Source organism: Dendrobates tinctorius, unplaced genomic scaffold (genome assembly GCF_039654945.1).
Source record: "Dendrobates tinctorius isolate UK_male_01 unplaced genomic scaffold, ASM3965494v1 ptg000162l, whole genome shotgun sequence".
Lineage (NCBI taxonomy): Eukaryota > Metazoa > Chordata > Amphibia > Anura > Dendrobatidae > Dendrobates > Dendrobates tinctorius.
In genome coordinates this window covers 66,356,897-66,501,075 of record NW_027361829.1, presented here as the reverse complement: position 1 = coordinate 66,501,075, position 144,179 = coordinate 66,356,897, and the positions used below count along the sequence as shown (strand labels likewise).

The following is a 144,179-nucleotide window of genomic DNA, read 5'->3' as shown; positions in this document are numbered from 1 at the left end:
CCCTGAGAGGACGTGGAAGTCATTGAAGTCGATGCGTTAGCTGCCATCCATCCGACAATGGCTTCAATTTGTTCCTCCCGCAGCAGTGGGGTACGGCGAGGTCCTACAAAGCTGTGCATAAAGGACTGTTGCCTGCTAAAACTGGGGGATGCTGACTCACTGGTGCCCGCAGCAGGCACAGAATCCCCACGTCCTCTCCCTGCAGAATCCCCACGTCCTCTCCCTGCTGAAACTCCACGCCCACGCCCACGTGCCTTACTCCCTGCCTTTTTCATCTTGGTAGACTGATAAAGATAGGCAGAAAAGTACAAAGGGGGGCTTAGTGTGCTTATTCCTGAACAGCTGGTAACAAGTATAAGAAACACTAATTTTATGAAGTGTGTGTGTGGACTACACTTTAATAGGAGCTAATGTGGCCTACACAACTGTCAAATGGAGTGTTTGGTGAACTTTATTTTGTTTTGTTTTTTAAAAAAAACTAAAAGGATGTGACCAAAGATTTGAAAGCGATAGTATCACAAACTTTTTGGAGCTATTACAATGCAGGAAGGTAACCTACAATGCAAAAGATGAGGCTCCAAAAAATAGGGTAATACTAATCTGGCTGCAGCTGAAGGGCACAAGCCAGAAAAAAGGCTCCTCTATCTACTCCTATATAGTGTTTGTGGGTCGCCCTCGCACACCAAGGGCAGCGGGGTACTCGGTACCGGGCCGGTGTCAAGGTGGGAATGTGTCACAGCAACGGTGACGCGGTCCGTGGCCCTGGGCGCCCAATATCAATGGCGGTGATGTTAATGGTGTTAAAGTTTATTAGAATAGTTCGTGACGCCACCCGTGGTGTTTGGCAAGTAAGATGTTGAGCCATCGCTGCATGCAGATCCGCTGGGACTGATGGTGTGGTGCAGCAAAGTTGGTATAGCTCCCCAAAGGTGGAGCTGTAGTCCCAGGGCAGTGTAGGTGCAATGGATGAGGAGAGGCGCAGAATGGTATAGATGCTGGTACCCAGGTGTAGTGGTGCGGGAATAACTGGAGGACACCCGAGTATGCGGTTCCAAAGCTTTACTCACTGTTTGCAGTTCAATCAACTGCCTGCCTCCGTACCGTGTTCTCCAGGTCAGGGCTCCAGTCAACCTCCAGGCAGGATAGGATTCTTCCTTCCACACTCCGCCAACATGTACCTTACTGAACGACTCCTCCAATGCTTTAGGTGTGAAGCACTCCAGTACTTAGATACCCTGGAATGCCTCTCTCTAGGTGTTCCTAGTCTTTACTTGTATGACAGACAGCTGTAGCCTGCTTCGGGGACTCCTCACTGCGTCCCGGCTCTCTATTCAGTTGCTGTTGTGTCCCAAGTCTATGATGGGAGCAAGGCGTTAGCGGCTCACTACTCCTCCGGTGTCTGTTGCCGGACATAAAGATCCAATCAACCTCGGGGACCGGGCCCCGGCCTTTGCGCTCTCTGGACTGGAAGGGTTCTCTATCTTTCTTCAACCAGCTTCCCACCATCCTTCTATTCTCCTTCATTCCGATCTGTTCTATCTCTCTTATGGAATCTGTAGTCTCCAGTCTACGTCTCTTTCTCCTTCTCTTCCTTCTCTAGGGAGCTCGTTCCACTAAGACCAGTCCTCAGCCTCTCCTGACAGACTGCCTTCCTCCGCCTTGAACTCCTCTCAGGCTGACCTGCTGTCAGCCTGCTCTCTCTCTCAGACCCTCGTCTGACTGACCTCCTTCTCTGGGACTCACCCCAGACTGACCCGAAATCCTACACCTTCCCTCTCTTTTATATCTAACTCCACCCACCTCCCCAGCACCTCTCGTGTTATGAAGCCAGGGACCACAAAAGGCACCCTATGACCTTTCCAGCATAAAGCATGGATGGGTCCCTGCTGAACTATCCTGTGTGTGGGGTGCAGGTGTTGGAATGCGGAAAGGAGTTCCCAGCCTACCTGGATGGTGGGGCACTACACCTTAGGAGAAGGTGCAGTACCTCTGTGGTGACCGAAGCCTCAGGGGTGCCACATACCCCCCGTTAAACACAGCACGTCCGCGGGCTGCAAGACAACAAAAGTACAATACAGGAACACACAAAAATTTTAAATGCTGTTTAACAGTACTTATCTAATCTTCCTAATGTAGGAGGCACATTTCTTAAACGTTACAAACAGGTTAACATCCTATCTTAGTATCAAAAATTTACTTAAGTGCAATTCCTAGTTCAAAGTGCCATACTCAACACATTTTTTTTATTACATTTTCTATCAATTATTCTCTTTTTCTTTCTTTCTTCTACTGGACGCAAGACACTGACCATCTACTCTTGGCCTGTCACCTGTCACTTTCAATTCTTCAGTCTTTATTCAATTATCACATTCTATCTCAAAACTTTTCTAATTCCCTGTATCAAATATTCTATAAAAGACATTTACTTTTCACAAGACACAACATTATCAAATACGTTATCATAAAACATTCAAAGATTCTTGCAAAGTGCTGAACACTGCTCCCAGCCGGGCTTTCTTGCAGTGTCCCTTGAGGTAGACGACATTCTTCGAAAAGTGTCCATGCAAAAACATTATCTTCGCAAAGTGTCTTTATATGTAAAACCAAGAAAGGGCACCTAAAGAGGTGCAACTATTTACAATAAAAGTTTTTGGATCAATCAGCGTCTATGATCTCCACAGTTCCATTTCAAAAACAACGCTGCCAATCAAAAACTGGGCAACATGATGAACAAAAAGGCAAAGGCACAACTGGTGCAACAAACCCTCCTGGGTAACGAGAAATTTTGTAATTCTATTTCATAGTGGCTACCAGATTCAAAGTAGTCATCGGCTAGCCGCAGGTACTCCTCTTCCCACGGTGTCAAGCCAGAGATCTTTGGTTTGGGCTGCCAAACTGGAGGTGACACATTAGCAGCCTGGTTCTTGGAAACAGGTTCCTGAGCAGTCTGTGGGGTATCGGTGGATGGAGCATTGACTGATCTTGATGGCAGGTACCTCTCGATGAACTCTGAAGGGATACGTCGTACATTCAGGGCGTACCATCCCCTGAGTCCCTCATGCCGGGTAAAGGTCACATACTCCCCAGGCTGCAGGTCTCTTTTAGGGTGTCCTTTAGGCAAGTGGGATTCAACGTCCCTCCGATTAAAGAACAAGTCACTTATCCTCTTGGGGTCTGCAATAAATCCAAATCCCCGTTCTCGATTGACGTTAAGGACCTGCCCCCATCCTGCGGCATCCTGGGAACCGTAATACAGCCAATCTCCTCTGCTCCCTCTCCCGGTACTCATCTGCCAGCTTTTTAATAGTGGCTCGGCAATAGGCCTCATTCTATTCCTCCCGGGACATACTTTGGCCTACCGGTGGCACCGTTGGGGGTTCCGGTATCTCCCCCCGGGTACTGGCTTCCCGGTCTCAGACCAGGTCTAACACAACCTGGCCGGCCGTTGCAACGGTGGGGCAACCCTGGATCTTCTCAGGGGAAGGGGCACCGGACATACCTGAGGTCTCCCAGCGGTGCGGCCTCAGCTCCGATGCAGATGATAAAGGAGCAGTTGCGGGTTCTGGATCCGCAGGGGTCTCTGTGGGGACAGGCGCAGCTGCGCCAGTTCCAGGCGGGAGTTCTGCTTCTACTCCCGGGTCCTCCGGTAACTTCTCCGGGCCGGTGGTGCTCAACCGCACGGTCAAAGTAGATGTGTAGGTCAGCGCCGCCCGGGGACAGTCCAGTGCGGTAGCAGCAGGTACCGATGGAGAGGGTGGTACCGCTGGTGTAGGCCCCGCCAGGGCGCGCTGCCGTCTCAGCTTCTCCAGCGCTTCTCTTCGTAGCTGCAGACGGGTAGTCAGTTCAGCAATTTCATCTTCTAATTGCTGGCGGTTCATTCAGGAGTTCGGGTTGGAGCCGTCAGCCATGGCGCCAGGGGTTTGCACTTCCCCGCACTCCGCAGGCCTCCTTCCCTCACTCTCCAAAATGGCGTTCTGGCTTTCTTCCTCTTGCTCCGCCCTTCTGCTCACCACTGGCTTCCTCTGCCCCTCCTTCCGGGGGTGGTGTCTTCTTCCAGCGCCTCCATACCAAGCCAGTATACGAACCCCTTGGGGGGGTGGGCCATGCATCGGTCACATAGTAATTCAGGCAGGGACGGCCCAAGACTCTTCGCGGTCTTTTCTTAGGACCTCCCATCTCTTCACGCCCTTCTTCTCTGCGCCAGCGGCCATTTCTAATGTCCATTTTACAGTCTATTATATTTGGTCTTCTGCACATTTTCAAAAGTTGTAAATCCAAGGCACACAGAACCCGATGGCATCGGGTCTCGTCATCCTGTTCGTGACGCCAAAATTGGGTCGCCTTCGCACACCGAGGGCAGCGGGGTACTCGGTACCGGGCCAGTGTCAAGGTGGGAATGTGTCACAGCAGCAGTGACCCGGTCCGTGGCCCTGGGCGCCCAATATCAATGGCGGTGATGTTAATGGTGTTAAAGTTTATTAGAGTAGTTTGTGACGCCACCCGTGGTGTTTGGCAAGTAAGATGTTGAGCCAACGCTGCATGCAGATCCGCTGGGACTGATGGTGTGGTGCAGCAAAGATGGTATAGCTCCCCACAGGTGGAGCTGTAGTCCCAGGGCAGTGTAGGTGCAATGGATGAGGAGAGGCGCAGAATGGTATAGATGCTGGTACCCAGGTGTAGTGGTGTGGGAATAACTGGAGGACACCCGAGTATGCAGTTCAAAAGCTTTACTCACTGTTTGCAGTTCACTCAACTGCCTGCCTCCGTACCGTGTTCTGCAGGTCAGGGCTCCAGTCAACCTCCAGGCAGGATAGGATTCTCCCTTCCACACTCCGCCAACATGTACCTCACTGAACGACTCCTCCAATGCGCCTTTAAGTGCGAAGCACTCCAGTACTTAGATACCCTGGAATGCCTCTCTCTATGTGTTCCTAGTCTTTACTTGTATGACAGACAGCTGTAGCCTGCTTTGGGGACTCCTCACTGCGTCCCGGCTATCTATTCAGTTGCTGTTGTGTCCCAAGTCTATGATGGGAGCAAGGCGTTAGCGGCTCACCACTCCTCCGGTGTCTGTTGCCGGACATAAAGATCCAATCAACCTCGGGGACTGGGCCCCGGCCTTTGCGCTCTCTGGACTGGAAGGGTTCTCTATCTTTCTTCAACCAGCTTCCCACTGTCCTTCTATTCTCCTTCGTTCCGATCTGTTCTATCTCTCTTATGGAATCTGTAGTCTCCAGTCTACATCTCTTTCTTCTTCTCTTCCTTCCCTAGGGAGCTCGTTCCTTTAAGACCAGTCCTCAGCCTCTCCTGACTGACTGTCTTCCTCCGCCTTGAGCTCCTCTCAGACTGCCCTGCTGTCAGCCTGCTCTCTCTCTCTCTCAGACCCTTGTCTGACTGACCTCCTTCTCTGGGACTCAACCCAGACTGACCTGAAATCCTACACCTTCCCTCTCTTTTATATCTAACTCCACCCACCTCCCCAGCACCTCTCGCGTTACGAAGCCAGGGACCACAAAAGGCACCCTATGACCTTTCCAGCATAAAGCATGGATGGGTCCCTGCTGAACTATCCTGTGTGTGGGGTGCAGGTGTTGGAATGCGGAAAGGAGTTCCCAGCCTATCTGGATGGTGGGGCACTACACCTTAGGAGAAGGTGCAGAACCTCTGTGGCGACTGAAGCCTCAGGGGCGCCACATTTGCAACCAACCAATGTAGACGGATATGGATGGATGCACACTAATAGGAGAATAAAAAATGAGCTGCAATAAAAGAAAAATATGTGTGAGGCAGTGATGCACGCTGACCTACAACCAGACGTAGCTGCAGGACACACTATTCAGCGTCAGCTGCACTCACACAGTCAGAGACCTCTCAGACAGTTGTGAACAGGGCTGATAAGTGGGCACTAGCACTGAAAGGCTGCAGAGAGGGTCCGCTGTCTACTCCTATAGTGTTTTCATCCAACGTATATGGATATGGATGGATGTACAGTGCACACTAATAGGAGAATGAAAAATGAGCAGCACAAAAAGAAAAATATGTATGAGGCAGTGACACACGCTGAGAGGCCTACAACCAGACGTGGCTGCAGGACACACTACTCAGCGTGAGCTGCACTCACACAGAACTTGCAGACAGCTGTGAACACTGCTGCAAGTCAAAAGAAAGCTACAGTGGTGGATTATATAGCCTGGGTAAAGCACACTATGATTGTGAAAATCGCTATCTCTAACTGTCCCTCACAGTCTTGAAAAGCAGCCTGTCCCTAACTGAATTCACAGCAGAGTGAACCCGAAATGGCGGCGGCGGTGGCTTTTATAGTACATCATGACATCATTTCAGCAGCCAATCACAGCCATGGCATTAGTTAACATGCCTACATGCCTAACAGGATGTGCCCACACTTCTGAGGATTGTCATTGGCTGAATCAAATCAAACTGGCTCATAGCATTATGGGAATTTCCGATTCCGGTATTCGATATGCTAAAAGTATCGGAACTCAGTATCGGAATTCCGATACAGTGAATATCGGCCGATACCTAATACTTGCGGTATCGGAATGCTCAACACTAAGTGCAATGTGTTAAAAAAAATAACTTAAAGGGATTCTCTCTGATCGGGGTGGTAGTGTTCCAGTTAATATTGCACAATTTTTTAGACTTGTAGGTGCCCTTTTTAAAGGGACGGTGGTATTTTGCATATCTATACAATGATCGTGCACACTTTAGCTGAGCAGTAAATATGAGATGAAGCAAAGATGTTCTGCAGTAATCTGATATCTTGTACCATGGCTCCCCTAATACTAGACCATTGGGGGCTTCACTAATATTAGAACATCGGGGGCTCAACTAATACTAGACCATCGGGGGCTCCACTAATACTAGACCGTCGGGGGCTCCACTAATACTAGACCGTCGGGGGCTCCACTAATACTAGACCGTCGGGGGCTCCACTAATACTAGACCTTCGGGGGCTCCACTAATACTAGACCATCGGGGGCTCCACTAATACTAGACCATCGGAGGCTCCACTAATACTAAACCATCGGGGGCTCCACTAATACTAGACCATCGGGGGCTCCATTAATACTAGACCATCGGGGGCTCCACTAATACTAGACCATCGGGGGTTCCACTAATACTAGACCATTGGAGGCTCCAGTAATACTAGACCATTGGAGGCTCCAGTAATACTAGACCATCGGGGGCTCCACTAATACTAGACCATCGGAGGCTCCACTAATACTAAACTATCAGGGGTTCCACTAATACTAGCCCGTCGGGGGCTCCACTAATACTAGACCGTCGGGGGCTCCACTAATAATAGACCATCGGGGGTTCCACTAATACTAGACCATTGGAGGCTCCAGTAATACTAGACCATCGGGGGCTCCACTAATACTAGACCATCGGAGGCTCCACTAATACTAAACTATCAGGGGTTCCACTAATACTAGACCGTCGGGGGCTCCACTAATACTAGACCGTCGGGGGCTCAACTAATACTAGACCGTTGGGGGCTCAACTAATACTAAACCGTCGGGGGCTCCACTAATACTAAACCATCGGAGGCTCCACTAATACTAAACCATCGGGGGCTCCACTAATACTAAACAATCGGGGGCTCCACTAATACTAGACCATCGGGGGCTCTACTAATACTAGACCATCGGGGGTTACACTAATACTAGACCATCGGAGGCTCCAATAATACTAGACCATCGGGGGCTCCACTAATAATAGACCATGGGGGCTCCACTAATCCTAGACCATCGGGGGCTACACTAATACTAGACCATCAGGGGCTCCACTAATACTAGACCATCAGGGGCTCCAGTAATACTAGACCGTCGGGGGCTCAACTAATACTAAACCGTCGGGGGCTCTACTAATACTAGACCATCGGGGCTCTATTAATACTAGACCATCGGGGGTTCCACTAATACTAGACCATCGGAGGCTCCACTAATACTAGACCATCGGGGGCTCCACTAATACTAGACCATTGGGGGCTCCACTAATACTAGACCATCGGGGGCTCGACTAATACTAGACTATCGGAGGCTCCACTAATACTAGACCATCTGAGGCTCCACGAATACTAGACGATCGGAGCCTCCACTAATACTAGACCATCGGGGCTCCACTAATACTAGACCATTGGGGGCTCCACTAATACTAGACCGTTGGGGGCTTAACTAATACTAAACCGTCGGGGTCTCCACTAATACTAGACCATCAGGAGCTCCACTAATACTAGACCATCGGGGGCTCCACTAATACTAGACCTTCGGGGGCTCCACTAATACTAGTCCATCAGGGGCTCCACTAATACTAGACCATCGGGGGCTCCACTAACACTACACCATCGGAGGCTCCACTAATACTAAATCATCGGGGGCTGCACTAATACTAGACCATCGGGGGCTCTACTAATTCTAGACCATCGGGGGCTCTACTAATTCTAGACCATCGGGGGCTCTACTAATACTAGACCATCGGGGGCTCCACTAATACTAGACCATCGGGGGCTCTACTAATACTAGACCATCGGGGGCTCCACTAATACTAGACCATCGGGGGCTCCACTAATACTAGACCATCGGGGGTTCCACTATTACTAGACCATCAGAGGCTCCACTAATACTAGACCATCGGGGGCTCCACTAATACTAGACCATCAGAGGCTCGACTAATACTAGACCTTCGGAGGCTCCACTAATACTAGACCATCGGAGGCTCCACTAATACTAGACCATCGGGGATCCACTAATACTAGACCATCGGGGGTTCCACAAATACTAGACCATCGGGGGCTCCACTAATATTAGACCAACGGGGGCTCCACTAATAATAGACCATTGGAGGCTTTCACTGACATTTCAGATAAGACTTTCTGTTGCTTTTAAAGACCTAGAAAACCCCTTTAAGCATTCACAATATTTTAATCGTACATTCTATAAAATTGGATCCTTTTAGATTCTGCTCACCGCCTGAGTGATGTGGCCACTAGATTTTATTATGTGACATCAATAAGGCCATCTTTAGCCATGGATATATGAACTCCTTAGAAGCTGGGGCTTTATTGGTGGATAACAATATATTGCTTATGTCCCAGAAACCCTTCTTGTATGTACCAGGGTATCCATCTTGTAGGTATAGGTTTGCCTCTTTAACATGATAGATTCCCTTTAAATTATACGAAATGTATAAATGTCATTAGGAATTGTATACTGGTGGCCCTCTGGAGCTTGTAACTACAGCATTACTGCAACTCGCTAAACTGTTGTAGACGTGTAACTACGTGAACCTGTCACTCATGTGGGAGCTGTAGACCTAAAGCTGGCCATACACTTATGATGGCTGACGGACCACTGCTCATTCAGCCGTCAGTGATCTCTCCCTTAACCACCCACACACTCCTCTGACACAAGCCAGATCCTTTAAATTTCAACACCTGGAACTTTTTCTGTTCCCTGACATCACATTTCGTCAGGATCAAACAAAAGTAGTCAAATGTGTATTTAGGCCTTAAAGGGGTATTCCGATTTCCAAGATCCTATCCCAATATACAGGGTGGGCCATTTATATGGATACACCTAAATTAAATGGGAAGAGGGTCATGTGACACATCAGACATTGAGAATTTCACAAGAAAAACAATGGTGTATCCATTAAATGGCCCACCCAGGTGTATCCATATAAATGGCCCACCCTGTATTATCAAATGCCCCTATTAGAAATGTAGTATAGTTCTTCTGATTTGCCATGTCTCTTTCCTCATGTGCAGGGCATTGCAGTAGCTTAGGTATCCATGGTTACGATCACTAGCAACTAGATAACTGTTACTATATAAGTGGCTGTAACCATGGATACCTAAGGAAGGAGACATAGCATCTCAGGAGAACTATATTACATTTCTAATTGGAGGTATTTGATATTATTATTATTACACCTACTGCATATTGGGGTAGGATCTTGGAGATGGGAATACCCTCCTTTTTAAGGCTTTCCGAACGTGACCCCCCCCCCCCCCCCGCTTACCTAAATGTGATTCTGTCATGGGAGCTAAATAACCACCTCTCTCATACAATATAGCTGCCGTGCGTGTACAGGGTGTACGGAGCGGAGCCACGTGTGCGAGGTGTACGGAGCAGAGCCATGTGTGTACAAGGTGTACAGAGCAGGGCCACGCATGTACAGGGTGTACGGAGTGGAGCCAGGTGTGTACTAGGTGTACGGAGCTGTGCATGTACAGGGTGCACGGAGTGGAGCTGCTCGTGTACAGGCTGTACGGAGCAAAGCCGCGCGTGTACAAGGTGTACGGAGCGGAGGCGCGTGTGCGAGGTGTACGGAGCAGAGCCATGTGTGTACAAGGTGTACAGAGCAGAGTCATGCGTGTGTGAGGTGTACGGAGCGTAGCCATGTGTGAAAAAGGTGTACGGCGCAGAGCCGTGCGTGTACAGGGTGTACGGAGCGGAGCCGCATGTGCGAGGTGTACGGAGCAGAGCCACGCGTGTACAGGGTGTACGGAGCTGAGCTGCTTGTGTGTGAGGTGTATGGAGCGGAGCCATGTGTGTACGAGGTGTACGGAGCGAAGCCACACGTGTACAGGGTGTACGGCGCAGAGCCACGCGTGTATGAGGTGTTCGGAGTGGAGCCGCGTGTTCGAGGTCTACGAAGCAGAGCCGTGTGTGCGAGGTGTGCGGAGCAGAGCAGAGCCATGTGTGCACCAGGTGTACGGAGCGGAGCCGCACATGTACGAGGAGTACGGAGCAGAGCCGCGCGTGTGCGAGGTGTACAGAGCAGTGCCGTGTGTGTACGAGGTGTACGGAGCAGAGCCATGTGTGTACAAGGTGTACGGAGCAGAGCCGGGAGTGTACAGAGCGGATATGCATGTGCGAAGTGTACGGAGCAGAGCCATGTGTGTACAAGGTGTACGGAGCGGAGCCGCATGTGTACAAGATGTACGGAGCAGAGCCTCACGTGTGCGAGGTGTACGGAGAAGAGCCGTGTGTACAAGGTGTACGGAGCAGAGCCGCGTGTGTGCGAGGTGTACATAGCGGAGCCAATTGTGTGTGAGGTGTACGGAGCGGAGCCATGTGTGTACAAGGTGTACAGAGCAGAGCCATGTGTGTACGAGGTGTACACAGCGGAGCCGCTTGTGTGAGGTGTTCAGAGCGGAGCCATGTGTGTATGAGATTTATGTAGCAGAGCCACGTGTGCGAGGTGTACGGAGCAGAGCCATGTGTGTACAAGGTGTACAGAGCGGAGCCGCTTGTGTATGAGGTGTAAGGAGCGGAGTCATGTGTGTACAAGGTGTACGGAGCAGAGCCGGGAGTGTACAGGGTGTACAGAGCAGAGTCGCGTGTGCTAGGTGTACGGAGCAGAGCCATGTGTGTACAAGGTGTAGGGAGCAGAGCCGCACGTGTACGAGATGTACGGAGCAGAGCCGCACATGTGCGAGGTGTGCGGAGCAGAGCCATGTGTGTACAAGGTGTACGGAGCGGAGTCGCACATGTGTGAGGTGTACAGAGCAGAGCTATCTGTGTACAAGGTGTATGGAGTGGAGATGCGTGTGTGCGAGGTGTACGGAGTGGAGCCATGTGTGTACAAGGTGTACAGATCAGAGCCGCATGTGTGCGAGGTGTACAGAGCGGAGCCGATTGTGTGTGAGGTGTACGGAGCGGAGCCATGTGTGTACAAGGTGTACAGAGCAGAGCCATGTGTGTACGAGGTGTACAGAGTGGAGCCGCTTATGTGTGAGGTGTACAGAGCGGAGTCATGTGTGTACGAGGTGTATGGAGCAGAGCCGTGTGTGCGAGGTGTACGGAGCAGAGCCATGTGTGTACAAAGGTGTACAGAGCGGAGCCGCTTGTGTGTGAGGTGTAAGGAGCGGAGTCATGTGTGTACAAGGTGTACGGAGCAGAGCCGGGAGTGTACAGGGTGTACAGAGCGGAGTCGCGTGTGTGAGGTGTACGGAGCAGAGCCATGTGTGTAAAAGGTGTAGGGAGCAGAGCCGCACGTGTAAGAGATGTACGGAGCAGAGTCGCACATGTGTGAGGTGTACGGAGCAGAGCCATGTGTGTACAAGGTGTACGGAGTGGAGCCGTATGTGTGTGAGGTGTACGGAGCAGAGCTATGTGTGTACAAGATGTACGGAGTGGAGACGCGTGTGTGCGAGGTGTACGGAGTGGAGCCATGTGTGTACAAGGTGTATGGATCTGAGCCGCGTGTGTGCGAGGTGTACAGAGCGGAGCCGATTGTGTGTGAGGTGTACAGAGCGGAGCCATGTGTGTACAAGGTGTACAGAGCAGAGCCATGTGTGTGCGAGGTGTACAGAGCGGAGCCGCTTGTGTGTGATGTGTACGGAGCAGAGCCATGTGTGTACGAGGTGTACGGAGCAGAGCCGCGTGTGCGAGGTGTACGGAGCAGACCCATGTGTATACAAAGGTGTACAGAGTGGAGCCGCTTGTGTGTGAGGTGTAAGGAGCGGAGCCATGTGTGTACAAGGTGTACAGAGCAGAGCCGTGTGTGTACAGAGCGGAGTCGCGTGTGCGAGGTGTATGGAGCAGAGCCATGTGTGTACAAGGTGTACGGAGCGGAGCCGCGTGTGCGAGGTGTACGGAGCAGAGCCATTCGTGTACAAGGTGTACGGAGCGGAGCCGCGTGTGTGAGGTGTATGGAGCGGAGCCATGTGTATACAAGGTGTACGGAGCAGAGCCGTGCGTTTGCGAGGTGAAAGGATCAGAGCCGAGTGTGTACGTGGTGTACGGAGCAGAGCAGTGTGTGTACAAGGTGTTCGGAGCAGAGCCGCGTGTGTGCGAGGTGTACGGAGCAAAGCCATGTGTGTACAAGGTGTACAGAGTGGAGCCGCGCGTGTGTGAGGTGTAGGAGCAGAGCTATGTGTGTACAAGGTGTACGGAGCGGAGCCGCGTGTGTGCGAGGTGTACAGAGCAGAGCCATGTGAGTACAAGGTGTATGGAGTGGAGCCGCGTTTGTGCGAGGTGTATGGAGCGGAGCCATATGTGTACAAGGTGTACAGAGCAGAGCCGAGTGTGTGTGCAAGGTGTAAGGAGCAGAGCCGAGCATGTATAGGGTGTACAGAGTGGAGCCGCTTGTGTGAAAGGTGTAAGGACCGGAGCCGCATGTGTGCGAGGTGTACGGAGCGGACCCGCGTGTGTACGAGGTGTTCGGGGCAGAGCCCTGTGTGTACAAGGTGTAAGTAGCAGAGCCACGCATGTACAGGGTGTACGGAGCGTAGCCGCGATTGTGCGAGGTGTACGGAGCAGAGCCATGTGTGTAAAAGGTGTACAGTGCGGAGCCGCTTGTGTGTGAGGTGTACGGAGCGGAGCCATGTGTGTACAAGGTGTATGGAGCAGAGATGTGCGTGTGCGAGGTGTAAGTACCAGAGCCGTGTGTGTATGAGGTGTAGGGAGAGGAGCTATGTGTGTACGAGGTGTATGGAGCAGAGCAATGTGTGTACAAGGTGTATGGCGCAGAGTCGCATGTGTGCAAGGTGTACGGAGGAGAGCCATGTGTGTATAAGGTGTACGGAGCCACGCGTGTGTGAGGTGTATGGAGTGGAACCACGCATTTGCGCGGTGTACAGAGTGGAGCCACACATGTGCGAGGTGTACGGAGTCGTGCGTGAGCGAGGTTTATGGAGCAGAGCCGCGCCAAGCGTGTGCGAGGTGTACGGAGCAGAGCCATGTGTGTACAAGGTGTACGGAGCGGAGCCACATGTGTGCGAGGTGTACGGAGCAGAGCCATATGTGTACAAGGTGTACGGAGCAGAGCTGCGCGTGTACAAGATGTACGGAGCGGAGCCGTGCGTGTGTGAGGTGTATGGAGTAGAACCATGTGTGTACAAGGTGTATAGAGCGGAGCCGCTTGTGTGTGAGGTGTACAGAGCGGAGCCATGTGTGTACAAGGTTACGGAGCACAGCCACACATGTGCGAGTGTACGGAGTGGAGCCGCGCACCTGCGAGGTGTACAGAGCGGAGCTACGTGTGTACGAGGTGTACAGAGCAGAGATGTGTATGAGATGTACGGAGCAGAGATGTGTACGAGCCGCGTGTACGAGGTGTACGGAGCGGAGCCATAGGTGTACGGAGCGGAGCCACATGTGTATGGGGCATACAAAACGGAGCCCTCTGTGTACAAAGTGTACGGAGCTTAGCCATGTGTGTACGGAGCAGAGCAGAGCCGCATGTGTATGAGATGTATTGCGCAAAGACGCATGTGTACAAGGTTTACGGAGTGGAGCCATGTATGTACAAGGTGTAAAGAGCGTGGCCACGTGTGTAAAAGGTGTACGGAGCAGAGCCGCATGTGTACGGGGTTTACGGAGTGGAGCCATGTGTGCACTGAGTGGAGCCATGTGTGTGCGAGGTGTACAGAGCGGGGCCATGTGTGTATGAGGCATAAAAAGCGGAACCGTGTGTGTAGTAGGTGTGCGGAGCCATACGTGTACAAGGTGTATGGTGGGGAGCATTCATACCTCCCAGCGGAACATTCCCGATTTTGAGAGAGAGTCTGCCCCACTGCCCCAGCCAGGAGCTTACTTTTCTGACGGACACAGGAGTACACGGCAGAGCCCCGAGGAGCACTTTAAAATTTGCACGTGACATTCCTCCGGAAGTGACGTGGTAGAAGCTGACCAGAAATTAGGTAATTTCAGGAGGAGATTGTGACGGAACCATGGAGGCACTTCAGGGAATGCTTCAGATCCATCACCGTGTCCTCCTCCAACAGCGGGATCGCCTTGGACTCGGGGATGCCAGCCATGTCAGCGGATCATGATATGTCCTGAATCAGGAGGCTCAGGTTGGCATTATAATGGGAGCTGGGCTGCTATAGTATCTTTATAGAATCTCTTTCTTTCTCTCTGTTCTTTCGTTCTCTCTCTAATCTTTCTTTTTCTCTCTCTCTCTGTTCTTTATTTCCTCTCTTTATCTCTCCCTTCTTTCTTTCTTTCTCTCTATTCTTTCTTTCTTCCTTTCCCCTCTTTCTTTCTCTCTCTCTTCTTTCTTTCCCCTCTTTGTCTCTCTGTTCTTTCTTTCTCTCTGTTTTCTTTTTTCTCGCTCTCTGTTCTTTCTTTCCTTTCCTCAGTACCAGTCAGTGTGCCTACAGTACCAGTACAATAAGGCTACTTTCACACTAGTGTTTTTTAGCACTGCGCTTCGTGCGCAATCGAAACGCATGCAAAAAACGCATCATGCGTTTTCTGTGAGTTTGCTTTTTTAGGCGCATGTGTTTTAACCAGTTTCTAGCCATGTTAACCAGGGGTGGGATTCAGCCGGTTCTCCCCGGTTCGGTGGAAGCTCAGAAGGGAAGGAGCGCCATTTGACTTTTTCAATGCAAAATTGGCTGGAATTCAGATCGGACGCCATGTCACGTTTGGAGAGCCCCTGATGTGCCTAAACAGTGGAAACCCCCCACAAATGACACCATTTTGGAAACTAGACCCCACAAGGAACTTATCTAGATGCATGATGAGAACTTTGAACCTCCCAGGGCTTCACAGAAGTTTATAACGTACAGCCGTAAAATTAAAAAAATCATTTTTCCAATTTGTCCTGAGTACGCTGATACCCCACATGTGGGGGTAAACCACTATTTGGGAACATGGCAGAGCTCGGAAAGGAAGCAGCGCCATTTGACTTTTTTTGCTGGAATTGGGATCGGACGCCATGCCGCGTTTGGAAAGCCCCTGATGTGCCTGAACAGTGGAAACCCCCCACAAATGACACTAAATATGTGTACTTTTATTTATTTTTTTTATTTCCAAAAAATGAATTTATTAGGGAATATATATATTTTTTTATTCATTTAGCGATTTTTTTATAAATGATTTTTACACTTTTTTTTTTTACTTTATTACATTGTCCCAGGGGGACATCACTGTCATGTGTCAGATCGCTGATCTGACACATCACACAGTGCTGTGTCAAATCAGCGATGTGACAGGCGCTGCACAAGGCTTCCTCATGCCTGCACTCTGCAGGCAGTGAGGAAGCTGCCTCCCTGCAGGCCTCCGAAGGTCCCCGCCGCCATATTGGATCCGGGGACCTGCAGGGAAGGAGGCCCCTAGTGCAGGGCAACACATCGCGCTGCGCTGGGGGTCTCAGGGAAGCACGGAGGGAGCCCCCTCCCTGCCGATGCTTCCCTGATCCTCCGGTACACTGCGATCATGTTTGATCGCAGTGTGCCAGGGGTTAATGTGCCGGGGGTGGTCCATGATCACCCCTGACACATAGTGCCGGGTGTCAGCTGTGGTAATCAGCTGACACCCGGCCGCGATCAGCGTACTATCCTGTCCCCGGTCATAGGGGCCCGAGTCCCGTGGACGGGATAGTACGTCAGATGCCAGGAAGGGGTTAATTAATGCAGTTCTGGGACCCCTGCTTCTGCTAGTCTCAGTTTCTGTTTTCAGTTTGTTTCTGCAGCCTTCTTTGTGTTCTCTGTTTAGAGGTGACCCGTTTTTGTACCCAGCCCTTATATCCTTCAGGGTCCCCCTTCCCTCTATCTATAGGCCTTCGCTTGAGATTAGCCTAGGATCATCGGTGGGTCTATTCACAAGGAATAGGTCACTCACTCCATCATAGGGAATCAGCCTAGCCGCAGTGCAGGGTCAGTTTTCCCCCTCCTACCCTAGTCCTGTGCTGCAGAACCATAACACCTCTCACACATCCAAACCAGATCTCACACTTTGCACTGACGAGGGGCAGTACCCCGAAACACAGTGTCTGCAAATTGAGATTCTGGCTTTGCTTTTATCCTAAGTCATGTAACAAGGCTCGTTAAAGGGTCAACATTGACTTTTAGGATTGCTACTTCCAATAGGTGGCGTTCTCCTCTTCCTCTCTGAAGAGACAATTTGTATAATTAACTTACGATTTTATTTTATTTTTTTTTTCTGCTGCCAGTCTATATTTGCTGCTGTGTAACTGTTTGGGTATGACACTTGCACACCGCAAATACTGCAGCCATAGGAGACTAGAGACGCACAGACCACAATCTCCTATATTGTGTCTGTCTCAGCTGTGGACTGTGCATTCCCCATGGGGTGTCCAGTTCACAGCTGCGGGGGAGTCAGGTGCCATTTTATTGTAGTCCAGAACTGTGCTCTTGGCTACAATTTACACCCCCATATCAACAGCTCACGCAGCTGTTGGTGACAGGAGGTCTGCACAGTAGTTGTGAGATGTGGTGAGCACAGATCAGGAGCCTGATGCTGTACTAATATCAGGCTATTGAGCAGCTCGGTAGCCTGAGATTAGTCGTACAATGTCAGGCTGCCGACCTGTACTCCAGTATTCAGAGTTCATCATCACACTGCTGTGCTCTGAACACTGACTCATCTCTGCTCAGTCAGAAAAAAGCCTCATTCAGATGTCCCCACATTATACATTTGAGTGAGGCTTTACACTGAGCCCAGCCATGTATCTAGTCCCATCATGTGTGACGGTCTGCTGAGCCATGTATCTCATGCGGCCACTGAATGAAATGGTGAGCAGCCCACCTTCAACTAATAGAATCAGTGCTAATGACCGACCTCTGTGTCACTTTCCACTTGTCAATACCACTTTGCCGCCACTAACAAAATGGCTCCTACACTTCGTCCTGCCTTATCCTTTGGCAAACATCTAGAAGGCGAGGAGTGACGTCTCACACATGGAGCAGATCCCACCAATGTGTACTGCAGTTGCACTATCTCACATTACACTAAATTTTTACGGCAAATATCAGCAGTTGCCCCCACTCCCTCCAGTTTCTCAAGTTGAAAATATGAGCAAAAATTGCTATTTTATACCATTAAAAATATACGTTTTTGCATTTTTTTTCCAATTGTTGAGAAAAAAAATGGACACATTCCCTTTAAATCTGCCAGATCCATTTATCATCTACTGTAGATTATAAAGGGAATGTTGCTGATGAAATGTAGCCATTAAAATGAACTGTTATGCTCTTACTGGAACTAATTTTTCTTTGTTCTGGCTCTGACCGCCGTGAAGCCTAAATGCCTGTAGGTCCACTCTGATTGTCACTTGGGATCAGGAAAAAACTTTATTTTTTTTAATAAAACCAATCGGTTCATGTTTTGTACTCCTTTAAGTCAATAAGGTAAAGCAAAGTTCTATGATCAACCTCCAACCCTTCCTTCTGATGTCTGCTCCTTCTGACATGAATATATTCTCAAGGTCCATACAAGAACATGGCCTAACTATTATTGGCATAGTGTTTTTTTAACCCCTTCCTGACATCCGACGTACTATCCCGTCCATGGGACCCGGGCCCCTATGCCCATGGACGGGATAGTAAGTCTACCGCGATCAGCGGCGCCCACGTGGTGAGCGCCGCTGATCGCGGCCGGGTGTCAGCTGATTATCACAGCTGACACCCGGCACAATGTGTCAGGGGCGGTCACGGACCGCCCCCGACACATTAACCCCTTGCACACCGTGATCAAACATGATCGCCGTGTACCGGGGGTTAAAGGGAAGCATCGGCAGGGAGGGGGCTCCCTCTGTGCTTCCCTGAGCCCCCCACGGCAGCGCAATGTGCATCGCTGCTGCCGGGGGCTCCTTTCCTGCAGGCCCCCGAATCCAAGATGGCGACGGGGGCCTTCGGGGGCCTGCAGGAAGCTGGCTTCCTCAGTGCCTGCAAAGCGCAGGCATGAGGAAGCCTTCTGCACTGCCTGTGACAGATCGCTGATCTGTCACAGTGATCTGTGATGTGACAGATCAGCGATCTGTAACAGAACAGTGATGTCCCACCTGGGACTAATTAATAAAGTAAAAAAAAAATAAAAATAAAGTGTTAAAATAATTTAAAAAAAATCGCTAAATAAATTACAAAAAAAAAAAAAAAATTCCCCCAAATAAATCCATTTTTTGAAAATAAAAAAAAACCAAAACAATAAATGTACACATATTAGGTATCGCCGCGTCCGTAACGACCCGCCCTATAAAACTGTCCCATTAGTTAACCCCTTTAGAGAACCCCTTAAAAAATAAAAATAAAAAACGAAGCAATCATTATTATCATACCGCCAAACAAAAAGTGTAATAACGCACGATCAAAAAGACGCATATAAATATCCATGGTACCGCTGAAAAAGTCATCTTGTCCTGCAAAAAACGAGCCACCACACAGCATCATCAGCGAAAAAATAAAAAAGTTATAGCTCGCAGAATAAAGCGATGCAAAAATAATTATGTTTTATATAAAATAGATTTCATTGCATAAAACCGACAAAACATAAAAAAAACCGACCTAAATGAGGTATCGCTGTAACCGTACTGACCCGAAGAATAAAACTGCTTTATCAATTTTACCGCACGCGGAACGGTGTAAACGCACCCCCCCAAAAGAAATTCATGAAACGCTGGTTTTTGTTCATTCTGCGTCCCAAAAATCGGAATAAAAAGCGATCAAAAAATGTCACGTGCCCGAAAATGGTACCAATAAAAACGTCAACTCGTCCCGCAAAAAATAAGACCTCACATGACTCGATGGATCAAAATAAGGAAAAATTATAGCTCTCAATATGTGGTGATGCAAAAACTATTTTTACAATAAAAAGCGTCTTTTAGCGTGCGACAGCCGCCAAACATAAAAACCACCATAAATAGTAAATCAAACCCCCCGTTATCACCCCCTTAGTTAGGGAAAAATAATAAAATTAAAAAAATGTATTTATTTCCATTTTTCCATTACGGTTAGGGTTAGGGCTAGGGTTAGGGCTAGGGTTAGGGCTAGGGTTAGGGCTGAGATTAGGGTTAGGGGTGTGTTGGGGTTCGGGTTGGAGTTAGAATTGGGGGTTTCCACTGTTAGGGCACATCAGGGGCTCTCCAAATGCAACATGGCGTCTGATTTCAATTCCAGCCAATTCTGAGTTGAAAAAGTCAAATGATGCTCCTTCCCTTCCAAGCTCTGACATGTGCCCAAACAGTGTTTTACCCCCACATGTAGGGTATCAGCCTACTCAGGACAAATTGCAAAACAATTTTTGGGGTCCAATTTCTCCTGTTACCCTTAGGAAAATAAAAAATTGTGGGCAAAAATATTTTTGTGGAAAAAAATGATTTTTTTATTTTCACGTTCGAGCGTTATAAAATTCTGTGAAGCACTTGGGGGTTCAAAGTGCTCACCACACATCTAGATAAGTTCCGTGGGGGGTCTAGTGTCCAAAATGGGGTCACTTGTGGGGAGTTTCAATAGTTTAGGTACATCAGGGGCTCTCCAAACGCACATGACACCCGCAGACCATTCCATCAAAGTCTGCATTCCAAAACGTCACTACTTCCCTTCCGAGCCCCGACGTGTGTCCATACAGTAGTTTTCTCCCACATATTGGGTGTCAGCGTACTCATGACAAATTGGACAACAACTTTTAGGGTCCAATTTCTCCTGTTACCCTTGGGAAAATGAAAAAATTGGGGACTAATTGATCATGTTTGTGGAAAAAATACGATTTTTTTATTTTCATGCCCAGGCATTATAAACTTCTGTGAAGCCCTTGGGGGTTCAATGTGCTCACCTCACATCTATATAAGTTCCTTAGGGGGTCTAGTTTTCAAAATGGGGTCATTTGTGGGGGGTTTCCACTGTTTAGGTACATTAGGGGCTCTCCAAAGGCAACATGACACCCGCAGACCATTCCATCAAAGTCTGCATTCCAAAACGTCACTACATCCCTTCCGAGCCCCGACGTGTGCCCATACAGTAGTTTTCTCCCACATATGGGGTATCAGCATACTCAGGACAAATTGGACAACAACTTTTGGGGTCCAATTTCTCCTGGTACCATTGGGAAAATAAAAAAATGGTGACTAAAAGATCATGCTTGTGGAAAAAATACGAATTTTTTATTTTCATGCCCGGGCGTTATAAACTTCTGTGAGGCACTGGGGGTTCAAAGTTCTCACCACACATCTAGATAAGTTCCTTGGGGGGTCTAGTTTACAAAATGGTGTCATTTGTGGGGGGTTTCCACTGTTTAGGTACATCAGGGGTTTTCCAATCGCGACATGTGTCCGATCTCAATTCCAGCCAAAAACGTCAAATGGCGCTGCTTCCCTTCCGAGCTCTGCCATGCGCCCAAATAGTGGTTTACCCCCACATGTGGGGTATCAGCGTACTCAGGACAAATTGCACAATAACTTTTAGGGTCCTGTTACCCTTGGAAAAATAAGAATTGAGGGTGAAAAGATCATTTTTGTGGAAAAAATATGATTTTTTAATTGTACGGCTTTATGTTATAAACTTCTGTGAAGCCCTTGGGGGTTCAAAGTTCTCACCACACATCTAGATAAGTTCCTTAGGGGGTCTAGTTTCCAAAATGGTGTCATTTGTGGGGGGTTTCCACTGTTTTGGTACATCAGGGGTTTTCCATTCGCGACATGGTGTCCGATCTCAATTCCAGCCAAAAACGTCAAATGGCGCTGCTTCCCTTCCGAGCTCTGCCATGCGCCCAAATAGTGGTTTACCCCCACATGTGGGGTATCAGCGTACTCAGGACAAATTGCACAATAACTTTTAGGGTCCTGTTACCCTTGGGAAAATAAAAATTGGGGTGAAAAGATCATTTTTGTGGAAAAAATATGATTTTTTAATTGTACTGCTGTACGTTATAAACTTCTGTAAAGCCCTTGTGGGTTCAAAGTTCTCACCACATATCTAGATAAGTTCCTTGGGGGGTCTAGTTTCCAAAATGGGGTCACTTGTAGGGGGTTTCCACTGTTTAGGTACATCAGGGACTCTCCAAACGTGACATGGCGTCCGATCTGAATTCCAGCCAATTTTGCATTGAAAAAGTCAAACGGCGCTCCTTCCATTCTGAGCTCTGCCATGCGCCGAAACAGTCGTTCCCCCCCACATATCAGGTATCAGCGTACTCAGGACAAATTGCACAATAACTTTTGCAGTCCAATTTCTCCTGTTACCCTTGGTAAAATAAAAAAAAATTGAACCTGAAGTACTTTTTTTGTGAAAAAAAGTTAGATGTTCATTTTTTTTTAAATATTCAAAAAAATTCCTGTGACGCACCTAAAGGGTTAATAAACTTCTTGAATGTGATTTTGAGCACCTTAAGGGGTGCAGTTTTTAGAATGGTGTCACTTTTGGGTATTTTCTATCATATAGACCCCTCAAAGTGGCTTCAAATGTGATGTGGTCCGTAAAAATAAAATGGTGTTGTAAAAATGAGAAATCGCTGGTCAACTTTTAACCCTTATAACTTCCTAACAAAAAAAAATTTTGGTTCCAAAATTGTGCTGATGTAAAGTAAACATGTGGGAAATGTTAGTTATCAAGTTTTTTGGGTGCCATATCTCTGTGATTTAAGGGCATAAAAATTCAAAGTTGGAAAATTGCGACATTTTCAAAATTTTCGCCAAATTTCCGTTTTTCTCACAAATAAACGCAAGTTATTTGAATGAAATTTTACCACTAACATGAAGTACAATATGTCACGAGAAAACAATGTCAGAATCACCGGGATCCATGGAAGCGTTCCAGAGTTATGACCTCATAAAGGTACAGTGGTCAGAATTGTAAAAATTGGCCCGGTCATGAACGTGCAAACCACCCTTGGGGGTGAAGGGGTTAACCTATGCGTTGTCTTAAGCGTTTTGGGTTGAAAAATAACCTGAATAAATGTTCGGCACTCCTCACTAAGGAATTTGGCAGGAGATAGCAGTAATTACTAGTGTTGAGCATTCCGATACCGCAAGTATCGGGTATCGGCCGATACTTGCTGTATCGGAATTCCGATACCGACTTCCGATATTTTTTCAATATCGGAAGTCGGCATCGGAATCGGAAGTTCAAAGTTGATTGACAGCCTGACGTCATCATGATGCGCGGTGTGTGCGCATCATGATGTGCCGTCATTTCGGGCCTTCCGGGGGTCTCTGCCGGCCTGCCGGGGGGCTGTGCCGGCCTGCCGGTGGTCTGTGCACCCTGTGGGGGTCTGTACCGGCCTGCCGGGGGGCTGTGCCGGCCTGCCGGGGGGCTGTGCTGATGTCCGGGAGTCTGTGCAAGCATCGTCCGATGGGACTATAAGTCCCATCTGGCGATGCCTGCTACCATGACAGTGATTGACACATTAGCCAATGATGGGACAGTAGTAGTCCCATCATCCGGCTAATGTGTTAAATGTTAAAAAAAAAAAAAAAAATACTACATACATACTACATACATACTACATGCATGCTACATACATAATACATGCTACATACATACTACATATATACTACATGCATGCTACATACATACTACATGCTACATACATACTACATATATACTACATGCATGCTACATACATACTGCATGCTACATACATACTACATACATACCACATATATACTACATACATACTACATGCTACATACATACTACATATATACTACATGCATGCTACATACATACTGCATGCTACATACATACTACATACATACTACATACATACCACATATATACTACATACATACTACATGCATGCTACATACATACTACATACATACTACATACATACTACATACTACATACATACTACATACAAACCACATATATACTACATACATACTACATGCATGCTACATACATACCACATATATACTACATACATACTACATGCATGCTACATACATACTACATGCTACATACATACTACATATATGCTACATGCATGCTACATACATACTGCATGCTACATACATACTACATACATACTACATACATACCACATATATACTACATACATACTACATGCATGCTACATACATAACACATATATACTACATGCATGCTACATACATACTACATGCTACATACATACCACATACATACTACATACATACTACATACATACTACATGCATGCTACATACATACTACATGCTACATACATACTACATATATACTACATGCATGCTACATACATACTACATGCTACATACATACTACATATATACTACATACATACTACATGCATGCTACATACATACTACATGCTACATACATACTACATACAATACATTCATACAATACATACATAGACATACAGTACATATAACATAGAGTAACATACTTACCAATACTTGTCACATTGTTCCCCGAAGCCATTGTCTTTTACAAAATAAATATTAACATAACAAACCACAAAAATACTCACCCACGATCCGAAGCAGTCCACGAGTGTGTCCCACGACGATCTTGGGTAGAGAACTGCAGCATCAGCTGATGCTGCCATTCTCTACGGGCTGCAGGAATCCAATGACAGAAGGTAGGTATCCTTCCGCACTGTATTCCTCCGCCACTTAAAAAAAAAAAAGTCCCTAGTCTCACTTTATGCCATTGCTGTGTGGGAAGCAATGGCATAAAGTGAGACTAGGGACTTTTTTTTTTTAAGTGGCGGAGGAATACAGTGCGGAAGGATACCTACCTTCCGTCATTGGATTCCTGCAGCCCGTAGAGAACGGCAGCATCAGCTGATGCTGCAGTTCTCTACCCAAGATCGTCGTGGGACACACTCGTGGACTGCTTCGGATCGTGGGTGAGTATTTTTGTGGTTTGTTATGTTAATATTTATTCCGTAAAAGACAATGGCTTCGGGGAACAATGTGACAAGTATTGGTAAGTATGTTACTCTATGTTATATGTACTGTATGTCTATGTATGTATTGTATGAATGTATTGTATGTAGTATGTATGTAGTATATATGTGGTATGTATGTAGCATGTAGTATGTATGTAGTATGTATGTAGCATGCATGTAGCATGCAGTATGTATGTAGCATGCATGTAGTATATATGTAGTATATATGTGGTATGTATGTAGCATGTAGTATGTATGTAGCATGCATGTAGTATGTATGTAGTATGTATGTGGTATGTATGTAGCATGTAGTATGTATGTAGCATGCATGTAGTATATATGTAGTATGTATGTAGCATGTAGTATGTATGTAGCATGCATGTAGTATGTATGTAGTATGTATGTAGCATGCATGTAGCATGCAGTATGTATGTAGCATGCATGTAGTATATATGTAGTATGTATGTGGTATGTATGTAGCATGCATGTAGTATGTATGTAGTATGTATGTGGTATGTATGTAGCATGTAGTATGTATGTAGCATGCATGTAGTATATATGTAGTATGTATGTAGCATGTAGTATGTATGTAGCATGCATGTAGTATGTATGTAGTATGTATGTAGTATGTATGTGGTATGTATGTAGCATGTAGTATGTATGTAGCATGCATGTAGTATATATGTGTTATGTATGTAGCATGTAGCATGCATGTAGTATGTATGTAGTATGTATGTAGTATGTATGTGGTATGTATGTAGCATGTAGCATGCATGTAGTATGTATGTAGTATATATGTGGTATGTATGTAGCATGTAGTATGTATGTAGCATGCAGTATGTATGTAGCATGCATGTAGTATATATGTAGTATGTATGTAGCATATATGTAGTATGTATGTAGCATGTAGTATGTATGTAGCATGCAGTATGTATGTAGCATGCATGTAGTATATATGTAGTATGTATGTAGCATATATGTAGTATGTATGTAGCATGTAGTATATATGTAGTATGCATGTTGCATGCATGTAGTATATATGTAGTATGTATGTTGCATGTAGTATATATGTAGTATGAATGTAGCATGTATGTAGTATGTAGTATGAATGTAGCATGTATGTAGTATGCATGTTGTATGTATGTAGCATATATGTAGCATGTAATTTTTTTTTTTTTTTTTTTACATTCAACACATTAGCCGGATGATGGGACTACTACTGTCCCATCATTGGCTAATGTGTCAATCACTGTCATGGTAGCAGGCATCGCCCGATGGGACTTGTAGTCCCATCGGACGATGCCTGCACAGACCCCCGAAGCCTGCACAGACCACCGGCAGGCCGGCACAGCCCCCCGGCAGGCCGGCACAGCCCACCGGAGCCTGCACAGACCACCGGCAGGCCGGCATAGCCCCCCGGCAGGCCGGCACAGACCACCGGAGCCTGCACAGACCCCCTGGCAGGCCGGCACAGCCCCCCGAGAGGCCGGCACAGCCCACCGGAGCCTGCACAGACCCCCTGGCAGGCCGGCACAGCCCCCCGAAAGGCCCGTGCAGACCCCAGAGAGTCTGTACAAGGCAAAAACAGGGTTTTTCTTATTCCGATACCGGAAGTCCCATAGACTTGAATGGGACTTCCGGTATCGGAATCGGCGATACCGATACTTTTTTTTAAGATCGGCTGATCCATTCCGATCCGATACTTTGAAGTATCGGACGGTATCGCTCAACTCTAGTAATTACATATACTACTACTACTTTTTGAAGCTATCTACAAGGATGCAGATGGCACCATCAGATAATAAGACTAATTAGAGGGGATCCAACCACAGTATGTCCAAATTGCATGTAAATCACAAAAAAAAGAACCAAGAAGACATACATCAAATGCAGGGATCACCATAGAAAAATTGTCAATTTTGTTACATGGGATACACAAACCACCAAAAAAAAGATTAAAAACATTTAAAATAGACAGCGGTTATTAAACATAACCTATAATCATGGGAGCAGTAACAAGCTCTATATAACATCACACAATTGTATACGTATAATGTGTGTAGCTAGTCCACATAATCAATATAATGTGTAAAATACGCTAAGCCCTATGCAAAAAAAAAATTTCAGATGTATATTGTTGCTAAATGCATTAATTTAAGTACATCTAAAACCATGTCCTGAGTGCAAATGTTGAGAAGTATATATGGAGGGAGGTTTACTATTGATTTATTTTATAAGTGTTTTGGCTCTCTTTAACCCTTCAGTTCTTTTTCATCTACTGAATACGGGTTAATATAGTGGTCCACATCACAGTTTATTATACTGGACTAATATTTGATGCCACAATACCTTACCTTGATGTGCTTTATTGTGATCTTTATTGTGATCTTTATTGTGATCTTTATTGTGATCTTTATTGTGATACACAATAGTACTTCTTACATCTCCTCTCCCTTCATATATACTTCTCAACAGGCTATCTGACTATGGAGCTAGCCTGGTATGTATCTCGACCCATGCGCCAGACCACAGACTATTTAAAAGTTATTCTTTGCAGTCTCCATTTGGACTACAAGCAGTGAGCTAGATCCATTTTTTTTCTTTCTTCTTGATGGCTATAACTTAATTACTTAATCTAAGCTCACATTGTGTCTTTGTCTACGGTCGGAGGCTTGCAGCTGAAGCCCTAGAATAAAGTTTTCTGATGTTTGTGTTAATGAAGCCATTGATTTTAATGATGTAGATGGAGTCACTGTGTGCTCTGTAGGACATAATTTTTGGCCTTGTATGACTTTTTTAGGCAGACACCAAGATGGCATCTTGGTGCCTGCCTCAAATAGGCATATAATGATGCCAACATAGAACACTGACTCTGCCTGCATCATTGTAGTCAATGTTCCTGTTGGTGCGAACATCTGAATCCCATTCCCGAGGCTTCAGACACAAATACCGACAGAGCCACTGATCATAGTCCAACGTGAATATAGTCCAAGTAGGACTGTCCTAGGATGCCCAAGTCCTACTGGTTATGCATGTCTTTAGAAGCTTTTATAAGGGAATAATTGTTACGGCTAGATGATGACCAGGTCACATCATCTCCCACATTGGCAAGTATGTAGTGAGTAAAGGGAACCTGTCACCTCGTTTTTCAGCTATAAGTTGCGGCCACTGCCTTTCTACAGCTTTCTAGAATGCTGTAGATAAGCCCCATAAGGCAGTGGCCACAGCTTATAGCTGAAAAATGAGGTGACAGGTTCCCTTTAACAATGTTAGCCTATGGAGCATCAGAACAAGGCGCCATAGGCTTGCATTATAGAAGAAACTTCTCGCTCACACCGAGAGTATACAGTGAGCTAAAGAGCGATGACAGGCGATTCCGACAGCTAAATAGGAAAGGGTTATTTACAGTTAGAGCAATCACACTGTGGAATGCCGACCACAAGAACTAGTAATTGCAGACACTACAGCAGCTTTTAAAAAGGGCTGGATGATTTCCTCAATACACATAACATTGCGGGTTATATTTAATTTAGTGACAAAATGGACAATTGGTGGAGAAAGGTTAAACTTGATGGACCTAGGTCTTTTTTCAACCTATGTATGTAACTATGTAGCTATGACATCACACAAAAGTGGAGCCGGACAGAGCGTGATCCCAGAGAAGACGGCAGTAGGGAAGTATATTACCCCACCACACTACAATACATACACATTTAGTGAAAAAACAAAACTTCATGAGGGTGCTTCAAACATGTATGACGTACAGTATTGGTATGCCATATATTTCAGAAATATTCTATTACAAAGGAACATTAATTAATTCAGAATTTTTATTATTTTTTTTTTTTTAAACTAGGAATTGCCTATCAGTATGTCTTTGGTGTGTGGGAGGAAACCGGAGTACCCGGAGGAAACCCACGCAAACACGGGGAGAACATACAAACTCCTTGCAGATGTTTTCCTTAGTGACATTTAAACCCAGGATCCCAGTGCTGCAAAGCAACAGTGCTAACCACTGAGCCACCGTGCTGCCCAAGTACAGCTTTGATGATGGACTTGCTGTACTAGATGTATATGGTGCCCTAATGACAGATTGGACACATGCATCTTCTGATGCTGCGAGCGGCCCTGGATAATCCTCGCCGGCAGGATGATATAATCCGGCGGAAGATGGAACCTAGGAGAAGAGATATAAAACTAATGTAAGTAATGGAACTCCATATTAGAGGATACTGCTTCGGTGTCATTGTGGCAGCACGGTAGAGAAATCTTATCCGTGCAGAGGAACAGGATCATTGTCAGTCATCATACATGTGACAATCCCACCAATGACAGATAGCATCTTCTCCACATGAATTATTCTCACTGGCCAACATGAAACAACATAGACCTTATTATCACACTTACGTCGTCTAGGTTTTCGCTCTTCTACTATTTGGGCATTTTGCTCTTCTACCAGTGTTATTATTGCAGAGTTATTTTTCTTCTCAACTAGAAATTCATATAAAAAGTAAAAAAAAAAACAAGTCAGTGATCATTGTCAATCATCATACATGTGGCAATCGTATAACTGGGAGTTAACATCTCCTCCTCGTGAATAATTCTCAATCGCCAACATCAGACCACATAGACCTTATTGTCACACTTACATATGCTAGGCTCTGTCTCTGCTGCTATTTCTGGGTCTTGATCGTCTCCCAGTTTTATTGCAGATGTATTTTTCGTCTCAACTGGAAATTCATGTAAAAAAGTAAGAAAAACAAGTCAATGATTATTGTCAGTCATAGATGTGAAAATCCCACCATTGACATATAATATATCATCCTCGTGAATTATTCTGTCGCTGACATCAGACAACAAAGACCTTATTGTCACACTTACCTCTGCTAGGCTCTGTCTCTACAATTATTTCTGGGTCTTGATCTTCTCCCAGTTTTAATGCAGATGTATTTGTCTCAACTGGAAATCCATGTAAAAAAGTAAGAAAAACAAGTAATTGATCATTGTCAGTCATAGATGTGAAAATCCCACCATTGACATATAATATATCCTCCTCGTGAATTATTCTCAGTCGCTGACATCAGACAACATAGACCTTATTGTCATACTTACCTCTGCTAGGTTCTGTCTCTACTACTATTACTGGGACTTGCTCTTCTCCCAGTTTTAATGCAGGTGTCTTTGTCTCAACTGGAAATTCATGTAAAAAAGTAAGAAAAACAAGTCATTGATCATTGTCAGTCTTATATGTGAAAATCCCACCAGTGACATATAATATATCGTCCTCGTGAATAATTCTCAATCGCCGACATCAGACAACAAAGACCTTATTGTCACACTTACCCCTGCTAGGCTCTGTCTCTACTACTATTTCTGGGTCTTGATCTTCTCCCAGTTTTAATACAGATGTATTTGTCTCAACTGGAAATCCATGTAAAAAAGTAAGAAAAACAAGTCATTGATCATTGTCAGTCATAGATGTGAAAATCCCACCATTGACTTATAGTGATGAGCGAGTGTGCTCGTTACTGGAGTTTTCCGAGCATGCTCGGGTGTTCTCCATGTATTTTGAGCGTACTCGTGAATTAAGTTTTAGTCCTTGCAGCTGCATGATTTGTGGCTGCTGGAACGCCTGAATACATGTGGGGATTTTTGCTAAAGAACGGGCAATCCCCACATGTATTCAGGCTGTCAGCCGCCAATCATGCAGCTGCAGGGACTGACTGTTTGATGTCGGCAACTGAGAATAATTCCCGAGGAGGATATATTATATGTAGTGATGAGCAAGTGTGCTCGTTACTTGAGTTTTCCAAGCATTCTCAGGTGTTCTCTGGCTGTTCTCTGAGTATTTTGGGCGTGCTCTGAAATTAAATTTTAGTCCCTGCAGCTGCATGGTTTGCAGCTGCTAGACAGCCTGAATACATACGGGATGACTGCTCGTTTGTTCGGAAATCCTCACATGAATTCAGGCTGTCTAGCAGTCTCAAATCATGCAACTGTGGGGACTAAAACTTGAATTCCGAGCACGCCCAAACTACTCAGAGAACACCCGAGCATATTCTGAAAACTCGAGAAAAGAGCACACTCGCTTATCACTACACATAATATATCCTTCTCGTGAATTATTCTCAGTTGCCGACATCAGACAACATAAACCTTATTGTCACACTTACCTCTGCTAGATTCTGTCTCTGCTACAATTTCTGGGTCTTGCTCTTCTCCCAGTTTTAATGCAGATGTAATTTTCATCTCAACTGGAAATTCATATAAAAAAAAGAAAAACAAGTCAATGATCATTGTCAGTCATAGATGAGACAATCCACCACTGACATATAACATCTCCTCTTCATGAATTATTCTCAGTCGCCGACATCACACAACATAGACCTTATTGTTACACTTACCTCTGCTAGGCTCTGTCTCTGCTACTATTTCTGGGTTTTTCTCTTCTCCCAGGTTTAATGCAGATTTATTTTTGTTCTCAACTGGAAAATCATATAAAAAAGTAAGAAAAACAAGTCAATGATAAACTCCTATAAGATTAGATTCATATCAAGTCATAAGATTAGAGTCATATCTTTATAGTTGCTGATGCCAGATTGCTATGAGCGCAACCCTGTGGTCGGCGTTCATAGCACACCTGTAATTCTGCTACATAGAGATGATCTATGCATCTCCTCTATGTAGCAGAGGCAATCGAGTTATGGCAGTTTCTAGCCTCCTATGGAGGCTATTGATGCATGCCAAAATTAAAAAAAAATGTTTTTAAAAATATAAAAAAATTAAAAAAGCAAGAGTTTAAATCACCCCTCTTTTGCCTCATCCAAAATTAAACAATAAAAAATAATAAATCTTACACATATTTGATATTACCATGTTCAGAATCACCCGATCTATCAATAAAAAAAGGATTAACCCGATCGCTAAATGACTGAGCGAGAAAGCAAATCGAAACGCCAGAATTGTGTTTTTTTGGTCGCCGCGACATTGCATTAAAATGCAATAACTGGCGATCAAAAGAACGTATCTGCACAAAAGTGTTATCATTAAAAACGTCAGCTCGGCGTGCAAAAAATAAGCCCTCAACCAACCAGAGATCATGAAAAATGGAGATGCTACGAGTCACAGAAAAGGGTGCAATTTTTTTTGCAAAGTTTGGAATTTTTCTTCACCACTTAGATAAAAAATAACCTAGACATATTTGGTGTCTACAAACTTGTAATGACTTGGAGAATCAAAATCGCAGGTCAGTTTTAGCATTTAGTGAACCTAGCAATAAAGTCAATCAAAAATTAAGTGCGGGATTGCACTTTTTTTGCAATTTTACTGCACTTGGAATTTTTTTCCCATTTTTTGTTACACGACTTCATAAAGCCAATGGTATTGTTCAAAAGTACAACTCGTCCCACAAAAAATAAGCCCTCACACAGCCATATTGACCTTAAAATAAAAAAGTTATGGCTCTGGAAAGAAGGGGAGTGAAAAACGAAAACGCAAAACCGAAAACAGCTTTGGGGATTAAGGGGTTAAAACATCTGTGGCACATTAAGGGTATATATAGGGTTAGTTTGGGGCCTGATCGAGCCATGGGCAGATTATTCATGATCAGTATCAGGCACCAGACTGTATGGCCCCTTATACCTTTAATGCACAGCACAAAAGAGTGAGAATTTTATACATTAACGTGTTGGATTGTTGTTTATTTTAAAGGCACAAAAAAGCAGTGATTTTCTGAGCCCTCATGTAACATTTACAGTACACCTTTTGATCAGTGACGACAACAAGATGTCCTATAGACCTGCACATACCTGACAATACGGGAGAGGGTGACTTGTTTTCAGTAGTGAAACACTGATTATCACCATCATTTCTAGTAGGAGAAGATTCTTTCTGCCTGTTTGGTAGAAGAAAAATAAACAAATTACAAGTGAAAGCAATTAAAAATAAAAAGACTCGTTTTTTTATGGGCAATTAGGACACTTGGACAAAATGAAGGGTATACCTTGCACAGGACTTCCTTCTGTCAGCAAGAGAGAAGAATAACTAGTAATAAAGGGCTTTAATGAAATGGAAATGAAAGGCTGGTCACAATGATCAGCTGTTATCTCCAGCGTTATGACAAGACAGGCATTACAGTGATGATCAATCATGGGGCGGTAGGTTCTGGATTTAGTATTGTGTCATATGCGTCTTGTATTTGGTATTCTGAAGATATGTCAGTACTATACCCCATAATAATAATCTACTCACACATCTGAGTGTTTTGTGCTGGTCTCTAGAGAACAATCTGGAGATGGCTCATTATCTTCATTGCTCATCATCCTGGTATTGGTTGCATATAGCTAAAATACACAGAGTAAAATTAAATATAAATATATATACATATAATATTTTCATACTATTTTAGTTATAGTTTTGTGTATTTACAGATCACATACTTACCTTAGAAAGTCTTTGAGAAGATGACACATAGTTTAGGCTTTCTGGCCAATCACTGACCTCCTCATTTGTGTCACACTCATCTGAATCCATATGTTTGGGTCTCTGAATGCCAGCTACAAAATACAAGTATTATCAGAGATTATTAATATAATCACAGACAGTCACCATGTTATTACTAATAATGATGGAAACATATTGTCACATAAAATAAAAGACAAGACAAACGGCAGCTTTAACCAGATGACGTCTCATTCTACTTACTGGGAAAGTAGTGGGTGTCCTCCTCTGACCTAAGAATTGGCCTAAACTCTGGCTCCTGATTTTCAAGATTCTCAAAATCTAACTTACTCAGGAATGGATGACTCTTGATTTCATTTGCTCCTCCTGGAAATGGAAGACAAGAAAAAAGTGATACAGACAATGTTAGGAAGACTGTACATTTTATGGTAATCTAAACTGAAGACAGAGCAGAGCCAAAATATACTGTAAGTCATGGCATGAAGAATGGGAAATAGACAAGGAGGTAACGCAGAGACCTCAGTGCTGATCCTCATGGAAATGATCTATTTGTCAGGTCACAGAGGAGTTAAAAGTCATTATTAATACTACTATATACATTACCTGTCCCGAGTCTATGTGTTGGATCTTTTCTGAGCAGCTGAGTAATGAAGTTTTGAGCATCAGGATGAACAGCAAGATTTTTAAATTTCAAAGTGATGTCTTCTGTTATATAAAAAGTAAATGTTACCGAAAAGAATGTCTCTACATTTACTATCATTTAAAAAAACTATCAAAAACAACAAGTAACTAAACCAAAGTATGAACCTAACAACTGAACCAAATTACTATGGCATCACACAGCATTCAGATTATTTTACTTACCCTTTTTAATTCTGCGCAAAATCTCTTTTTGGCAGCTTCCGTTAAATGGCAAATAGCCGGTAAGAAATTCAAATGTGATGATCCCTATTGACCACCAGTCAATAGGCCTTCCATAGCCCTTCTGTAAGATGACTTCTGGGGCCATATAATGCAAGGTGCCTCTCCTCTGGAAACCAACAGAACAATGAGAAGATGATCAATGAAAATTACTGTGACAAATAATATCAGTGGAAAAGTTTTCTATGTGAGAAAATATGAGAGAAGCAGAAATAGATCAGATCTGTAAAGAATAAGTTTTCAATCTATAGCTAACCTCTTTATCACGGAACTCTCTGGCGATGTCTTTAGTTCGAGCCTTGTAAATGTCTGATGTTGGTCTCATAAGTCCGAGTTTTGAAAGCCCAAAATCTGTGACTTTGATATGTCCAGATGATGATCTTATGAGGCTGTGAAAGAAAAGATATTGTCAGCCCTAAGTAATAACCCATAGACTGTATACCAAACTATAACTGTCTCTCCCTTTATTATACTGCAGCGTTCACTTACTTTCCAGGCTTCAGGTCTCGATGAACCACACCAAAGCTGTGCAGATATTCCACAGCAAGAACCGTTTCTGCAATGTACAAGCGGGTCAAGGCGAGGGGTAAACGACCATATATATCAATGAGAGTCTGACAGTCTCCTCCTAGAGCAGAAAGCAAATATGACAGGTGAGGGTTTGTTACAATGTAAATTACACATGAAGAGTGTGAATGAGAAATAAGCTGAGACATTGGGGCAGGGAGTCAATCATAGAGATACACTGTGTGATGTAGAGCATATACTGTATCCTGCAGAGTAATCCTATACAAAAAGAGAGCTGAGATCTGCCCCTGCTGGTAAACGCTTACATTACACTGTGAATCTCTGACAGCGGCATTTACAGCAGGTGACCTGGAGGTGAGCTGCTCTAAGCACTCATCGCCCCCATTCCATGTCAGTGGTTTGCTATGGCTGCTGAGTGTCTGCGGAAGACTACTATCCTTGCCATTATGGTACTTCTGTGAAGCTCAGTGTGTCACTTGGCTTCATAGGGGACCAAGATTTTCACCATATTCTGCAATGCCCATATTGCAGTACATAGTAATTACGATTATATAATCGCAAGTTCAGGTCCCTTATGGAGACTAAAAAATAAAATAATAATAAAAATATTTGGGGAAAGAAAATAAATATAAAAATCACTTTTTCTCCATTCAAAATAAATAATAAAAAAACAAATAAACTCAGATGGAATTGCAGTGTTTTTGATCGCCCAACATCAGAAAAAAATGCAATAAGAAGCAATGAAAATTATTATCTGTCAGAAAAAGGCAACCTTCCTAAACTGTTCTTATGAGCATGTAGATTAATGACATATAAATACATTGGTACCTTTATATATTTAAGCAGAAATGGGCTTAACATATATGCAATGGATATGTCTTACCTGCTTCAAAGTCCATGACCATACAAAGATGTCGTTTAGTTGGGAAGGAACAAAGCATGGAGACAACAAAGGGACAATCAGCGAATATTGCGATGTCCCTTTCCAGATAGGCCATTTCAAGATACTTTGGAAGTTCCAGTTTACTCCGGTCTTGTTTCTTCATGGCGAATACCTTGTTTGTGTCTTTATGACGCACTAAGTTGATGGCCCTGTAGAGGAGAAAAATCCATAATTTATACAGAATTCTTACTAACAGTCTGTCTATATGTCAAATGATCCTAATAGTTAATAGTGATTAATAGTGATGAGCGAGTATGCTCGTTACTCGAGATTTCTGAGCATGCTCGGGTGGTCTCCGAATACTTTGGTCGTGCTTGGAAATTTAGTTTGTGTCACCGTAGCTGCATGATTTGTGGCTGCTGGACAGCCTGAATACATGTGAGGAGGATTGTGTGTTTGTTAGGAAATCCCCACATGTATTCAGGCTGTCTAGCAGCCACAAATCATGCAGCTGCGGTGACACAAACTAAATCTCCAAGCACATCCAATACTCGGAGAACACCCGAGCATGCTCGGAAATCTCGAGTAACGAGTATACTCGCTCGTCACTAATAGTTAATACTAGATGTATGGCCGTCACTAGAAATCAATGTTTGGAAATACACAAAATAACTCAGCATAAATGATCACTTATGGGAGGCTTTCATCCATATCACATGATAACTGAGCTGAATCGTGACAAATAGATGTGGACTAGATGACTAGATGTAGATTATATCTAGTGCACAGTGGTACCGATTACAACAGCTTGACACACAAAAAACAAGTCCTTACAAAGCTCTATGGGATGAGAAAATAAAAATGTTACGGATCTTGGAATACAGTAACATTTAGACGTGGACTCAGATACAGGAATTTCCATAAGGCAGGACATATAGACAGAGGCATCATCATAAGGAGTTTGGGAAAAATGTAGATTATACATAACGCTCACCCAAAAGATCCACTGCCGATCTCTTTGATCTTGGTATAGTCGCTCTTACTTGGTTTTCTCATAGGGGTCAATGATCTGAGTATGGCCTAGAAGAATAAGAAATGACAATAAGATATATAAGTTGCAGGAAGATAAAAGCTGCAGATGCAGGAACTTCTCCACATTCTGTCCCCGCTGATTACCCTGCAGCAGATGTAGAGGACATGATACCAGCAGGACGCTCCCCAGACACTATTATATTATAGGGATATCCTCCATACACATGTATCATTGTATGGAGGGGATGGTAAGGGACATCACACAGAGGAGACAGGAATAATAATAATTGGTCCAATCTACATTAAGAATAGAGTTAACCCATTGTACTCTGGGGTGTAACATGTGATGTGTAATTCATACCCCGTTATCTGATGATATACAGATGTTTTCTCTGATACTTACACTGGCAGATTCGGGGATCTCTGGTGTCTCAGATATTCCACCATCAGCAGTTGCCGGCTCAGTTGTCTCTAATATAATGATAAAATAATGAGACATCATGTATTAGACGATATCAGTACTTAATATATAACACATCGATATAAGGAAGGAAAGACAAGTAAATGGTATAATACTAGTTATATGAATATTCTGCACATACTGTATATACTTATGGCACATCCATAGATAGATATACTCTACCATAAAGGTGTGATTGTTCGGGATCTGACAAGGACTTGGATGGGGACCCTGTGAGGTTCTTTGTGCATTTTGGGGCTGAGAAGATCCCAGAAGAGAGAACCAGAGGGGTTTTCAGATTTGCATGAGACCTCTCCATTACATTCTATAGGAGGTTCAGGAACCATCACCGGCCTCATACAGAGGAGTAAATTTATATATACTCTGGTGTCTCCATAATATTAACATTTGTAGGAATACGAGATGATCAGCTTACCTTCAATCAGATCACTTTTTAGCCCTGGCTCACTGGTATTGGGGTCAGTGATATTTCGGTGTTGCCCCTCTTTGGAGTCACCGGCCGGTGTTTCCTGATGGATGTAATATGTGCAATTAATATAACAATTCACAAATACTAAATTACAGTACACAAAAGACAGGACAGACTAAACCTGGATTTACATAATGGCGGGGAATATACACGGCCGTCCAGTACATCCACATTAATATATAAGGGACTTGTATATACAACAGTTCTCCAATAACATCTATTACCAGAACTGCAGCATTTACAAGAAGGAAGATTGTGAAGATAAAGCGAGACAGATGTGATATGAAAGGTCCGCACCACTGAGAACAGTACAGACTATCACCACAGAGGATGGAGCAGAGACAGGCTGCCATAAAAGATCCTGTATCTGCCTGGAGCGGACAGGGGGCTTCTAACATGAGAAATATGACAATCTGATATATGACTAGTAATCTGGAGAAGATCAGACAAGAAAGACCTGAGATATAGAAGATGATGGATTCTTACCAAATGCTTCAGTGGGCGGGCAATAAACTCTAGTACATACAGGACCTCTTGGGCCAATTGTTTAAAAAAGGCCAAATCTCCATATTGGGATCTTTCTTCAGTCTATAAAAATGGAAATAAGCAAGAAAGAAAAATCATGAGAGAAAGTAGAGAATATAGGACGCTATTTATGTCACCATTTTACTCCTGCAATCTAAAGCTACAATTAATACATATATGGATATTTCTTATAAGCTATAAATTATATTGCTATTGGCCAAAATACATATTTCATGTAAAGAAACTTGCATTTTATAAATATTATTCATTATTGTTTCATGTGCTGTGAATATTATTCATTATTATTGTTTTATGCTTTGCCCAGATTGTCTGTTATCTGTTGTAGTAATGTCCTGATGTTCTTCTGTAAATGCTCAAGATATTCTGAGCTTATACGACCTTGGTCGTATTTGGTCAGGCAGTCACTCACTAGCTTCACAACCAGCCGGTAAGTGAAGCTGAGGACGCCATCGGGTATTGGTAGCACATTGTCAGGGGCATAGGTGGTAAGAATCCCTTGGAGTAGTGCCAACTCCTCAAGTTTATCTGAAGAAATTCCAGACATTTCAAACAAATCCAAGCGCAGTCAGTATATCACCAGCTTCGCAGCCAATCACTGACAACAATGACAGTGATTGGCAGTAAGCACTTGGGTAGGTAGTGGCGGTGCATTATGATGTCATAGTGGAATCTTGTGGTGGAATGTTAGCATGTTATCAGTGATGTCATCATGGAATCAGGGACGGAATCTTAACTCATTTACAACTTTGAAAGTATAGGTACGTCCATGGTCGTGTGCCTGTCTTTTTAGGCAGCGATAGAGCCTGCATCTCTACCCACACATGACAGTTGATGGTGTGATCAGCTGTCATGTCCCGCAAATAGATGCAGATGGATTTTGGCTGTCAACCACTTAAATGCTGCTGTCAATCACTAACAACGGCATTTAAGACATTCGGACCGAAACCGTGTCTCAAGTCTCGCTCATCAGAGCCCTTGTCACATGACTCTGGGGGTTGCGATGGGTTGTCATGACAGCCGGGGGTCTGCAGAAGACCAGTGTGCCTGTCCGTTGATCATCTTTTATGAACACCGACCCATGGCCGGCGTTCAGATTTTTTTTCCACCACTTAAGTAAAAAAAAAAGGACCTATACATGTTTGGTATCTGCATTCTTGTACTGTCCTGTAGAATCATATTACCAGGTCAGTTTTAGCATTTAGTGAATATTTAAAATAAAAAAAAATATATATTGTGGAATTGCACTTTTTTGCAATTTCACCGCATTTGAATTTTTTTCCCCGTTTTCAAGTACAATATATATAATCTATGGTGTCATTAAAAACTACAACTCGGCCTGCAAAAAACAAGCCCTCATAGGCTATATTGATGGTAAAAAATGTTCTGGCTCTGAGAAGAAGGGGAGCAAAAAAACGAAAGCACAAAAACGGAAAATCGCAAGGTGGTGAAGGGGTTAAAGGGGCATCTCACCATAACGGGAAGTTGCCTAGCAACATTCTAGGAACAATTAAGTTGGCAACATTATGGGTTAAGCATCAGAACCAGAATCAGGGAAAGAGGGAAAGCCATGGCTTTGCTGTTCTGATCAGGCTTTTATATCCGTCTTTCCCACCCAAAATTATTTTAACCAGGTTTTGGAAGCTAAATATTCTTTACATGTGTAACCATTTACTTTTTTTTGCATATTGTGACCAGGGTGGACTGAGAGTAAGATTCAGCCCTGGCATTGTAGAGCACGCAGGCCCACGCTATCACCGCCCCCCTCCCCAACTTGTATTTTATGAATATTATCCATTATTGTTTTATATGCTTTGCCCAGATTGTCTGTTACTTACCTGTTGTACTAATGTCCTGATGTTCATCTGTAAATGCTCAAGATATTCTGAGCTTATACGACCTTGTTGGTATTTGGTCAGGCAGTCGCTCACTAGCTTCATAACCAGCCGGTAAGTGAAGCTGAGGACGCCATCGGGTATTGGTAGCACATTGTCAGGGGCATGGGTGGTAAGAATCCCCTGGAGTAGTGCTAACACTTCACGTTTATGTGAAGAAATGCAAGGCATTTCCAACAAATCCAAGCGCAGTCAGTATATCACCAGCTTCGCAGCCAATCACTGACAATAATGACACCTAGGCAGTAAGCACTTGGTTAAGTAGTGGCGGTGCATTATGATGTCATAATGGAATCTTGTGGTGGAATGTTAACATGTCATCAGTAATGTCATAATGGAGTCCGAGGATGGAATCTTAAAGGGGCATCTCACCATAAAAGGAAGTTGCCTAGCAATAATTAACATGGCAACATCATAGGCTGAGCATCAGTTCCAAACTCAGGCCAGGAGGGAAGAATCATGGGTTTGATCAGTGAAGCAGGCTTTTACATCTGTCTTTCCCCCATAAAATATGTTAAACAGAGTTTGGACGCTAAATGTTCATCACTTCTGTAAACATTTCCTTTTTCTGGATATTGTGACTTGGGATGGACTGGGACTAAAATACAGCATTCTGCATTTCAAGCCCATGCTGACACCTCCCCTTTCCCTAGATTGAGGTCTCTAATTCTAATTTTATCCTACCTGGAGGAAATCAATAATTTACTATTATCTATATTTATGGTGCTTGAACCTCTAGGTTCAAGCAACATATTGTAATCCGATTTCTTATATTTATAGTGCTTTCAATAAACCACTATATTGTAATCCGAACGCTGCTAACTTATTCTTTTTCTTCTTATTATTATTAAGTTGATTTCCGCAATTAATGCGGCCCGAACCGCTACACGCACAGAATCCGTTGAGGTGTCGTTTTGAAGCCAGCGTCCACGAGAGGTGTGCTAAGTATTTTTCGTGTCGATCGGATTTGTAGTTTTTGCGCAATTTGCGTTTGAAAATTTTTTTCCCCGTCATTGGAATGCATTGTCTCAATGCTTTTCAATGGGAAATGGCAAAACGTGCCCTGAGGCGATTGAAATGGCAGTTAAGCTCATTGATATGCGCAGGCACACCCAGTTACTATGCCAACGCCTACGAACATCACATGACACCTCCAGGACAGAGCTTCTGCCACATAATATCAGCTCTTAAAGCGAAACCCATAGCACTAATGCAAATCTAGCTTCATCACATGACGCATGCCCCTGAGAGAGAATGTCCGCCAAAGTTGATTTAGAAGCCCAGTGAGCCAAACTAGCTCTTAAAGGGCAGACGCGCCAAAGTGATTGTTAAAGGGCCAGCGTACCGAAATGAGTCTTAAAGGGCCGGCACACCAAACCGAAAGCTGAGTGACCCCAGGCTACAAATCGGAGGCTGAGCCAGCCCGGCCTCCAAATCGGAGGCTGATCGACCCCGGCATTCAAATCGGAGGCTGAGCCACCCCGGCCTCCAAATCGGAGGCTGAGCCACCCCGACCTCCAAATCAGAGGCTGAGCCACCCCGGCCTCCAAAAAAGAGGCTGAGCGACCCCAGGCTCCAAATAGGAGGCTGAGCCACCCCGGGCTCCAAATCGGAGGCTGATCCACACCGGCCTCCAAATCAGAGGCTGAGCCACCCCGGCCTCCAAATCGGAGGCTGAGCCACCCCGGCCTCCAAATCGGAGGCTGAGCCACCCCGGCCTCCAAATCAGAGGCTGAGCGACCCAGGCCTCCAAATCGGAGGATGAGCGACCCCGGCCTCCAAATCGGAGGCTGAGCCACCCCGGCCTCCAAATCGGAGGCTAAGCCACCCCGGCCTCCAAATCGAAGGCTGAGCCACCCCGGTCTCCAAATCGGAGGCTGAGCCACCCCGGCCTCCAAATCAGAGGCTGAGCCACCCCGGCCTCCAAAAAAGAGGCTGAGCGACCCCAGGCTCCAAATAGGAGGCTGAGCCACCCCGGGCTCCAAATCGGAGGCTGATCCACACCGGCCTCCAAATCAGAGGCTGAGCCACCCCGGCCTCCAAATCGGAGGCTGAGCCACCCCGGCCTCCAAATCGGAGGCTGAGCCACCCCGGCCTCCAAATCAGAGGCTGAGCGACCCCGGCCTCCAAATCGGAGGATGAGCGACCCCTGCCTCCAAATCGGAGGCTGAGCCACCCCGGCCTCCAAATCGGAGGCTAAGCCACCCCGGCCTCCAAATCGAAGGCTGAGCCACCCCGGCCTCCAAATCGGAGGCTAAGCCACCCCGGCCTCCAAATCGAAGGCTGAGCCACCCCGGCCTCCAAGTCGGAGGCTGAGCCACCCCAGCCTCCAAATCGGAGGCTGAGCCACCCCGGCCTCCAAATCAGTGGCTGAGCCACCCCGGCCTCCAAATCAGAGGCTCATCGACCCCGGCCTCCAAATCGGAGGCTCAACGACCACGGCCTCCAAATCGGAGGCTCAACGACCCCGGCCTCCAAATCAGAGGCTCAACGACCCCGGCCTCCAAATCAGAGGCTCATCGACCCCGGCCTCCAAATCGGAAGCTCATCGACCACGGCCTCCAAATCGGAGGCTCTTTTATCTCGGCCTCCAAATCGGAAGCTCATCGACCCCGGCCTCCTAATCGGAGGCTGAGCGACCCCAGCCTCCAAATCTTACACAGAGTGGCCCCACCCACCAAATTGGACCCAGAGAGGCCCTTCCCACCAAACCGGACCCTGAGGGGCCCCACCCACCAAATTGGACCCAGAGGGGCTCCACCCACAAAATCGGACCGAGAGGCCCCAGCCACAAAATCTGACCCTGAGGGGCCCCGCCCATCAAATCAGATGCTGTGGGGCCCCGCCCACTAAATTGGACCCAGAGTGGCCCCGCCCACCAAATCGGACCCTGAGAGGCCCCGCCCACCAAATTGGACCCAGAGAGGTCCAGCCCACCAAATCGGACCCAGAGTGGTCCCGCCCACCAAATCGGACCCAGAGGGGCTCCTCCCACAAAATCAGACCCTAAGGGGCCCCACCCACAAAATCAGACCCTGAGGGGCCCCTGCCACAAAATCAGACCCTGAGGGGCCCCACCCACAAAATCGGACCCTGGGGGCCCCGGGCACAAAATCGGACACTGATGGGCACCAGCCACAAAATCGGACCCTGAGGGGCCCCACCAACAAAATCAGACCCTGAGGGACCCCGGCCACAAAATCAGACCCTGAGGTGCCCCAGCCACAACATCGGACCCTGAGGGGCCCCACCCACAAAATCGGACCCTCAGGGATCTTGGCCAGCAATTCAAGCCCTGAGGAGCCCAGGCCACCGAATCGGATCCTGAGGGGCCCCACCCACCAAATCAGACCCTGAGGCCAAAGTGGCCCCTGAGAGGCACCCACAGTTAAAACGGATCCTGAGTTGAAAGTCTTGCAGGGGCAGCAGGCAAGTCTCTCTTAAAGGGGCAGCCCGGGCACCATTTCAAACCACTATCTGTACTTCCTTCAAGAAATACACATCTAATTATTATTATTAAGTTGATTTCCGCAATTAATGCGGCCCGAACCGCTACACGCACAGACGCCGTTGAGGTGTCGTTTCGAAGCCAGCGTCCACGAATGGTGTGCTAAGTATTTTTTGTGTCGATCGGATTTGTAGTTTTTGCGCAATTTGCGTTTGAAAATTTTTTTTCCCGTCATTGGAATGAATTGTCTCAATGCTTTTCAATGGGGAAATTTTGCCACAGAGAAAACATGCCCTGAGGCGATTCAAATGGCAGTTAAGCTCATTGATATGCGCAGGCACACCCAATTACTATGCCAACGCCTATGACCTTTAAATGATGCCCCCAGGACACAGATTCTGCCAGATAATATCAGCTCTTAAAGCGAAACCCACAGCACAAATGCAAATCTAGCTTCATCACATGACGCATGCCCCTGAGAGAGAATGTGCGCCAAAGTGGATATAGAAGCCCAGTGCGTCAAACTGGCTCTTAAAGGGCCGACACGCGAAAGTGATTCTTAAAGGGCCGACGCACCAAAATGAGTCTTAAAGGGCCGGCGCGCCAAATCGAAAGCTGACTGACCCCAGGCTCCAAATCGGAGGCTGATTGACCACGGCCTACAAATCGGAACTAGAGTGGCCTCGCCCACCAAATCGGACTCTGTGGGGCCCCGCCCACCAAATCAGAACCAGAGTGGCCCCGCCCACCAAATCGGACCCAGAGTGGCCCCGCCGCCAAATCGGACCCAGAGTGGCCCCGCCCGCCAAATCGGACCCAGAGTGGCCCCGCCCGCCAAATCAGACCCAGAGTGGCTACGCCCACCAAATAGGACTCTGTGGGGCCCCGCCCACCAAATCGGACCCTGACGGGCCCCGTCCACCAAATCGGACCCAGAGGGGGTCCGCCCGCCAAATCAGACCCAGAGGGGCCCCGTCCAACCAATCGGACCCAGAGGGGCCCCGTCCACCGAATCGGACCCTGAGTGGCCCCGCCCACCGAATCGGACCCTGAGGGGCCCCGTCCACCAAATCGGACCCAGAGGGGCCCCGCCCACCAAATCAGACCCTGAGGGGCCCCGCCCACCAAATCGGACCCAGAGTGGACCCACCAACCAAATCTGACTCTGAGGGGCCCCGCCCACCAACTTGGACCCTGAGGGGCCCCGTCCACCAAATCGGACCCAGAGGGGCCCCGTCCACCAAATCGGACCCAGAGGGGCCCCGCCCACCAAATCAGACCCTGAGGGGCTCCGCCCACCAAATCAGACCTTGAGGGGCCCCGCCCACCAAATCGGACCCTGAGGAGCCCTGCCCACCAAATCAGATCGCATCCACCAATTGAAGCCCTGAGGAGCCCAGGCCACCGCATCGGATCCTGAGGGTTCCCACCCACCAAATCAGCCCCTGAGGGGCCCCACCCACCAAATTGGACCTGGAGAGGCCCCACCCACCAACTTGGACCCAGAGGGGCTCCGCCCACAAAATCAGACCCCCCTCTAGTCCTGGTATGCATTACTCCCTCGTCGCTGTCCTGGTATGCATGGCTCCCCCCTCCCGTCATATGCATGCTTCCTATGATAAAAAAACAGAAAATTCCGCCAACGCACACATTTATTGCATTTCATAGTGATCTTAACATAGCACAACCCGTGTGCTGGATCATAGTACTGGACACATCAAAACATGCATAGATGGCAAAAAAGAGATGTACTAGTCCAAAATAATTACAAATAATGTAGAAAATTTTATTGTTTAAAAATTTCACTAACAAAGTGCGCTCAGAAAAAACACAGGGAAGGACATGAGGAAAATTATGGAAATAGTGCACAATATGTAGCTGTAGAAAAGGCGCTACACCCCAATGAAAAACCACATAAAGAAATTACAAAATTACTAAGAAAATATTCCTATACTCTCTCACTCAATACTCTCTCACCCACAAAGCTCTCCACTGTTCTGCACCGCCTTATATCTCCTCTCTTATCTCTGTCTATCGCCCTACACGTGCCCTCCGTTCTACAAATGACCTAAGACTAACATCCCCCGTAATCCGAACCTCGCACCTCCGTCTCCAAGACTTCTCTCGTGCTGCTCCAGCTCTCTGGAATGCACTTCCCCAGACGATCAGACTGATACCTAGCCCTGACCTATTCAAGCGCGCTTTGAAAACCCATCTCTTCAAAGAAGCCTATCACATCAACTACTCAGCAAGCTAACTTTGCCCTGTTCCCTCCTTCCAAATATTATTCTGAATCTGCACCCTACTATTCATCTGTCTCCACACCCTTCATGCACATGATAACTGCACTTGATACTTGTCTATTGCACTTAAACACACGGGCTGATGACCGGATCATGCAGCCTTATATGAAAATCCCTATTATAATTGCCAGACCTGAATTAACAAGCATTTCTCACCTACTGTGTCCCCCCATTTCCTTGTAGATTGTAAGCTTGCGAGCAGGGACCTCACTCCTAATGTCATTATTTGAATTGTCTTAACTTGTATTGAATTTATTGTCTGTACATGTCCCCGCTTAATTGTAAAGTGCTGCGGAATATGTTGGCGCTATATAAATAAAAATTATTATTATTATTATTATTATTATTCCTAATGGGGAAGAGCCAGATATTATAAATAGAGATATATAGGACAAATGTCTATATCACATGTTCTAATGATGGTAGGTCAGCAAATAAAAAGTTATACCGAGAATGGCAATATTACCTACATGCAGAAAGAGGCTCAGCTTTCAGTGGTGATCCAGGGGGTGTGCGCGCTCGCCCCAACGCACGTTTCTGCCTTTGCCTTCGTCAGTGGGCACAATAGCATCTGCCATGGCTGAAGACCGAGACCCGACCCCCCCCACACCGACTGGCGGCGGCGATAAGCCCCTGCCACTGATGGACAGTGGCTATATGCCGCCGCCGTTGCCATCAGCTCGCCGTTACCATCAGCTCCCCTCCCCCTTCCCTCCGTTTCTGTGATCACTGTGATAAACTCTCACAGTGATCAAAATAAAAAAGTAAGTACACCCCCATTTATCACCCCCATTTATCACCCCCATAGGCAGGCATAAATAATAAAATAAAAAAAATATAGGGTTAGGGTTAGAAATAGGGTTAGGGTTGGAATTAGGGTTAGGGTTGGAATTAGGGTTAGGGTTGGAATTAGGGTTAGGGTTGGAATTAGGATTAGCATTGTAATTAGGGTTAAGATTAGGGTTAGGTGTGGGTTGGGGTTAGGGTTAGGCTTGTGGTTAGGGTTCGAGTTGGGATTAGGGTTTGGGGTGTGTTGGGGCTAGAGTTGGAGTTAGAATTGAGGGGTTTCCACTGTTTAGGCACATCACGACGTCTCCAAACGCGACATGGCGCCACCATTTATTCCATCCAATTTTGCATTAAAAAATTCAAACAGTGCTCCCTCCATTCCGAGCCCCGATGTGAGCTCAAACAGTGGTTTACCCCCACATATGGGATATCAGCGTACTCAGGAAAAATTGCATAACAACTTTGGCCATCTAATTTCTCCTGTTACCCTTGGGAAAATAAAAAATTGGGGGCTAAAATAAATATTTTTGTGGAAAAAAAATGATTTTTTATTTTCACGGCTCTGCATTATATACTTCTGTGAAGCACTTGGGGGTTCAAAGTGCTCACCACACATCTAGATAAGTTCCTTGGGGGGTCTAGTTTCCAAAATGGGGTCACTTGTGGGGGGTTTCCACTTTTTAGGCACATCAGAGGCTCTGTAAACGTAACATGACACCCGCAGACCATTCCATCAAGTCGGTATTTCAAAACGTCACTACTTCCCTTCCGAGCCCCGACTTGTGCCCAAACAGTGGTCCCCCCCACACATGGGGTACCAGCGTACTCAGGACAAACTGGACAAAAACATTTGGGGTCCAATTTATCCTGTTACCCTTGTGAAAATAAAAAATTGTGGGCTAAATCATTTTTTGAGGAAAAATTTTTTAAAAAAAAATTCTTACAGCTCGGCGTTATACACTTCTGTGAAGCACCTGGGGGGTTCAAGTGCTCACTATGCATCTAGATAAGTTCCTTAGGCGGTCTAGTTTCCAAAATGGGGTCATTTGTGGGGGAGCGCCAAAGTTTAGGCACACAGGGGCTCTGCAAACACAACATGGTGTCCGCTAACGATTGGAGATAATTTTCCATTCAAAAAGTCAAATGGCGCTCCTTCCCTTCTGAGCCCTGCAGTGCGCCCAAACAATGGTTCCCCCCACATATGGGGTATCGGTGTACTCAGGACAAACTGGACAACAACTTTAGGGGTCCAGTTTATCCTGTTACCCTTGGGAAAATAAAAAACAGCGGGCTAAAAAAATCATTTTTGAGGGAAAAAAAATGATTTTTTATTTTCATGGCTCTGCATTTATAAACTTCTGTGAAGCACTTGGGGGTTCAAAGTGCTCACTACACATCTAGATAAGCTCCTTGGGGGATCTAGTTTCCAAAATGGGGTCACTTGTGGGTGCTTTCTACTGTTTAGGCACATCAGGGGCTCTGCAAATGCAACATGATGCCCGCAGAACATTCCATCAAAGCCTGCATTCCAAAATGGCACTCCTTCCCTTCTTAGCTCTCCCATGCGCCCAAACAGTAGTTCCCCCCACATATGAGGTATCAGTGTACTCAGGACAAATTGCACAACAACTTTTGTGGTCCAATTTCTCCTGTTAGCCTTGTGAAAATAAAAAATAGCGGGCTAAAAAATCATTTTTGAGGAAAAAAAGATTTTTTTATTTTCACTGCTCTGCGTTATACACTTCTGTGAAGCACATGGGGGTTCAAAGTGCTCACTATGCATCTAGATAAGTTCCTTATGGGGTTTAGTTTCCAAAATGGGGTCACTTGTGGTGGAGCTCCAATGTTTATGTACACAGGGGCTCTCCAAACGCGACATGGTGTCCGCTAACGATTGGAGCTAATTTTCCATTCAAAAAGTCAAATGGTGCTCCTTCCCTTCTGGGCCCTGCCGTGTGCCCTAACAGTGGTTTGTGACCACATATGAAGTATCGGTGTACTCAGGAGAAATTGCCCAACAAATTTTAGGATCCATTTTATCCTGTTGCCACTCACGTCCCTCCCTCTTTCACTCCACATACGACCCTTTCTCTCACTCCATCTCTCACACTCACACAGTCATCGCCGCTGCTCCACGATCCCCGACATCTTCTTCCGCCGGCGCCATCTTGGATACCGTTGTAGTCCATGCCGGCGACATGTTCTTGCAGTGACGCCATCTTGGATTGGCGAAATCCCGCGATACTCAAGATGGCGTCGCCGCAAGAACATGTCACATGCGTGGACGATGTCGGAATCCACGATGGCGTCGGCGAAATCTCGCGAGATTTCGCTGATGCCAACTTGGATCCCGCAGAATGTCGTCATTTACCTCACGTTGACTTGCTGTGCGGACGTGTTGCCTTGCTCCTCTGCCTGTTCACTGCCGGTGTCTAATTGCAGGGCCAATTTGCCTCTACCACTTCATAACTACTGCTGGGCAATTACAGGGCCAATTTGCCGCTACCACTTCATAACTACTGCTGGGCAATTACAGGGCCAATTTGCCGCTACCACTTCATAACTACTGCTGGGCAATTACAGGGCCAATTTGCCGCTATCACTTCATAACTACTGCTGGGCAATTACAGGGCCAATTTGCCGCTACCACTTCATAACTACTGCTGGGCAATTACAGGGCCAATTTGCCGCTATCACTTCATAACTACTGCTAGGCAATTACAGGGCCAATTTGCCGCTATCACTTCATAACTACTGCTGGGCAATTATAGGGCCAATTTGCCGCTACCACTTCATAACTACTGCTGGGCAATTACAGGGCCAATTTGCCGCTACCACTTCATAACTACTGCTGGGCAATTACAGGGCCAATTTGCCGCTACCACTTCATAACTACTGCTGGGCAATTACAGGGCCAATTTGCCGCTACCACTTCATAACTACTGCTGGGCAATTACAGGGCCAATTTGCCGCTACCACTTCATAACTACTGCTGGGCAATTACAGGGCCAATTTGCCATTACCACTTCATAACTACTGCTGGGCAATTACAGGGCCAATTTGCCGTTACCACTTCATAACTACTGCTGGGCAATTACAGGGCCAATTTGCCATTACCACTTCATAACTACTGCTGGGCAATTACAGGGCCAATTTGCCATTACCACTTCATAACTACTGCTGGGCAATTACAGGGCCAATTTGCCGTTACCACTTCATAACTACTGTTGGGCAATTACAGGGCCAATTTGCCGCTACCACTTCATAACTACTGCTGGGCAGTTACAGGGCCAATTAGTATCTGTTAACACTAAGCTACTCCAGGACGCCTTCTTCACTGCCAGATAACTGCCAAATAGACTCCTTTACCTGTGCCAACATGAGTCATCAGCTTTAGCACTATGACAAAAACAACGCCGTGCTAATGAGACTCCTGAGGAAAAACACCATCGCCTTGACAAGATTAAGGCTTATAAATGCCGTCGCCTCACACACGAATCCCCTAACTCTAAATCCATTAGATTGGCTGAAGAAGCATTTGCACTCCATCTCCGTCAACAACAGACGGTTTCTTCCTCATCATTATTATTAGACTCACAACAGAATGCTTCCACATCAGCATGTGGAACAAGTTACTACCACACTTCATCCTATATGCCGTTCACTGACATAACTAATCAGCAATCTGTTTCTGCCCTATCAATACCACCATTAGTCAATACCGATGCACAGTATGGCAATGCCAGTGAAAGGAAAGCCGCTTTAGCACTACGTCAAAAAGAGACTCCTGAGGAAAAACAGCATCGCCTTGACAAGATTAAGGCTTATAAACGCCGTTCCCTCACACACAAATCCCCTAACTCTAAATCCATTAGATTGGCTGAAGAAGCCTTTGCACACCATCACTGCCGACAATAGACGGCTTCTTCCTCATCATAATTAGTAGACTCACAACAGGATGCTTCCACATCAGCATGTGGAACAAGTTACTACCACACTTCATCCTATATGCCGTTCACTGACATAACTAATCAGCAATCTGTTTCTGCCCTATCAATACCACCATTAGTCAATACCGACGCACCGTTTCTTCACATACAAGCTGCACAAGTTAGCCCGCAGAAAGTGCAACCAAGACAAATATATGTTGGTCTCAAAACTAGGCGCACCCCCTCGGTTGGACATGCACTTCTACTACAACCTCACATTTTCACTAATGATGAAAATAGTATTACTTAACACAGCTGTGGTGACATGACCCATGTATGTGAGCATTGCCAAGCTTTGCATTTTGCAGCAGAGATACCTTCTGATAACAACTTTATGCTCTGCTGTCAGAAGGGTAAAGTCCATGTACCTATACTACAATATCCTGATGTCTTTACACGTTTGCTGAAAGGGCAAAGTGAATTTAGCAAAAATGTCATGGATAATATTCGAAGTATTAACAGTTCCTTTGCTTTTGCCTCCATGGGTGCAAATATTTCACCACCTCCTGGATATGGCCCATACTGTTTCCGCATACATGGGCAGATCTATCATAGAACTGGAACACTACATCCCTCAGATGACCAACAACGCGCATTTGCCCAACTTTGCATTCTCGATACCGCTACTGCAAACGAACAACGCTTACGATGTAAAGGAAATCAAAAATGTCATCCTACATTGATGAACATTATTGCCCTTCAAATCCAAACTATTAATCCTTTTGTGGCAGCTTATCAAATGTTACGTGATGTGGAAGAGCAAGAAAAAATTAACTCTCTACAAAACGGAACTGTCATGCCAAACATCACTATGGCTATTAAACAAGATCGTACTCAAGACCCTCGACGCTACAATAATCCCACTGTCAGTGAAGTAGCAGTCGTGTTTCAAAATGACAATGGTGAGCCACCTTTCAATAGAGACATATTAATTCATTTAAAACCTGATCCCCACAACCCTTTAGCTCCAAAAACACAACAAATTAGCATTCTCCATAGCAATTTGGATGCCCTCCTCTATCCAATATTTTTCCCTTATGGAGACCAAGGATGGCATGATGGACTCAAACAACAAGGCAAAAGTTCGAGGAGGATCACACAACTCCAAAACTATTGCTACATGTTATCTGTCAGAAATTACTTTAATCCACTCCTCAATGGTGGTAAGCTAACACAGCAATATTTAGAATAAATAGGTAGAAGACATAATAATGTGGAGGCCGGATAATCAATGATTAAACGGCCATGAAAAAATGATCAATAATATATATTGTATATCATGATCCACATATTAAGACTAACCAATATAAGGAACACTGCACATTTAATAGAAACTACCCAAAAAGGAAAAAGCAGTCAAAATTCCATAAAATACAAGTTTTATTAGATGATATTTAAAAAATTGTTATAAGGACATACAGTGCATGGTTGGGGAGAGACAGAAAATATAACGACATCATGGTCAAAAGGACCAGCCAAACTGCGAGCATAGCACCAGGAAATAAAAATGTGTAGGATGTAAGCAGATTTCCGATAATCGGTCAGGGAAAGAGTGGCAACCATTGTTATGGCAAGGAGTGTACAGAGACATCACCATGTAGCCAAAGGCTACTGCCCTTTCAAATAAAAGAATTCCCTGCCCGTAGAGTGCACACAACATACATAACCGATGCTATGTAAAGCATCAGAGATAGAAGCAAATAGCTATATTCCTATACCTGGAAGCAGTGGTGGCAGTGAGGTCGATCCAGTCCCCGACGCGCGTTTCGGAGCCAGAGGACTCCTTCCTCAGGAGGCCCCTGAGGAAGGGGTCCTCTGGCTCCGAAACGCGCGTCGGGGACTGGATCGACCTCACTGCCACCACTGCTTCCAGGTATAGGAATATAGCTATTTGCTTCTATCTCTGATGCTTTACATAGCATCGGTTATGTATGTTGTGTGCACTCTACGGGCAGGGAATTCTTTTATTTGAAAGGGCAGTAGCCTTTGGCTACATGGTGATGTCTCTGTACACTCCTTGCCATAACAATGGTTGCCACTCTTTCCCTGACCGATTATCGGTAATCTGCTTACATCCTACACATTTTTATTTCCTGGTGCTATGCTCGCAGTTTGGCTGGTCCTTTTGACCATGATGTCGTTATATTTTCTTTCTCTCCCCAACCATGCACTGTATGTCCTTATAATAATTTTTTAAATATCATCTAATAAAACTTGTATTTTATGGAATTTTGACTGCTTTTTCCTTTTTGGGTAGTTTCCACAGCAATATTTAGTAGATGCTTATGTCAAAATCGAAGCTAATCGCCTACATTACATCCACAACCACCAAAAAGATTTAAAAGTGGAGGATTACTGCCTCCTTCAAGAACATCTACTCAAAAAATCGGTTCAAAAGGGCATCCTTATTGGAAAAACCGTCATTGTACCATCTTCTTTTGAAGGCAGTCCAAGAAACATGAAAATAGGGGGGGAAGCCAGCACTGCTTGAGGTTAGAACGCATAAATTGGAGTGCATATGCACATAATATCTAGCTGTATTCAAAAATGAGATATTTAGCAAAAAAATTGATCAATTCAATTGAGCCACCCCGCCGCGCCAAGGCAATCTCATGTGGGGGGTCCTACTCTACATTTTTAATAAATGCTGTACCATTACGGCCTCGTAAATACATTTAGAGCATGACCACATCAAGTGCAATCTGTACCTGGACATTACTGGATCGCTCCCATGAAGCCAGATGAAGCAAGTGCAGATGAAGGCCAACCAGTTCTGAACATAGACATATCAGGATTGGCCTCCACACATTGCCCGACCAGCAAACATAGATGAAGGGCGATGTTGGCCCAGACACAGGTGCACAATTAAATAAAGCTTGGGGCAGGGCGGGGCTGCCGTGTGTGTGACCAGCAGCCTAATCCATCACAATGAACACAGAAAAATTATAGCGGACATAACCAAGCGTGCACGGCAATAGTGGTGGTGAGCCACAAACAAACAACAAGAAAATAGGGGGGGAAGTCCGCACTGCTTGAGGTTAGAACGCATAAATTGGAGTGCATATGCACATAATATCTAACTGTATTCAAAAATGAGATATTTAGCAAAAAAATTGATCAATTCAATTGAGCCACCCCGCCGCGCCAAGGCAATCTCATGTGGGGGGTCCTACTCTACATTTTTAATAAATGCTGTGCCATTCCGGCCTCCTAAATACATTTAGAGCATGACCACATCAAGTGCAATCTGTACCTGGACATTACTGGATCGCTCCCATGAAGCCAGATGAAGCAAGTGCAGATGAAGGCCAACCAGGTCTGAACATAGACATATCAGGATTGGCCTCCACACATTGCCCGACCAGCAAACATAGATGAAGGGCGATGTTGGCCCAGACACAGGTGCACAATTAAATAAAGCTTGGGGCAGGGCGGGGCTGCCGTGTGTGTGCACAGCAGCCTAATCCATCACAATGAACACAGAAAAATTATAGCGGACATAACCAAGCGTGCACGGCAATAGTGGTGGTGAGCCACAAACCAACAACAAGAAAATAGGGGGGGAAGCCAGCACTGCTTGAGGTTAGAACGCATAAATTGGAGTGCATATGCACATAATATCTAGCTGTATTCAAAAATGAGATATTTAGCATAAAATTTGATCAATTCAATTGAGCCACCCCGCCGCGCCAAGGCAATCTCATGTGGGGGGTCCTACTCTACATTTTTAATAAATGCTGTACCATTACGGCCTCGTAAATACATTTAGAGCATGACCACATCAAGTGCAATCTGTACCTGGACATTACTGGATCGCTCCCATGAAGCCAGATGAAGCAAGTGCAGATGAAGGCCAACCAGTTCTGAACATAGACATATCAGGATTGGCCTCCACACATTGCCCGACCAGCAAACATAGATGAAGGGCGATGTTGGCCCAGACACAGGTGCACAATTAAATAAAGCTTGGGGCAGGGCGGGGCTGCCGTGTGTGTGCACAGCAGCCTAATCCATCACAATGAACACAGAAAAATTATAGCGGACATAACCAAGCGTGCACGGCAATAGTGGTGGTGAGCCACAAACAAACAACAAGAAAATAGGGGGGGAAGCCAGCACTGCTTGAGGTTAGAACGCATAAATTGGAGTGCATATGCACATAATATCTAGCTGTATTCAAAAATGAGATATTTAGCAAAAAAATTGATCAATTCAATTGAGCCACCCCGCCGCGCCAAGGCAATCTCATGTGGGGGGTCCTACTCTACATTTTTAATAAATGCTGTGCCATTCCGGCCTCCTAAATACATTTAGAGCATGACCACATCAAGTGCAATCTGTACCTGGACATTACTGGATCGCTCCCATGAAGCCAGATGAAGCAAGTGCAGATGAAGGCCAACCAGGTCTGAACATAGAAATATCAGGATTGGCCTCCACACATTGCCCGACCAGCAAACATAGATGAAGGGCGATGTTGGCCCAGACACAGGTGCACAATTAAATAAAGCTTGGGGCAGGGCGGGGCTGCCGTGTGTGTGCACAGAAACCTAATCCATCACAATGAACACAGAAAAATTATAGCGGACATAACCAAGCGTGCACGGCAATAGTGGTGGTGAGCCACAAACCAACATCAAGAAAATAGGGGGGGAAGCCAGCACTGCTTGAGGTTAGAACGCATAAATTGGAGTGCATATGCACATAATATCTAGTTGTATTCAAAAATGAGATATTTAGCAAAAAAATTGATCAAAAATTGCACGCTTGGTTATGTCCGCTTTAATTTTTCTGTGTTCATTGTGATGGATTAGGCTGCTGTGCACACACACGGCAGCCCCGCCCTGCCCCAAGCTTTATTTAATTGTGCACCTGTGTCTGGGCCAACATCACCCTTCATCTATGTTTGCTGGTCGGGCAATGTGTGGAGGCCAATCCTGATATGTCTATGTTCAGACCTGGTTGGCCTTCATCTGCACTTGCTTCATCTGGCTTCATGGGAGCGATCCAGTAATGTCCAGGTACAGATTGCACTTGATGTGGTCATGCTCTAAATGTATTTAGGAGGCCGTAATGGCACAGCATATATTAAAAATGTAGAGTAGGACCCCCCACATGAGATTGCCTTGGCGCGGAGGGGTGGCTCAATTGAATTGATCAATTTTTTTGCTAAATATCTCATTTTTGAATACAGCTAGATATTATGTGCATATGCACTCCAATTTATGCGTTCTAACCTCAAGCAGTGCTGGCTTCCCCCCTATTTTCTTGTTGTTGGTTTGTGGCTCACCACCACCATTGCCGTGCACGCTTGGTTATGTCCGCTTTAATTTTTCTGTGTTCATTGTGATGGATTAGGCTGCTGTGCACACACACGGCAGCCCCGCCCTGCCCCAAGCTTTATTTAATTGTGCACCTGTGTCTGGGCCAACATCGCCCTTCATCTATGTTTGCTGGTCGGGCAATGTGTGGAGGCCAATCCTGATATGTCTATGTTCAGACCTGGTTGGCCTTCATCTGCACTTGCTTCATCTGGCTTCATGGGAGCGATCCAGTAATGTCCAGGTACAGATTGCACTTGATGTGGTCATGCTCTAAATGTATTTAGGAGGCTGTAATGGCACAGCATTTATTAAAAATGTAGAGTAGGACCCCCCACATGAGATTGCCTTGGCGCGGCGGGGTGGCTCAATTGAATTGATCAATTTTTTTGCTAAATATCTCATTTTTGAATACAGCTAGATATTATGTGCATATGCACTCCAATTTATGCGTTCTAACCTCAAGCAGTGCTGGCTTCCCCCCCTATTTTCTAGTCCAAGAAACATGCAGCAGCGCTACCAGGATGCTATGGCTATTGTTACGAAGTATGGTCGACCAGATCTATTTATCACCATGACATGTAATCCTATGTGGAGTGAGATTACTACACATTTAGAACCGTGGCAGCGTGTTGAACACAGACCAGACTTGGTTGCACGCGTCTTTAAAATTAAACTGGAATCCCTCTTAAAAGATATTAGCAGTGGATTATTTGGAAACTTCACTGCAATGGTCCATGTCATTGAATTTCAGAAGCGTGGTCTCCCACACGCTCATATTTTAATTAGAGTTGAGCGACTTTTGTTTTTTTATGGTCGAGTTTCGTTTCGTGAAACCCGACTTTTCCAAAAGTCGGGTCGAGCAAGATCGGCCGATTATAGGGAAAAGTCGGGGTCGTCCCGAAACACGAAACCCAATGTAAGTCAATGGGGAATAAAAGTCGGCAGTGAGAGGAGGACAGGAAACACACCTACAATGCTCATTTGAATGCCAAAAGCATCATTTCTTCTTACTTAAGCTGGTCAACCTTAATTAACTTCATAATACAAGTTACGCACTGAAAAATGGGGGTTATTTGGCTAAAGTTGTTGGGGGGTAGGGCTGGCTCTAGGTTTTCATGTGCCCTGGGCGAAAGAGCGCCCCTTTAACACATACCACAACTCACCATGCTCCGATACGGCAGAGAAATAGCGGTATAGTACAATGAAAAATACCTCACTTTTTACATCTCATGACGAGGCCCATCTATTTCTCCATACAGAATCATTGGTCCCATATAATGTTTGAAACAGTATATGATGCGCTCCACATAATGCTACAGTATATGTTGGTCCCCATGGATGAAGCTCCACTCTCTTATGGGCCCAAATAATGCTCCAAACATAATGGGCCCCATTTCTAATGCTCTAGTGTATAATGTGCCCTGTAAATGCTGCTCCAGTGTCTGATGTCCACCTTTGGAATGTTCCAGTGTATGGTGGGCCCCATCTATCATTCTCCAGAGTATAGTGCTCCCCAAAAATTGCTGTCCCAACATTGAAAACAATCAAATAAGTCTCCTCGCTAGGGAATCCCTGTACTGGTCTGGACTCCTCGTCGTCCCCATCTTCCATCTCACTGCACAGTATTTCAACCTTGCAAGTGCTGTGATCCTGAGCAAGCAGGGGGGGCCCACTCGTTGGCAATGGCACTGGCACAGGGCCCCTGATAGTACGGTGGTGTGTCTGATGGCGGTTGGGCCGAACCTGCACTTTCATCTGCAGCTTCCTCTTTGTCACCGTGTAAGATGGAACTGTATATGGGAAGGGTAACCTGAGTTTCATCAGGGTCAGATTCAGGCCGGGTAGCGTGCGAGTGGAATGTAGTGGTCTGGGTCAATGTACCAGCAGATTCATCGAGCAGTGGCTGGGCATCAGTGCACTTGTGTCGCCCCCAGGAGTACGGTCGCCACAGTGGCATTACCTTCCTCCTAGGGAGTGTGATGTCATGCTTGGGAGCAACGAAGGATCTCTCTAGCAGGTTAACTGATTGGGCGGCGTTATTCCCACGAGTCATGACCCTCCAAACAGCGTTCATGAAGGCAAAGTGTTTGTTTTCCGTGGGCAGTATGGTTGCAAAGCTGAACCTTAAAGGAATGTCCAGAAGGGCACCACCAGGAGTGGAGCCTACGGCGTAATTTGACTCAACACGGGCAACCTCAACCATGCCAGCTACAGAACATATGCACACATTGCAAGCTTAATTCCGTTAACGATCGAGACTCCGTCATGCCCCGCGGTCCGAGTCCGGCTTACTAAAGGAACACGTGAGGCTCTGGCACATGAGATTGGCCAATAACTGGTGTGTCATGCCCTTACATGTCCGTGGCTGCATGTGCGTTACACTGAAAAGGCCAGCGTTTGTAGCTTACAGGTGCAGATAACCCGCTGAACAACGTTAGTGATGGGGATCACTGATTACAATTATTACTCGCGAACGATGATTTCCCAGTAAGTGCAGGTCAACCGCAGTTCCGGAATTAGGCCTAACCATCATTCCTGAAAAAATGAAAAACTTACGTGTGCAAACCACAGGTGCTGTAGCTTGCTTAACAGCTCGCCAGCCGTTCTCACGCCCAGTATGGATTACACGTGATTGCACAAAGGTGAGAAAGGGTACTGTATCCCCAGATAACATGTATGGATAGCGTACACATTCAAAAGATATGTCTATACATCAGGAGGCAGGCTCAGACGGTGTTAGGCCCAGTATGGCTTGCACGTGATTGCACAAAGGTGAGAAAGGGTACCGTATCCCCGGATAACATGTATGGATAGCGTACACATTCAAAAGATATGTCTATACATCAGGAGGCAGGCTCAGACGGTGTTAGGCCCAGTATGGCTTGCACGTGATTGCACAAAGGTGAGAAAGGGTACCGTATCCCCGGATAACATGTATGGATAGCGTACACATTCAAAAGATATGTCTATACATCAGGAGGCAGGCTCAGACGATGTCAGGCACAGTATGGATTTGACGGCCCAGACTACACAGCGGAGGAGCAGGGAGAGGTAAAGATTGCAAATGCTGGGGCCCTGCCCAAGCAAGGGGGGCCCACTCGTGGGTGTCAGTACTGGCACTGGGCCCCTCATAGTACGGCGGTGTGTCTGACGGCGGATGTGCACCACCACCGTCAGAGACACTTGATTGCACTATGAAGGACCCTGTGCCAGTGCCCGCGCCCAAGAGTCGGCCTACCCACCTGTCCAGGGCAACGGCACTCGCACGGTGTCGTGCGCTAGGTGGTGTCCCCGGCCATGGGGGGGGAGGCAGCACAGTTAGGGAGTTTTAGAAAGTGGCATATGCTGATGTTGGACATTCAGCTGATGCAAAAGGCGAAATAGGTCAAGTCCCAGGAAGAGGTGGACCAAAGCAAGCCATTTTTCTGTCACCCTATGTGTCATCAGGGGAAGGTGGGACAAAATCCTTGGAAACCCATGCATGGTTCATTTTAATGAAGGTTAGATCATCCACATTTTGGGCTGACAGACGGGTCCTTTTTTCTGTCAGGATTGATCCAGCTGCACTGAAGACTCTTTCCAATAGCACACTTGTAGCTGGGCAAGCGAGCTCCTGTAAGGCATATTGTGCCAATTCAGGCCAGGTGTCCAGTTTAGCGGCCCAATAGTCAAAGGGGAATGACCTGTGTGGGAGGACATCGATATGGGAGGAAAAGTAGTTTGTAACCATAGTTGACAACTGCTGTCTCCTGTCACTTTCCATCGATGCTGTATTACCAGTTGTGTGAGCGGTACTTGAAAAATCAGTCCACAACATTGTCATGAAACCCCAGTCTCCAACTCCACTTCTGCTGTGTGCACCATGAACACCTCTGCCAAGCTGCCCCCGGCCCATACGGCTCGTGTGAGAACCATCACCGCTGCTGTGTGCTGGGAATGCCTCAAGCAACCGATTTACCAGAGTTGCTTGTTTATTAGCCAATATTAGGTCAAGGTTCTCCTGTGGCATGATGTTTTGTAATTTGCCTTTATAGCGTGGATCCAGGATGCTGGCCAACCAGTTGTCGTCATCGTTCATCATTTTGGCAATGCGGGGGTCCCTTTTTAGGATCCGCAAGGCATAATCTGACATGTGGGCCATTGTTCCCGGTGTCAATGATGCACTGCGAGTGCTGGTTGGAGGAGCACTTTCTGGCAAATCCACATCCCTCCAGTCACGCACAAACCCTGTACCAGACCTTGCCACGCCAACATTTTCACTTGCCCCACGAGATGCATCCTCCTCCCCTAAGTAATCATCCCCATCATCATCATCCTCCTCCTCTTCTTCCTCCAACTCGTCCAGGAGAGGTCCCTGAGCAGACAATGGCTGAATGTCATCAACGATTCCCTCCACCTCTTCCTCCTCGTCAACATTGGCTGCAGACGCCTGCTCCTTAAGGTGCGTCAAAGTTTGCATGAGCAGACGCATAAGTGGGATGCTCATGCTTAGGATGGCGTCGTCTGCGCTTACCAGCCGTGTGCATTCCTCAAAACACTGAAGGACTTTACAGAGGTCTTTCAGCTTCGACCACTGCACACCTGTCAACTCCATGTCTGCTCTCAAAGTGCCTGGCCGTGTATACTCCCACAAATGCATTATGGCCTGCCTCTGCTCGCACAGCCGCTCCACCATGTGCAGGGTGGAGTTCCACCTTGTTGCAATGTCGATAATGAGGCGGTGGTTGGGAAGGTGGAGCAATCGCTGCAGCTTCTGCATACGAACGGAGTGTACAGGCGACCGACGGATGTGCGCGCACAGTCTTCGCACCTTATGGATCAGGGCTGTTAATTCCGGATAATTTTTGAGGAAGCACTGCACCACCAGGTTCAAGGTGTGAGCCAAGCAAGGTATGTTGCTGAGTTTTGAAAGGGCTATGGCTGCCACAAAATTACGGCCGTTATCACTAACTACCTTGCCTGCCTCAAGATGTACACTGCCCAGCCATGACTCAGTTTGTCGCTTCAAGTACTCGGCCAGCACCTCGGCGGTGTGTCTGTCGCCCAAACACATCATCTGCAACACAGCCTGCTGACGCTTTCCACTAGCTGCTCGATAGGGGGACACCTCATGTGCAACAGTGGCAGCTGCAGATGGAGTGCTCGTACGACTGCGCTCTGTGGACGAGCTTTCGCTTCTGGAGGAGGAGGAGGAGGGTGGAACACCTACAGCCAACTGTTTCCTATACCGTGGGCTAGGCAGCACTGTCCCACCACCGCTGTCCCCTGTGGACCCTGCATCCACCACATTAACCCAGTGCGCAGTGATGGACACGTAACGGCCCTGGCCATGCCGACTGGACCATGCATCAGTTGTGAGGTGCACCTCTCCACTCACTGACTGCTTGAGTGCATGGACAATGCGGTCTTTCACATGATGGTGGAGGGCTGGGATGGCTTTGCGAGAGAAGAAGTGGCGACTGGGTAGGTCATAGCATGGTACTGCATAGGCCATGAGTTCGCGGAAAGCTGCGCTTTCCACCAACCGATAGGGCATCATCTCAAACGAGATTAGTTTGGCAATGTGGGCGTTCAAACCCAGTGTACGCGGATGAGAGACTGAGTACTTTCTTGACCTACTCATAGTGTCTGGGAGGGTGAGCTTTACTTGAGAGCTGCATATGGTGGAAGTAGCGGTGGACAGGGCGGACTGAGAGAGGGTTGATGATGGTGATGGAGTTGGTGTTCTTTCTGATGGCCTAGATTCAGTATTTCGTTGATATAACAGTGGGATTCCCTGACTGCTGTGGCCTTGCAACGACACCTCAACATTTGCTGCTGTGCTAACCGGTGGGCTTACAGTGGGGGAAACAATGTAGCGTTGCTGACTACCTTCTTTGTGATCAGTTGCACATGTGGCACTTGAGGTTTGGTGTTGTGTCCACGCTTGCAAGTGCATGCTGGTTAAATGTCTAAGCATGCAACTGGTATTCAAATTTTTCAGATTTTTCCCTCGGCTAAAGGTCTTTGCGCACTTCTTACAGATAACCTTGGCCTGATCATGAGGATTTTGTTCAAAAAAGCGCCACACTGCACTCTTCCTACTTTGGCAGACATTTTGCGGCCTAGCACGGTGTGATGTCTTGACCCTCTGGACAAGCTGTCCAGCAACTCTTTTGATGTTTGGAACCTGTCTTTGGAGTGCTCCGGGCCTGCCAGATAACAGCTGTTGCGATGTCGATGTCTGCTGTGGATGCTCCTCATCTGAGCTATTGGAAGCAGCACCCTCTTCCCCCAATGGATGCCAATCTGGGTCAACAACTGGGTCATCCATCACCTCCTCTTCAATGTCATGTGCACCTTCCTCTGTGTCACCGTGTATGGTGGTATAGTGTGCGGGAAGGGGCACCTGAGTCTCATCAGGGTCAGAATCTGGCTCTGTACACTGTGAGGACAATGTAGTGCTCTGAGTGAATGTACCAGCAGAATTATCTATCAGCGGCTGTGCATCAGTGCACTCCATGTCAGATTCATCTTAGCCTGGGTAATTCACCATTTCACTTGATAATCCAGGCATGGTATGTGAAAACAGCTCCATGGAGTAATCAGTAGTATGGCCTGCGTCATCCTTCAATCTTGGTTGGGGTGAAGGACACGAGGAAAGGTGTGGTTCATGAACATGAGCCTCCAATGACGACTCAGTGCTTTTACTTTTTACAACTTCAGAAGAGGAGCTGGAGGCTGAGTCAGCAATGTAAGACAAAACTTTTTCCTGATGCTCTGGCGTTAAAAGCGGTTTGCCAACTCCTAGAAAACTAAGCCTTTGAAGCCTTATGGAGCCAGACGATGACGCAGGCTCAACACCTCCTGCATTCGGTCCTATTTTGCTTTTGCAACTACCATCAGATCCACCACCAACACCATCATTACCAGCTGCCAACCCCCGCCCAATTCCACGGCCTCTTCCACCAGCCTTCCTCATTTTTGGTAGAAATGTAGACAAAATCCAACAAACTATATAGTAATGTAAAACAAGGTACAAGGTGTCTATAGGACAGGGGAGATTTAGATTTTCTGCAGACACTTGTGGACACTGGACACTTGGATTGTGTGAGGCCCACTGAATATCAGAGCGCTATGTCACAGGCTCGATGGCACAGGTGTGAAAAAAGTGACTACAGGATAAGGGAGATTTTGAATTTCTGCAGACACTTGTGGACACTGGACACTTGGATTGTGTGAGGCCCACTGAATATCAGAGCGCTATGTCACAGGCTCGATGCAGCAGGTGTGAAAAAAGTGACTACAGGATAAGGGAGATTTTGAATTTCTGCAGACACTTGTGGACACTGGACACTTTTGGATTGTGTGAGGCCCACTGAATATCAGAGCGCTATGTCACAGGCTCGATGGCACAGGTGTCAAAAAAGTGACTACAGGATAAGGGAGATTTTGAATTTCTGCAGACACTTGTGGACACTGGACACTTTTGGATTGTGTGAGGCCCACTGAATATCAGAGCGCTATGTCACAGGCTCGATGGCACAGGTGTGAAAAAAGTGACTACAGGATAAGGGAGATTTTGAATTTCTGCAGACACTTGTGGACACTGGACACTTTTGGATTGTGTGAGGCCCACTGAATATCAGAGCGCTATGTCACAGGCTCGATGGCACAGGTGTGAAAAAAGTGACTACGGGATAAGGGAGATTTTGAATTTCTGCAGACACTTGTGGACACTGGACACTTGGATTGTGTGAGGCCCACTGAATATCAGAGCGCTATGTCACAGGCTCGATGGCACAGGTGTGAAAAAAGTGACAACAGGATAAGGGAGATTTTGAATTTCTGCCGACACTTGTGGACACTGGACACTTTTGGATTGTGTGAGGCCCACTGAATATCAGAGCGCTATGTCACAGGCTCGATGGCACAGGTGTGAAAAAAGTGACTACAGGATAAGGGAGATTTTGAATTTCTGCAGACACTTGTGGACACTGGACACTTGGATTGTGTGAGGCCCACTGAATATCAGAGCGCTATGTCACAGGCTCGATGGCACAGGTGTCAAAAAAGTGACTACAGGATAAGGGAGATTTTGAATTTCTGCAGACACTTGTGGACACTGGACACTTTTGGATTGTGTGAGGCCCACTGAATATCAGAGCGCTATGTCACAGGCTCGATGGCACAGGTGTGAAAAAAGTGAATTGTAGAATTGGGCAGAATAGGAATCTCCCTAGAGTGTAGGTCTGTAAGAACGGAACAAGTCCTCCACTTATCCTTCCACAGTGACACACAGCTTCACTGTGGCTGTGATAACAGCCGTTACACGGTACTGTGTGAGGAGCGCACACCGCTGTATGGTGTGAATAAATGCACGCTCAGTACCTCAGCAGTACAAAAAAAAAAATTGGGATTGCTTTTAAAAAAGCAGTTTGCAGAGCAGTGGGGAAACAGCAATGCAGCTGTCAGGAAGCCTTAGAAGGCAGCCTAACAACCAACACCGCTGATCCACCACAATATAGCCTCCCCTTGCACTACACACACAGTGACTGGTGTGCTGCACAGGCAAAATCGCTAGCAGCAGAAGCAGTTTTTTTTTCTTCTTCCCTGCCTAACGCTCTCCCTACAGAATCAGCAACCTCTCCCTATGCTAAGATCGGCAGAAGTAAGATGGCGGTTGGCGTGCACGCCCTTTTATAACCCCTGTGGCGCGAACAAAAGCAAGCCAATCACTTGCATGCCCTTCTGAAAGATGATGGTGACCCCTGCCTATGTCATCACGTTGCCCACAGTGTCCGTGGATCCTGATTGGCTGAAAAAGAGCGCTAAACAAACTTTTGAAACGCAACTTTGGCGCGTAAGTCGCCGACCTCGTGGCCAACCTCATCCTAGGGTCGGGTTTCGTTTCATGAAACCCGACTTTGCCAAAAGTCGGCGACTTTTGAAATTGTTCGACCCGTTTCGCTCAACTCTAATTTTAATTATTCTTGACAGCCTGTCTAAATTACGGACTGAGGCGGACATAGACAATATAGTCTGGGCTGAAATACCTGATGAAACAATCTACCCTCAGCTCCATAACATTGTTCTTCAACACATGATTCATGGTCCCTGTGGAGAACACAATCCTAATTCTCCCTGTATGGATCTTGGAAAGTGTAGCAAAGGTTTCCCTAAACAGTACCAACCATAAACCATCAAAGAAAAGGAAGGCTATCCCACTTACCGCAGAGCCATTGGCAAAACATATGAACACCATTCTAAGACGATTGACAATTCATGGGTAGTTCCATATAACCCATTTTTACTCACCAAATACAAGTGCCATATTAATGTAGAAATATGTGCTTCCATTCAAAGTGTAAAATATTTATTTAAATACATTTACAAAGGACATGACAAAGCCAACCTTGAAATTTCCCAAAATAACATCCAACATGATGAAACACACCAATTTACGGATACCAGATATGTTAGTGCACCTGAGGCTGCATGGCGGATATTTGCTTTTCCTATGCATAAACAATCTCATGCCATCATTCGCCTAGCCTAATTCTCAACCACTCTATTTTCATGAGAATGACTCTGCAGACAACATCCATCAAAAGCTCAATTCCAATTCTACACTTATGGCGTATTTCAACCTTAATAAGATCGACCACAATGCACATAACTATTTCTACCGCGAAATTCCAGAACACTACGTTTGGAAACAAGGCACATGGGAACAAAGAAAACGAGGGGGTCTCACAGTTATTGGAAGAATGTATACTGTTAGTATGAAAGACCAAGAACGCTATTATTTACGTGTGTTACTGCATGTAAAAGCTGCTACCAGTTTTGACAGCATTAAAACCGTCAATAGAGTTATTCATGAAACCTTTAAGGATGCTGCGTTAGCACTCAGATTATTATTCGATGATAGCATCTGGAGACACTTTAAGAGATGCTTGCATTCTTAACATGCCTTCCCTACTTAGAGACATGTTTGCTTATATCTGTATTTTTGGCCCCCCCAGTAAGCCACTTGAATTGTGGAATGAATTTAAGGACCATTTTTTTACAAGACTACTGTCATACATACCATAGCGACACTGAGGAGTGTATCGATTGTGAAGGATATGCTATGAAAGATGTCCTAGATGTCCTCATAGTCCATGGAAAAACTTTTGCTGATTTCAATTTACCACGCCCAGCAAAAAATATTGAACACCTCCTTAAACAATATGATAAGGATTATGAGTTAAAAAAAAGCTGCAGCGATGAAAGAAACTCTTAATCAGGAGCAACTTTTTGCCTATGATGTCATTACTGAAGCTTTACAAAATAGCAGTTTAACACCAAAGTGCTTTTTTCTCGACGGACCTGGTGGCAGTGGAAAGACCTACCTATACCATCTACTTACACATCATTTAAGAGGACAAGGAGAAATTGTCTCACCTGCAGCGACTACAGGAATAGCATCTAACTTGATACAAGGAGGCCGAACAATCCACTCTCTATATAGCATACCTATTCCGATCAACGAAACATCCGTTTCCAGGATTAAAAATGATACAAATGCAGGAAAACATTTACAGAGTACAAAACTTTTTATTATTGATGAGTGCACTATGGTCCAAAAACATGCATTGAATGTGATAGATAGACTTCTACGTGACATCATGACAACAAATGTTGCTGAAATACATAAAACACCGTTTGAAGGTAAAGTTATTGTTCTTGGAGGAGACTTCAGACAATGTGTTCCTGTCATCGCTCAAAGAACAAGAATAGACATTGTAGATTCCTGCATTAAATATTCACAATATTGGCAACATTTTACCAGACTACCGCTAATCAACAACATGCGCTCCACTGATCCTGAATACAGCACTTGGTTGCTTAAACTTGGAAATGGTGAGCTGTCTAATGAACATAACCTTGGAGAGGATGTCATTGAAATTCCTCCAGACATGCTTTGCACTGGCTCTATAGTAACCGAGATCTTTGGAGACCATATTTGCATTGATGTTAATGACAAACAAAGCCTCAACACAGCTGCATCACATGCTATACTCTGTCCAAAAAATGATGACGTAGATTTTCTGAACTGTAAAGTAATGGATCGCATCAGTGGTGATTATACTGTATATACAAGCGATGATTCTGTCGATGCTGATGAGGCATAGGAATGTGAAAACTACCCAGTTGAATTTTTAAACTCTCTGACACCACCAGGAATGCCATCACATCTCTTAAAACTTAAAATTGGCACCATTGTGATGCTATTAAGAAACCTAAACACCAAGAAAGGTCTCTGCAATGGCACTCGCCTCATTGTCATTGCCTTACTTCGCAACATCATACAGGCTAAAGTGATTACTGGCTCAGCTGAAGGAGACATTGTATTTATTCCACGCATCGATTTGTGTCCTTCAGAAACTGGGTTACCTTTTAAATTAAAACGTCGACAGTTTCCTCTAAAACCTGCTTTTGCTATGACCATTAACAAATCCCAAGGACAGACCCTCAATCGAGTTGGCATTTTTTTGCCCGAACCTGTATTTGCCCATGGACAATTGTAGGTTGCATTCTCCCGAGTACAGCAACGCAGCAACGTTAGGGTCAAAGTGGTGGATACACCACTTCAAGGACAATTGCTACCTAATAGCACAAAAATCTGCACTAGAAATGTCGTTTACAAAAATGTCTTACTTTAAACTATTTAAGTTGGTCCTGGAATTGATAGATATATAGATATATAAATGATAGTTACATTCTAAATAGATATAGATAATAGACTTCTAAGACTTCTATACATAGCTTGATATATGTTATATATATATATAGATATTCTAAGCAGATAGATATATCATACACTAATTATCTCTTTCACATATATGTCATAGACATATTTAAATCCATAAAACATACATAGGTATAGGTATATATAGATTAAAAAAATAAATAAATACAAATACAAAAACAAAACAAATTTAGGCACACATACATAGATTTCAACTACATAGCTAACACATACCTACACAACTTGGGTAATAATTATTTTTTTATTTATTTATAGAGTAATATTATTTCAATAGCACTTTACATACGTCAGTAATAGAGTTGAGCGACTTTTGTTTTTTTAGGGTCGCGTTTCGTTTCGTGAAACCCGACTTTTCCAAAAGTCGGGTCGAGCAAGATCGTCCGATTATAGGGAAAAGTCGGGGTCGTCCCGAAACACGAAACCCAATGTAAGTCAATGGGGAATAAAAGTCGGCAGTGAGAGGAGGACAGGAAACACACCTACAGTGCCCATTTGAATGCCAAAAGCATCAATTCTTCTTACTTAAGCTTGTCAACCTTAATTAACTTCATAATACAAGTTACGCACTGAAAAATGGGGGTTATTTGGCTAAAGTTGTGGGGGGGGGAGGGCTGGCTGCAGGTTTTCATGTGCCCTGGGCGAAACAGCGCCCCTTTAACACATACCACAACTCATCATGCTCCGATACGGCAGATAAATAGCGGTATAGTACAATGAAAAATACCTCACTTTTTACATCTCATGACGAGGCCCATCTATTTCTCCATACAGAATCATTGGTCCCATATAATGTTTGAAACAGTATATGATGAGCTCCACATAATGCTACAGTATATGTTGGTCCCCATGGATGAAGCTCCACTGTCTTATGGGCCCAAATAATGCTCCAAACATAATGGGCCCCATTTCCAATGCTCTAGTGTATAATGGGCCCTGTAAATGTTGCTCCAGTGTTTGATGTCCACCTTTGGAATGTTCCAGTGTATGGTGGGCCCCATCTATCATTCTCCAGAGTATAGTGCTCCCCAAAAATTGCTGTCCCAACATTGAAAACAATCAAATAAGTCTCCTCGCTAGGGAATCCCTGTACTTGTCTGGACAGGTGCTGTAGCTTGCTTAACAGCTCGCCAGCCGTTCTCACGCCCAGTATGGATTGCACGTGATTGCACAAAGGTTAGAAAGGGTACCGTATCCCTGGATAACATGTATGGATAGCGTACACATTCAAAATATATGTCTCAGGAGGCAGGCTCAGACGGTGTTAGGCCCAGTATGGATTGCACGTGATTGCACAAAGGTTAGAAAGGGTACCGTATCCCCGGATAACATGTATGGATAGCATACACATTCAAAATATATGTCTCAGGAGGCAGGCTCAGACGGTGTCAGGCACAGTATGGATTGCACGTGATTGCACAAAGGTTAGAAAGGGTACCGTATCCCTGGATAACATGTATGGATAGCGTACACATTCAAAATATATGTCTCAGGAGGCAGGCTCAGACGGTGTTAGGCCCAGTATGGATTGCACGTGATTGCACAAAGGTTAGAAAAGGTACCGTATCCCTGGATAACATGTATGGATAGCGTACACATTCAAAATATATGTCTCAGGAGGCAGGCTCAGACGATGTTAGGCCCAGTATGGATTGCACGTGATTGCACAAAGGTTAGAAAGGGTACCGTATCCCTGGATAACATGTATGGATAGCGTACACATTCAAAATATATGTCTCAGGAGGCAGGCTCAGACGGTGTCAGGCACAGTATGGATTGCACGTGATTGCACAAAGGTTAGAAAAGGTACCGTATCCCCGGATAACATGTATGGATAGCGTACACATTCAAAATATATGTCTCAGGAGGCAGGCTCAGACGATGTTAGGCCCAGTATGGATTGCACGTGATTGCACAAAGGTTAGAAAGGGTACCGTATCCCTGGATAACATGTATGGATAGCGTACACATTCAAAATATATGTCTCAGGAGGCAGGCTCAGACGGTGTCAGGCACAGTATGGATTGCACGTGATTGCACAAAGGTTAGAAAGGGTACCGTATCCCCGGATAACATGTATGGATAGCGTACACATTCAAAATATATGTCTCAGGAGGCAGGCTCAGACGGTGTTAGGCCCAGTATGGATTGCACGTGATTGCACAAAGGTTAGAAAGGGTACCGTATCCCCGGATAACATGTATGGATAGCGTACACATTCAAAATATATGTCTCAGGAGGCAGGCTCAGACGGTGTTAGGCCCAGTATGGATTGCACGTGATTGCACAAAGGTTAGAAAGGGTACCGTATCCCCGGATAACATGTATGGATAGCGTACACATTCAAAATATATGTTTCAGGAGGCAGGCTCAGACGGTGTTAGGCCCAGTATGGATTGCACGTGATTGCACAAAGGTTAGAAAGGGTACCGTATCCCTGGATAACATGTATGGATAGCGTACACATTCAAAATATATGTCTCAGGAGGCAGGCTCAGACGGTGTTAGGCCCAGTATGGATTGCGCGTGATTGCACAAAGGTTGGAAAGGGTACCGTATCCCCGGATAACATGTATGGATAGCGTACACATTCAAAATATATGTCTCAGGAGGCAGGCTCAGACGGTGTTAGGCCCAGTATGGATTGCACGTGATTGCACAAAGGTTAGAAAGGGTACCGTATCCCTGGATAACATGTATGGATAGCGTACACATTCAAAATATATGTCTCAGGAGGCAGGCTCAGACGGTGTCAGGCACAGTATGGATTGCACGTGATTGCACAAAGGTTAGAAAGGGTACCGTATCCCCGGATAACATGTATGGATAGCGTACACATTCAAAATATATGTCTCAGGAGGCAGGCTCAGACGGTGTTAGGCCCAGTATGGATTGCACGTGATTGCACAAAGGTTAGAAAGGGTACCGTATCCCTGGATAACATGTATGGATAGCGTACACATTCAAAATATATGTCTCAGGAGGCAGGCTCAGACGGTGTTAGGCCCAGTATGGATTGCACGTGATTGCACAAAGGTTAGAAAGGGTACCGTATCCCTGGATAACATGTATGGATAGCGTACACATTCAAAATATATGTCTCAGGAGGCAGGCTCAGACGGTGTCAGGCACAGTATGGATTGCACGTGATTGCACAAAGGTTAGAAAGGGTACCGTATCCCCGGATAACATGTATGGATAGCGTACACATTCAAAATATATGTCTCAGGAGGCAGGCTCAGACGGTGTTAGGCCCAGTATGGATTGCACGTGATTGCACAAAGGTTAGAAAGGGTACCGTATCCCCGGATAACATGTATGGATAGCGTACACATTCAAAATATATGTCTCAGGAGGCAGGCTCAGACGGTGTTAGGCCCAGTATGGATTGCACGTGATTGCACAAAGGTTAGAAAGGGTACCGTATCCCCAGATAACATGTATGGATAGCGTACACATTCAAAATATATGTCTCAGGAGGCAGGCTCAGACGGTGTTAGGCCCAGTATGGATTACACGTGATTGCACAAAGGTTAGAAAGGGTACCGTATCCCTGGATAACATGTATGGATAGCGTACACATTCAAAATATATGTCTCAGGAGGCAGGCTCAGACGGTGTCAGGCACAGTATGCATTGCACGTGATTGCACAAAGGTTACAAAGGGTACCGTATCCCCGGATAACATGTATGGATAGCGTACACATTCAAAATATATGTCTCAGGAGGCAGGCTCAGACGGTGTTAGGCCCAGTATGGATTGCACAAAAGTTAGAAAGGGTACCGTATCCCCGGATAACATGTATGGATAGCGTACACATTCAAAATATATGTCTCAGGAGGCAGGCTCAGACGGTGTTAGACCCAGTATGGATTGCACGTGATTGCACAAAGGTTAGAAAGGGTACCGTATCCCCGGATAACATGTATGGATAGCGTGCACATTCAAAATATATGTCTCAGGAGGCAGGCTCAGACGTTGTTAGGCCCAGTGTGGATTGCACGTGATTGCACAAAGGTTAGAAAGGGTACCGTATCCCCGGATAACATGTATGGATAGCGTACACATTCAAAATATATGTCTCAGGAGGAAGGCTCAGACGGTGTTAGGCCCAGTATGGATTGCACGTGATTGCACAAAGGTTAGAAAGGGTACCGTATCCCTGGATAACATGTATGGATAGCGTACACATTCAAAATATATGTCTCAGGAGGCAGGCTCAGACGGTGTCAGGCACAGTATGTGGATTGCACAAAGGTTAGAAAGAGTAACGTATCCCCGGATAACATGTATGGATAGCGTACACATTCAAAATATATGTCTCAGGAGGCAGGCTCAGATGGTGTTAGGCCCAGTATGGATTTCACGTGATTGCACAAAGGTTAGAAAGGGTACCGTATCCCTGGATAACATGTATGGATAGCGTACATATTCAAAACATATGTCTCAGGAGGCAGGCTCAGACGGTGTTAGGCCCAGTATGGATTGCACGTGATTGCACAAAGGTTAGAAAGGGTACCGTATCCCTGGATAACATGTATGGATAGCGTACACATTCAAAATATATGTCTCAGGAGGCAGGCTCAGACGGTGTTAGGCCCAGTATGGATTGCACGTGATTGCACAAAGGTTAGAAAGGGTACCGTATCCCCGGATAACATGTATGGATAGCGTACACATTCAAAATATATGACTCAGGAGGCAGGCTCAGACGGTGTCAGGCACAGTATGGATTTGACGGCCCAGATTACACAGCGGAGGAGCAGGGAGAAGTAAAGATTGCAAATGCTGGGGCCCTGCCCAAGCAAGGGGGGCCCACTCGTGAGCGTCGGTACTGGCACTGGGCCCCTCATAGTACAGCGGTGTGTCTGACGGCGGGTGTGCACCACCGCCGTCAGAGACACTTGATTGCACTATGAGGGACCCTGTGCCAGTGCCCGCGCCCAAGAGTCGGCCTACCCACCTGTCCAGGGCAACGGCACTCCTTAAGGTGCTCAAAACCACATTCAAGAAGTTTATTAACCCATTAGGTGCGTCACAGGAATTTTTTTGAATATTTAAAAAGAAATGAACATCTAACTTTTTTTCACAAAAAAAATACTTCAGGTTCAATTTTTTTTATTTTACCAAGGGTAACAGGAGAAATTGGACTGCAAAAGTTATTGTGCAATTTGTCCTGAGTACGCTGATACCTGATTTGTGGGGGGGAATGACTGTTTCGGCGCATGGCAGAGCTCAGAATGGAAGGAGCGCCGTTTGACTTTTTCAATGCAAAATTGGCTGGAATTCAGATCGGACGCCATGTCACGTTTGGAGAGTCCCTGATGTACCTAAACAGTGGAAACCCCCTACAAGTGACCCCATTTTGGAAACTAGACCCCCCAAGGAACTTATCTAGATATGTGGTGAGAACTTTGAACCCACAAGGGCTTTACAGAAGTTTATAACGTACAGCGGTACAATTAAAAAATCATATTTTTTCCACAAAAATGATCTTTTCACCCCAATTTTTATTTTCCCAAGGGTAACAGGACCCTAAAAGTTATTGTGCAATTTGTCCTGAGTACGCTGATACCCCACATGTGGGGGTAAACCACTATTTGGGCGCATGGCAGAGCTCGGAAGGGAAGCAATGCCATTTGACGTTTTTGGCTGGAATTGAGATCGGACACCATGTTGCGTTTGGAAAAACCCTGATGTACCAAAACAGTGGAAACCCCCCACAAATGACACCATTTTGGAAACTAGACCCCCTAAGGAACTTATCTAGATGTGTGGTGAGAACTTTGAACCCCCATGGGCTTCACAGAAGTTTATAACATACAGCCATACAATTAAAAAATCATATTTTTTCCACAAAAATGATCTTTTCACCCTCAATTCTTATTTTTCCAAGGGTAACAGGACCCTAAAAGTTATTGTGCAATTTGTCCTGAGTACACTGATACCCCACATGTGGGGGTAAACCACTATTTGGGCGCATGGCAGAGCTCGGAAGGGAAGCAGCGCCATTTGACGTTTTTGGCTGGAATTGAGATCGGACACCATGTCGCGTTTGGAAAACCCCTGATGTACCAAAACAGTGGAAATCCCCCACAAATGACACCATTTTGGAAACTAGACCCCCTAAGGAACTTATCTAGATGTGTGGTGAGAACTTTGAACCCCCATGGGCTTCACAGAAGTTTATAACATACAGCCATACAATTAAAAAATCATATTTTTTCCACAAAAATGATCTTTTCACCCTCAATTCTTATTTTTCCAAGGGTAACAGGACCGTAAAAGTTATTGTGCAATTTGTTCTGAGTACGCTGATACCCCACATGTGGGGGTAAACCACTATTTGGGCGCATGGCAGAGCTCGGAAGGGAAGCAGCGCCATTTGACGTTTTTGGCTGGAATTGAGATCGGACACCATGTCGCGTTTGGAAAACTCCTGATGTACCAAAACAGTAGAAACCCCCCACAAATGACACCATTTTGGAAACTAGACCCCCTAAGGAACTTATCTAGATGTGTGGTGAGCACTTTGACCCCCCCAGTGCTTCACAGAAGTTTATAATGCCCGGGTGTGAAAATAAATAATTTGTATTTTTTCCACAAACATGATCTTTTAGTCACCATTTTTTTATTTTCCCAAGGGTACCAGGAGAAATTGGACCCCAAAAGTTGTTGTCCAATTTGTCCTGAGTATGCTGATACCCCATATGTGGGAGAAAACTACTGTATGGGCACATGTCGGGGCTCGGAAGGGAAGTAGTGACGTTTTGGAATGCAGACTTTGATGGAATGGTCTGCGGGTGTCATGTTGCCTTTGGAGAGCCCCTAATGTACCTAAACAGTGGAAACCCCCCACAAATGACACCATTTTGTAAACTAGACCCCCCAAGGAACTTATCTAGATGTGTGGTGAGCACTTTAAACCCCCCAGTGCTTCACAGAAGTTTATAACGCCCGGGCGTGAAAATAAAAAATTCGTATTTTTTCCACAAACATGATCTTTTAGTCACCATTTTTTTATTTTCCCAAGGGTACCAGGAGAAATTGGACCCCAAAAGTTGTTGTCCAATTTGTCCTGAGTATGCTGATACCCCATATGTGGGTGAAAACTACTGTATGGGCACACGTCGGGGCTCGGAAGGGAAGTAGTGACGTTTTGGTATGCAGACTTTGATGGAATGGTCTGCAAGTGTCATGTTGCCTTTGGAGAGCCCCTAATGTACCTAAACAGTGGAAACCCCCCACAAATGACCCCATTTTGAAAACTAGACCCACTAAGGAACTTATCTAGATGTGAGGTGAGCACTTTGAACCCCCAAGGGCTTCACAGAAGTTTATAATGCCAGGGCATGAAAATAAAAAAATCGTATTTTTTCCAGAAACATGATCAATTAGTCCCCAATTTTTTCATTTTCCCAAGGGTAACAGGAGAAATTGGACCCCAAAAGTTGTTGTCCAATTTGGCCTGAGTACGCTGACACCCCATATGTGGGAGAAAACTACTGTATGGACACACGTCGGGGCTCGGAAGGGAAGCAGTGACGTTTTGGAATGCAGACTTTGATGGAATGGTCTGCGGGTGTCATGTGCGTTTGGAGAGCCCCTGATGTACCTAAACTATTGAAACTCCCCACAAGTGACCCCATTTTGGACACTAGACCCCCCACGGAACTTATCTAGATGTGTGGTGAGCACTTTGAACCCCCAAGTGCTTCACAGAAGTTTATAACACTCGGACGTGAAAATAAAAAAATCATTTTTTTCCACAAAAATGATATTTTTGCCCCCAATTTTTTATTTTCCTAAGGGTAACAGGAGAAATTGGACCCCAAAAATTGTTTTGCAATTTGTCCTGAGTAGGCTGATACCCTACATGTGGGGGTAAAACACTGTTTGGGCGCATGGCAGAGCTTGGAAGGGAAGGAGCACCATTTGACTTTTTCAACTCAGAATTGGCTGGAATTGAGATCAGACGCCATGTTGCATTTGGAGAGCCCCTGATGTGCCCAAACAGTGGAAACCCCCAATTATAACTCCAACCCTAACCCCAACACACCCCTAACCCTAATCTGAGCCCTAACCCTAGCCCTAACCCTAGCCCTAACCCTAGCCCTAACCCTAACCCTAGCCCTAGCCCTAACCCTAGCCCTAACCCTAGCCCTAACCCTAGCCCTAACCCTAGCCCTAACCCTAAGGCTGTGTGCACACGCTGCGGATTTTGCTGCGGTTCCGCAGCGGTTTTGGCTGCTGCGGACCCCAGTACCATGATTCCCTATGGGAATCAAAAACCGCAGTGCAGACGGTGCGGAATTTTCCACGCGGATTATTTGCGGTTTTCAATCCGCAGAAAGAATTGACATGTCAATTCTTTCAGCGGATTCTCCTGCGGTTTGCCATCTCCTCTAATGAGGAGATGAAAAACCGCAGAGCAATCTGCAGGTAAAACCGCAGGTCTTTTGACCTGCGGTTTCACCTGCGGATTTTACAAAATCCGCGCGGATGAATCCGCACCTAATCCGCAGCGAGTGCACACAGCCTTACCCTAACGGGAAAATGGAGATAAATACTTTTTTTTTAGTTTTATTATTTTTCCCTAGCTAAGGGGGTGATAACGGGGGGTTTGATTTACTATTTATGGCGGTTTTTATGTTTGGCGGCTGTCACACGCTAAAAGACGCTTTTTATTGTAAAATAGTTTTTGCATCACCACATTTTGAGAGCTATAATTTTTCCGTATTTTGACCCACTGAGTCATGTGAGGTCTTATTTTTTGCGGGACGAGTTGACGTTTTTATTGGTACCATTTTCGGGCACGTGACATTTTTTGATCGCTTTTTATTCCTATTTTTGGGACGCAGAATGAACAAAAACCAGCGTTTCATGAATTTCTTTTGGGGGGGTGCGTTTACACCGTTCCGCGTGCGGTAAAATCGATAAAGCGGTTTTATTCTTCGGGTCAGTACGGTTACAGCGATACCTCATTTAGGTCGTTTTTTTATGTTTTTGTCGGTTTTATGCAATGAAAACTATTTTATATAAAAAATAATTATTTTTGCATCGCTTTATTCTGTGAGCTATAACTTTTTTATTTTTTCGCTGATGATGCTGTGTGGCAGCTTGTTTTTTGTGGGACAAGATGACGTTTTCAGCGGTACCATGGATATTTATATGCGTCTTTTTGATCGCGCGTTATTACACTTTTTGTTTGGCGGTATGATAATAAATCATTATTTTTTGCTTCGTTTTTTATTTTTATTTTTTAAGGGGTTCGCTAAAAGGGTTAACTAATGGGACAGTTTTATAGGGCGGGTCATTACGGATGCGGCGATACCTAATATGTGTACTTTTATTGTTTTTTTTTTTTATTATTTTCAAAAAATGAATTTATTGGGGAATATTTTTTTTTTTTTTTACTAATTTATTTGGCGATTTTTTTTAATTTATTTTTACATTTTTTTTTAATTTTTTTTTTACTTTATTACATAGTCCCAGGTGGGACATCACTGTCCTGTGACAGATCGCTGATCTGTCACATCACAGATCACTGTGACAGATCAGCAATCTGTCACAGGCATTGAAGCAGACTTCCTCTTGCCTGCGCTTTGCAGGCACTGAGGAAGCCAGCTTCCTCAGGTCCCCGAAGGCCCCGTCGCCATCTTGGATTCGGGGGCCTGGAGGATAGGAGCCCCCCGCAGCAGCGCTGCACATTGCGCTGCCGTGGGGGGCTCAGGGAAGCACGGAGGGAGCCCCCTCCCTGCCGATGCTTCCCTTTAACTCCCGGTACACCGCGATCATGTTTGATCGCGGTGTGCAAGGGGTTAACGTGTCGGGGGCGGTCCGTGACCGCCCCTGACACATAGTGCCGGGTGTCAGCTGTGATAATCAGCTGACACCCGGCCGCGATCAGCGGCGCTCACCACGTGGGCGCCGCTGATCGCGGTAGACGTACTATCCCGTCCATGGGCATAGGGGCCCGGGCCCCATGGACGGGATAGTACGTCTGATGTCAGGAAGGGGTTAAGGTGCGTCAAAGTTTGCATGAGCAGACGCATAAGTGGGATGCTCATGCTTAGGATGGTGTCATCTGCGCTTACCAGCCGTGTGCATTCCTCAAAACACTGAAGGACTTTACAAAGGTCTTTCAGCTTCGACCACTGCACGCCTGTCAACTCCATGTCTGCTCTCAAAGTGCCTGGCCGTGTATCCTCCCACAAATGCATTATGGCCTGCCTCTGCTCGCACAGCCGCTCCACCATGTGCAGGGTGGAGTTCCACCTTGTTGCAATGTCGATAATGAGGCGGTGGTTGGGAAGGTGGAGCAATCGCTGCAGCTTCTGCATATGAACGGAGTGTACAGGCGACCGGCGGATGTGCACGCACAGTCTTCGCACCTTCTGGAGCAGGGCTGTTAACTCCGGATAATTTTTGAGGAAGCACTGCACCACCAGGTTCAAGGTGTGAGCCAAGCAAGGTATGTGGCTGAGTTTTGAAAGGGCTATGGCTGCCACAAAATTACGGCCGTTATCACTAACTACCTTGCCTGCCTCAAGATGTACACTGCCCAGCCATGACTCAGTTTGTCGCTTCAAGTACTCGGCCAGCACCTCGGCGGTGTGTCTGTCGCCCAAACACATCATCTGCAACACAGCCTGCTGACGCTTTCCACTAGCTGCTCGATAGGGGGACACATCATGTGCAACAGTGGCAGCTGCAGATGGAGTGTTCGTACGACTGCGCTCTGTGGACGAGCTTTCGCTTCTGGAGGAGGAGGAGGGTCGAACGCCTACAGCCAACTGTTTCCTATACCGTGGGCTAGGCAGCACTGTCCCACCACCGCTGTCCCCTGTGGACCCTGCATCCACCACATTAACCCAGTGCGCAGTGATGGACACGTAACGGCCCTGGCCATGCCGACTGGACCATGCATCAGTTGTGAGGTGCACCTTTCCGCTCACTGACTGCTTGAGTGCATGGACAATGCGGTCTTTCACATGATGGTGGAGGGCTGGGATGGCTTTGCGAGAGAAGAAGTGGTGACTGGGTAGGTCATAGCGTGGTACTGCATAGGCCATGAGTTCGCGGAAAGCTGTGCTTTCCACCAACCGAAAGGGCATCATCTCAAACGAGATTAGTTTGGCAATGTGGGCGTTCAAACCCAGTGTACGTGGATGAGAGACTGAGTACTTTCTTGACCTACTCATAGTGTCTGGAAGGGTGAGCTGGACTTGAGAGCTGCATATGGTGGAAGTAGCGGTGGACAGGGCGGACTGAGAGAGGGTTGATGATGGTGATGGAGTTGGTGTTCTTTCTGATGGCCTAGAATCAGTCTTTCGTTGATATAACAGTGGGATTCCCTGACTGCTGTGGTCTTGCAACGACACCTCAACATTTGCTGCTGTGCTAACCGGTGGGCTTACAGTGGGGGAAACAATGTAGCGTTGCTGACTACCTTCGTTGTGATCAGTTGCACATGTGGCACTTGAGGTTTGGTGTTGTGTCCACGCTTGCAAGTGCATGCTGGTTAAATGTCTAAGCATGCAACTGGTATTCAAATTTTTCAGATTTTTCCCTCGGCTAAAGGTCTTTGCGCACTTCTTACAGATAACCTTGGCCTGATCATGAGGATTTTGTTCAAAAAAGTGCCACACTGCACTCTTCCTACTTTGGCAGACATTTTGCGGCCTAGCACGCTGTGATCTTTTGACCCTCTGGACAAGCTGTCCAGCAACTCTTTTGATGTTTGGAACCTGTCTTTGGAGTGCTCCGGGCCTGCCAGATAACAGCTGTTGCGATGTCGATGTCTGCTGTGGATGCTCCTCATCTGAGCTATTGGAAGCAGCACCCTCTTCCCCCAATGGATGCCAATCTGGGTCAACAACTGGGTCATCCATCACCTCCTCTTCAATGTCATGTGCACCTTCCTCTGTGTCACCATGTATGGTGGTATAGTGTGCGGGAAGGGGCACCTGTGTCTCATCACGGTCAGAATCTGGCTCTGTACACTGCGAGGACAATGTAGTGCTCTGAGTGAATGTACCAGCAGAATCATCCATCAGCGGCTGTGCATCAGTGCACTCCATGTCAGATTCATCTTGGCCTGGGTAATTCACCATTTGACTTGATAATCCAGGCATGGTATGTGAAAACAGCTCCATGGAGTAATCAGTAGTATGGCCTGCGTCATCCTTCAATCTTGGTTGGGGTGAAGGACACAAGGAAAGGTGTGGTTCATGAACATGAGCCTCCAATGACGACTCAGTGCTTTTACTTTTTACAACTGAAGAAGAGGAGGCGATAGAGCTGGAGGCTGAGTCAGCAATGTAAGACAAAACTTTTTCCTGATGCTCTGGCTTTAAAAGCGGTTTGCCAACTCCTAGAAAACTAAGCGTTCGAGGCCTTATGTAGCCAGACGATGACGCAGGGTCAGCACCTCCTGCATTCGGTCCTATTTTGCTCTTGCCACTACCATCAGATCCACCACCAACACCATCATTACCAGCTGCCAACCCCCGCCCAATTCCACGGCCTCTTCCACCAGCCTTCCTCATTTTTGGTAGAAATGTAGACAAAATCCAACAAACTATATAGTAATGTAAAACAAGGTACAAGGTGTCTATAGGACAGGGGAGATTTAGAATTTCTGCACACACTTGTGGACAGTGGACACTTTTGGTTTGTGTGAGGCCCACTGATATCTGAGCGCTATGTGACAGGCTCGATGGCACAGCTGCCTGTGACCAAAGTGACGAGAGGATAATGGAGATTTTGAATCTCTGCGCACACTTTTGGACACTGGACACTTGTGGATTGTGTGAGGCCCACTGATATCTGAGCGCTATGTGACAGGCTCGATGGCACAGCTGCCTGTGACCAAAGTGACGAGAGGATAATGGAGATTTTGAATCTCTGCGCACACTTTTGGACACTGGACACTTGTGGATTGTGTGAGGCCCACTGATATCTGAGCGCTATGTGACAGGCTCGATGGCACAGCTGCCTGTGACCAAAGTGACGAGAGGATAATGGAGATTTTGAATCTCTGTGCACACTTTTGGACACTGGACACTTGTGGATTGTGTGAGGCCCACTGATATCTGAGCGCTATGTGACAGGCTCGATGGCACAGCTGCCTGTGACCAAAGTGATGAGAGGATAATGGAGATTTTGAATCTCTGCGCACACTTTTGGACACTGGACACTTGTGGATTGTGTGAGGCCCACTGATATCTGAGCGCTATGTGACACGCTCGATGGCACAGCTGCCTGTGACCAAAGTGACGAGAGGATAATGAAGATTTTTAATCTCTGCGCACACTTTTGGACACTGGACACTTGTGGATTGTGTGAGGCCCACTGATATCTGAGCGCTATGTGACACGCTCGATGGCACAGCTGCCTGTGACCAAAGTGACGAGAGGATAATGGAGATTTTGAATCTCTGCGCACACTTTTGGACACTGGACACTTGTGGATTGTGTGAGGCCCACTGATATCTGAGCGCTATGTGACAGGCTCGATGGCACAGCTGTGACCAAAGTGACGAGAGGATAATGGAGATTTTGAATCTCTGCGCACACTTTTGGACACTGGACACTTGTGGATTGTGTGAGGCCCACTGATATCTGAGCGCTATGTGACAGGCTCGATGGCACAGCTGCCTGTGACAAAAGTGACGAGAGGATAATGGAGATTTTGAATCTCTGCGCACACTTTTGGACACTGGACACTTGTGGATTGTGTGAGGCCCACTGATATCTGAGCGCTATGTGACACGCTCGATGGCACAGCTGTGACCAAAGTGACGAGAGGATAATGGAGATTTTGAATCTCTGCGCACACTTTTGGACACTGGACACTTGTGGATTGTGTGAGGCCCACTGATATCTGAGCGCTATGTGACACGCTCGATGGCACAGCTGCCTGTGACCAAAGTGACGAGAGGATAATGGAGATTTTGAATCTCTGTGCACACTTTTGGACACTGGACACTTGTGGATTGTATGAGGCCCACTGATATCTGAGCACTATGTGACACGCTCGATGGCACAGCTGCCTGTGACCAAAGTGACGAGAGGATAATGGAGATTTTGAATCTCTGCATTACTTTTGGACACTGGACACTTGTGGATTGTGTGAGGCCCACTGATATCTGAGCGCTATGTGACACGCTCGATGGCACAGCTGCCTGTGACCAAAGTGACGAGAGGATAATGGAGATTTTGAATCTCTGCGCACACTTTTGGACACTGGACACTTGTGGATTGTGTGAGGCCCACTGATATCTGAGCGCTATGTGACACGCTCGATGGCACAGCTGCCTGTGACCAAAGTGATGAGAGGATAATGGAGATTTTGAATCTCTGCGCACACTTTTGGACACAGGACACTTGTGGATTGTGTGAGGCCCACTGATATCTGAGCGCTATGTGACACGCTCGATAGCACAGCTGCCTGTGACCAAAGTGACGAGAGGATAATGGAGATTTTGAATCTCTGCGCACACTTTTGGACACTGGACACTTGTGGATTGTGTGAGGCCCACTGATATCTGAGCGCTATGTGACAGGCTCGATGGCACAGCTGCCTGTGACCAAAGTGACGAGAGGATAATGGAGATTTTGAATCTCTGTGCACACTTTTGGACACTGGACACTTGTGGATTGTGTGAGGCCCACTGATATCTGAGCGCTATGTAACACGCTCGATGGCACAGCTGCCTGTGACCAAAGTGACGAGAGGATAATGGAGATTTTGAATCTCTGCGCACACTTTTGGACACTGGACACTTGTGGATTGTGTGAGGCCCACTGATATCTGAGCGCTATGTGACAGGCTCGATGGCACAGCTGCCTGTGACCAAAGTGACGAGAGGATAATGGAGATTTTGAATCTCTGCGCACACTTTTGGACACTGGACACTTGTGGATTGTGTGAGGCCCACTGATATCTGAGCGCTATGTGACACGCTCGATGGCACAGCTGCCTGTGACCAAAGTGACGAGAGGATAATGGAGATTTTGAATCTCTGCGCACACTTTTGGACACTGGACACTTGTGGATTGTGTGAGGCCCACTGATATCTGAGCGCTATGTGACAGGCTCGATGGCACAGCTGCCTGTGACAAAAGTGACGAGAGGATAATGGAGATTTTGAATCTCTGCGCACACTTTTGGACACTGGACACTTGTGGATTGTGTGAGGCCCACTGATATCTGAGCGCTATGTGACACGCTCGATGGCACAGCTGCCTGTGACCAAATTGACGAGAGGATAATGGAGATTTTGAATCTCTGCGCACACTTTTGGACACTGGACACTTGTGGATTGTGTGAGGCCCACTGATATCTGAGCACTATGTGACACGCTCGATGGCACAGCTGCCTGTGACCAAAGTGACGAGAGGATAATGGAGATTTTGAATCTCTGCATTACTTTTGGACACTGGACACTTGTGGATTGTGTGAGGCCCACTGATATCTGAGCGCTATGTGACACGCTCGATGGCACAGCTGCCTGTGACCAAAGTGATGAGAGGATAATGGAGATTTTGAATCTCTGCGCACACTTTTGGACACTGGACACTTGTGGATTGTGTGAGGCCCACTGATATCTGAGCGCTATGTGACACGCTCGATGGCACAGCTGCCTGTGACCAAAGTGATGAGAGTTTAATGGAGATTTTGAATCTCTGCGCACACTTTTGGACACAGGACACTTGTGGATTGTGTGAGGCCCACTGATATCTGAGCGCTATGTGACACGCTCGATGGCACAGCTGCCTGTGACCAAAGTGACGAGAGGATAATGGAGATTTTGAATCTCTGCGCACACTTTTGGACACTGGACACTTGTGGATTGTGTGAGGCCCATTGATATCTGAGCGCTATGTGACAGGCTCGATGGCACAGCTGCCTGTGACCAAAGTGACGAGAGGATAATGGAGATTTTGAATCTCTGCGCACACTTTTGGACACTGGACACTTGTGGATTGTGTGAGGCCCACTGATATCTGAGCGCTATGTAACACGCTCGATGGCACAGCTGCCTGTGACCAAAGTGACGAGAGGATAATGGAGATTTTGAATCTCTGCGCACACTTTTGGACACTGGACACTTGTGGATTGTGTGAGGCCCACTGATATCTGAGCGCTATGTGACAGGCTCGATGGCACAGCTGCCTGTGACCAAAGTGACGAGAGGATAATGGAGATTTTGAATCTCTGCGCACACTTTTGGACACTGGACACTTGTGGATTGTGTGAGGCCCACTGATATCTGAGCGTTATGTGACAGGCTCGATGGCACAGCTGCCTGTGACCAAAGTGACGAGAGGATAATGGAGATTTTGAATCTCTGCGCACACTTTTGGACACTGGACACTTGTGGATTGTGTGAGGCCCACTGATATCTGAGCGCTATGTGACACGCTCGATGGCACAGCTGCCTGTGACCAAAGTGACGAGAGGATAATGGAGATTTTGAATCTCTGCGCACACTTTTGGACACTGGACACTTGTGGATTGTGTGAGGCCCACTGATATCTGAGTGCTATGTGACACGCTCGATGGCACAGCTGCCTGTGACCAAAGTGACGAGAGGATAATGGAGATTTTGAATCTCTGCACACACTTTTGGACACTGGACACTTGTGGATTGTGTGAGGCCCACTGATACCTGAGCGCTATGTGACAGGCTCGATGGCACAGCTGTGACAAAAGTGACTAGAGGATAAGGGAGATTGGATTGCTTTTAAAAAAGCAGTTTGCGGAGCAGTGGGTAAACAGCAATGCCAGCGTGTCAGGAAGCCTTAAAAGGCAGCCCAACAACGAACACCACTGATACACCACTATATAGCCTCCCCTTGCACTGCACACACAGTGACTTGTGTGTTGTGCAGGCCAAATCGCTAGCAGCAGAAGCAGTTCTTTTGTCTTCTTCCCTGCCTAACGCTCTCCCTACAGAATCAGCAGCAACCTCTCCCTATACTAAGATCGGCAGAAGTAAGATGGCGGTCGGCGTGCACGCCCTTTTATACCCCCTGTGACGCCCACCAAAGCAAGCCAATCACTTGCATGCCCTTCTGAAAGATGGTGGTGACCCGTGCCTAGGTCATCACGTTGCCCACAGTGTCCGTGGATCCTGATTGGCTGAAAAAGAGCGCAAAACAAACTTTTGAAACGCGACTTTGGCGCGTAAGTCGCCGACCTCGTGGCCGACCTCATCCTAGGGTCGGGTTTCGTTTCATGAAACCCGACTTTGCCAAAAGTCGGCGACTTTTGAATTTTTTCGACCCGTTTCGCTCAACTCTAGTCAGTAATACTGTCCCTCTTGAGGCTCACTATGTAAATATCCTATCCACATAAAAACATAGGTGTGATACATTTACACATAATTCTCAATATTACTGTAACACACATTAAGTATAAAAGTGAGATGCATATCATCAAAATTCTTTCATTTGGTGATATAAACCCGGATGTCAAGGTCCAGCATCATATTTGCTGCTGAGATATGTTATTTCCTCTTTTAACAGGGCCGGGTTTTTGTGAACAGCTAAAGAAATGGGCGGGATGGCTGTTCACCACATCTTCTCAAGGTGTGCTACTCACAGTGCCGCACAACACATGGTCAACGCTACATCACTATCCTCCCGATGCGATAGCATCGGGCCTTAATCTAGTATCCACATAATGCTCCATCAGTATTATGGGCCCCATATATTACTGCATACAGTATAATGGGCACCATATACTACTTCATACAGCATAATGGGCCCCATATATGACTCCACACAGTATAATGGGCCCAATATATTACTTCACACAGTATAATGGGCCCCATATATGACTTCACACAGTATAATGGGCCCAATATATTACTTCATATAGTTTAATAGGTCCCATATATGACTTCATACAGTATAATGGGCCCAATATATTACTTCATACAGTATAATGGGCCCCATATATTACTTCATACAGTATAATGGGCCCCATATATTACTTCATACAGTATAATGGGCCCCATATATGACTTCACACAGTATAATGGGCCCAATATATTACTTCATACAGTATAATGGGCCCCATATATTGCTTCATACAGTATAATGGGCCCCATATATGACATCATACAGCATAATGGGCCAAATATATTACTTCATACAGTATAATGGGCCCCATATATGACTTCATACAGTATAATGGGCCCCATATATTACTTCATACAGCATAATAGGCACCATATATTGCTTCATACAGTATAATGGGCCCCATATATGACATCATACAGCATAATGGGCCAAATATATGACTTCATACAGTATAATGGGCCCAATATATTACTTCATCCAGTACAATGGGCCCCATATATTACTTCATACAGCATAATAGGCACCATATATTACTTAATACAATATAACGGGCCCCATATATTACTTCATCCAGTATAATGGGCCCCATATATTCACACAGTATAATGGGCCCCACATATTACTTCACACAGAATAATAGGCACCATATATTACTTCATACAGTATAATGGGCCCCATATATTACTTCATACAGTATAATGGGCCCCATATATTACTTCATACACTATAATGGGCATCATATATTACTTCATACAGCATAATGGGCCCCACCATATATTACTTCATACAGTATAATGGGCCACATATATTACTTCATACAGTATAATGGGCCCCATATATTACTTCATACTGCATAATGGGCCCCATATATTACTTTATACAGTATAATGAGCCCCATATATTACTGTATACAGTATAATGAGCCCCATATATTACTGTATACAGTATAATGGGCCACAAATATTATTTCATACAGCATAATGGGCCCCATATATTACTTCTTACAGTATAATGGGCCCCATATATCACTTCTTACAGTATAATGGGCCCCATATATTACTTGATACAGAATAATAGGCACCATATATTACTTCGTACAGCATAATGAGCCTCAGATATTACTGCATACAGTATAATGGGCACCATATATTACTTCATACAGTATAATGGGCCCCATTTATTACTTCATAAAGTATAATGGCCCCCATATATTACTTCATACAGTATAATGGGCATCATATATTACATCATACAGCATAATGGGCCCCACCATATATTACTTCATACAGTATAATGGGCCCCATATATTCATACAGTATAATGGGCCCCATATATGACTTCATACAGTATAATGGGCCCCATATATGACTTCATACAGTATAATGGGCCCCATATATTACTTCATACAGTATAATGGGCCCCATATATGACTTCATGCAGTATAATGAGCCCCATATATTACTTCATACAGTATAATGAGCCCCATATATTACTGTATACAATATAATGGGCCACAAATATTATATCATACAGCATAATGGGCCCCATATATTACTTCTTACAGTATAATGGGCCCCATATATCACTTCATACAGTATAATGGGCCCCATATATTACTTGATACAGAATAATAGGCACCATATATTACTTCGTACAGCATAATGGGCCTCATATATTACTGCATACAGTATAATGGGCATCATATATTACTTCATACAGTATAATGGGCCCCATATATTACTTCATAAAGTATAATGGGCACCATATATTACTTCATACAGTATAATGGGCATCATATATTACTTCATACAGCATAATGGGCCCTACCATATATTACTTCATACAGTATAATGGGCCCCATATATTCATACAGTATAATGGGCCCCATATATGACTTCATACAGTATAATGGGCCCCATATATTACTTCATACAGTATAATGGGCCCCATATATTACTTCATACAGTATAATGGGCCCCATATATTACTTCATACAGCATAATAGGCACCATATATTACTTCTTACAGCATAATGGGCACCATATATTACTGCATACAGTATAATGGGCCCCATATATTACTTCATATAGCATAATGGACACCATATATTACTTCATACAGTATAATGGGCACCATATATTACTTCATATAGCACAATGGGCACCATATATTACTTCATACAGTATAATAGGCACCATATATTACTTCATACAGTAGAATGGGCACTGTTGTGAGCTCATCTGTTCATTCATCTTTTGTGTCCGAGGATCTCCCTCTTCTGGTGAAGGAAGGTAGTGAGGCTGATTTAGATGAAAGAAACCAAACACCTGATCAAGTAGATGGTGACTGGGTAACGGGAACTTCAGACTGGATATAAGGCAGCCGACGCCCTTCTGAGTCGCTGGTGATTTCTCTGCTGGATTCTTGGAGACCAGTCTGATTCCTGCTTCCCAAAGATAAGTTTTTGCTCTGCTATTGAACTTATTAGTTTTGGTTTTGTTTGATTTGTTTTTTGGAGTTCAGCAATCCCCGGCCGGGGGTGTGCTGGATTCTTTTTCCTTGATCAGTGTTCTCTTTTGCTCTGCTTCCAGAATATTCTGAGTGCTGATATAGGGTTTGAAGTCTAGTGACTTCAGGGTCCTTTTTGCTTATCAGTTGGTAATATTTTTTAGCAGGGTTTTTTCAGATTGCAGACAGCAGCTTTTCTGTCCTGTCCTTTTTAGTTAGCTTGGGCCCCATTGTTTGCTCAACCTATCTTTCTATCTGTGTTAGTGTTTTCATCTTGCTTCACCGTCATTATATGTTAGGGGCTGCCTATTGCTTTGGGGTCTGCTCTGGGGCAGTCAGTTTTTCCCTTTTCTCTCTTTAGGCTTATGTAGATCTCCGTGTTGTGAGTTCATTTTCCCCTTCACTACTGAGGCCCGAGGAACTCCCTCTTCTGGTGAAGAAAGGTAGTGAGCCTGATTGTCAAACACCTGGGGCTGATGATGATGACTGGCTGAGTGGAGTTAATGACTGGATATAAGGCTGCCGACGCCCTCCTGGCCTGCGGGTGATTTCTCTGTGGACTTCTAGGAAACCAGTCTGATTCCTGCTCATCTATAGCAAAGATTTCTGCTTTGCCTTTTTGCATTAGTGTTTTGTTTTCCTTGCTTTTCTGGATTCTGCCATTCCCTGCTGGGGTGAGCTGAATCTCCTTTTGCCTGTTGCTCTGTCTTCAGAATATTCCTGAGTACTGACATACCCTTTCTTGAAGCCTAGGGTCTTCAGGGCCTTTTTTACTGTCAGTTTGTTGGCTCTTCTTTTCATAGGGTTTTTCACGGATTGCAGACAGCAGCCTTCCTGTCCTTTCCTATCTAAGCTAGCTTGGGCCCCATCTTTACTCAGTCTGTCTTTCTGTCTGTGTTTTGTTCTTTCTTCTTGCTTCACCGTCATTATATGTGGGGGGCTGCCTTTTGCTTTGGGGTCTGCTCTGGGGCAGTTTAGATTTCCCTTTCTGTCTTTAGGCTATGTAGTCCTCCGGCTGTGATCGAGGGGCCTAGGGCATCATAGGAGCCCCCCACGGCTACTGCTAGTTGTGTTGATAGGTTGAGGGGTCTGCAATCCGATAGCTGCCAACTTCTCTGGTTTTCTGGATTTAGCTAGCGTTTCTGTTTTTGCCTCCTACGGTGACTCAATCATAACAGAATCACCCGCCATATCGCAGATCCTAGGGTACTCAATTGCAGGAAAGAATTGTATAAAAAAAAAAAAAAAAAAAAAAGGTTTGTATATTTTTTCCTCTATATCTCTGAGGCCGTAGGGGGAATTTTTTTTTTTTCTCTCAATGGAGATAAAGCAATTGTCTGATCGTGTGGAGCAGCTCGCTGCGGAAGTGCGGGAATTTCCGCCTACCTTGCTCATTCACATGCTGCTGAACCAAAGATTCCTACACCTGATGTATTTTTTGGGGATCAGTCTAAATTTTTGAATTTAAAAAATAATTGTAAATTATTTTTTGCCTTGAAGCCTAACTCGTCAGGGAGCTCCGCGCAGCAGGTTAAAATTGTCATCTCTTTGCTGCGTGGCGATCCCCAGGATTGGGCGTTTTCTTTGAAACCAGATGATCCTATTCTGACTAATGTGAACGCATTTTTTCAGGCCTTGGGCTTGTTGTATGACGAACCTAATGCCATTGATCAGGCTGAAAAGACCCTGCTGGCATTGAACCAGGGTCGTGATTCTGCAGAATTGTACTATCAAAAATTCCGAAAGTGGGCAGTACTTACTACCTGGAATGATAATGCCTTGGCTGCTCTCTTTCGGAAGGGGTTGTCAGAAGCCGTAAAGGATACTATGGTGGGATTTCCTGTTCCCTCTGGTCTTGACGATTCTATGTTTTTAGCCATTCAGGTTGATCGGCGTTTGCGCGAACGCAGAGCTGCACGAGAGGTGTTGCCACCTGTTGAACAGATGTCTGAACCTATGCAATGTGATAGAGTTTTTTCCAGAGAGCAGCGTCAGGAGTTCAGAAGGCGTAAAAAGTTGTGTTTTTTCTGTGGAGATGCCTCGCATATTATTACTGTCTGTCCTAAACGCGAGAAACGCCTTGCACACACGTTTTCTGTTGGTGGTGTTCAACCTAAGTTTCTTCTGGCTATTACTCTGATTTGCTCCCTGTCCACATTTTCCGCCAAGGCTTTTGTGGATTCGGGAGCAGCTCTAAACCTAATGGACTTGGATTTTGCTAAACGTTGTGGATTTCCGATGACACCTCTGCAGACGCCTATCCCTTTGAGGGGGATTGATGCTACTCCTTTGGCTAAAAATAAACCTCAGTTTTGGACCCAGGTGGTAATGCGGGTCGCCCCAGACCATCAAGAAAATTGCAGGTTTTTGGTGTTACATAATCTGCATGATACTATTGTTCTGGGGTTTCCCTGGTTACAAATTCATAATCCAGTTTTGGATTGGAAATCTGTGTCTGTGGTGAGTTGGGGTTGTCGGTGTGCCTTTAGTGAGGCTCCGGTGTTTTCCACCTCTCCTCAGTCGCATGATGTTCCTGATTATTTGGCGGACTTTTATGATGTATTTAGTGAGAATGAGTCTGCGTCTCTGCCTCCTCATAGGAGTTATGACTGTGCAATTGAACTGAGCCCGGGGTGTAAATTTCCCAAGGGTCGGCTCTTCAATTTATCTGTACCCGAGCACGAGGCTATGCGATCCTATATTAAGGAGGCGTTGGAGAAGGGTCATATTAGACCATCCTCGTCACCCTTAGGTGCCGTTTTTTTTTTTTGTAGCCAAAAAGGATGGATCATTAAGACCTTGTATTGATTATCGTGCTCTCAACAAAATTACTGTTAAATATCAGTATCCGTTACCCCTGATTTCTGATCTATTCTCCAGAGTTAAAGGTGCTTGCTGGTTTACCAAGCTTGACCTCAGCGGGGCGTATAATCTTATACGCATTAAGCATGGGGATGAATGGAAGACGGCGTTTAATACTCCGGAGGGACATTTTGAGTACCTGGTGATGCCTTTTGGGCTCACTAATGCCCCTTCTGTCTTCCAGTGCTTCATGAACGATATTTTCCGAGATTTTGTCGATAAATTTTTGATTATCTATCTGGATGATATTTTGATCTTCTCCAAGGATTGGGATTCTCATGTGGAACATATTCGGACTGTGTTCTGGATCTTGAGGGAGAATTCCCTGTATGTCAAAGTATCTAAATGCCTTTTTGGAGTACAGAGGATTTCTTTTTTGGGATTTATTTTGTCCCCGTCAACTATTGAAATGGACCCGGCCAAGGTACAGGCAATTTACGATTGGGTTCAGCCCACTTCTTTGAAGGCCCTCCAGAAGTTTTTGGGTTTTGCTAATTTTTATCGGAAATTTATAGCAAAATTTTCTAGTATTGCCAAGCCATTGACTGATTTGACTAAGAAGGGTGCTGATGTGTTAAATTGATCTCCGGAGGCTGTTTCTTCCTTTCAGGAGCTGAAGCGAAGATTCACCTCTGCCCCGGTTTTGCGGCAACCTGATGTCTCACTTCCGTTCCAAGTAGAGGTGGATGCTTCTGAGATTGGTGCAGGAGCTGTTTTGTCCCAAAAGGATCCTGTAACATCTAAAATGTATCCCTGTGCTTTCTTTTCCCGAAAGTTCTCTCCATCTGAACGTAACTATGATGTGGGGAATAGGGAACTGTTGGCCATGAATTGGGCATTTGAGGAGTGGAGACATTGGTTGGAGGGAGCTAAGCATCAAGTCGTGGTCCTCACTGACCACAAGAATTTGATTTACCTAGAGTCGGCTAAGCGCTTGAACCCTAGACAGGCTAGGTGGGCCTTGTTTTTTACACGTTTTGATTTTGTGGTTTCTTTTCTTCCTGGAACTAAGAATGTCAAGGCTGACGCCCTCTCTCGGAGCTTCTTTGCTGATTCTCCTGTGGTGACCAAGCCTGCTACCATCTTAGGCGAAGGGGTAGTTCTTTCTGCCATCTCGCCCGATTTGAGACGTGCTCTGGAAGAGTTCCAGGAGGACAAACCTGAGCGTTGTCCCAGTGGAAAGTTGTATGTTCCTGACCAGTGGAAGAAGAGAGTGATGTCTGAAGTTCATTGCTCTGCTTTGGCTGGTCATCCAGGTATTTTTGGTACTAGAGATCTGGTGAGTTGGTCTTTTTGGTGGCCCTCCTTGTCTCGTGATGTCAGGAATTTTGTGCAGTCCTGTGGGACGTGCTCCCGGTCTAAATCGTGTTCTCGCTCTAGTGGGTTGTTGATGCCTTTGCCTGTCCCCAAGAGGCCATGGACCCATATTTCAATGGATTTCATCTCTGATATGCCTGTCTCTCAAAGAATGACTGTTATTTGGGTGATTTGTGATAGGTTCTCTAAGATGGTTCATCTTGTACCACTCCCTAAGTTGCCGTCTTCCTCTGAATTGGTGCCCCTGTTTTTACAACAGGTGGTTCGCTTGCACGGGATTCCTGAGAACATTGTATCTGACAGAGGAGTTCAGTTTGTGTCTAGATTTTGGAGAACTTTCTGTTCCAAGCTGGGAATTCAGTTGTCCTTCTCCTCTGCTTTTCACCCTCAGACCAATGGGCAGACAGAGAGAACAAACCAGACCTTGGAGTCATATTTGAGATGTTTTATTTCTGCTGATCAGGATGATTGTGTTTCATTTTTGCCCTTGGCCGAATTTGCTTTAAATAATAGAGCTAGTTCTGCCACTTTGATGTCACCTTTTTTTTGTAACTTTGGGTTTCATCCTCGATTTTTCTTCAGGGCAGGTGGAGCCCTCTGCCTGTCCAGGTGTTGACACTGTGGTGGAGAGAATGCACCAGATCTGGGACCAAGTGGTCGATAAGTTATCTCTCTCCCAGGAAAAGGCCCAGCGGTTTTCCAACCGACATAGGACCATTGGTCCCCAGTTTAAGGTTGGTGATATGGTGTGGTTATCATCATAAAATATTGCTATGAAGGTGGCTTCTCCTAAGTTTAAGCCTAGATTTATTGGACCTTACAAGATTTTGGAGATTATTAATCCGGTCTCTTTTCGTTTGGCTCTTCCTGTCACATTTAAAATCCATAATGTGTTCCATAAATCTTTGTTGAAGAGGTTTGTTGAACCTGTTGTTCCGGGGGTTGCACCTCCAGACCCTGTATTGGTTGAAGGTAACATGGAATATGAGGTAAAGAAAGTACTGGATTCCCGTCTGGCTAGACGGAGACTCCAGTATTTGGTTAAGTGGAAGGGTTATGGTCAGGAGGATAATTCCTGGGTCTCTGCCTCTGATATTCATGCCAAAAGATTGGTGCATGCCTTTCATCGGGCTCACCCTGATCGCCCTGGTGGCGTGGTTGAGGGTTCGGTGACCCCTCCTCAAGGGGGAGGTACTGTTGTGAGTTCATTTTCCCCTTCACTACTGAGGCCCGAGGAACTCCCTCTTCTGGTGAAGAAAGGTAGTGAGCCTGATTGTCAAACACCCGGGGCTGATGATGATGACTGGCTGAGTGGAGTTAATGACTGGATATAAGGCTGCCGACGCCCTTCTGGCCTGCGGGTGATTTCTCTGTGGACTTCTAGGAAACCAGTCTGATTCCTGCTCATCTATAGCTAAGATTTCTGCTTTGCCTTTTTGCATTAGTGTTTTGTTTTCCTTGCTTTTCTGGATTCTGCCATTCCCTGCTGGGGTGAGCTGAATCTCCTTTTGCCTGTTGCTCTGTCTTCAGAATATTCCTGAGTACTGACATAGCCTTTTTTGAAGCCTAGGGTCTTCAGGGCCTTTTTTACTGTCAGTTTGTTGGCTCTTCTTTTCATAGGGTTTTTCACGGATTGCAGACAGCAGCCTTCCTGTCCTTTCCTATCTAAGCTAGCTTGGGCCCCATCTTTGCTCAGTCTGTCTTTCTGTCTGTGTTTTGTTCTTTCTTCTTGCTTCACCGTCATTATATGTGGGGGGGCTGCCTTTTGCTTTGGGGTCTGCTCTGGGGCAATTTAGATTTCCCTTTCTGTCTTTAGGCTATGTTGTCCTCCCGCTGTGATCGAGGGGCCTAGGGCATCGTAGGAGCCCCCCACGGCTACTGCTAGTTGTGTTGATAGGTTGAGGGGTCTGCAATCCGATAGCTGCCAACTTCTCTGGTTTTCTGGACTTAGCTAGCGTTTCTGTTTTTGCCTCCTACGGTGACTCAATCATAACATCTCCGGCTGTGACGAGGTGTCTAGGATCACCGTACTAACACTCCACGGCTACTGCTAGCTGTGTGATAGGATTTGGGGTCTGCAATCCGCTAGTTTCCAACCTCTCTAATTTTCTGGGCTGAGCTTGTGTTTTGTTTTTTCCTCCTCGGTGACTCAATCATAACAGAATCACCAGCCATACCGCAGATTCTAGGGTACTCAAAAGCAGGAAGGAATTGTTAAAAGGGAAAAGAAAAAAAAGTGTCAGAATTTTTTTTGTGTATATTTTTTCCTTTTTTTCTCTGAGACCGTAGGAGGAATATTTGTTTTTTCTAAAGGAGTTTAAGCAATTGTCTGATCGTGTGGAGAAGCTTGCTGCTGAAGTGCGAGGAATTTCCACCTATCTTGCTCATTCACACGCTGCTGAACCAAAAATCCCCACTCCTGATGTGTTTTTTGGGGATCGGTCTAAATTTTTGAATTTTAAGAATAATTGTAAATTATTTCTTGCCTTGAAGCCTAACTCATCGGGGAGCTCTGCGCAGCAGGTTAAAATTGTCATCTCCTTGCTGCGCGGCGATCCCCAGGATTGGGCGTTTTCTTTAGTACCAGATGATCCTATTCTAACTAATGTGGACGCATTTTTTCAGGCCTTGGGGTTGTTGTATGATGAACCTAATGCGATTGATCAAGCTGAAAAGACCCTGTTGGCATTGAGCCAGGGTCAAGATTCTGCAGAACTGTACTGTCAAAAATTCCGAAAGTGGGCGGTCCTCACCACTTGGAATGATGGTGCCTTGGCAGCTCTCTTTCGGAAGTATTTGTCAGAAACCATAAAAGATACTATGGTGGGATTTCCTGTTCCCTCTGGTCTTGACGATTCTATGTCATTAGCCATTCAGGTTGATCGGCGTTTACGTGAACGTAAAATTATACGGGAAATGCTGCCACCTGTTGAACAAATGTCTGAACCTATGCAATGTGATAGAGTTTTGTTTAGGGCGCAACATCAGGAGTTCAGAAGGCGTAATAAGCTGTGTTTTTTCTGTGGAGATGCCTCTCATATTATTTCTGTCTGCCCTAAACGAGAGAAACGTTTTGCACACACATTTGCAGTAGGTGGTGTACAACCTAAGTTTCTTCTGGCAATTACTCTGATCTGCTCCCTGTCCACATTTTCTGCTAAAGCCTTTGTGGATTCAGGAGCAGCCTTGAACCTAATGGATTTAGATTTTGCTAAACATTGTGGATTCCCTATGACACCCCTGCGGACGCCTATTCCTTTGAGGGGTATTGATGCTACTCCTTTGGCGAAGAATAAACCTCAGTTTTGGACCCAGGTGGTAATGCGGGTCGCCCCAGACCATCAAGAAAATTGCAGATTTTTGGTATTGCATAATTTGCATGATACCATCGTGCTGGGGTTCCCCTGGTTGCAAATCCATAATCCAGTTTTTGATTGGAAATCTCTGTCTGTGGTGAGTTGGGGTTGCCGGTGTGCTCTTAGTGACACTCCTGTTTTCTCCACCTCTCCCCAGTCGCATGAGGTTCCTGACTATTTGGCTGATTTTTATGATGTGTTTAGTGAGAGTAAGTCTGCGTCTTTGCCTCCTCATAGGAGTTATGACTGTGCAATTGAGCTGAGTCCGGGGTGTAAATTTCCCAAGGGTCGACTTTTTAATTTATCTGTACCCGAACATGAGGCTATGCATTCTTATATTAAGGAGTCGTTGGAGAAGGGTCATATTAGACCATCCTCTTCACCCTTGGGTGCTGGGTGTTTTTTTGTGGCCAAGAAGGATGGTTCATTAAGGCCCTGTATTGACTATCGCTCCCTTAACAAAATTACTGTTAAATATCAGTATCCGTTACCCTTGATTTCTGACCTATTTCCTAGAGTTGAAGGTGCTTGCTGGTTTGCCAAGCTTGACCTCAGGGGGGCGTATAATCTTATTCGCATTAAGCATGGGGATGAATGGAAGACAGCGTTTAATACTCCGGAGGGACATTTTGAGTACCTGGTGATGCCTTTTGGGCTCACTAACGCCCCTTCTGTCTTCCAGTGCTTCAAGAACGATATTTTCCGGGACTTTGTGGATAAGTTTCTGATCATCTATTTGGATGATATTTTGATCATTTCCAGGGATTGGGACTCTCATGTGGAACATGTTCGGACTGTGTTCCAGATTTTGAGGGACAATTCCCTGTATGTTAAGGGATCGAAATGTCTTTTTGGTGTACAGAGGATTTCATTTTTGGGATTTATTTTGTCTCCGTCAACTATTGAAATGGACCCGGCCAAGGTACAGGCCATTTATGATTGGGTGCAGCCCACTTCTTTGAAGGCTCTCCAGAAGTTTTTGGGTTTTGCTAATTTTTATCGTAAGTTCATAGCCAATTTTTCTGTTATTGCCAAACCATTGACTGATTTGACTATGAAGGGCGCTGATTTGCTAAATTGGTCTCCAGAGGCTGTTTCTTCTTTTCAGGAGCTGAAGCGGAGGTTCACTTCTTCTCCGGTTCTGCGACAACCCGATGTCTCACTTCCATTCAAGGTGGAGGTGGATGCTTCAGAGACTGGTGCAGGAGCTGTTTTGTCCCAAAAAGATCCTGTAACATCTAAAATGAACCCCTGTGCCTTCTTTTCCCGAAAGTTCTCTCCTTCGGAACGCAACTATGATGTGGGGAATCTAGAACTGTTTGCCATGGAGTGGGCATTTGAGGAGTGGAGACATTGGTTGGAGGGAGCTAGACATCAAGTTGTGGTCCTCACTGACCACAAGAATTTGATCTACCTTGAGTCGGCTAAACGCTTGAATCCGAGACAGGCCAGGTGGGCCTTGTTTTTCACACATTTTGATTTTGTGGTCTCCTTTCTCCCGGGCACTAAGAACGTTAAGACTGATGCCCTCTCTAGGAGTTTTTTGGCCGATTCTCCTACTGTGACCAAGCCTGCTACCATCTTAGGTGAGGGGGTGGTTCTTTCTGCCATCTCGCCTGATTTGAGACGTGCTCTGGAGAAGATTCAGGAGGATAAGCCTGAGCGTTGTCCCAGTGGTAGGTTATATGTTCCTGACCAGTGGAGGAGTAAAGTGATGTCTGAGGTTCATTGCTCCGCGTTGGCTGGTCATCCAGGTATTTTTGGTACTAGAGATTTGGTGAGTCGGTCTTTTTGGTGGCCTGCCTTGTCTCGTGATGTCAGAAATTTTGTGCAGTCCTGTGGGACTTGCTCCCGATCTAAGCCTTGTTCTCGTTCTAGTGGTTTGTTGATGCCTTTGCCGGTGCCCATGAGGCCATGGACCCATATTTCAATGGATTTTATTTCTGATCTGCCTGTCTCTCAGAGGATGACTGTTATCTGGGTGATTTGTGATAGATTCTCTAAGATGGTCCATCTTGTACCACTCCCTAAGTTGCCATCTTCCTCAGAGTTGGTGCCCTTGTTTTTGCAACAGGTGGTTCGCTTGCACGGGATTCCTGAGAACATTGTATCGGACAGATGAGTTCAGTTTGTCTCTAGATTCTGGAGGACCTTTTGTTCCAAGTTGGGAATTCAGTTGTCCTTCTCCTCTGCATTTCACCCTCAGACCAATGGGCAGATGGAGAGAACAAACCAGACTTTGGAGGCTTATTTGAGATGTTTTCTATCTGCTGATCAGGATGATTGGGTCTCATTTTTACCCTTGGCCGAATTTGCTTTAAATAATAGAGCTAGTTCTGCCACTTTGATGTCACCCTTTTTCTGTAACTTTGGGTTTCTTCCTCGATTTTCTTCAGGGCAGGTGGAGTCCTCTGCCTGTCCAGGGGTTGACACTGTGGTGGAAAGAATGCAGTAGATTTGGGACCAAGTGGTGGATAAGTTGTCTCTTTCCCAGAAAAAGGCCCAGCGGTTTTCTAACCGGCATAGGACCATTGGTCCCGGGTTTAAGGTGGGTGATATGGTCTGGTTGTCAAAGAATATCTCTATGAAAGTGGCTTCTCCAAAGTTTAAACCTAGATTTATTGGACCTTACAAGATTTTGGAGATTATTAATCCGGTCTCTTTTCGGTTGGCTCTTCCTGTCACATTTAAGATTCATAATGTGTTTCATAAGTCCTTGTTGAAGAGGTTTGTTGAACCAGTGGTTCCTATGGCGGCACCTCCTGACCCTGTGTTGGTTGAAGGTAGCATGGAATATGAGGTAGAGAAGATACTGGATTCCCGTCTGGCTAGACGTAGACTCCAGTATTTGGTTAAGTGGAAGGGTTATGGTCAGGAGGATAATTCCTGGGTCTCTGCCTCGGATATTCATGCCGAAAGATTGGTGCGTGCTTTTCATCGAGCTCATCCTGATCGGCCTGGTGGCTTGGATGAGGGTTCGGTGACCCATCCTCAAGGGGGAGGTACTGTTGTGAGCTCATCTGTTCATTCATCTTTTGTGTCCGAGGATCTCCCTCTTCTGGTGAAGGAAGGTAGTGAGGCTGATTTAGATGAAAGAAACCAAACACCTGATCAGGTAGATGGTGACTGGGTAACGGGAACTTCAGACTGGATATAAGGCAGCCGACGCCCTTCTGAGTCGCTGGTGATTTCTCTGCTGGATTCTTGGTGACCAGTCTGATTCCTGCTTCCCAAAGATAAGTTTTTGCTCTGCTATTGAACTTATTAGTTTGGTTTTGTTTGATTTGTTTTTTGGAGTTCAGCAATCCCCGGCCGGGGGTGTGCTGGATTCTTTTTCCTTGATCAGTGTTCTCTTTTGCTCTGCTTCCAGAATATTCTAAGTGCTGATATAGGGTTTGAAGTCTAGTGATTTCAGGGTCCTTTTTGCTTATCAGTTGTGTTGGTAATATTTTTTAGCAGGGTTTTTTCGGATTGCAGACAGCAGCTTTTCTGTCCTGTCCTTTTTAGTTAGCTTGGGCCCCATTGTTTGCTCAACCTATCTTTCTATCTGTGTTAGTGTTTTCATCTTGCTTCACAGTCATTATATGTTGAGGGCTGCCTATTGCTTTGGGGTCTGCTCTGGGGCAGTCAGTTTTTCCCTTTTCTCTCTTTAGGCTTATGTAGATCTCCGGCTATGACGAGGTGTCTAGGATCACCGTAGGAAAACTCCACGGCTACTGCTAGTTGTGTGATAGGATTAGGGGTCTGCAATCCGCTAGTTTCCAACCTCTCTAATTTTCTGGGCTGAGCTTGTGTTTTGTTTTTTCCTCCACGGTGACTCAATCATAACAGGGCACCATATATTACTTCATACAGTATAATGGGCACCATATATTACTTCATACAGTAAAATGAGCCCCATATATTACTGTATACAGTGTAATGGGCCCTAAATATTATTTCATACAGCATAATGGGCCCCATATATTACTTCTTACAGCATAATGGGCCCCATATATTACTTCATACAGTATAATGGGCCCCATATATTACTTCATACAGTATTATGAGCACCATATATTACTGCATATAGTATAATGGGCACCATATATTATTTCATACAGTATAATGGGCCCCATTTATTACTTCATACAGTATTATGAGCACCATATATTACTGCATACAGTATAATGGGCCCCAAATATTATTTCATACAGCATAATGGGCCCCATATATTACTTCATACAGTATAATGGGCACCATATATTACTTCATACATCATAATGGGCACCATATATTACTGCATAAAGGATAATGGGCACCATATATTACTTCGTACAGCATAATGGGCAGCATATATTACTTCATACAGCATAATGGGCACCATATATTATTTCATACAGTGTTAATGGGCCCCATATATTTCTTCTACCCAAACCCCGCTGTTCTGGTCTCCTCAGTGTATTCTGATCCTCCGCAGTGCTTGGCACAGGGACATCATTAACTTTGCCTATATAATTGTCCACTTGGACTGATAGTAATAGTGATTTGCTTGTACCCTGTTGTCTGGCGCTGGTCCACTTTATGGGGGTGCTCAGGGCATATGATTATACACCAGTAAAAAGTATGAGAGGCTCAATGTGACCAGTGTCACCTAGTTTCCTACCCCTCTTATTCGACTGGTACTGTGGGCACACTGACTTGTACTGAGGAAAAGAAAGAAAGAACAGAGAGAAAAAGAAAACAGAGACAAAGAAAGAAAGAACAGAGAGAGAAAAAAAGAGGGGAAGAGGGGAAAGAAAGAAATAACATAGAAAGAAAGAAAGAAGAAGGTAAGAAAGAGAGAGAGAATGAAAGATTCAATAAAGATACTACAGCAGCCCGGCTCCCACTGTAGAGCCCACCTGAGCCTCCCGATGCAGGACATATCATGATCCGCTCACATGGCCAGCATCCCGAGTCCACGGTGATCCTGCTGTCCGCGCTGTTGGGGGAGGATACGGTGATGGATCTGAAGCATTCCCTGAAGTGCCTCCATGGTTCCGTCACAATCTCCTCCCGAAATTACCTCATTTCCAGTCAGCTTCTAGCACGTCACTTCCAGTGGAACGTCACGGGCGAATTATAAAGTGCTGCTCGGTGCTCCGCCGTGTACTCCTGTGTCCGCGGGAAAAGTAAGCTCCCAGCCGGGGCAGTGGGGCAGAATCTCTCTCAAAATCGGGACTGTCCCGCTGGGAGGTATGAATGCTCCCCACCATACACCTTGTACACGTATGGCTCCGCATACATCATACCCACACGGTTCTGCTTTTTAGGCCTCATACACACACGGCTCCGTTCTGTACACCTCGCACACACACGGCTCCACTCTGTAAACCTCGTACACATGCGGCTCTGCTCCGTACACCTTGTACACATGTGGCTATGCTCTGTAAACCTTGTACACAAATGGCTCCACTCCGTAAACCTTGTACACATGCGACTTTGCTCCATACACCTCGTACACACGCGGTACCGCTCCATACACCTCACACACACGCGACTGCTCCGTACACCTCGCACATGCACTGCTCTGCTCTCTACACCTCGCTCATGCGCTGCTCCGCTCCATACACCTCGCACATGCGCTGCTCCCCTCCATACACATCGCACATGCGCTGCTCCGCTCCGTACACCTCGCACATGCGATGCTCCGCTCCATACACACGGCTCCACTCCGTGAACACACACGGTTCCGCTCTGTACACACACACGGCTCTGCTCCGTACACATCTCTGCTCCGTACACATGCGGCTCTGCTCCATACACCTCGCACATACGTGGCTCTGCTCCATACACCTGGCACACACAGCTCCGCACACCCCACACACTCGCGGCTCTGCTCCGTACACCTGGTACACACACAGCTCCACTCCGTACACATCTCTGCTCCATACACCTTGTACACACACAGCTCCACTCCTTACACATCTCTACAACGTACACCTCGTACAAGTGCAGCTCTGCTCCGTGCACCTCCCACACGCGTGGCTCCGCTCCTTACACCTCGTACACACGCGGCTCCACTCCTTACACATCGTACACATGCGCCTCCGCTCCTTACACCTCGTACACACGTGGCTCCGATCCGTACACCTCACACACTCAAGGCTCTGCTCCGAACACCTCGTACACGCACACGGCTCCACTCCGTACACCTCACACACGTGCGGCTCTGCTCTGCTCTCGGTCCTCGTACACATGCGGCTCTGCTCCTTACACCTCGTACACACGCGGCTTCGCTCCGTACACCTCACACACTCGAGGCTCTGCTCCATACACCTTGTACACACACACGGCTCCGCTCCTTACACCTCGTACACACGCGGCTCCACTCCTTACACATCATACATACGCGGCTCCGCTCCTTACACCTCGTACACACGCGGCTCCGCTCCTTACACCTCGTACACACACGGTTCTGCTCCTTACACCTTGTACACACGTGGCTCCGCTCCGTACACCTCAAATACTCGAGGCTCTGCTCCTTACACCTCGTACACACACACGGCTCCACTCGCTACACCTCGCACACGTGCGGCTCTGCTCCGTACACCTCGGTCCTCGCACACATGCGGCTCTGCTCCTTACACCTCGTACACACGCGGCTTCGCTCCGTACACCTCACACACTCGAGGCTCTGCTCCATACACCTTGTACACACACACGGCTCCGCTCCGTACACCTCGTACACACGCGGCTCTGCTCCTTACACCTCGTACACACGCGGCTCCACTCCTTACACCTCGTATACATGCGGCTCCGCTCCTTACCCCTCGTACACATGCGGCTCTGCTCCTTACACCTTGTACACACGCGGCTCCGCTCCTTACACCTCACATGCTCGAGGCTCTGCTCCGTACACCTCCTACACACACACGGCTCCACTCCCTACACCTTGTACATGTGCATCTCTGCTCCGTACACCTCAATCCTCGTACACACGCGGCTCTGCTCCTTACATCTCATACACACACAGCTCTGCTCCTTACACCTCATACACACGCGGCTCTGCTCCTTACACCTCATACACACGTGGCTCCGCTCCTTACACCTCGCACAGACGCGGCTCCGCTCCTTACACCTCGCACACACGCGGCTCCGCTCCTTACACCTCGCACACACGCGGCTCCGCTCCTTACACCTCGCACACACGCGGCTCCGCTCCTTACACCTTGCACACACGCGGCTCCGCTCCTTACACCTCGCACACACGCGGCTCCGCTCCTTACACCTCGCACACACGCGGCTCCGCTCCTTACACCTCGCACACACGCGGCTCCGCTCCTTACACCTCGCACACACGCGGCTCCGCTCCTTACACCTCGCACACACACGGCTCCGCTCCTTACACCTCGCACACACGCGGCTCCGCTCCTTACACCTCGCACACATGCGGCTCCGCTCCTTACACCTCATACACACGCGGCTCCTCTCCTTACACCTCATACACACGCGGCTCCGCTCCGTACACCTCACACACTGGAGGCTCTGCTCCGTACACCTCGGTCCTCGTAGACACGCGTCTCTGCTCCTTACACCTCATACACATGCGTCTCTGCTCCTTACACCTCATACACACGCGGCTCTGCTCCTTACACCTCATACACATGCAACTCTGCTTCTTACACACGGCTCTGCTCCTTACACCTCATACACACGCGGCTCTGCTCCTTACACCTCATACACACGCGGTTCTGCTCCTTACACCTCATACACATGCAGCTCTGCTTCTTACACCTCGTACACACACGGCTCTTCTTCTTACACCTCGTACACACACGGCTCTGCTCCTTACACCTTTTACACACGCGGCTCTGCTCCTTACACCTCATACACATGCGGCTCTGCTGCATACACCTCGTACACACGCGGCTCTGCTCCTTACACCTCATACACACGCAGCTCTGCTCCTTACACCTCATTCACACGCGGCTCTGCTCCTTACACCTCATTCACACGCGGCTCTGCTCCTTACACCTCGTACACACAGCTCCGCTCTGTACACCTCGCGTAGACACACAGCTCCGCTCCATACACCTCACACACTCTCGGCTCTGCTCCGTACACCTCATACACACACACGGCTGCACTCCGTGTACACACACAGCTCCATTCCGTACACATCTCTGCTCCGTACACCTCGTACACTTGCAGATCTGCTCCGTACACCTCACACACTCGCGGCTCTGCCACATACACCCTGTAAACCCCCCTGACCCCACAAATAAACTTCCCTCATCCAGGACGATGACAGCCAGCACAGACAGCAGAGTCCTGCATAAAACAAGGGCTGATGCGCACAGGACCTGTGATGAGGTCATAGGAGGGGAGGAGTCAGGGTCACATGATCAGGGGGCCCTGACTCCTTCCCTCCTGTGATCTCATCAATTACAGCCTCTTGCACGACTGCAGCACCAGCGTGCAGAGGCTAAATTGTAGTTGCTGTGGGTAGAAGAGCGCATAATGCTGCCCCCTATTGCCTGCCGCTTCAGCACCTGGCTCAACTTGGCTCATTATAGCTGCGGCCCTGGTTCAAAGTGCTCACTATGCATCTAGATAAGTTCCTTGGAGGGTCTAGTTTCCAAAATGGGGTCACTTCTGGGGGAGCTCCAATGTTTAGGCACACAGGGACTCTCCAAACGTGACATGGCAACCGCTAAATATCCCAGCATATTTTCCATTCAAAAAGTCAAATGGCGCTCCTTCCCTTCTGAGCCCTGCTGTGCGCCCAAACAGTGGTTTATGACCACATATGAGGTATCGGTGTACTCAGGAGAAATTGCTTAACAAATTTTAGGATCCATTTTATCCTGTTACCCATGTGAAAATGAAAAAATTGATGCTAAAAGGAAATTTTTGTTGGAAAACTTAAAATATCCATTTTTTCCTTCCACGTTGCTTTAGTTCCTGTGAAGCACCTGAAGGATTAATAATCTTCTTGAATGTAGTTTGAGGGGTGCAGTTTTTATAATGGTGTCACTTTTGGGTATTTTCTGTCATATAGACCCATCAAAGTGACTTCAAATGTGAGGTGATCCCTAAAAAAATGGTTTTGTAAAGTTTGTTGTAAAAATGAGAAATCGATGGTCAACTTTTAACCCTTATAACTTCCTAACAAAAAAAAATTTGTTTCCAAAATTGTGCTGATGTAAAGTAGACATGTGGGAAATGTTATTTATTAACTATTTTGTGTCACATAACTCTCTGGTTTAACAGAATAAAAATTCAAAATTTGAAAATTGCGAAACTTTCAACATTTTCGCCAAATTTCCGTTTTTTTTCAGAAATAAAAGCAAAAATTATCGACCTAAATTTACCACTAACATGAACGTTCCTGAGTTATTACCTCATAAAAGCACACTGGTCAGAATTGCAAAAAATGGCCAGGTCATTAAGGTCAAAATAGGCTGGGTCATGAAGGGGTTAAACAGAATTTCCAGGACAAGAATATTGATCTTTGATCCCATCAGATGAATGGGTATCCATCCCTTGCTATCCTGGCCAATCAGCTGGTCACAGCACTCCAGCAAGAGCAGCCTTCCCTGCATTGTCTACCTACCATGCACAGTTCCATACACCTTATAGTGGCTATTCCTGGTATTGCAGTTTTGTTCTATTCACTTAAGCGTAGCCGTCATTTACATTTTTATTGCATAAATCAATGGTACACATATAAAATAAGCAACGTTGTAATATCTTATCAGATAAACCTGCTTTCTCCTCCTCCTGGACTGATTTTTCACTCAAGTGATGGTTAAGATCTGTGTTCAGTGAAGACAGACTTTCCGATTACTGAGATAAGAGATGTCAGTTGGTGCTTATAAAGTTTTATGGAGAGAGGAACTAGAGACAGACATTCTACTGCAGGTTACACTATAAATTATACTGAGCTGCAGTACCAGGCATGACCACCACAATGGTCTGGTGCTGTGCCCATCCCTTCAACCAGCTGATTGGCTCCAGATCCTATGGATAGACCATCAATATTGTAGTCACGGAAAACCCATCTAAACTGATGGCCCTGTACATGCAACTACGACCAGCAATGACTGTATTCCAAGGGCAGCAGATGTAAGCAAATTGATGAACGCTTACCTTCTAAATGTGTAATTTATCACCCTGGAAGAAGAATCTGCTACTTTTTTTTCCTGTCTCGCAGCCTTATTAATGCAGTCTGTGATTGCCTTGTAAAAAGAAAAGTGCATTTGTCACTTCATTAAACTTGTGGTCTTTTCATTCTTCTATAGTATTTGTGAGAACAGAGAATTCACCATCGCATCAAATAACCTGTACTTTATGGTGATTTTACAGCAATCCGTCAATTTATCAAGTGCAATTAGTGTTGAGCGATACCACCCGATATTGAAAAATATCGGATCGGATTGGATCGGCCGATATAAAAAAAGTATCGGGTATCACCGATTCCGATCCCGGAAGTCCCATTCAAGTCAATGGAACAGAAATATCGGAATTAAAAAAAACCCTTTCTTTCCTTGTAGGTTAATTCTACATGAACAATCAACTAATAATAATGTAGAATGTATTGTGGGAGGTGTAGCAGACATTAAAGCCATAGAGGTTTAGCCCAATCAAATGGAATAGCAGGAATTAATTTTTTTTTTTTTAAAGACGTTCGGAGTTACAAAGATATTGACTATGTTAACCTCTTTTATATTTTGTCAGATATGAATGTTTCACTACTTCCATGCTCTTCACCATCTTTTTTACTTTTCCCACACTTTCTCCTTCATCATCCTCAGCAGCAGCAGAAGCATCTTTTTCATCAACTTCTTCTTCACCTTATTCATCTTCTTCTTCTTCCTATTATTCTTTTTTTGTACATTATTCATATTCTTCTTATTCAACGATTATTCTTCTTCATATTCTACTTCTTCATCTTCTTCCTATTCTTCTTCATCATATTCTTATTTGTGACAGGCATTCCTGTAGTTGTTATCTATAAAAGTTTGAAGATTACACCTTCCGTTCTGCCAGTCACAAAAGATTTACAACAGGATTTGTCCGTGTTCAGTTTGGCCTGCAGCAGCAGCCATTTTCCAGGGGCACCACGAGGAGGAACGGACTCACCCCCATACACTGCTTAGTCTTCTTCTGCTTATAATTTAGATAATATCATTTGCTCTGATTTTTAGTCTTATGCTTAATGTTCTTCTGCTTTTGGTTTTTCTGCTTCTTGGTCTTCTGTCTCTTGTTGTTCTGCATCTTGGTGGTTGTCTTCATGTTCTTTGTCCTCTTGGTCATCTTCTTCAGGGTCATCTTTTTGGTCTTCTTCAGTGTGGTCTTCAGGGTCGTCGTCTTCAGGGTCATCGTCAGGGAGATCCAGAGTGAGAACCAAAAACCATTTCCACAAGTTTGAACTTGGAAAAGTAGCAGATTTGAGAGACCCCACCCCTCTTTTGTGTGACATGCACATAAAGAGCTGGCTTACACCACGTGCCCATACTAGGAAGCGGCCTATCTTCATCCTGTTCATTTAGACACTGTTCACATGTTCAGGTTTTAAATACATTAGATAGGGACTGCTTCAATAGGGTTACCTTGATGCAGTGAAGCAGCTTGATATACAATTTTTTGCAAAAAAAGTGTCGACTAAATACCCTGTATTTGTTATCATCTTTTCATCAGCACTTGCTGACTACTGTTATATGTTTTACTGCAGGATATTTCTGCACAATTGTCATTCTGTGCTCTCTGTTTGTGTTTGAGTCAGTGGGTGGTATGAACAGTGTCCTACCGACTTGTTCATATGTGTGCATGTCACATGTGTTTTTAATCCAGTTTTTTCCGTGCCTATGCATGATTTGAGAGACCCCACCCCTCTTTTGTGTGACATGCACATAAAGAGCTGGCTTACACCACGTGCCCATACTAGGAAGCGGCCTATCTTCATCCTGTTCATTTAGACACTGTTCACATGTTCAGGTTTTAAATACATTAGATAGGGACTGCTTCAATAGGGTTACCTTGACGCGGTGACGCAGCTTGATTTTTTGCAAAAAAAATTGATTTATTTTTGCAAAAAAAGTGTCGACTAAATACCCTGTATTTGTTATCATCTTTTCATCAGCACTTGCTGACTACTGTTATACGTTTTACTGCAGGATATTTATGCACAATTGTCATTCTGTGTTCTCTGTTTGTGTTTGAGTCGGTGGGTGGTATGAACAGTGTCCTACCGACTTGTTCATATGTGTGCATGTCACATGTGTTTTTAATCTAATTTATTAAAGTAGCAGAAGGTACAAGAAGGCTGAGGAACTGCCGAGAACCAGCTGACGATACTGGAACCCGGATGGGTAGCAGAAGGAACAAGAGAAAATGGAACTAGCGAGGACCAGCTGACTGTGCTGGAACCCGGAGGGGCAGCAGAAGGAACAAGAGCCAATGGCACAACCGTGGACCAGCTGACAGTGCTGGAACACGGTTACTAAGCAGGAGGTACCTGTGCTACAAAGCACTACCAAGGACCAGCAGACGTTGCTGGAACTCGGATACCGAGAAGGAGGCACCTAGGCCAAAGGCACTGCCGAGAACCAGCTGACAGTGCTGGAACCCGGATGGGTAGCAGAAGCTGCAAGAGCAAATGAAACTAGCGAGGACCAGCTGACAGTGCTGGAACCCGGAGGGGCAGCAGAAGGAACAAGAGCCAATGGCACAACCGTGGACCAGCTGATGGTGCTGGAACACGGTTACTAAGCAGGAGGTACCTGTGCTACAAAGCACTACCAAGGACCAGCAGACGTTGCTGGAACTCGGATACCGAGAAGGAGGCACCTAGGCCAAAGGCACTGCCGAGAACCAGCTGACGGTGCTGGAACCCGGATGGCTAGCAGAAGCTGCAAGAGCAAATTAAACTAGCGAGGACCAGCTGACGGTGCTGGAACCGGGAGGGGCAGCAGAAGGAACAAGAGCCAATAGCATAACCATTTAACCAGCTGACAGTGCTGGAACACGGTTACTAAGCAGGAGATACCTGTGCTACAAAGCACTACCAAGGACCAGCAGACGTTGCTGGTAGAGTTGAGCGAAACGGGTCGAAAAATTTCAAAAGTCGCCGACTTTTGGCAAAGTCGGGTTTCATGAAACGAAACCCGACCCTAGGATGAGGTCGGCCACGAGGTCGGCGACTTACGCGCCAAAGTCGCGTTTCAAAAGTTTGTTTTGCGCTCTTTTTCAGCCAATCAGGATCCACGGACACTGAGGGCAACGTGATGACATAGGCACGGGTCACCACCATCTTTCCGAAGGCCATGCAAGTGATTGGCTTGCTTTGGGGGGCGTCACAGGGGGTATAAAAGGGCGTGCACGCCGACCGCCATGTTACTCATGCTGATCTCAGAATAGGGAGAGCTGCTGCTGCTGATGATTTTGTAGGGAGAGCATTAGGCAGGGAAGAAGACACCAAAAACTGCTTCTGCTGCTAGCGATTTTGCCTGTATAACACACCAGTCACTGTGTGTGCAGTGCAAGGGGAGGCTATATAGTGGTGTATCAGTGGTGTTGGTTGTTGGGCTGCCTTCTAAGGCTTCCTGACATTCCTGCATTGCTGTTTACCCACTGCTCCGCAAACTGCTTTTTTAAAAGCAATCCCAATTTTTTTTTTTGTCCTGCTGAGAAGAAAAAAAAAACTGCTTCTGCTGCTAGCGATTTTGCCTGTACAACACATCAGTCACTGTGTGTGCAGTGCAAGGGGAGGCTATATAGTGGTGTATCAGTGGTGTTGGTTGTTGGGCTGCCTTCTAAGGCTTCCTGACATTCCTGCATTGCTGTTTACCCACTGCTTCGCAAACTGCTTTTTTAAAAGCAATCCCAATTTTTTGTCCTGCTGAGGTACTGAGCGTGCATTTTTTCACACCATACAGCGGTGTACGCTCCTCACACAGTACCGTGAAGCTATCAGTGTGTCACTCTGTGAGAATAAAACGAGGACATGTTCTGTTCTTACAGACCTGCACTCTAGGGAGATTCCTATTCTGCCCAATTCTACATACACCTTGTAGTTTGTGATACACTAGCCAATTTCTGCCTGTGACATAGCGCTGTGATATTCATTGGGCCTCACACAATCCAAAAGTGTCCAGTGTCCACAAGTGTGTGCAGAAATTCAAAATCTCACTTATCCTCTAGTCACTTTGGTCACAGCTGTGCCATCGAGCCTGTCACATAGCGCTCAGATATCAGTGGGCCTCACACAATCCAAAAGTGTCCAGTGTCCACAAGTGTGTGCAGAAATTCAAAATCTCCCTTATCCTCTAGTCACTTTGGTCACAGCTGTGCCATCGAGCCTGTCAAATAGCGCTCAGATATTCATTGGGCCTCACAAAATCCAAAAGTGTCCAGTGTCCACAAGTGTGTGCAGAAATTCAAAATCTCCCTTATCCTCTAGTCACTTTGGTCACAGCTGTGCCATCGAGCCTGTCACATAGTGCTCAGATATTCATTGGGCCTCACACAATCCAAAAGTGTCCAGTGTCCACAAGTGTGTGCAGAAATTCAAAATCTCCCTTATCCTCTCGTCACTTTTGTCACAGCTGCGCCATCGAGCCTGTCACATAGCGCTCAGATATTCATTGGGCCTCACACAATCCAAAAGTGTCCAGTGTCCACAAGTGTGTGCAGAAATTCAAAATCTCCCTTATCCTCTAGTCACTTTGGTCACAGCTGTGCCATCGAGCCTGTCACATAGCGCTCAGATATTCATTGGGCCTCACACAATCCAAAAGTGTCCAGTGTCCACAAGTGTGTGCAGAAATTCAAAATCTCCCTTATCCTCTAGTCACTTTGGTCATAGCTGTGCCATCGAGCCTGTCACATAGCGCTCAGATATCAGTGGGCCTCACACAATCCAAAAGTGTCCACAAGTGTCTGCAGAAATTCAAAATCTCCCTTATCCTCTCGTCACTTTTGTCACAGCTGTGCCATCGAGCCTGTCACATAGTGCTCAGATATTCATTGGGCCTCACACAATCCAAAAGTGTCCAGTGTCCACAAGTGTCTGCTGAAATTCAAAATCTCACTTATCCTCTAGTCACTTTGGTCACAGGCACAGCTGTGCCATCGAGCCTGTCACATAGCGCTCAGATATCAGTGGGCTTCACACAATCCAAAAGTGTCCAGTGTCCACAAGTGTGTGCAGAAATTCAAAATCTCCCTTATCCTCTAGTCACTTTGGTCACAGCTGTGCCATCGAGCCTGTCACATAGCGCTCAGATATTCATTGGGCCTCACACAATCCAAAAGTGTCCAGTGTGTGCAGAAATTCAAAATCTCCCTTATCCTCTAGTCACTTTGCTCACAGCTGTGCCAACGAGCCTGTCACATAGCGCTCAGATATTCATTGGGCCTCACACAATCCAAAAGTGTCCAGTGTCCACAAGTGTCTGCTGAAATTCAAAATCTCCCCTGTCCTATAGACACCTTGTACCTTGTTTTACATTACTATATAGTTTGTTGGATTTTGTCTACATTTCTACCAAAAATGAGAAAGGCTGGTGGAAGAGGCCGTGGAATTGGGCGGGGGTTGGCAGCTGGTAATGATGGTGTTGGTGGTGGATCTGATGGTAGTGGCAAGAGCAAAATAGGACCGAATGCAGGAGGTGTTGAGCCTGCGTCATCGTCTGGCTACATAAGGCCTCGAAGGCTTAGTTTTCTAGGAGTTGGCAAACCGCTTTTAAAGCCAGAGCATCAGGAAAAAGTTTTGTCTTACATTGCTGACTCAGCCTCCAGCTCTATCGCCTCCTCTTCTGAAGTTGTAAAAAGTAAAAGCACTGAGTCGTCATTGGAGGCTCATGTTCATGAACCACACCTTTCCTTGTGTCCTTCACCCCAACCAAGATTGAAGGATGACGCAGGCCATACTACTGATTACTCCATGGAGCTGTTTTCACATACCATGCCTGGATTATCAAGTGAAATGGTGAATTACCCAGGCCAAGATGAATCTGACATGGAGTGCACTGATGCACAGCCGCTGATGGATGATTCTGCTGGTACATTCACTCAGAGCACTACATTGTCCTCGCAGTGTACAGAGCCAGATTCTGACCCTGATGAGACTCAGGTGCCCCTTCCCGCACACTATACCACCATACACGGTGACACAGAGGAAGGTGCACATGACATAGAAGAGGAGGTGATGGATGACCCAGTTGTTGACCCAGATTGGCATCCATTGGGGGAAGAGGGTGCTGCTTCCAATAGCTCAGATGAGGAGCATCCAAAGCAGACATCGACATCGCAACAGCTGTTATCTGGCAGGCCCGGAGCACTCCAAAGACAGGTTCCAAACATCAAAAGAGTTGCTGGACAGCTTGTCCAGAGGGTCAAAAGATGACGGTGTGCTAGGCCGCAAAATGTCTGCCAAAGTAGGAAGAGTGCAGTGTGGCACTTTTTTGAACAAAATCCTCATGATCAGGCCAAGGTTATCTGTAAGAAGTGCGCAAAGACCTTTAGCCGAGGGAAAAATCTGAAAAATTTGAATACCAGTTGCATGCTTAGACATTTAACCAGCATGCACTTGCAAGCGTGGACACAACACCAAACCTCAAGTGCCACATGTGCAACTGATCACAACGAAGGTAGTCAGCAACGCTACATTGTTTCCCCCACTGTAAGCCCACCGGTTAGCACAGCATCAAATGTTGAGGTGTCGTTGCAAGGCCACATCAGTCAGGGAATCCCACTGTTATATCAACGAAAGACTGATTCTAGGCCATCAGAAAGAACACCAACTCCATCATCAACCCTCTCTCAGTCCGCCCTGTCCACCGCTACTTCCACCATATGCAGCTTTCAAGTCCAGCTCACCCTCCCAGACACTATGAGTAGGTCAAGAAAGTACTCAGTCTCTCATCCGCGTACACTGGGTTTGAACGCCCACATTGCCAAACTAATCTCGTTTGAGATGATGCCCTTTCGGTTGGTGGAAAGCGCAGCTTTCCGCGAACTCATGGCCTATGCAGTACCACGCTATGACCTACCCAGTCGCCACTTCTCTCGCAAAGCCATCCCAGCCCTCCACCATCATGTGAAAGACCGCATTGTCCGTGCACTCAAGCAGTCAGTGAGCGGAAAGGTGCACCTCACAACTGATGCATGGTCCAGTCGGCATGGCCAGGGCCGTTACGTGTCCATCACTGCGCACTGGGTTAATGTGGTGGATGCAGGGTCCACAGGGGACAGCGGTGGTGGGACAGTGCTGCCTAGCCCACGGTATAGGAAACAGTTGGCTGTAGGCGTTCGACCCTCCTCATCCTCCTCCTCCTCCAGAAGCGAAAGCTCGTCCACAGAGCGCAGTCGTACGAGCACTCCATCTGCAGCTGCCACTGTTGCACACGAGGTGTCCCCCTATCGAGCAGCTAGTGGAAAGCGTCAGCAGGCAGTGTTGCAGATGATGTGTTTGGGCGACAGACACACCGCTGAGGTGCTGGCCGAGTACTTTCAGCGACAAACTGAGTCATGGCTGGGCAGTGTACATCTTGAGGCAGGCAAGGTAGTTAGTGATAACGGGCATAATTTTGTGGCAGCCATAGCCCTTTCAAAACTCAGCCACATACCTTGCTTGGCTCACACCTTGAACCTGGTGGTGCAGTGCTTCCTCAAAAATTATCCGGAGTTAACAGCCCTACTCCAGAAGGTGCGAAGACTGTGCGCGCACATCCGCCGGTCGCCTGTACACTCCGTTCGTATGCAGAAGCTGCAGCGATTGCTCCACCTTCCCAACCACCACCTCATTATCGACATTGCAACAAGGTGGAACTCCACCCTGCACATGGTTAAGCGGCTGTGCGAGCAGAGGCAGGCCATAATGCATTTGTGGGAGGATACACGGCCAGGCACTTTGAGAGCAGACATAGAGTTGACCGGTGTGCAGTGGTCGAAGCTGAAAGACCTCTGTAAAGTCCTTCAGTGTTTTGAGGAATGCACACGGCTGGTAAGTGCAGACGACGCCATCCTAAGCATGAGCATCCTACTTATGCGTCTGCTCATGCAAACTTTGACACACCTTAAGGAGCAGGCTTCTGCAGCCAATGTTGATGAGGAGGAAGAGGAGGAGGGAATCCTTGATGACATTCAGCCATTGTCTGCTCAGGGACCTCTCCTGGACGAGGTGGAGGAAGAAGAGGAGGAGGAGGAGGATGATGGGGATGATTACTTAGGGGAGGAGGATGCATCTCGTGGGGCAAGTGAAAATGTTGGCGTGGCAAGGTCTGGTACAGGGTTTGTGCGTGACTGGAGGGATGTGGATTTGCCAGAAAGTGCTCCTCCAACCAGCACTCGCAGTGCATCATTGACACCGGGAACATGAGCCCACATGTCAGATTATGCCTTGCAGATCCTAAAAAGGGACCCCCGCATTGCCAAAATGATGAACGATGACGACTACTGGTTGGCCAGCATCTTGGATCCACGCTATAATGGCAAATTACAAAACATCATGCCACAGGAGAACCTTGACCTAATATTGGCTAATAAACAAGCAACTCTGGTAAATCGGTTGCTTGAGGCATTCCCAGCACACAGCAGCGGTGATGGTTCTCACACGAGCCGTACGGGCCGGGGGCAGCTTGGCAGAGGTGTTCGTGGTGCACACAGCAGAAGTGGCGTTGGAGACAGGGGTTTCATGACAATGTTGTGGACTGATTTTTCAAATACCGCTCACACAACTGGTGATACTGCATCGATGGAAAGTGACAGGAGACAGCAGTTGTCAACTATGGTTACAAACTACTTTTCCTCCCATATCGATGTTCTCCCACACAGGTCATTCCCCTTTGACTATTAGGCCGCTAAACTGGACACCTGGCCTGAATTGGCACAATATGCCTTACAGGAGCTCGCTTGCCCAGCTGCAAGTGTGCTATCGGAAAGAGTCTTCAGTGCAGCTGGATCAATCCTGACAGAAAAAAGGACCCGTCTGTCAACCCAAAATGTGGATGATCTAACCTTCATTAAAATGAACCACGCATGGGTTTCCAAGGATTTTGTCCCACCTTCCCCTGATGACACATAGGGTGACAGAAAAATGGTTTGCTTTGGTCCACCTCTTCCTGGGACTTGACCTATTGCACCTTTTGCATCAGCTGAATGTCCAACATCAACATATGCCACTTTCTAAAACTCCCTAACTGTGCTGCCTCCCCCCCCCATGGCCGGGGTCACCACCTAGCGCACAACACCGTGCGAGTGCCGTTGCCCTGGACAGGTGGGTAGGCCGACTCTTGGGCGCGGGCACTGGCACAGGGTCCTTCATAGTGCAATCAAGTGTCTCTGACGGTGGTGGTGCACACCCGCCGTCAGACACACCGCCGTACTATGAGGGGCCCAGTGCCAGTACCGACGCCCACGAGTGGGCCCCCCTTGCTTGGGCAGGGCCCCAGCATTTGCAATCTTTACCTCTCCCTGCTCCTCCGCTGTGTAATCTGGCCGTCAAATCCATACTGTGCCTGACACCGTCTGAGCCTGCCTCCTGATGTATAGACATATATTTTGAATGTGTACGCTATCCATGCATGTTATCCGGGGATACGGTACCCTTTCTAACCTTTGCGCAATCACGTGCAATCCATACTGGGCCTAACACCGTCTGAGCCTGCCTCCTGATGTATAGACATATATTTTGAATGTGTACGCTATCCATACATGTTATCTGGGGATACGGTACCCTTTCTAACCTTTGTGCAATCACGTGCAATTTATACTGGGCCTAACACCGTCTGAGCCTGCCTCCTGATGTATAGACATATATTTTGAATGTGTACGCTATCCATACATGTTATCCGGGGAAACGATACCCTTTCTAACCTTTGCGCAATCACGTGAAATCCATACTGGGCCTAACACCGTCTGAGCCTGCCTCCTGATGTATAGTCATATATTTTGAATGTGTACGCTATCCATACATGTTATCCGGGGAAACGGTACCCTTTCTAACCTTTGTGCAATCACGTGCAATCCATACTGGGCCTAACACCGTCTGAGCCTGCCTCCTGATGTATAGACATATATTTTGAATGTGTACGCTATCCATACATGTTATCTGGGGATACGGTACCCTTTCTAACCTTTGTGCAATCACGTGCAATCCATACTGGGCCTAACACCGTCTGAGCCTGCCTCCTGATGTATAGACATATATTTTGAATGTGTACGCTATCCATACATGTTATCCGGGGAAACGATACCCTTTCTAACCTTTGCGCAATCACGTGAAATCCATACTGGGCCTAACACCGTCTGAGCCTGCCTCCTGATGTATAGTCATATATTTTGAATGTGTACGCTATCCATACATGTTATCCGGGGAAACGGTACCCTTTCTAACCTTTGTGCAATCACGTGCAATCCATACTGGGCCTAACACCGTCTGAGCCTGCCTCCTGATGTATAGACATATATTTTGAATGTGTACGCTATCCATACATGTTATCTGGGGATACGGTACCCTTTCTAACCTTTGTGCAATCACGTGCAATCCATACTGGGCCTAACACCGTCTGAGCCTGCCTCCTGATGTATAGACATATCTTTTGAATGTGTACGCTATCCATACATGTTATCCGGGGATACGGTACCCTTTCTAACCTTTGTGCAATCACGTGCAATCCATACTGGGCCTAACACCGTCTGAGCCTGCCTCCTGATGTATAGACATATATTTTGAATGTGTACGCTATCCATACATGTTATCTGGGGATACGGTACCCTTTCTAACCTTTGTGCAATCACGTGCAATCCATACTGGGCCTATCACCGTCTGAGCCTGCCTCCTGATGTATAGACATATATTTTGAATGTGTACGCTATCCATACATGTTATCCGGGGAAACGGTACCCTTTCTAACCTTTGTGCAATCACGTGCAATCCATACTGGGCCTAACACCGTCTGAGCCTGCCTCCTGATGTATAGACATATATTTTGAATGTGTACGCTATCCATACATGTTATCTGGGGATACGGTACCCTTTCTAACCTTTGTGCAATCACGTGCAATCCATACTGGGCCTAACACCGTCTGAGCCTGCCTCCTGATGTATAGACATATATTTTGAATGTGTACGCTATCCATACATGTTATCCGGGGAAACAGTACCCTTTCTAACCTTTGTGCAATCACGTGCAATCCATACTGGGCGTGAGAACGGCTGGCGAGCTGTTAAGCAAGCTACAGCACCTGTGGTTTGCACACGTAAGTTTTTCATTTTTTCAGGAATGACGGTTAGGCCTAATTCCGGGACTGCGGTTGACCTGCACTTACTGGGAAATCATTGTTCGCGGGTAATAATTGTAATCAGTGATCCCCATCACTAACGTTGTTCAGCGGGTTATCTGCACCTGTAAGCGACAAACGCTGGCCTTTTCAGTGTAGCGCACATGCAGCCACGGACATGTAAGGGCATGACACACCAGTTATTGGCCAATCTCATGTGCCAGAGCCTCACGTGTCCCTCTAGTAAGCCGGACTCGGACCGCGGGGCATGACGGAGTCTCGTTCGTTAACGGAATTAAGCTTGCAATGTGTGCATATGTTCTGTTGCTGGCATGGTTGAGGTTTCCCAGGTGGAGTCGAATTTAACCGTAGGCTCCACTCCTGGTGGTGCCCTTCTGGACATTCCTTTAAGGTTCAGCTTTGCAACCATACTGCCCACGTAAAACAAACACTTTGCCTTCATGAACGCTGTTTGGAGGGTCATGACTCGTGGGAATAACGCCGCCCAATCAGTTAACCTGCTAGAGAGATCGTTCGTTGCTCCCAAGCATGACATCACACTCCCTAGGAAGAAGGTAATGCCACTGTGGCGACCGTACTCCTGGGGGCGACACAAGTGCACTGATGCCCAGCCACTGCTCGATGAATCTGCTGGTACATTGACCCAGACCACTACATTCCCCTCGCACGCTACACGACCTGAATCTGACCCTGATGAAACTCAGGTTACCCTTCCCATATACAGTTCCATCTTACACGGTGACAAAGAGGAAGCTGCAGATGAAAGTGCAGGTTCGGCCCACCCGCCATCAGACACACCACCGTACTATCAGGGGCCCTGTGCCAGTGCCGTCGCCAACGAGTGGGCCCCCCCTGCTTGCTCAGGATCACAGCACTTGCAAAGTTGAAATACTGTGCAGTGAGATGGAAGATGGGGACGACGAGGAGTCCAGACAAGTACAGGGATTCCCTAGCGAGGAGACTTATTTGATTGTTTTCAATGTTGGGACAGCAATTTTTGGGGAGCACTATACTCTGGAGAATGATAGATGGGGCCCACCATACACTGGAACATTCCAAAGGTGGACATCAGACACTGGAGCAGCATTTACAGGGCCCATTATACACTAGAGCATTAGAAATGGGGCCCATTATGTTTGGAGCATTATTTGGGCCCATAAGACAGTGGAGCTTCATTCATGGGGACCAACATATACTGTAGCATTATGTGGAGCTCATCATATACTGTTTCAAACATTATATGGGACCAATGATTCTGTATGGAGAAATAGATGGGCCTCGTCATGAGATGTAAAAAGTGAAGTATTTTTCATTGTACTATACCGCTATTTCTCTGCCGTATCGGAGCATGATGAGTTGTGGTATGTGTTAAAGGGGCGCTCTTTCGCCCAGGGCACATGAAAACCTGCAGCCAGCCCTCCCCCCCCACAACTTTAGCCAAATAACCCCCATTTTTCAGTGCGTAACTTGTATTATGAAGTTAATTAAGGTTGACAAGCTTAAGTAAGAAGAATTGATGCTTTTGGCATTCAAATGGGCACTGTAGGTGTGTTTCCTGTCCTCCTCTCACTGCCGACTTTTATTCCCCATTGACTTACATTGGGTTTTGTGTTTCGGGACGACCCTGACTTTTCCCTATAATCGGACGATCTTGCTCGACCCGACTTTTGGAAAAGTCGGGTTTCACGAAACGAAACTCGACCCTAAAAAACCAAAAGTCGCTCAACTCTAGTTGCTGGAACTCAGATACCGAGAAGGAGGCACCTAGGCCAAAGGCACTGCTGAGAACCAGCTGACGGTGCTGGAACCCAGATGGGTAGCAGAAGCTGCAAGAGCAAATGAAACTAGCGAGGACCAGCTGACGGTGCTGGAACCTGGAGGGGCAGCAGAAGGAACAAGAGCCAATGGCACAACCGTGGACCAGCTGACGGTGCTGGAACACGGTTACTAAGCAGGAGGTACTTGTGCTACAAAGCACTACCAAGGACCAGCAGACGTTGCTGGAACTCGGATACCGAGAAGGAGGCACCTAGGCCAAAGGCACTGCCGAGAACCAGCTGACGGTGCTGGAACCCGGATGGGTAGCACAATGTACCCATAATAAACAAAGTTGCAAGGCCGCGAGCAGGACGCAGTTACCTAAACCCACAGTCCAACAGGGGGTGCTTGTCCTATTGGCACTACGGAACCAGCCTTTATTACCAGAACCCACAGCCCACATAGGAAGCACCGAAACTGCAGGCACCATAGACTTGGCTAACTCGACTGCAAAACGACAGGACAACGTATTGGTGGCAAAGTGACATTGACACTACCCGGAAACAGCAGGCGTGCTGGAACCAGGCTGGGCAGGAGGGAGTACCCGTGTGTTATGAATGAGTCACCGTAGGAGGCAAAAACAGAAATGCAAGCTAAGTCCAGGAAACCAGAGAAGTTGGCAGCTATCGGATTGCAGACCCCTAAACCTATCAACACAACTAGCAGTAGCCGTGGGGGGTTCCTACGATGCCCTAGACCCCTCGATCACAGCCGGAGGACTATATAGCCTAAAGACAGAAAGGGAAATCTAAACTGCCCCAGAGCAGACCCCAAAGCAAAAGGCAGCCCCCAACATATAATGACGGTGAAGCAAGAAGAAAGAACACTAACACAGACAGAAAGATAGACTGAGCAAAGACGGGGCCCAAGCTAACTAGATAGGAAAGGACAGGAAGGCTGCTGTCTACAATCCGTGAAAAACCCTATGAAAATAAGAGCCAACAAACTGACAGTGAAAAAGGCCCTGAAGACGCTAGGCTTCAAAAAGACTATGTCAGTACTCAGGAATATTCTGAAGACAGAGCAAAAGGAGATTCAGCTCACCCCAGCAGGGAATGGCAGAATCCAGAAAAGCAAGGCAAACAAAAACAAAGCACAAATGCTAAAAGGCAAAGCAGAAAACTTAGCTTTAGAGGAGCAGGAATCAGACTGGTCTCTTAGAAGTCCACAGAGAAATCACCCGCAGGGCAGAAGGGCGTCGGCAGCCTTATATCCAGTCCGTGACTCCACTCAGCCAGTCATCATCATTAGGCTCAGGTGCCTGATAATCAGGCTCATTACCTTCCTTTACCAGAATAGGGAGTTCACCAGACCTCAGTGACTAAGGGGAAAATGAACTCACAACAGTACCTCCCCCTTGAGGAGGGGTCACCGAACCCTCAACCATGCCACCAGGGCGATCAGGGTGAGCCCGATGAAAGGCACGCACCAATCTTTTGGCATGAATATCAGAGGCAGAGACCCAGGAATTATCCTCCTGACCATAACCCTTCCACTTAACCAAATACTGGAGTCTCCGTCTAGCCAGACGGGAATCCAGTATTTTCTCTACCTCATATTCCATGTTACCTTCAACCAATACAGGGTCCGGAGGTGCCACCCCAGGAACAACTGGTTCAACAAACCTCTTCAACAAGGACTTATGGAACACATTATGGATTTTAAATGTGACAGGAAGAGCCAAACGAAAAGAGACCAGATTAATAATCTCCAAAATCTTGTAAGGTCCAATAAATCTAGGCTTAAACTTAGGAGAAGCCACCTTCATAGCAATATTTTATGATGATAACCATACCATATCACCAATCTTAAACTGGGGACCAATGGTCCTATGTCGATTGGAAAACCGCTGGGCCTTTTCCAGGGAGAGAGATAACTTATCCACCACTTGGTCCCAGATCTGGTGCATTCTCTCCACCACAGTGTCAACACCTGGGCAGGCAGAAGGCTCCACCTGCCCTGAAGAAAATCGAGGATGAAACCCAAAGTTACAAAAAAAAGGTGACATCAAAGTGGCAGAACTAGCTCTATTATTTAAAGCAAATTCGGCCAAGGGCAAAAATGAAACCCAATCATCCTGATCAGCGGAAATAAAACATCTCAAATATGACTCCAAGGTCTGGTTTGTTCTCTCTGTCTGCCCATTGGTTTGAGGGTGAAAAGCAGAGGAGAAGGACAACTGAATTCCCAGCTGGGAACAGAAAGTCCTCCAAAATCTAGACACAAACTGAACTCCTCTGTCAGACACAATGTTCTCAGGAATCCCGTGCAAGCGAACCACCTGTTGCAAAAACAGGGGCACCAACTCAGAGGAAGACGGCAACTTAGGGAGTGGTACAAGATGAACCATCTTAGAGAACCTATCACAAATCACCCAAATAACAGTCATTCTTTGAGAGACCGGCATATCAGAGATGAAATCCATTGAAATATGGGTCCATGGCCTCCTGGGGACCGGCAAAGGCATCAACAACCCACTAGAGTGAGAACAAGATTTAGACCGGGAGCAAGTCCCACAGGACTGCACAAAATTCCTGACATCATGAGACAAGGTGGGCCACCAAAAAGAGCGACTCACCAGATCTCTAGTACCAAAAATACCTGGATGACCAGCCAATGCAGAGCAATGAACTTCAGACATCACTCTCTTCTTCCACTGGTCAGAAACATACAACTTTCCACTGGGACAACGCTCAGGTTTGTCCTCCTGGAACTCTTGCAGAGCAAGTCTCAAATCAGGCGAGATGGCAGAAAGAACTACCCCCTCGCCTAAGATGGTAGCAGGCTTGGTCACCACAGGAGAATCAGCAAAGAAGCTCCTAGAGAGGGCGTCTGCCTTGACATTCTTAGTTCCAGGAAGAAAAGAGACCACAAAATCAAAACGTGTAAAAAACAAGGCCCACCTAGCCTGTCTAGGGTTCAAGCGTTTAGCCGACTCTAGGTAAATCAAATTCTTGTGGTCAGTGAGGACCACAACTTAATGTTTAGCTCCCTCCAACCAATGTCTCCACTCCTCAAATGCCCATTTCATGGCCAACAGTTCCCGATTCCCCACATCATAGTTACGTTCAGATGGAGAGAACTTTCGGGAAAAGAAAGCACAGGGATTCATTTTAGATGTTACAGGATCCTTTTGGGACAAAACAGCTCCTGCACCAATCTCAGAAGCATCCACCTCTACCTGGAACGGGAGTGAGACATCAGGTTGCCGCAAAACCGGGGCGGAGGTAAATCTTCGCTTCAGCTCCTGAAAGGAAGCAACAGCCTCCGGAGACCAATTCAACACATCAGCACCCTTCTTAGTCAGATCAGTCAATGGCTTGGCAATACTAGAAAATTTTGCTATAAATTTCCAATAAAAATTAGCAAAACCCAAAAACTTCTGGAGGGCCTTCAAAGAAGTGGGCTGAACCCAATCAAAAATGGCCTGTACCTTGGCCGGGTCCATTTCAATAGTTGACAGAGACAAAATAAATCCCAAAAATGAAATCCTCTGTACTCCAAAAAGGCATTTCGATCCTTTGACATACAGGGAATTCTCCCTCAAGATCTTGAACACAGTCCAAATATGTTCCACATGAGAATCCCAATCCTTGGAGAAGATCAAAATATCATCCAGATAGATAATCAAAAATTTATCGACAAAGTCTCGGAAAATATCGTTCATGAAGCACTGGAAGACAGAAGGGGCATTAGTGAGCCCAAAAGGCATCACCAGGTACTCAAAATGTCCCTCCGGAGTATTAAACGCCGTCTTCCATTCATCCCCATGCTTAATGCGGATAAGATTATATGCCCCCCTGAGGTCAAGCTTGGTAACCCAGCAAACACCTCTAACTCTAGAGAATAGATCTGAAATCAGGGGTAACGGATACTGATATTTAACAGTAATTTTGTTGAGGGCACGATAATCAATACAAGGCCTTAAAGAACCATCCTTTTTGGCCACAAAAAAAAACCGGCACCCAAGGGTGAAGAGGATGGTCTAATATGACCCTTCTCCAACGCCTCCTTAATATAGGATCACATAGCCTCGTGCTCGGGTACAGATAAATTGAAGAGCCGACCCTTGGGAAATTTACACCCCGGGCTCAGTTCAATAGCACAGTCATAACTCCTATGAGGAGGCAAAGATGCAGACTCATTCTCGCTAAATACATCATAAAAGTCCGCCAAATAGTCAGGAACATCATGCGACTGAGGAGAGGTGGAAAAAACCGGAGCCTCACTAAAGGCACACCGACAACCCCAACTCACCACAGACACAGATTTCCAATCCAAAACTGGATTATGAATTTGCAACCAGGGAAACCCCAGAACAACAGCATCATGCAGACCATGCAACACCAAAAATCTGCAATTTTCTTGATGGTCTGGGACGACCCGCATGACCACCTGGGTCCAAAACTGAGGATTATTTTTCGTCAAAGGAGTAGCATCAATCCCCCTCAAAGGGATAGGCGTCTGCAGAGGTGTCATCGGAAATCCACAACGTTTAGCAAAATCCAAGTCCATTAGGTTTAGCGCTGCTCCTGAATCCACAAAAGCCTTGGCGGAAAATGTGGACAGGGAGCAGATCAGAGTAATTGCCAGAAGAAACTTAGGTTGAACACCACCAACAGAAAACGTGTGTGCAAAGCGTTTCTCTCGTTTAGGACAAACAGAAATAATATGCGAGGCATCTCCACAGAAAAAACACAGCTTATTACGCCTTCTGAACTCCTGACGTTGCTCCCTGGACAAAACTCTATCACATTGCATAGGTTCAGACGTCTGTTCAACCGGTGGCAACACCTCTCGTGCAATCCTGCGTTCACGTAAACGCCGATCAACCTGAATGGCTAATGACATAGAATCGTCCAGACCAGAGGGAACAGGAAATCCCACCATAGTATCTTTTACGGCTTCTGACAAACCCTTCCGAAAGAGAGCAGCGAAGGCATTATCATTCCAGGTAGTAAGGACCGCCCACTTTCGGAACTTTTGACAGTACAACTCTGCAGAATCTCGACCCTGGTTCAATGCCAACAGGGTCTTTTCAACCTGATCAATAGCATTAGGTTCGTCTTACAACAACCCCAAGGCTTGAAAGAATGCGTTCACATTAGTCAGAATAGGATCATCTGGTTTCAAAGAAAACGCCCAATCCTGGGGATCGCCACGCAGCAAAGAGATGACAATTTTAACCTGCTGCGCGGAGCTCCCTGACGAGTTAGGCTTCAAGGCAAAAAATAATTTACAATTATTTTTGAAACTCAAAAATTTAGATCGATCCCCAAAAAATACATCAGGTGTAGGGATCTTTGGTTCAACAGCATGCGAACGAGCAAGGTAGGCGGAAATTCCCCGCAGTTCCGCAGCGAGCTGCTCCACACGATCAGACAATTGCTTTATCTCCATTGAGAGAAAAAAAAAAATTCCCCCTACGGCCTCAGAGATATAGAGGAAAGAATATACACACTCTTTTTTTTTTTTTAAAACACAATTCTTTCCTGCTATTGAGTACCCTAGGATCTGCGGTATGGCGGGTGATTATTTTATGAATGAGTCACCGTAGGAGGCAAAAACAGAAATGCAAGCTAAGTCCAGAAAACCAGAGAAGTTGGTAGCTATCGGATTGCAGACCCCTAAACCTATCAACACAACTAGCAGTAGCCGTGGGGGGTTCCTACGATGCCCTAGACCCCTTGATCACAGCCAGAGGACTATATAGCCTAAAGACAGAAAGGGAAATCTAAACTGCCCCAGAGCAGACCCCAAAGCAAAAGGCAGCCCCCAACATATAATGACGGTGAAGCAAGAAGAAAGAACACTAACACAGACAGAAAGATAGACTGAGCAAAGACGGGGCCCAAGCTAACTAGATAGGAAAGGACAGGAAGGCTGCTGTCTGCAATCCGTGAAAAACCCTATGAAAATAAGAGCCAACAAACTGACAGTGAAAAAGGCCCTGAAGACGCTAGGCTTCAAAAAGACTATGTCAGTACTCAGGAATATTCTGAAGACAGAGCAACAGGCAAAAGGAGATTCAGCTCACCCCAGCAGGGAAAGGCAGAATCCAGAAAAGCAAGGCAAACAAAACACAAATGCTAAAAGGCAAAGCAGAAAACTTAGCTTTAGAGGAGCAGGAATCAGACTGGTCTCTTAGAAGTCCACAGAGAAATCACCTGCAGGGCAGAAGGGTGTCGGCAGCCTTATATCCAGTCCGTGACTCCACTCAGCCAGTCATCATCATTAGGCTCAGGTGCCTGATAATCAGGCTCATTACCTTCCTTTACCAGAATAGGGAGTTCACCAGACCTCAGTGACGAAGGGGAAAATGAACTCACAACACCCGTGCCAAAGACACTGCTGAGAACCAGCTGACGGTGCTGGAACCCGGATGGGTAGCAGAAGCTGCAAGAGTCAATGGAACTAGCGAGAACCAGCTGACGGTGCTGGAACCCAGAGTGGCAGCTGAAGGAACAAGAGCCAATGGCACAACCGTGGACCAGCTGACGGTGCTGGAATACGATTAATAAGCAGGAGGTACCTGTGCTACAAAGCACTACCAAGGACCAGCTGACGGTGCTGGAACTCGGATACCGAGAAGGAGGCACCTAGTCCAAAGGCACTGACGAGAACCAGCTGACGGTGCTGGAACCCAGAGTGGCAGCTGAAGGGACAAGAGCCAATGGCACAACCGTGGACCAGCTGACGGTGCTGGAACATGGTTAATAAGCAGGAGGTACCTGTGCTACAAAGCATTACCAAGGACCAGCTGACGGTGCTGGAACTCGGCTACCGAGAAGGAGGCACCTAGGCCAAAGGCACTGCCGAGAACCAGCTGACGGTGCTGGAACCCGGATGGGTAGCACAAGGTACCCATAATAAACAAAGTTGCAAGGCCGCGAGCAGGACGCAGTTACCGAAACCCACAGTCCAACAGGGGGTGCTTGTCCTATTGGCACTATGGAACCAGCCTTTATTACCAGAATCCGCAGCCCACATAGGAAGCACCGAAACTGCAGGCACCATAGACTCGGCTAACCCGACCGCAACACGACAGGACAACGTATTGGTGGCAAAGTGACGTTGACACTACCCGGAAACAGCAGGCGTGCTGGAACCAGGCTGGGCAGGAGGGAGTACCCGTGCCAAAGACACCATCTGAGCAGCAACTGGCGATGTTGGAGCCCAGGGTCAATCATGCAGGAGGCTGAGGCCTACTTGGAGCGAGTAGTAAATAAGATGTAGTGTGATTTTGGAGGCAGCAGGAGACTTTGTCGTCCACACAGCAGGGGAGCAGCTGGCGTTACTGAACCCCACAAACACTGGAGCATGTGTTTTTGTCTGTGCAGACGACACTTCCGAGCAACAACTAGCTGTGTTGAAGCCCAGGATCAAACATGGAGCAGGCTGAGGCCTACTTGAAGCAAGTTTTATACCGGTTGTAAACTACTACTGATTGTAACCGTGCTCCACTTAAGCCTCTGGCTCTTCTGTCTCTAGTATTTCCCCTGGCCTCCAACCCCGCCAGTTACTGCTCTGAAGTGGCATCTGCACAATCCACACTTGTTCCTGGGTTACAGGGGCTCAGTCACGTCAGTTGATCCCCTGATGTGTGTCCGTCAAGGTCTCCTGCTCTGTCCACATTCCCACTACTAGTAATGGGAATGTGGACAGAGCAGGAGACATTGCCGGACACACATCAGGGGATCAATTGACGTGACTGAGCCCCAGTAACACAGGAACAAGTGTGGATTGTGCAGACGCCACTTCAGAGCAGCAACTGGCGGGGTTGGAGGCCAGGGGAAATACTAGAGACAGTGCAGCCAGAAGCCTAAGTGGAGCACGGTTAAAAATCAGTAGTAGTGTGACTGTGTAGGCAGCAGGAGACTTTGCCATCCACACAGCAGGGGAGCAGCTGGCATTACTGAACCCCACTGACACAGGAGCTATTGTGTTTATCTCTGTGAAGACGGCACTTCTGAACACCAACTGGCGTTGTTGGAGCCCGGGATCAAGCATGGAGCAGGCTGAGGCCTTATGTTTTTTGCATGTGGAGGCAGCAGGAGACATTGCAGTCCACACAGCAGGGGAACAACTGACGTTACTGAACCCCACTAACATAGGAGCTAGTGTGTTTTACTCTGTGAAGACGGCACATCTGAGCACCAACTGGCGTTGTTGGAGCCCAGGATCAAGCATGGAGCAGGCTGAGGCCTGATGTTTTTTGCATGTGGAGGCAGCAGGAGACATTGCCGTCCACACAGCAGGGGAACAGCTGACGTTACTGAACCCCACTAACACAGGAGCTAGTGTGTTTTACTCTGTGAAGACGGCACTTCTGAACACCAACTGGCGTTGTTGGAGCCCAGGATCAAGCATGGAGCAGGCAGAGGCCTGATGTTTTTTGCATGTGGAGGCAGCAGGAGACATTGCCGTCCACATAGCAGGGGAACAGCAGACGTTACTGAACCCCACTAACACAGGAGCTAGTGTTTTTCTCTGTGCGGACAGCACTTCCAAGTGACAACTGGCTGTGTTGAAGCCCAGGATCAATCATGCAGCAGGCGGAGGCCAACTTGCAGCAAGTTTTATGTAGTTTGTAGACTACTACTGATTGTAAACGTGCTCCACTATGGCCTCTGGCTCCACTGTCTCTAGTATTTCCCCTTGCCTCCATTCCCGCCAGTAACTGCTCTGAAGTGGCGCCTGCACAATCCACACTTGTTCCTGTGTTACTGGGGCTCAGTCACGTCAGTTGATCCCCTGATGTGTGTCCGGCAATGTCTCCTGCTCTGTCCACATTCCCACTACTAGTGCCAGACATGGGATGTGAGTGAGGTTGCCTAGGTCCAGAGCTGCCACCAGATTTCGGCCATTGTCACACACTACCAAGCCCGGCTGGAGATTTGCTGGCACAAACCACACGTCCTGCTTGATGGCATTCCAGAGCTCCTGCGCTGTGTGGCTTCGATTCCCCAAAGAAATTAACTTGAGTATGGCCTGTTGACGTTTGGCCACGGCTGTGCTCATATCGGTCGTAACAGGTTCCTGAGGCGCTGTTTCTGAGGAACTTGAGTAGGAGGAGGAGTCAATGTGTAGAGACTGGATTCCTGCAATCCATGGAGTTGGCAGAACATGTACAGCGCTACTCTCCAGATCTGTACCCAGCTCCACAACATTGACCCAATGGGCAATGAGGGAAAGGTATCGTCCCTGTCCATGGTTACTGGTCCACACATCGGTGGTCAGGTGGACCTTGCTACTGACGGCGTTTAGTAGCGCATGTTTTATTTTTCCCTCCACATGTTTTTGCAGGGCAGGGACAGCTTGTCTGCTGAAATAAAGGCAGCTCGGCACGGTGTATTGTGGGACTGCTAATGCCATGAAGTTCCGGAAGGTGTCAGTCTCCACCAGCCTGAATGAGAGCATTTCAAGTGCCAGTAGTTTGGCAATGCCAGCATTCAGAGCCTGTGCTCAGGGATGGTTTGCCGAGTATGGCCGCTTTTTATCCCATGCCTGTGCTACCGATGGCTGTAGAGTGGCCTGGGAGTGTGAGGATGACTGGGAACGTGGTGCTGTGGGTGGAATGTCACTGGGTCTCCAGACAACAGTGCCAGAGGTTCTTCCTTGGCGATCCTGTGAGGAAGCCAAACCAGCTGTGTGTGAGCTGGAGGAAGAGGCCCCAACACGAGCTGAAGAGGTGGTAGGTGGTGCTGTACGTTGGTCTACATCTTCAGTGTGTCTGTGTAACTCCACCTCATGCTTGGTCCGCACATGTTTCCACATATTTGTGGTATTGAGGTTGCTGACATTTTTCCCTCTTTTGACTTTCTGATGACACAGCTTGCATTTGACAAAGCAAATGTCATCTGCAACTGTGTCAAAAAAGGACCACACACTGCAAGTCTTGGGAGCGCCCGTTTTGGCTATTGGAAGAGGAATGCTCCTAACGGGTGCCGAAGTGGAGGCTACAGGCCACCAAGTCTGCCCCCTCCCTCTCCCTACTGTTTTGGCCGTTCGGGGAATCTCTTCCTCAGAGCTGCTCCCACCACCTTCCTGTTCTTCACGCCATGATGGGTCAAGGACCTCATCATCTACACTCCCCTCTTCAAACACCTGCTTCTCCTGGGTTGTCTCACCAGCACCGTACGCACCAGAAAGTGGCACCTGAGTCTCGTCATCATCTGATGCGTACTGAGTTGTGCTGACTAGAGTTGAGCGACTTTTGGTTTTTTATGGTCGAGTTTCGTTTCGTGAAACCCGACTTTTCCAAAAGTCGGGTCGAGCAAGATCGGCCGATTATAGGGAAAAGTCGGGGTCGTCCCGAAACACGAAACCCAATGTAAGTCAATGGGGAATAAAAGTCGGCAGTGAGAGGAGGACAGGAAACACACCTACAGTGCCCATTTGAATGCCAAAAGCATCAATTCTTCTTACTTAAGCTTGTCAACCTTAATTAACTTCATAATACAAGTTACGCACTGAAAAATGGGGGTTATTTGGCTAAAGTTATGGGGGGGTAGGGCTGGCTCCAGGTTTTCATGTGCCCTGGGCGAAAGAGCGCCCCTTTAACACATACCACAACTCATCATGCTCCGATACGGCAGAGAAATAGCGGTATAGTACAATGAAAAATACTTCACTTTTTACATCTCATGACGAGGCCCATCTATTTCTCCATACAGAATCATTGGTCCCATATAATGTTTGAAACAGTATATGATGCGCTCCACATAATGCTACAGTATATGTTGGTCCCCATGGATGAAGCTCCACTGTCTTATGGGCCCAAATAATGCTCCAAAGATAATGGGCCCCATTTCTAATGCTCTAGTGTATAATGGGCCCTGTAAATGCTGCTCCAGTGTCTGATGTCCACCTTTGGAATGTTCCAGTGTATGGTGGGCCCCATCTATCATTCTCCAGAGTATAGTGCTCCCCAAAAATTGCTGTCCCAACATTGAAAACAATCAAATAAGTCTCCTCGCTAGGGAATCCCTGTACTAGTCTGGACTCCTCGTCGTCCCCATCTTCCATCTCACTGCACAGTATTTCAACCTTGCAAGTGCTGTGATCCTGAGCAAGCAGGGGGGGCCCACTCGTTGGCGACGGCACTAGCACAGGGCCCCTGATAGTACGGTGGTGTGTCTGATGGCGGGTGGGCCGAACCTGCACTTTCATCTGCAGCTTCCTCTTTGTCACCGTGGAAGATGGAACTGTATATGGGAAGGGTAACCTGAGTTTCATCAGGGTCAGATTCAGGCCGGGTAGCGTGCGAGGGGAATGTAGTGGTCTGGGTCAATGTACCAGCAGATTCATCGAGCAGTGGCTGGGCATCAGTGCACTTGTGTCGCCCCCAGGAGTACGGTCGCCACAGTGGCATTACCTTCCTCCTAGGGAGTGTGATGTCATGCTTGGGAGCAACGAAGGATCTCTCTAGCAGGTTAACTGATTGGGCGGCGTTATTCCCACGAGTCATGACCCTCCAAACAGCGTTCATGAAGGCAAAGTGTTTGTTTTACGTGGGCAGTATGGTTGCAAAGCTGAACCTTAAAGGAATGTCCAGAAGGGCACCACCAGGAGTGGAGCCTACGGCATAATTTGACTCAACACGGTGTGAGAATCATGTGGGAATAGTGGATGAGGGCAGGTATATCTCACCCAGATTCCTTTCCTATGTGGCCTAGTCTGGTCAGTATCGCACCTGCTTGCTAATGAATAATGGGAGGTGGATATAAAAGGATGCCAGGTGGTTGTGGGAGTGTCTCAGCCTGGGAACACAGAGAGCCTGTCTGTGTGAGAGACACACGTGAGTGAGAGCAGTGCCCACTGCAACTGTGGTTTGGCTGGATGGGAGAAGCCCGCCAGTTGGTAGTTAGGTTGTACTTTGTTTAGTTAGTGCCGGACAGGCAAGGATTTGTTTTATGTTTTATTTTTTTATGCATTGCTTTCACCATTAATAAACCTGACCCAGTGTCAGTTATACCCGAATCCCAGCTCTGCGCCTGAGTTTCATGCTGAACGCACGTGACCTTTGACCCCAGCAAAGGCGATCCCGGAGTGTTTTATCACATTGTGGTGGAGAATGCGGGCATCACGTTGCAAGCATGAGCATGGAGGACGTGGTGAAAGCGCTGGTACAGTCCACCGCCGTCCAGCAAGAAGCTAATCGGGTGATGATGGCCCAGCTGAAGGAGTTGGTGGACATGACAGCTACCGATCGTTCGCTTCTCCAGCAGGTGGCACAGCGCCTGGCAAGCCTACATGAGGTTAACCTGGAAGCCGAGTCGAGAGTGATTCACGTGAGTCGGTACTGGCAGAATATGACAACCGAAGATGACGTCGAGGCATACCTGACCACGTTTGAACGGACGGCGGTACGAGAAAAATGGCCGAAGGCACGATGGGCCGGCCTGATTGCCCCGTTTCTTTCCGGTGAGGCCCAAAAGGCTTATTATGACTTAGAGCCTGAAGCTGCGCAGGACTTTGACAAACTGAAAGCCGAGATCTTGGCCCGGCTGGGAGTGACGACCGCTGTCCGTGCACAGAGAGTGCATCAATGGACTTATCAGCCGGATAAACCACCGCGGTCACAGATGTTCGACCTGATCCACGTGACGAAGAAGTGGCTACAACCCGAGGTGCTGACAGCGCCAGAGATAATCCAGAGAGTCGTCATGGACAAGTACCTGAGAGCTCTACCGCCAGCCCTGAGGAAGTGGGTAAGCCATGGAAATCCTACGACGGCAGATCAACTGGTGGATCTGGTTGAACGTTACTCCGTGGCGGAAGGACTCCGAGACGACGTTACCCCACCTCGTTCTTCATCATCTCCACGTGGAACCGGTAAGACTGTTCCAGGGAGTAGGGGAGATGGAAAAATCCCTAAGACAGTGGGGGAGGAAAATGGGACTGCCCGCACTGCGAGGCCGAGAGTAGCGAACTATGGTCTAAGCAAGGGGCCCGTTAGGTGTTTCCGCTGCCAAGAGATGGGACATATTGCTGCGAACTGTCCGGTCACTACTGAACCCATGCAATGCGACGTCACAGACTCTAAAAACCGCGTGTCTATGGTTGCACGGGTAGTGAGTGTGAATGCCGGTCAAAAGGATGCGGAAAAACACTTGTGTGATTTAACTGTTGATGGCAAAAATGTGGTGGCATTGTTAGACTCGGGAAGTGTGGTGACTCTGGTGAAGGCCAGTCTGGTGTCAGCCCCGACTGGACCATCAGACAAATTTTCTGTAACGTGTGTGCATGGAGACACCTGTTCGTACCTCACCACGGTCATATGCATTACTACTTCCTATGGGTCTGTGCAACATAAAGTGGGACTCGTCCCGGCGTTATTGCATGATGTTATCCTGGGCCAGGATTTTCCCCACTTCTGGCAATTGTGGGAGAATCAGTTGATGCCCTTGGGTAATCGTGTACATGATTCTTCTCCCAGGGCGCGTGGGGGTCCCGAACCCCTGGAGGAGGTCTCCCTGGAAGACTCGGGGGAAGAGTCTGCGGGAAATGACCTGCAGTTCCCGTTTTCAGTCATGGCGGGTGATACGGAGGAGACCGGGGAAGAGGAGGAGGCCGACAGCCGTCCACCTCCCCGTTTGCCGGATTTAGAAGTTCAGAAAGATGACTTCCAAAGCGAGCAAATAAAGGATCCTACCCTTTCTCAGGCTAGGACAAATGTAAAAGTGATAAACGGGGTACCCGTAGAACCTGGCTCTAGGCTGGCATATCCTTACATGGTTCTGGAGAATGATTTACTCTATCAGATAGAGAAAAAGGGGGAAGGTACGGTGCAACTATTAGTCGTGCCAAAACCCTACCGGCGGCAGGTGCTGGACCTGGCCCACGGACATGTGATGGGAGGTCACCTGGGAGTCCAGAAAACCACCGAAAGGATATTACACTGTTTTGTTTGGCCAGGCATGCATCACGATATTCGTGTATATTGTGAGTCTTGTCCTGACTGCCAAGCCTCTGCACCTAAGCCCCGGTTCTGTAGCCCTTTGGTACCCCTACCTATTATTGAGGTCCCGTTTGAGAGGATTGGGATGGATTTAGTTGGACCCCTTCCACGGTCTGCACGTGGACACCAACATATCCTGGTCATCTTGAATTATGCCACTCGTTACCCGGAGGCCATCCCTTTGCGTAACATGGCCACCAAGACGATTGCCAAGGAACTGGTGCATGTGTTTAGTCGGGTCGGTATACCAAAACAGATACTCACCGACCAGGGGACCCCCTTTATGTCCAGGGTAATGAAGGAGCTCTGCCGATTGTTACAAATCGAACCGTTACGCACATCCGTGTATCATCCTCAAACAGACGGGTTGGTCGAACGGTTCAATAAAACTCTGAAGCAGATGCCGTTAAAGGTGATAGACAAGGATGGGAAGAACTGGGACTATTTACTTCCGTATTTGCTTTTTGCCATCAGGGAAGTACCCCAGTCTTCCACGGGATTCTCGCCTTTCGAGTTATTGTACGCCCGACGTCCTCGCGGACTGTTAGACGTTGCAAAAGAAACCTGGGAGGGTCAGGTCACTCCGTTTAAAACGGTGATAGATCACGTCACACAAATGCAGGACCGTATTGCGGCTGTTATGCCTATAGTCAAAGAACACATGATGCAGGCTCAAGGAGCCCAAAAAAGAATCTATGATAGGGGCGCCAAGATCCGTACGTTTGCACCCGGAGATAGGGTGTTGATCCTGGTCCCCACGGTGGACAGTAAGTTCCTGGCAAAGTGGCAGGGCCCCTTTGAGATTAAGGAAAGAGTTGGTGAAGTAAACTACAAAGTATACCAGGCAGGTAAGCGGAAACCTGAACAGATTTATCATGTAAATCTGATAAAACCCTGGAAAGATCGGTCTGCCTTGTCAGCGGAGCTGGCCCGTCCCGTCTGCTCGCATACCGTACCGGAGGTACGGGTTGCAGAGACTCTCTCGGAGCGGCAAAAGACTGAGGTCAGGCAGTTTCTACTTCACAACCAAAAGTTTTTCTCAGAAAAACCCGGGCAGACTACGCTAATGAAACATGACATCGTAACAGAACCTGGTGTCACAGTTCACGTAAAGCCCTACCGAATCCCGGAAGCGCGCCGTGAAGCCGTTTCCCGAGAAGTGAAGGCAATGTTAGAGTTAGGTGTCATTGAGGAATCGCACAGTGCTTGGTCCAGCCCGATTGTGCTAATTCCTAAACCGGACGGCACCATCCGGTTCTGCAATGACTTCAGGAAACTGAATGCGGTCTCAAAATTTGATGCCTACCCTATGCCCCGGGTCGACGAGTTAATAGATCGGTTAGGAAAAGCCCGGTACATTACGACCCTAGACCTAACAAAGGGGTATTGGCAGATCCCTCTGGTGGAGGCTGCCAGAGAAAAGACGGCATTTGCTACCCCAGAAGGTCTATTTCAGTATGTGTATATGCCGTTTGGACTGCACGGAGCACCGGCGACCTTCCAGAGACTGATGGATCGAGTCCTGAGGCCACATAGGCAGTACGCTTCGGCCTATTTGGACGACATTGTCATTTACAGCTTGGACTGGGAGACTCATCTCCAGAAAGTACAAGCTGTGATTGACGACCTGTGGGAGGCAGGTCTAACCGCGAACCCCAAGAAATGTCACATCGGGCTAGAAGAAGCCCGGTATTTGGGGTATGTAATTGGGAGGGGTGTTGTTAAACCCCAGGTTGATAAGATTCAGGCGGTTCAGGACTGGCCACAACCTGTCAACAAGAAGCAGGTGCAAGACTTCCTGGGGATCGCCGGCTATTATCGCCGGTTCATACCCAATTTTGCAGCCATCGCTACCCCCCTGACAGATCTTACAAAAGGGAAAGACTCCGTCATGATTAAATGGAGTTTAGCAGCTGAAGAAGCCTTCCATAGCCTAAAATGGTGACTCCGGACTTCCGCAGCGCGTTTGTGGTACAAACGGATGCCTCTGATACCGGTATCGGGGCAGTACTCTCACAAGTGAGGGACGGAGTGGAACACCCAGTCCTCTATCTCAGCAGGAAGCTGAATAAACACGAGCAAAGGTATGCAGTCGTAGAAAAAGAGTGCTTCGCCATTAAGTGGGCTCTAGAGGCCCTCAAATATTACCTGGTGGGCCAAAAGTTCAGGCTGATCACGGACCATGCCCCTCTCAAGTGGATGCACTTGAACAAGGAACGGAATAGCCGGGTGACCCGGTGGTTCCTTGCCCTGCAGGCCTACACTTTTATGGTGGAGCACCGCCCAGGGGTACAGATGGGAAATGGAGATGCCCTGTCCCGAGTGCACTGTTTGGCGGGTGTCATTGCTCGACCGGAGAGGTCTGAGCAGAGGGGGGGGATATGTGAGAATCATGTGGGAATAGTGGATGAGGGCAGGTATATCTCGCCCAGATTCCTTTCCTATGTGGCCTAGTCTGGTCAGTATCGCACCTGCTTGCTAATGAATAATGGGAGGTGGATATAAAAGGATGCCAGGTGGTTGTGGGAGTGTCTCAGCCTGGGAACACAGAGAGCCTGTCTGTGTGAGAGACACACGTGAGTGAGAGCAGTGCCCACTGCAACTGTGGTTTGGCTGGACGGGAGAAGCCCGCCAGTTGGTAGTTAGGTTGTACTTTGTTTAGTTAGTGCCGGACAGGCAAGGATTTGTTTTATGTTTTATTTTTTTATGCATTGCTTTCACCATTAATAAACCTGACCCAGTGTCAGTTATACCCGAATCCCAGCTCTGCGCCTGAGTTTCATGCTGAACGCACGTGACCTTTGACCCCAGCAAAGGCGATCCCGGTTTGTTTTATCACAACGGGCAACCTCAACCATGCCAGCTACAGAACAGATGCACACATTGCAAGCTTAATTCCGTTAACGAACGAGACTCCGTCATGCCCCGCGGTCCGAGTCCGGCTTACTAGAGGGACACGTGAGGCTCTGGCACATGAGATTGGCCAATAACTGGTGTGTCATGCCCTTACATGTCCGTGGCTGCATGTGCGCTACACTGAAAAGGCCAGCGTTTGTCGCTTACAGGTGCAGATAACCCGCTGAACAACGTTAGTGATGGGGATCACTGATTACAATTATTACTCGCGAGCGATGATTTCCCAGTAAGTGCAGGTCAACCGCAGTTCCGGAATTAGGCCTAACCGTCATTCCTGAAAAAATGAAAAACTTATGTGTGCAAACCACAGGTGCTGTAGCTTGCTTAACAGCTCGCCAGCCGTTCTCACGCCCAGTATGGATTACACGTGATTGCACAAAGGTGAGAAAGGGTACCGTATCCCCGGATAACATGTATGGATAGCGTAGACATTCAAAAGATATGTCTATACATCAGGAGGCAGGCTCAGACGGTGTTAGGCCCAGTATGGCTTGCAAGTGATTGCACAAAGGTGAGAAAGGGTACCGTATCCCCGGATAACATGTATGGATAGCGTACACATTCAAAAGATATGTCTATACATCAGGAGGCAGGCTCAGACGGTGTTAGGCCCAGTATGGCTTGCAAGTGATTGCACAAAGGTGAGAAAGGGTACCGTATCCCCGGATAACATGTATGGATAGCGTACACATTCAAAAGATATGTCTATACATCAGGAGGCAGGCTCAGACGGTGTTAGGCCCAGTATGGCTTGCACGTGATTGCACAAAGGTGAGAAAGGGTACCGTATCCCCGGATAACATGTATGGATAGCGTACACATTCAAAAGATATGTCTATACATCAGGAGGCAGGCTCAGACGGTGTTAGGCCCAGTATGGCTTGCACGTGATTGCACAAAGGTGAGAAAGGGTACCGTATCCCCGGATAACATGTATGGATAGCGTACACATTCAAAAGATATGTCTATACATCAGGAGGCAGGCTCTGACGGTGTCAGGCACAGTATGGATTTGACGGCCCAGACTACACAGCGGAGGAGCAGGGAGAGGTAAAGATTGCAAATGCTGGGGCCCTGCCCAAGCAAGGGGGCCCACTCGTGGGCGTCGGTACTGGCACTGGGCCCCTCATAGTACGGCGGTGTGTCTGACGGTGGGTGTGCACCGCCACCGTCAGAGACACTTGATTGCACTATGAGGGACCCTGTGCCAGTGCCCGCGCCCAAGAGTCGGCCTACCCACCTGTCCAGGGCAACGGCACTCGCACGTTGTCGTGCGCTAGGTGGTGACCCCGGCCATGGGGGGGGGAGGCAGCACAGTTAGGGAGTTTTAGAAAGTGGCATATGTTGATGTTGGACATTCAGCTGATGCAAAAGTCGAAATAGGTCAAGTCCCAGGAAGAGGTGGACCAAAGCAAGCCATTTTTCTGTCACCCTATGTGTCATCAGGGTAAGGTGGGACAAAATCCTTGGAAACCCATGCATGGTTCATTTTAATGAAGGTTAGATCATCCACATTTTGGGTTGAAAGACGGGTCCTTTTTTCTGTCAGGATTGATCCAGCTGCACTGAAGACTCTTTCCGATAGCACACTTGCAGCTGGGCAAGCGAGTGTTATGCGGGGCTTAGGTCAAAGGAGGCTGACAAACCCGGGCCCCTGCGGAGTCCCTCAAACTAGGGAAAACCCTGTCTGACCCTCAACCCCGGGTTTTTGCTAAAGGTGCAAATGCCTCTCCTTATCTTCTGCTCAGCCCTAAGCTGAACCCTCCACCCTCCACCCAGTGAGTTGTAAAACCACCAAAGCCCACACAGTAATGACAGACAGGGAGAACTCAAACCACACCGCGCCGCATACACACAGGACAATACTATAATGTGAACAGGGCAAAACAAAGCACAAATATAGGAAGGCGAAAAGGTAACAACGGATCATACGACACCAGATATGAATTTCTCTCTCCAACACCTCCTCTCCAGACCGGAACCACTTGGCACAAAACACAAGCTATAATCGGCGACGCCCACAGGCCAGCACGACTATTTAAAGACCGTGGGCGTGACCAAACATCCCACCTGATTTCCAGCTAGATTAACCCCAGATAACCTGAGTAAAATCAAGCCGGCGCCACTGAGGCTATAGTGGACGGAGATGGAACTACCGCTGCCTGCCGGACGCTGTCGTGTGAACAGCGTCCGACATGACAGTACCCCGTCTTCTACGAGGGACCCCAGGGCCCTCAAGACTCATAGGACCCGGCTTGTCCGGATGGCGGCGGTGAAAGGAACTGACCAGTCGATCCGCGTGTATGTCCGAGGCTGGTACCCAAGACCTCTCCTCCGGACCATACCCCCGCCAGTGCACCAAATACTGAAGAGTACGGCGCAGTACTCGTGAGTCCACCACTCTAAATCGCCATCCACCATGACTGGAGGTGGCATCGGCGTCGTGTCCACAGAGCCTACCACCTTTTTCAATAAAGACCTGTGAAACACGTTGTGTATCTTGTATACCGCAGGAAGCTCCAACCGATAAGCGACCGGGTTAATGATGGCAGCAATCTTAAAAGGGCCAATAAATCTTGGACCCAATTTCAATGATGGAACTTTGAGTTTTATGTTTTTAGTAGCTAACCACACCCAATCACCCACACACAGGTCCGGACCTGGCACGCGTCTAGAGTCAGCCACACGTTTGTATCTTGCACTCATGCTCAGCAATCGCTGTTTCACACTCCTCCAGACCGATGATAGTTGAACTCCTAATCGGTCCTCCTCTGGGACGCCCCCAGAGACCCCCTGACGCAAGGTACAAAATTGAGGATGGTGCCCATAAACACAAAAGAATGGAGACTCTCCCGATGATTCTTGGCGGTGATTATTTAATGCGAACTCGGCCAAGGGAAGGAACGTCGACCACTCCTCTTGGTTGTCAGACACAAAACATCGCAAATACTGCTCCAGATTTTGGTTCATGCGCTCAGTTTGACCATTTGACTGCGGATGAAACGCCGACGAATGAGACAACTTGATCCCCAATCGTGAGCAAAAAGCTTTCCAAAACTTTGCCACAAACTGGGTACCCCTATCAGACACTATGTCCGATGGAACTCCGTGCAGTCTGACCACCTCCTGCACAAAGACCTGAGCCAACGTCTTCGCGTTGGGCAAGGAAGGCAACGACACAAAATGCACCATCTTCGAAAATCGATCAACCACCACCAGGATGACCGTGTTCCCCGCCGAGGCAGGCAAATCTGTGATAAAGTCCATGGAGATTTCTGTCCATGGCCTACTAGGTATCCCCAGCGGCTGTAGAGTGCCAGCAGGACGGGTTCTGGGCGACTTGGCCCTGGCGCACGTGATGCAAGCTGTCACGTACGAAACCACGTCCTGACGGATTTTTGGCCACCAGAAGCGGCGCGATACCAGTTCCAAGGTGCCCCTAACCCCTGGATGACCGGCCAGGACCGAGTCGTGGTGTTCCCCCAACACCTTAAGACGAAGATGAAGGGGTACGAACGACTTATTAGCTGGAAGTCCTGGTGGTACCTCCTCCTGGGCCTCGGCAATCTCCGCCTCTACCTCAGTCGTGAGTGCCGAAACCACTACACCTTCCTGGAGGATGGGTACCGGATCTTCCCGAGGTTCTCCCCCCGGAAAACACCTGGACAAGGCATCCGCCTTGGTGTTTTTCGCCCCAGGACGGTAAGTCACCAGAAAGTTAAAACGTGTAAAAAACAATGCCCAGCGAGCCTGCCTGGGAGACAGACGCTTGGCCGACTCCAGATAGAGCAGGTTTTTATGGTCGGTGATGACTGTGACCTGGTGGGCCGCCCCCTCCAAGAAGTGTCGCCATTCCTCAAAAGCCAATTTGATGGCCAACAACTCCCTGTTGCCGATGTCGTAATTCCGTTCGGCCGGCGACAGTTTCTTGGAGAAGTAGGCGCATGGACGCAAATTGCTCAAGGACGAGCCCTGTGACAGTACTGCCCCCACTCCCACCTCAGACGCATCGACCTCCACCGTAAAAGGTTTAGATACGTCCGGTTGCACCAGAATGGGGGCTGAAGCAAAACAGTTCTTCAGAAGCTCAAATGCACGCACCGCATCCTCAGACCAGATAGCGAGATTGGTACCTTTTTTCGTCATGTCCGTGAGCGGTTTGGCTATAGTAGAGAAATTCTTAATAAACTTCCTATAATAGTTAGCAAACCCAAGGAACCGCTGGAGCGCTTTTAGATTACCAGGCCGTTCCCATCGCAGCACCGCTTGCACCTTCGCAGCATCCATTTTAAACCCTGCGGCGGACACAATATATCCCAAAAAAGGCAACTCTTGAACAAAAAACATGCATTTTTCGAGCTTAGCATAGAGCTTATTCTCACGGAGCAGCTGTAACACCTGCCTGACATGCTCTAAATGAGTGTCCTGGTCGCTCGAATAAATGAGGATATCATCCAGGTACACAATCACAAATTTCCCCAGCACATGAGCAAATACATCATTTATGAAATGTTGGAACACAGCCAGCGTGGTTGTCAACCCAAATGGCATAACTAGGCTTTCAAAATGACCCTCAGGGGTATTAAATGCCGTCTTCCACTCATCCCCGTGACGGACCCTTATGAGGTTATATGCCCCCCTGAGGTCAAGTTTGGAAAACCACTTCGCACCCGCCACCTGGTTGAACAAATCAGGGATCAGAGGCATCGGGTAGGGATCACGGACCGTAATCTGGTTTAACTCCCGGAAATCCAGACACGGGCGTAACCCCCCATCTTTTTTCTTAATGAAGAAAAACCCCGCTGCTACAGGTGAGGATGAAGGCCGGATGTGCCCTTTACTTAAACTCTCCGCAATGTAATCCTTAAGAGCTTGTCTCTCCGGACCTGAAATACTAAACATCCTCGCCTTTGGCAATTTAGCCCCGGGTTTTAACCTAATCTGACAGTCATAGGCTCGATGTGGAGGTAGTTCTGAGCAACCCCTCTCAGAGAATACGTCCGCAAAATCCAGCAATGCCTCCGGAAGGCTGGACTTCACGGCGGACACACATGTGGCCAAGCAATTTTCCTGGCAGAAACTGCTCCACTGGACTATGTCCTGGGTTCTCCAGTCAATCACTGGGTTGTGCTTAGACAACCATGGGAAACCCAGGACTATTTGTGCTGGGAGATTATTGAGTACCTTACAAGTAACCCACTCAGAATGTAGGACCCCAATGTGGAGTTTAACCTCAGCTACAAACTCAGTAATCTCCCCCTGTGGGAGGGGAGCGGCATTAATGGTAACCACGCGAATAGGATGAGGGAGTTTTTCGATCTTGAAACCTGCCATGCGTGCAAACTCCTCATCCATGAGATTGGTGGCTGAACCGCTATCCACAAACACTGATATTGGTAGCTCTCTGCCCGCAATAATAACCCTGGCAGGGAGCATACATTGAGATACCATCATGGAGGATATGCATACGCTCAGTTGGGCCTCCTCCATACCCTCTGAGCTTACCAGTTTTCCGCCGGTGCGACTTTCTTTGGTAGCACAGGACAAGCATTTACATAATGATCTCTTTTACCACAGTAAAAACATGCTCCATGCTTCCTGAACCCAGGAACGCGGCGCTGCACATGCGATACCCCCGCGATTTGCATAGGTTCCGTGGGGTCACCTGCAGCAACCACACTGGCACCCCTGCTTTCCCCCAGAGGCAGCGTCTCCTGCGCCCCTTGACGCAAACGGCGATCAATACGAATAACCAAACTCATGGCAGACTCCAAAGATGCCGGAGTCTCATACATCAGGAGGGCCTGTTTAACTCTTTCTGAGACCCCATGAATAAACTGACTCCGCAGCGCTGAGTCGTTCCACTGTGTGTCTACTGCCCAACGGCGAAATTCTGAACAATAGTCTTCCGCCATACGTTCCCCCTGACGGAGGGCGCGGATTTTAGATTCCGCCAAAGCCAATCTGTCGGGGTCATCATAAATGAGCCCGAGTGCTGAAAAAACATTCTCAACCGAATGAAACGTAGCAGAGTCGGCTGGTAAGGAAAACGCCCATGCTTGGGGGTCCCCACTCAGTAAAGATAACACCAGACCCACCCGCTGAGCCTCATTTCCTGAGGAGACCGGGCGCATGCGGAAGTATAACTTGCAAGCCTCCCGAAAGATGACAAATTTGCTGCGTTCCCCGGAAAATCGTTCAGGCAGCGGAATCTTAGGCTCTGCACCTGCACCTGCAGAAGCCGCTTGCACATTAGCTACAACCAGGCCCTGCTGCTGAACTGCCCCCTTCAACTCGGTGACCTGTACGGACAGCGCCGCCAACTGGCGGTTTATGGAAGTCATGGAATCCATGGAAAAATGTTGGGCCGATTATAATGTTATGCGGGGCTTAGGTCAAAGGAGGCTGACAAACCCGGGCCCCTGCGGAGTCCCTCAAACTAGGGAAAACCCTGTCTGACCCTCAACCCAGGGTTTTTGCTAAAGGTGCAAATGCCTGAGCCTCCAGCCTCTCCTTATCTCCTGCTCAGCCCTAAGCTGAACCCTCCACCCTCCACCCAGTGAGTTGTAAAACCACCAAAGCCCACACAGTAATGACAGACAGGGAGAACTCAAACCACACCGCGCCGCATACACACAGGACAATACTATAATGTGAACAGGGCAAAACAAAGCACAAATATAGGAAGGCGAAAAGGTAACAACGGATCATACGACACCAGATATGAATTTCTCTCTCCAACACCTCCTCTCCAGACCGGAACCACTTGGCACAAAACACAAGCTATAATCGGCGACGCCCACAGGCCAGCACGACTATTTAAAGACCGTGGGCGTGACCAAACATCCCACCTGATTTCCAGCTAGATTAACCCCAGATAACCTGAGTAAAATCAAGCCGGCGCCACTGAGGCTATAGTGGACAGAGATGGAACTACCGCTGCCTGCCGGACGCTGTGGTGTGAACAGCGTCCGACATGACAGCGAGCTCCTGTAAGGCATATTGTGCCAATTCAGGCCAGGTGTCCAGTTTAGCGGCCCCATAGTCAAAGGGGAATGACCTGTGTGGGAGAACATCGATATGGGAGGAAAAGTAGTTTGTAACCATAGTTGACAACTGCTGTCTCCTGTCACTTTCCATCGATGCTGTATTACCAGTTGTGTGAGCGGTACTTGAAAAATCAGTCCACAACATTGTCATGAAACCCCTGTCTCCAACGCCACTTCTGCTGTGTGCACCATGAACACCTCTGCCAAGCTGCCCCCGGCCCGTACGGCTCGTGTGAGAACCATCACCGCTGCTGTGTGCTGGGAATGCCTCAAGCAACCGATTTACCAGAGTTGCTTGTTTATTAGCCAATATTAGGTCAAGGTTCTCCTGTGGCATGATGTTTTGTAATTTGCCTTTATAGCGTGGATCCAGGATGCTGGCCAACCAGTAGTCGTCATCGTTCATCATTTTGGCAATGCGGGGGTCCCTTTTTAGGATCCGCAAGGCATAATCTGACATGTGGGCCAATGTTCCCGGTGTCAATGATGCACTGCGAGTGCTGGTTGGAGGAGCACTTTCTGGCAAATCCACATCCCTCCAGTCACGCACAAACCCTGTACCAGACCTTGCCACACCAACATTTTCACTTCCAGAAAATATGGGAAGCAAGGTGTGCCACAGGGATCCCTGAGGAAGGTGCCAGGAAGGGCGCCGAAACGCGTAGGAAGGAATAAAGAAGTACTTTGTTACAACATCTTGCATCCCAGGTGATTTTGTGGACTCAGCAGCGCGGACTGTGGCACACCTTGCTTCCCATATTTTCTGGCAGTTTTTCCACGTTGGAGTGGTCGGTGGAAGTCCTGCAGCAGCTGATACTGTGTTATGTCTTCAAGCCAGTTGTGGGTCACACAACTGGAATAGGTGAGTGGAACTGCATTACACCACTCACATTGTAGTGTCACTAGTGATAGGGCACTATTGCGCCTCTTGTTCCCCCACCCTTTTTGTATTAACATTTTCACTTGCCCCACGAGATGCATCCTCCTCCCCTAAGTAATCATCCCCATCATCATCCTCCACAGATTTCCACTGGTCTAATGTCCATTCCTTGTGTTCTTTATCCCAAACAGTATCTTCTGCTTGTTGCCTGTCCTTAGCAGTGGTTTCCTAGCAGCTATTTTACCATGAAGGCCTGCTGCACAAAGTCTCCTCTTAACAGATGTTGTAGAGATGTGTCTGGTGCTAGAACTTTGTGTGGCGTTAACCCGGGATTTCTGAGGCTGGTTACTCGGATGAACTTATCCTCCGCAGCAGAGGTGACTCTTGGTCTTCCTTTCCTGGGGCGGTCCTCATGTGAGCCAGTTTCTTTGTAGTGCTTGATGGTTTTTGCCACTACTCTTGGGGACACTTTCAAAGTTTTTCCCAATTTTTCGGACTGACTGACCTTCATTTCTTAAAGTAATGATGGCCACTCGTTTTTCTTTACGTAGCTGCTTTTTTCTTGCCATAATACAAATTCTAACAGTCTAATCAGTAGGACTATTGGCTGTGTATCCAGCAGACTTCTGCGCAACACAACTGATGGTCCTAACCACATTTATAAGGCAAGAAATCCCACTTATTAAACCTGACAGGGCACACCTGTGATGTGAGAACCATTTCCGGTGGCTGCCTCTTGGGGCTCGTCGGGAGAGTGCCAGGAGTGTGCGGAGCAGTGGTCAAGGCAAAAGGGTGGTTACTTTGAAGAACCTAGAATAATCATAATCATTTAAAAACTACAATACTAATGTTTTAACTCAGGAAGAGTTCTGAAAACAATATTTTGTGGAAAAACCA

The 144,179-nt window shown here is 46.8% G+C and overlaps 1 protein-coding gene across 1 annotated transcript; it reads right to left on the bottom strand.

Moving 5' to 3' along the window:
• Positions 1-28,095: 28,095 nt before the first annotated feature.
• On the bottom strand, positions 28,096-137,457 carry LOC141052596 (microtubule-associated serine/threonine-protein kinase 3-like). Its single transcript, XM_073549825.1, has 23 exons — positions 137,291-137,457; positions 105,500-105,588; positions 37,868-37,969; positions 37,328-37,421; positions 36,835-36,902; positions 36,394-36,479; positions 35,400-35,608; positions 34,478-34,616; positions 34,245-34,377; positions 33,932-34,097; positions 33,671-33,772; positions 33,311-33,433; positions 33,050-33,162; positions 32,858-32,949; positions 32,416-32,501; positions 31,012-31,092; positions 30,781-30,861; positions 29,951-30,028; positions 29,720-29,797; positions 29,489-29,566; positions 29,257-29,337; positions 29,015-29,098; positions 28,096-28,784 (listed from the first exon to the last, which is right to left on the bottom strand). The coding sequence occupies exons 6-23, from the start codon at positions 36,453-36,455 to the stop codon at positions 28,690-28,692; spliced, it is 1,881 nt and encodes a 626-aa protein (XP_073405926.1). The 5' UTR covers positions 36,456-36,479; positions 36,835-36,902; positions 37,328-37,421; positions 37,868-37,969; positions 105,500-105,588; positions 137,291-137,457; the 3' UTR covers positions 28,096-28,689.
• Between the last annotated feature and the right edge of the window lie 6,722 nt (positions 137,458-144,179).

Coding starts and splice junctions, on each gene's coding strand:
- LOC141052596 (XM_073549825.1), bottom strand. CDS start 36,455: ATGAGAAAACCAAGTAAGAGCGACTATACCAAGATCAAAGAGATCGGC. Junction 30,862..31,011: donor AGAGACAGAGCCTAGCAGAG/GTAAGTGTAACA, acceptor ATGAATTTCCAG/TTGAGATGAAAATTACATCT. Junction 29,099..29,256: donor AGAGACAGAGCCTAGCATAT/GTAAGTGTGACA, acceptor ATGAATTTCTAG/TTGAGAAGAAAAATAACTCT.